This window comes from Syngnathus acus, chromosome 13 (assembly GCF_901709675.1).
Source record: "Syngnathus acus chromosome 13, fSynAcu1.2, whole genome shotgun sequence".
NCBI classification, from domain to species: domain Eukaryota; kingdom Metazoa; phylum Chordata; class Actinopteri; order Syngnathiformes; family Syngnathidae; genus Syngnathus; species Syngnathus acus.
Window position 1 is genome coordinate 6,994,814 of NC_051098.1, and position 121,896 is coordinate 7,116,709.

At 40.7% G+C, this 121,896-nt stretch overlaps 10 protein-coding genes across 33 annotated transcripts; 4 read left to right on the forward strand and 6 right to left on the reverse strand.

Moving 5' to 3' along the window:
- Positions 1–5,660: 5,660 nt before the first annotated feature.
- Positions 5,661–18,193, reverse strand: igsf5b (immunoglobulin superfamily, member 5b). 2 transcript variants are annotated; one of them, XM_037268321.1, is made up of 10 exons: positions 18,076–18,193; positions 16,199–16,285; positions 14,559–14,867; positions 11,272–11,399; positions 10,251–10,416; positions 9,466–9,597; positions 7,910–7,934; positions 7,246–7,334; positions 6,582–6,646; positions 5,661–6,352 (listed from the first exon to the last, which is right to left on the reverse strand). In XM_037268321.1, the coding sequence occupies exons 2-10, from the start codon at positions 16,245–16,247 to the stop codon at positions 6,242–6,244; spliced, it is 1,074 nt and encodes a 357-aa protein (XP_037124216.1). In that variant the 5' UTR covers positions 16,248–16,285; positions 18,076–18,193; the 3' UTR covers positions 5,661–6,241. The 2 variants fall into 2 exon arrangements, with proteins under 2 accessions (XP_037124216.1, XP_037124217.1); XM_037268322.1 differs by lacking the exon at positions 6,582–6,646 and having other exon boundaries at positions 6,260–6,352.
- An 850-nt stretch (positions 18,194–19,043) lies between these two features.
- sh3bgr (SH3 domain binding glutamate-rich protein) lies at positions 19,044–26,228 on the reverse strand. 16 transcript variants are annotated; one of them, XM_037267845.1, is made up of 11 exons: positions 26,062–26,228; positions 25,281–25,466; positions 25,106–25,186; positions 24,432–24,524; positions 23,336–23,362; positions 23,014–23,037; positions 22,673–22,699; positions 21,710–21,736; positions 21,044–21,064; positions 20,907–20,965; positions 19,044–19,666 (listed from the first exon to the last, which is right to left on the reverse strand). In XM_037267845.1, the coding sequence occupies exons 1-10, from the start codon at positions 26,104–26,106 to the stop codon at positions 20,948–20,950; spliced, it is 549 nt and encodes a 182-aa protein (XP_037123740.1). In that variant the 5' UTR covers positions 26,107–26,228; the 3' UTR covers positions 19,044–19,666; positions 20,907–20,947. The 16 variants fall into 16 exon arrangements, with proteins under 16 accessions (XP_037123740.1, XP_037123735.1, XP_037123736.1 ...); XM_037267840.1 differs by lacking the exon at positions 23,014–23,037 and adding an exon at positions 23,737–23,883; XM_037267841.1 differs by lacking the exon at positions 21,710–21,736 and adding an exon at positions 23,737–23,883.
- Positions 26,229–33,353: 7,125 nt separating this feature from the next.
- Positions 33,354–38,109, reverse strand: LOC119132502 (trichohyalin-like). The gene is made up of 8 exons (XM_037267838.1): positions 37,787–38,109; positions 37,507–37,715; positions 36,737–36,982; positions 36,244–36,381; positions 36,075–36,144; positions 35,864–35,991; positions 35,656–35,731; positions 33,354–35,247 (listed from the first exon to the last, which is right to left on the reverse strand). Exons 1-8 carry the CDS (start codon positions 37,971–37,973, stop codon positions 33,929–33,931), a joined length of 2,373 nt encoding a protein of 790 aa, XP_037123733.1. The 5' UTR covers positions 37,974–38,109; the 3' UTR covers positions 33,354–33,928.
- A 1,796-nt stretch (positions 38,110–39,905) lies between these two features.
- LOC119132503 lies at positions 39,906–43,126 on the reverse strand. Its single transcript, XM_037267839.1, has 8 exons — positions 42,724–43,126; positions 42,431–42,642; positions 41,840–42,085; positions 41,045–41,182; positions 40,841–40,910; positions 40,651–40,778; positions 40,456–40,537; positions 39,906–40,350 (listed from the first exon to the last, which is right to left on the reverse strand). The coding sequence occupies exons 1-8, from the start codon at positions 42,890–42,892 to the stop codon at positions 39,968–39,970; spliced, it is 1,428 nt and encodes a 475-aa protein (XP_037123734.1). The 5' UTR covers positions 42,893–43,126; the 3' UTR covers positions 39,906–39,967.
- A 578-nt stretch (positions 43,127–43,704) lies between these two features.
- get1 (guided entry of tail-anchored proteins factor 1) lies at positions 43,705–44,900 on the reverse strand. Its single transcript, XM_037267857.1, has 5 exons — positions 44,767–44,900; positions 44,496–44,661; positions 44,327–44,394; positions 44,087–44,201; positions 43,705–43,980 (listed from the first exon to the last, which is right to left on the reverse strand). The coding sequence occupies exons 1-5, from the start codon at positions 44,854–44,856 to the stop codon at positions 43,907–43,909; spliced, it is 513 nt and encodes a 170-aa protein (XP_037123752.1). The 5' UTR covers positions 44,857–44,900; the 3' UTR covers positions 43,705–43,906.
- Positions 44,901–45,429: 529 nt separating this feature from the next.
- LOC119132787 (non-histone chromosomal protein HMG-17-like) lies at positions 45,430–48,247 on the forward strand. The gene is made up of 6 exons (XM_037268272.1): positions 45,430–45,597; positions 46,440–46,475; positions 47,615–47,644; positions 47,730–47,783; positions 47,851–47,970; positions 48,061–48,247. Exons 1-6 carry the CDS (start codon positions 45,583–45,585, stop codon positions 48,115–48,117), a joined length of 312 nt encoding a protein of 103 aa, XP_037124167.1. The 5' UTR covers positions 45,430–45,582; the 3' UTR covers positions 48,118–48,247.
- A 3,165-nt stretch (positions 48,248–51,412) lies between these two features.
- On the forward strand, positions 51,413–68,130 carry brwd1 (bromodomain and WD repeat domain containing 1). Of its 2 annotated transcripts, none has more exons than XM_037268265.1 (44): positions 51,413–51,639; positions 51,743–51,801; positions 51,917–51,946; positions 52,146–52,205; positions 53,037–53,187; positions 53,455–53,553; positions 54,135–54,295; positions 54,476–54,697; positions 55,309–55,409; positions 55,931–56,001; positions 56,107–56,207; positions 56,304–56,344; positions 56,454–56,555; positions 56,990–57,143; positions 57,235–57,369; positions 57,551–57,679; positions 57,800–57,948; positions 58,072–58,148; positions 58,224–58,412; positions 58,511–58,694; positions 59,167–59,257; positions 59,756–59,878; positions 59,977–60,044; positions 60,196–60,454; positions 60,593–60,709; positions 60,797–60,904; positions 61,039–61,163; positions 61,274–61,356; positions 61,832–61,943; positions 62,040–62,101; positions 62,223–62,378; positions 62,452–62,572; positions 62,683–62,808; positions 62,889–62,955; positions 63,235–63,285; positions 63,436–63,561; positions 63,650–63,802; positions 63,893–64,038; positions 64,179–64,351; positions 64,534–64,653; positions 64,741–64,932; positions 65,002–65,325; positions 65,591–65,725; positions 65,795–68,130. In XM_037268265.1, the coding sequence occupies exons 1-44, from the start codon at positions 51,603–51,605 to the stop codon at positions 67,168–67,170; spliced, it is 6,666 nt and encodes a 2,221-aa protein (XP_037124160.1). In that variant the 5' UTR covers positions 51,413–51,602; the 3' UTR covers positions 67,171–68,130. The 2 variants fall into 2 exon arrangements, with proteins under 2 accessions (XP_037124160.1, XP_037124161.1); XM_037268266.1 differs by having other exon boundaries at positions 60,196–60,451.
- Positions 68,131–68,281: 151 nt separating this feature from the next.
- LOC119132785 (mitochondrial intermediate peptidase-like) lies at positions 68,282–85,389 on the forward strand. Of its 2 annotated transcripts, XR_005099938.1 has the most exons (20): positions 68,282–68,706; positions 69,053–69,226; positions 69,561–69,649; positions 69,725–69,811; positions 70,274–70,337; positions 70,425–70,607; positions 71,999–72,155; positions 72,535–72,583; positions 72,752–72,812; positions 72,884–72,936; positions 73,410–73,563; positions 73,659–73,736; positions 74,159–74,366; positions 74,563–74,672; positions 74,779–74,853; positions 75,068–75,184; positions 78,359–78,480; positions 78,545–78,618; positions 83,535–83,754; positions 83,831–85,389. XR_005099938.1 is itself a non-coding variant. In XM_037268267.1 (19 exons), the coding sequence occupies exons 1-19, from the start codon at positions 68,566–68,568 to the stop codon at positions 83,633–83,635; spliced, it is 2,097 nt and encodes a 698-aa protein (XP_037124162.1). In that variant the 5' UTR covers positions 68,282–68,565; the 3' UTR covers positions 83,636–83,766. The 2 variants fall into 2 exon arrangements, 1 of the variants encoding a protein (XP_037124162.1); XM_037268267.1 differs by lacking the exon at positions 83,831–85,389 and having other exon boundaries at positions 83,535–83,766.
- Positions 85,169–96,385, reverse strand: LOC119132786 (tumor necrosis factor receptor superfamily member 19-like). Of its 3 annotated transcripts, none has more exons than XM_037268270.1 (10): positions 96,204–96,385; positions 95,439–95,526; positions 95,012–95,125; positions 90,822–91,000; positions 90,614–90,699; positions 86,954–87,118; positions 86,689–86,847; positions 86,292–86,382; positions 85,934–86,121; positions 85,169–85,621 (listed from the first exon to the last, which is right to left on the reverse strand). In XM_037268270.1, exons 2-10 carry the CDS (start codon positions 95,496–95,498, stop codon positions 85,617–85,619), a joined length of 1,047 nt encoding a protein of 348 aa, XP_037124165.1. In that variant the 5' UTR covers positions 95,499–95,526; positions 96,204–96,385; the 3' UTR covers positions 85,169–85,616. The 3 variants fall into 3 exon arrangements, with proteins under 3 accessions (XP_037124165.1, XP_037124166.1, XP_037124163.1); XM_037268271.1 differs by having other exon boundaries at positions 86,689–86,817; positions 95,012–95,140; XM_037268268.1 differs by having other exon boundaries at positions 95,012–95,140.
- Positions 96,386–99,458: 3,073 nt separating this feature from the next.
- sacs (sacsin molecular chaperone) lies at positions 99,459–121,531 on the forward strand. 4 transcript variants are annotated; one of them, XM_037267632.1, is made up of 11 exons: positions 99,459–99,623; positions 101,010–101,120; positions 103,044–103,194; positions 105,172–105,262; positions 105,345–105,430; positions 105,501–105,612; positions 106,127–106,273; positions 106,445–107,933; positions 108,696–108,787; positions 108,942–108,968; positions 109,300–121,531. In XM_037267632.1, the coding sequence occupies exons 2-11, from the start codon at positions 101,098–101,100 to the stop codon at positions 120,852–120,854; spliced, it is 13,773 nt and encodes a 4,590-aa protein (XP_037123527.1). In that variant the 5' UTR covers positions 99,459–99,623; positions 101,010–101,097; the 3' UTR covers positions 120,855–121,531. The 4 variants fall into 4 exon arrangements, with proteins under 4 accessions (XP_037123527.1, XP_037123526.1, XP_037123530.1 ...); XM_037267631.1 differs by lacking the exon at positions 99,459–99,623 and adding an exon at positions 100,580–100,784; XM_037267635.1 differs by lacking the exons at positions 99,459–99,623; positions 108,942–108,968 and adding an exon at positions 100,580–100,784.
- Positions 121,532–121,896: the final 365 nt, after the last annotated feature.

A 121,896-nucleotide genomic window follows, 5' to 3' on the forward strand; every position in this document is an offset into this window, starting at 1 on the left:
AGATGAAGCAAAGGACGTCCTGAGATGCGGTACAGAAGACTGCAGCAGAGCACAAGGAACAACAGAGGGTAATCAATACCCAGAAGCGTGGGAAACTAATGCATGATTAGTCTTTCACTTGACTATCCTGACATGAAAAAAAGTATTGTGGAATTTGCTCAATTTCAGAGCATTAAACAAAAATATTAAATATACTTCTTAGATAGGCAACAGAATACAGTCGGAATACAGTTTGAAGTGCTTCATGTCACTCACGGAGAGAAGGCAGGAGTGCAGAATCTACTCAAAACAAAATGTATGGGGGGAAAAAAAGCCACTTCCGCACAATAAAATAGCAAATTAACAAAAGTCCAAGACTCAAAGTACCAAAACAAACACTTGGAATAGAATCATGAAAGATCATTACAGCAGATATGACTTGAAAAAAAGGGACAAGGGAAAAACATGAAACAAATCTAAATCCAGTCAAAACCCAATCAACGAAAACACGGATCATGTTTTCTTTCCATTCCCACATCTTTTCCTTGGTCAGTCGAGGAAAAATAATATTGCTCAGTATACCGTAACTGCTTTTTTTCTGGCAAGTATGAATGACTGAATGTGAAGTGACATAATACAGTGAGTCACAAACAGAGTGAAGGAAACGGAGACAACATGGGATTGGAAATGGCTCTGAGGCAGTAGAATCACTTGGCTCAGCCAAGCAGCAGAATTCGGTCAGTGATGATACCCGTTGCACTGTCGCCAAGGCCACTAAATCAGCTGCAGTGAACTGTCTCAGAAAAAATATCCTACATATAGATTTCTTTTTTAGCCCCTCAATAAACTGCCCTTCATCATCGTATATTGTAATGAATAGTTGTGAATCTGGCGGCTCGGTGGCGCACTGGGTAGCACGTCCGCCTCACAGTTAGGAGGGTGCGGGTTCGATTCCACCTCCGGCCCTCCCTGTGTGGAGTTTGCATGTTCTCCCCGGGCCCGCGTGGGTTTTCTCCGGGCACTCCGGTTTCCTCCCACATCCCAAAAACATGCTTGGTAGGCCGATTGAAGACTCCAAATTGTCCCTAGGTGTGTGTGCGAGTGCAAATGGTTGTTTGTCTCTGTGTGCCCTGCAATCGGCTGGCAACCGGTTCAGGGTGTCCCCCGCCTACTGCCCGTTGACCGCTGGGATAGGCTCCAGCACTCCCGCGACCCCCGTGGGGACTAAGCGGTTCAGAAAATGGATGGATGGATAGTTGTGAATCTAATGCATCCAACATGGCAGCATGGTTGCATCAAGGATTTTAGCCCAATCACTGCTAATTGTAGTTAATGACCCCCCGGACGCCTGACACAGAGGAGCAGAGTTACTTTCACTGAGCATGGGCTTGAAAGCAGAGTCTGATCTTTGAGAGGTTATTCATCTGTGCTGCTGTTGCGCTTCTAGCCTGGGAGCCCAAACAAAGCAGCGGTCACCTAATTGGCCCTGACCGGGGCTAACAGGCCCGTTTGAATCAAGTCATCCACAATAGAAGTGGCAGAGAATTTACACATTACTAGGCACTGTTAGCAACCAATATGCATAAAGCTGACAATGCTCTCTTCGAGTTTGTTTCAGTGTCAAATGTTAACTCGAAGTAACAGCGCAAACAAAACCAATATGTGAAATAACGTTAACGTTTGAAGTAGAAATGGACAGAGCGATGTTTTGTTGACACGGAAGTCGCTACGGCTTCTTCTTGTCAATCTAAGCATATCAGAATAATTTGTTTTGATTGAAAGTGTGATGCGTAAACACACAATTCCTAATTGAATCAATATCTTTAATGCCCATGAAAACATCCGATCAGAACTTTAATCCAAACTCTGATCATATTAAAAAATTGTCTGTGTAAATTTAGTCAGTGAAATAAATGTGGGATGCTTCTTACTGTCGTCATCCATAAATAAGCATCACAAAGGGTTGTCTGGTTTTTTTTGGTTAATCAAGTCAGGTTTTGGTCCGTAATCCCCAGAACCACTGAAGGTTCTCTGTATCATTCCAAGAGAGCGAGAGCAAGAGAGAGAGCGAGAGAGAGAGAGCGAGAGAGAGAGAGAGAGAGAGAGAGAGCGAGAGAGAGAGACCCTACATAATCCCTTTTTTGCAATAAATGTGCTTAGCTTGTTTAGTGTCAGCAACATCCCGCTGTCATTAATGCTCAACGTCATGTCCCCCTCTGCCATATTAAATTATATTACTGTCCCATTTTCATTTTGTCTTCAAATAACCAGCCTATCTGTGGGATTTGTACATTAAGATAAACACATGAAATTAATACAAAGATAAGCGACGGTGCGCTATAGTCTTTCATGTGGTTTTATTATCACTGGGCATCTTTTACAGCAGCGCTGTGGACACTAATGAACAGGAACTGGAAAGCAGACTATAACAAGCCACTTGAGATGGTATACCGAGCCCCAGAGAACCATTAGCCAAAGTTTCCATTTTAAACATGGGCCAAGTGTGGTGACGTTTTGTAATTTGCTTGCAGGAAGTTGTTTTGGTGTCTTGGGAGTTGCATTCCTTATTCATTGTCTCTGATGGTTCAGTTCTATTTTGGACATTTCTATGATTCATAAACAGTCTGAGGGAGGTACTTTGCCAGTAACATTTGACAAACAGGTTTGCATGTTGTTCTGTTGGAGGTGGTTATGGCGTGTACAGTATCCAGAGGACTTAGCAAGGATGCTATGCACCGTCAATGTGGATGCTGGTGAAATATTCTTGAGGATAAATGAGTGATAGAGTTTTACTTTACATGTAAAAGGTTCTTTATGGCATGTGCATTTGCCACCCCGTTAAATAAACAGACCAACCAATCAACAAACATCATTTATCTGGGAGAAAAAAACAACAGCTGAATTTATACAGATTTGCGAATGGAAAGTTCTGACAGAGCATGTAATAGTCTTGCTGCCAAAAAAAAATTGCTCACTGACTTTCCCTTTTTGATCAGTGTAAGCGACACATATCGAGTGCCCTGAGTAAGCCCCAGGGAGGTTTAATGTTAAGCCCAAACAGGTCATATAAGAGGCATCTCAGCTTCTGCCTATCTCTGTCAGACCCACTGGAGGAAATCTAATTTGTTTAATAGCCTGCCGCTTTGACGCCAAGCGTTTGGGTGCGAGGAAACAGAAGGTAGCGATGATGAAAGCTTTGAGGGAGACCGAGAGACCGAGAGAGAGAGAGAGAGAGAGAGAGAGAGAGAGAGAGAGAGAGAGAGTAAACACACTCTTCTCACATTCACTGATGAGTTGTGATTTCCAAAGTCAAGATCTGTGTCAGCCATCTGGTGACAAAGAACTGCACAGAATTATGCCAGCCTTCTATATTCTGTTTTCCATAATTTAAGCTTGGGTGCTGTCTGCGTTAATGAATGTTACAGCTTCATAGATTCATATTTAATTGTCTGGTTTCTCAAACCTGACCATTCCTCAGACATATTTTTTTCATAAGAAAACCAGTTTTTACAATTATGGAGTGTAGACATTGCTTTGTGTGAAGTATGAAAGATTTCAAGCTGACAGTCCATTTGGGAATAAATTGAGACGTGATCATCATTACTTTACGTTCATTACTTTTCTTTTGGAGGTGTGTCGAGAGAGTTTTCCCATATAACATATATGCCTTAGCTCCAAAAAGGTTGTCAAACTCGATAATTTGAAAGCACATTCTACAACAGCCCTCCAGTCATATGCTTGTGACATAGCCTACTATGGATGCACAATTTTTAGCGATTATAAAGATGTTGTTGTTTTCACTATAACTTCATTCATGAGTTCCCTGCCTTCCTCCATATTGAAAGACCTTAACAGTTATTGAACATCTTAAGTTATTACCATAGAGATAATAAATTCAAATGGATTTGCTGATCCCCTGACGTTTCATACTGTGCCAACCGCCATTTACATTTTTTTTTTTTCCCTGAGAGCCGCGTTAAGCATATGAGCGTGTAGCTTCGGCTGAGCTCTTGTATCAAGTTCAGCCAGGAGGTTTGACCGTTAAATATTTATGTATCTGCTTTGGGTTGCTGCCTGGTTGATCCTGACCCCACACCCACGACGCCTCTCCCTGATAGGTTGAGATGAATGCAGCTAATCAATTTAGCCAGAAGATATAAATCAAATGCGGAAGCGGCGCTCCAATCAACATATGCATTGGCCTCCAATGAAATGAAAGTGTATTTTCCATTCAACAAAACATATGCCGGTGATTGCTTTTTACTTTTAAGCACTTCCAGGAGGTGACAGATGACTGCGTTTCTCTCGAAACGAGTCTCTCAACATTCCTTCTTACCCTTTTGATGTGATGCATAATCAAATAAACGTGGCCGTCTTGGAAAATAAAAAGCAAAAATATTCAAGTCGATTTTTGGTTCTCGGTGGGAAAACTGCTTGTTTATTTCAGATGCATGCCATTTCGCCTGATGAAACTATTAATCGTCTTTCATGACCAATATTCCGCTCTTCGTCCTTTGCCATTATGAAATGCAAATGTTATGTCGCCCTCTTCTTCATGTGGAGATAAATCTGTTGTTGCGCGCGTCACTACAGAGATACTCACGACCCTGCCACCACTCAAACAATCACACTGTGTTAATTTGCACTTTGCTGACAGCTTCTCCTCAAGTCCTCCGTGACTTGAACATTGAGTTGGAGACATAAAAGAGCGAGAAGCACATACATGATCATGGTTGTCCTGAAAACACTACAAAGGTTTTTCCTCTTTGGATTAAATGATGATGATGAGACTTCCAGTTCAATTGGTGAAATGTGTCTTTGTCTGCCTCAGCATGCATATAATCAATCCAACCTAAGAGTAGCACAGAGAGACATCCTTGCCTCCATCAGGGTATCAATCAATGTGCAGTAGAGGTTCCCCCCCTGCAGTGGCTCAGTGATATTCTTAGAAGCCAATTATTGAGCAAGTGAAGACAGGAAACAAAGGAGGGGCTCCAAATGCACCCATTTGCAGCAATATTAGGCCTTCAGCCAGGAAGCAATATGTGGCTAAAAAGAGGATTTTGCTACACTAATTACAGAGAATTTACTGAGACTGCTGAAGAAGAAAATGCTAAATTTTACAAACTTCCGTAATTTCTGGACTGTAAGCCTCACCCGAATATAAGCCGCACCAGCTAATATTAGGGAGAAATCCTGTTTTGTTCATATAGGATATAAACCGCACTGGACTATAAGCCGCAGGTGTGTTAATGTTTAATTTCCACATATAAGAGAATATGCAAATACTATATCATGAAAATCAGGAAAAATCCATAGATGTGTTAATGTTTAATTTCCTCTCTGCATCCATTGCAGCCTGGTGATCCTGAAAGGGGGATCCTTCCATCTGTGGTCCCTTCTCAAGGGTTCTCATTTTCCCCTGGTAGGGTTTTTTTGAGTTTTTCCTTGCCCTTTTGGGAGCTTAAGATCAGGGGATGCTTTGAGAATAATTGTCAATTTTTGTCTATGTGAAGCCCTTTGAGACTGCTTGTGATTTAGGGCTATACAAATAAACTTGACTTGACTTGACACATATAAGAGAGTATGCAAATATTATATCATGAAAATCAGGAAAAATCCATAGATAAACCGCAGGGTTCAAAGCTTGTGCAAAAACTAGTAGCTTATAGTCCGAAAAATACGGTACATGTTTATTGTTTTTGCTCACTAATATCAGAATACATTGAGACAATTGGCACATAATTTATGTAATGTCTATTAAAATTGTTGGGATGATTTTTGTGCAATACAAGCATTTACAGTCTATCCTCTTGAACATTTGGTTGTACAATTCAAAATTTGAACAAAAATGCTACTCTAATACAAACTTTTGTCCTGGCTAAATCAGTAAAAACAACGAAACAAGAATAAAGCAATGAACACTGCAAAATCAGCTGCATTTACTAAGAATTGACTCACAAGCAGAAACACTGATGTCATTATTCTCACATGAGATTGTTTTTATATTTTACAGCAACGGTTAACTTATTTCTGCACTTTCTACTCAAATTCAAATGGTACTTAAACCATTCGCAAGAACAGAACAGTTTTTTTGTTGTTATTCCTTGTCCTGAATAATATACTAAATGGTTGTCAACCAGCATACTGAAACAAATTGTTTTCGCCTTTAGAAGTTCGTCCGTATTTTAATACCTTTCCACTGAGAAAGTGAATTTACAAAAGGTTTGGTGAGAATATATTTCGCCCACATTAAATGTATTCAAACTGTCGTAACTCTCCGGATGTTCTTAGAGTTGCCCTCCGAAAGGTCGACTTGGCTGTGATGGTCACTATGTAAAGACAGGCTGCTAGATGTTACAACATCAGGGACCTGAGGGACACAAAACACAGATTTAATAGAGAAGAACAGTACAAAACGCAAACTCCCCGTCTTGGTTGGTATTTTGTAAAAGGTTGAGAGCAGCAGTGAGTCGGAGTCTTTTGTATGTCCATCCAGAGAGATCAGCCCTACTCACTAAATTGGTGGTTTAAGTCTTTCAATGATAGCAGATTTAAAATGAATCTTTTCTGTCTCCCTGAGTTATATTTCTCTAACTTACCTTCTCAATGCTGACAAAATCCATCTTGCTATGCATTCCTTTGATTAGTTCTTTGTAAACTGCATCTGCAGGGTGGGAGAAAAAGCCATTTAGCCCCATCCAACCCTCCAGCCGCAGATCAACTACTTGTGGTTTAGGTTTAAAGAACTCCAGCATCATTCATACAACATCCTAAATTTGCCCTGATCTATAGATGTGAGTGATTTAGTGTAGGTTAATTAGGCCTAGGTTATGTCACTGCTGCTCATGCACTTGGAAGCCAGAACAAATAAAATCTGAACAACCATCATTAATAAAATGTACACATAACATGACACAGTTTCAGTCGTCCAAAAGAGCCAGGCAGTCACATAACTACACACAATGTCAGGGCGACCCCAAACAGAGTTTTAAAACTTGCCTCTTTTTGTTATTTGATTAAAATGAAGATATTTATTGTTTAATTTGCTATTTTATGTTTTATAGTCCCTTTTTTATTATTTGTACTCTGTCTAAAAGAATATTAAATCTAAATTTGCTCATCACTTGATCAGTCCTTGAGTGTCTCACTCAAGTAATCATTTGGAGTACTACCAGTACTTCTTCACTTGTCCTTGAGCCTTATCCTAAGGGAACGGTCGTCTTACTTGAGTAAAATGTTGCCAATTCTAGTTATGTTACTCACCTGTTGCATCCTCACTCATGTATCCCAAGTTGACCCTGCCACCTGTAGACTCAACAGGCAAAGTTTGTCCATTGTTCATGCCCTCACACCTGCAATTATCCAAATGCATAAGCAAAAGTCACGTTATAAATAAATAATCTGCTGTATCTCATACCACAGTTTTAGTACGTACTACCTTGTTCGGCTCATTTAGGGAACAGGAGTGATATTTACTTTTCCGACCCATATTGTGACTCTCGTAACAACAAATCTGGCAACTTTGAACTCTTGTGATGGACTAATAATGTTCATTTTAGGAATATCATGATAGGTAACTGATAAAAGATAACAGTGATAATATTTTCAAGCAGATTCATTTCTACTTGTGAACAGTTTCCTCACAACGCAGAAATTCATTGTGGGCTTTGTATTGTTTTTTTAAGTGCACCGCCAGTAAGGAACATATTTTACAAGACTCAGTCCTCTCCCTTGAAACACTATAAAATGTAGTTCAGCTACGGATGAAAATGCTGACAAATATAAAGCACGCTATATCTGCCTCTTAAAGAAGCCAAAGACGATCGTGTTTATTTCGTGCAAGCTACTAATTTAAGATCACAATTCATATGATTGAGCAACAATAAAAGTATACCTTCATTTTTAAGGAAAACATATGAGATCTTACCTTATCGCATCTTGTGTGTTTCTCTCTGAAAGGCAAAGATAATTTTTTTTTGTAGCAGATTTAGTACAAACTAATTTCCCATTGCATTGACCACAGAACCACTGTGTCATCTCAATGGAGTGACAAACTAGGACTTCTATAACATACACCGACCAGTAATTCTTAATTTTGGATTCTGCTCTAATAGCCTCCAGTTAGCAGAGTGTTAATGAGTTTTCTAACAAGGCTTCAACATCATATAACAAGGATGTCGACAATGTTAGCCCCATGTGACATATAAAACCGTTATTGTTGCAGTGAGAGAAACTGCCTTTGCTGTTATATAACAAATCCCCCCTCGCTCAAATCTCTGAGGGGAACCAGAGCAGCGCCTTGTATTTTTTTTACAGTAATTGCAAAGCACACATTACTCTCACATATGGCTCGATTAAAGAGAGCGGCAAAGCACCATCATTGAGATGCAAAACATTGCTCCTGCATTTCTGCAGCTCACGTTTTTAAGATGTAAGAATCAGAGTCATGGCGAAAGGAACACTCGGTTACAGAATCAGCTGCTGGAGATAATCCTTTAGCCCTGAACCACAGCCCTGAGTTAGTTACACTGCTTTCCAATCAGTTACAGGGATTACGACAACTTCTAAATGCTTGACTCAAGGCAATTTTTTTTTTTGTTGTGCTGTAGAAAGACAAGCTTCCTCCACCTTCAATGAGCCCCTCAGACTGGACACTCCAGAGCCATTTCTGCAACACCCCTACTTCTTAGCCACACTACTGTATATACTGCACTATTTCAACTCCCCAGCCTTAAAACGAAGCTTCCTAAATATTGACCACCATGTCTGAGCACATCACAAATCAGATTAGGAGTTGCAGTAAAACTGTCACAGTGACTTTAAACATTAGTAATGGGGCTCGTAGCATTTCAGTTGCCAATTACCTTTACAGTACTGTGTACTATTTTGGTTGCAAATTGAATGGAGTGAATTCTGCATACATATTATATCAAATAACACTACTGTATACAATGCAGAAAGGGAAATTCTGTTCCTTGAAATCCCTCATTCCTGTTCAAGAGTTCAATACTGTATATTTAATAAAAGCTGTGGAGTTTTTCTGCTACATAATATGCAATATATATTTTTGTTGCCTTTCTGTGCCTTATCCCTGCAATACCTTCCTCTGTTAAAGAATACGCCACCAATTTATAGGACCTACAATTTATATACTGTATTATATCGCTATATATTGTATCTGTCTCCAAATTGCTCCGGGTTGCATCTAGCTCAAAAGTCTCTCGAGTTGTTGGTGTTGATCCTTGGTGATCGCAATCCAACCAACCCTGCAGTCATCCTACATGTCCAAAAATGCTCTTATAAAAGTATACATTTCTGTCAGTAAAAAAATATATTTCATGTCCTTGGTGAAGGCCAACATTACAGAGTGTGACCGCCTTTCTTCTTCATTATACTTTAATCATAGTCTCTGTACAGAAATGAGAAGGGGAGAGGCGATACTTTTTTTCTTCCACCCCAAGCAATTCAAAGAAAAGTGCATACTTGCTTGTCTCCTTTCTTTGTACCAGAAGACAATGCAGATGCAGAGCAGGAGGAGAAGAAGAGCAGTGAGGGAGGAAGTTACTGCCAATGGGACCGTGCAGTCGTCATTTTCATCCTGCACCACCTCTGCAACTGAGTAGGGAAGGTCACATCGGGAAAGAAATGAAAACTTGTTATTGTGAAAGTTGGTTGCAGTATTGAGAATAAGCTATGAGGATAAATAGTGTTGTAGCAGTGCACAACTTTATAAATCAGAAGTATGCTCTTCCATAAATGTCTAATTGATATATAATATTTTTGGGTGGGGAGACAACCAAAGAATACACCGAGGATGTTATATAGAAGATTCATTTTTAATGTAGCCTCCACAAAATCTGATCTCTGCTTTTGACCCATCAGGGTATTGGACACAGCAAACGCACAGGGCTTGCAGCACACACTAGAGCAGGATGCTACCTAAGTGCCCAGAGAACAGTTCAGGGTGTCTTGCACAAAGACACCCAGCCGTGTTTGAGGGATGTTGGGCACCCTATGGAGGCAGGTGACAATCGTAACCACTTGACCCTGGCTGACCCCAAGAAAGACTACCATAGGTTTTTTGACACTGTATACAGTACAGCCTGCCTAAACCGCGATGGCATTTTTTGTTTACTCTTTCAGTGAGTTGTTGCTAGGCAGAATTCACCGAACTTGGGTCTGCCAGCCACACAGATTGTACCTATTGCAGGTGAGTCCGGAACATGATAAATAGGTTTCACTGTAATATGACACTGGTGATGTCTTACCCACTGTCAGACGGATGCCGCTCATCAGTGGCGTTGAGAGGGCGGTCACTGAGGCCAGACAGTCAACACGTGAGGTTTTTGTCGCAGTCATGTTGAGGTTGCTGCTCAGAGTGAAGAGGCTCTTTCCCGTCTCTTCACTGCTGAGGTTGTATTCACTCTGGCTCAACTTCACACCAAGCCCAGACAGACAAACCCATTATTATTTGCTGCATATTGTAAGAGTTTATTTACTCGCATTGAACAGTTCAGTTTTTGCCAGCTAGAAAAAAATATGATGTCATGGTGAATTGTCCAATACACCTTTAAATATCCCAGTCATCTTGTTTTTAGCATTCCTAGATTTATTCAAATGAGTACTTGTCGCCTTCATCCTTCTGCCCAAGTCCAGCTAGAGGAAATGCTGCTGGAATCAGTTAATCTGCCATGCTGCTGTTAATCGACTTAATTCTGTGCCCGGTGGATGTTGAGACGCTGCAGCAAGGCAGCTGGGTCCATCTGCAGCTCCCACCAAACACTGGCTATTTCCTAAGGGCTAGATAGGACCCACATCCAACCATGCTTCTTGGCATTATATAGCAAAATGGGGACCAGCTGACATTTGGAGATAAATTGATTGTCATTTCATAAAAAAATACAAAAATCCAAAACAAAGTTATACTTTAAAAAAAGAAAAAAATATTCAGGGATAAATTAAATATCTATATTATTATTATGTTGAACATTGTTTGCTTGGATTCTGAAACATTAAATGCGTCTCCTTTTTTAGGCATTAACTCTTCATCATAATGCTCCTTATCTCCTAATTTTGCCATACTTTCTTCTTGCCATGACTCAGCAGGGAATGCTCACTTGTTTAGGCAGGCTTGCCTTCACTCTGGTGGTTGGCTGATGACTAGAAAGTGCTTGGTTATTATCCGGCAGAGCCCGCATTTTAAAGGTCAACCAGACATTTGTATCTCATTTTACCTGATAGTGGTATGACAAATATGTTTACCATGTATGATTCTTGTTGTTTGTTTACCTTTTTCCCATTGACTTCCCAATGCAAAGAAGGTTCAGGGTGCCATCCCACAGCGTCACACTGAAATTGGACCAACTGGCCTTTTAAAGTGATTGTATTGCCTCCAAAGATTTCCACAGTACCTTTTTCTGAAAATAAACAACAGAATAGCTACAGTCACACACTTACATACACGCAGGCGCCTCAGTTATCACTTATGATGACAGAATTTAAGCCTTGAGCCACAATTGGTAATTTGGTAACTCACGACGTTGCACAGTGATTTCCCTCAGGCAGCGATGAAAGTAAATTATACTACTTTGATGACATTAACCCACTGTGGCCAAAACCACAAGAATAACATTAGATAATACAATTATGTCACTTTCTGGGGAGCACCACTATATAATCAGTATTAAATTTGAAAAAATGATTATTAACATTGTAAAGTTGTAGAAAGTTTGGTAATGTACTTATGGAGTATGAATCTTGCAAGTATTTCAAGGAGTGCCCAAAAAAGGGTTTGACACTGACAACATCCAGGCGTGTGTAAAGGATGAGCAGCATGAAAACCTTTGTGGGCCTGTTCACTTAAAGGAAAAAACAGACTTGTTTGATTGATTGACCACCTAAAAGTGTCAAAAGCCTGACAAATGCTTCTCATCTTCTGCCCCTCATCGAGCACCCTGCCAGCTAAATAACCCTCTATGGAGCATAGAGGTACAGTGAGTTGTCAGGCAAAATAAGTGACAAAGGCACAGACTATATCTATCTATCTATCTATCTATCTATCTATCTATCTATCTATCTATCTATCTATCTATCTATCTATGTATATACAGACAGACAGACAGAGAGCACCAAACTACCATAAAAATTGTCTTAACTCGTTTTAAAATGGGCAGTTTGCACCGTTGTGGGCGTGAACACAGCTGGCTTGATTTGCCACCTATAGAATGCCCCCGCAACCTGACTACGAATAAGCAGTAGAAGATGGATGAGTGGACAGCTCTTGACATGGCAGAAGGAGAAACTGATTTGCCCAAGTCCATGCAGGATGTTGAAGTACACAAACTGTACATTTGTAAGGATGATGTAAAGCTACAGACACACTGGCAGTGATAAACAGCTTGAAGAAAGCATGCTTTTCCTCCATTGGCGAATGATGTAACGCTGCTGGCGCACTGGCGGTGACAAACAGCTTGAAGCAAGCTCGCTTATCCTCTTTTAAAAAGAGATGTCCAACTAAGTCTTCCTTTCATTTTCTGAAAGTCATTTTACAGGATAGTCACCCATTTCTTGACAGCATGAGAATGAGACCAGATGCTACAAAATATTTTACAAAGAGTGTTTTAACAAGTTTGTGTGTTTTAGCAAGCTTAGAGAAAGTGGGAGGGCTAAAACAGAAAAAAAAATTATTTCGTCTCTCTATGTAGCAGATTATCACCTTTTACAGGTGATTTGGAATATACTGTACCCCCCATGACCAACAGCAGCTTACTGTAACACCTTGGGAAAGAGATTCACGAGGTTTGCTACTTACTGCAGGAGATCTTTGTGTTGATATGGTGGGCTGTGATTTGAGTTCAACGCTCTGTACTCAGAGCATTCAAATGTATTCATTAGTTCACATGAGTATCTTTGAGTTAAAAACCAAAACAAAGGCCCCTATATAGGCAATGAAAGCCAGAAAGGGAATGTGCAGCAGATTTGTGGCTCCCTTCCAACATTCTATGTGAGGCTGCAGTACACAAATCACAGAGTTGCTGACTATTAAGTGGACGTGCCAGGATGCACCGTTAATTCCAAGGCTGTGTCAGGTCAGAGCAATCGTCTGCTTCCAGACAGCCAGAGGGGTGTATGGTCTGTGTTGAAGAGGGCGGAGTGCTGTTTCACTAACAGTACAATTAATGAGTGAACATGTCAGTGGGGATTTGCTGTTCTGGCATGCTATGAAGATTATCTTTCTAATATAGTGGAAAAATGGTTCATTTGCTTGCTTAATCATTCATTCATTCATTTATTCATTTATTTATTTATTTATTCATTTCTGAGTTCTCCATTTAAGGACCAAGGATGCAAACAAGCAGAAGGATAAGGTCATTGAAGCAAAGGTCTGTACAAATCTTGTGCCATTTAATGACTTGTCAGCTCATTTGAGATACGCCATTTCCATAAGACTGAATAATGCTGTGTCAGCAACAATGGTCAATATATTTCAAGACATAATTTAGTTGTGATTAGAGGAAATATGGTGTCTTTTAATTAAGCAACCAATGGGAATGTATGTATGTAAAAATCTAGGTGCAGAGAGTTGTGTAAACGCATCTGTATCTAATCTTAAAAGCACATCATTATTGCGTGAAAAGCACAACTATCAATAACTGAACAATTATTAGGATTCTATATAAATAAATTTACACTGCATTGCATTGCATTGTATTGTATTGTATTGTAATGTATTGCGCCATATTCCAAAAACATGCATGGTAATTGAAGACTCTAATCCATAGGTAAGAATGTGATTGCGAATTGTTGTTTGTGTAAGTGCGCATTGCCATTGGCTGGCAACCATATCAAGATGTACCCTGCCCCTATTTAGGACAGTGAACTACAAATGTTTCATCTGACTTGCTGGTATGGTATGGTATGGTATGGTATGGTATGGTATGGTATGGTATTGTTTCATTACCTTTATTAGCATTTTTTAAAATCAAATATGAGTGATTTTTCTTTGTATTGGAACTCTATATCCTGTATGACACACTACATTGAAATGTAATTAGTTTTATTTTATTTTGTAATCCCCAACACCAGTCTTTGTGTCCACAACACTACAAAATGGTTATAATTAGAATTCTTCAGTTCCTTTCAAAGAAAACTACAAAGCAGCTTGAATCACTTTGAGCTGTGGTGAAACAGCAGCAGCGTGTGGGTGCCTACAATCAAAGCAACATTCGCTACTTATTTATTTGTCCTTATCAAGGTTATATTCAGTGTGTTTTGCCGTTGCACTTGCAGGACAGTAAATTTGAGTGCTTCTCAATGTCTTCTAGACGCAAGAAGACAAGAAGCTGAGGGAAATCTTTTTTTCTGTGAAATCGCAATCATCTTCCACCCCTTATGAAGAAATTAGGTACACATTACAATGTCAAAACATAGTGAAATCTGGCACAGTTTGAATTAGACGTAAATATGTTGACATCTAAACAAATTGGGCAATGTTGATATTAAAAATACTGTTTATCACGGTAAAAAAATAAAATAATATATGTATTAAATAAAAAGAGGACAAATATGACACTGACCTTGAACAATGAGGCTTGCTGTTTTCTTGTCATTGCCCTCGAGGTTACAGCTCACTTGTCCCTCATGGAGCCTCTCCACACTTTTAAGAACCAACACCCAACCATCTCCATTCTGACTTTCCACTGCCGTCACATTGGGAATGAGGGAGGAAAGTACGCCGTGAACTCTGGAAATGGTGACCACGACTGTGCTGTTCAGCTCCCACAGCATAAGAGCCCACCCTGCGCTCTGGATACTGCAGGTGAAGCGGGCCTCATCCCCTCTAAGGACAGTCAAGCTGACAGGCGACAGCTTTAAAAGAGTGGAAACTGAAAAATATTCAACATAGAACACGGAATTTATTGTTTTGCCACATTTGGGAAAATGAAACTACATGCAATATGCCAAATTTATATTAATTACACCCAATCCTGCATTCAACACAAATGCCTAAAAATACACCCAACAGGTCATCCAATAACTTGTTCAAACAAGAGTCGTGCATGATGTCACAGGAGACCTCAGCATATGATGCCAACACAGAAGTTTACAAACGTTACCTGGCTACAATAGTCCCAAAAGAATAACAACATTTTTCAAACAATATAAGGATTGCTCTGTTGGTATCTGGTGGCAACTTTGTGCCAAAGAACTTTGTTGAAGGGGTTTAAGAGCTTCATTGAGATAACATTTTTATGGGTTATTACAGAAAAACAAGCAAATTCAAATTCATTTCAAATCAATTAATTTGATTTATATTGCTAGTGGAACCAGAATGTATGCCTTGTAAGGAAACGAGGTTCACTCTCTGTAATACTTGGAAATGTAGAAAAGTAACTTCCCTCCCAAAGTAGTAAGCAGCTAGTGCAACGTCATCTCTCATAAGACGAAAGGTTGAATGTATGTTTTATTGTTTTTACATTTTACAATAGATTAAATGTTTCACCTGCATTATAGTTAGCATGCTAACAAAATAAGCCTGTCTTTTATACAAAGGTTTTCATAATGGCAAGTCTGGAACTATGAATTCTATTTCCATGTTTTCCTTTGGGAACATTTTCTTCGTCATCTGGAAAATAAGTGTTCAAGAATGGATCGTGTTCGACTACAGGTTCCACTATACATTATTAAGAGTCTCTGAGAAAAGGAGAAAGCAAGCTCCTACCAACACCCAAAGAGATGTGGACTAATTGGTTCACGCCACAATACTCAGAGGGATGCATAACTCCTTTGCGGTGAACTTGGCATAGAGGATCATAAATTATTCAGCCATTTAGGAAATGAGGCCTGGGAAATTAAAAAAAAAAACATCTGGGCCAAACAAACAGTTTATTGCAATCATAGAATGGCACACTAATGAGCATCATTTGAGTTTAATCCTATTGGGAATCAAGGACCAGTGATTCTGAATTCTCCTGCTATTGGTTCCATCTTACTGATATTATTCGGAAGAAAATTCATAACAAAGTGCAACGAGATCATTAGGAGCTCCTCGAACTAGATGGTCTGTGGGTGTAAACAGAAGTAGTGCCGCACTTCAACACAAGCACTCTGGCTGTTAATGCATACTTTACAGGCCTCCTTGACATCACCATCATCATCGTCATTATCATCATCACTTGTCAGAGAGGCGGCAGTTTGCTTTATGCTCAATTCTCACCTTGAGTGCTGCACAGCAGAAGAACCACCCACCGAACACAAATGTGCATTTCAAATGAGGTAATCCATCAATCACGGCAGAGGGCACCTAAAAATAAAACAGTCAAACAGATAGTCATCTTGGTGTAAACATGTTTCAGTCAAGTTAAGTCAAACTACACCATCCAGCCAAAACATTACGGCAAATAGACACAAATGAGATCCATTCCAAGAGATGTATCAACATTTGTGCCCCAACAAAATATTGCTTTGAGTTATGATTGTGGTGCAGTGGTTGTTGTTTGCTGTGTCCCTCAAAGGAGGCAAAATATGAAAAATGCTTTTGATTTATTTCTAGAAATGCAAATTGCAAGTGCACTCTCTGAAAGCATCAATCAAAACTGAGCGATATAACCAAAGTCATTAGTTCTCAATCTTTTCTCAGCGCCTACTGTAAAACACGTTTTTCAGCCAAGTACCTCCCAACCAGTGCAAAGCATTTTTGGTTGGAAATGAGGAAAGACTTAAAACAGAATTCTGTGCCATCATTGTCTGCTTTCTTACTCTTTGAAATTCCATTTATATAGTGGGCTCTCCTGAACTGTTTGTAACTCTGAATATACAACAATAAAAAAAGACATAAATATAAAATAAGACACCATGCACTTTTTGGGGGGATGATAGTGAAGAACTGTTCTCAAAAATGATTAATTTAATTTTAAATGAAGATTTCAAGTGTTTGACAGGTGATGCTAGGTTGGCATGTCACAGATTGGGTTGAACCAGGAGATTGAATATGAAACTCATTTACTGAATTTATATATTACCTGAAACATTTACACCATTTACAAATTATTTTTAAGGAATTTTTGCATATATACTTCTTTTAAATATATCTTAAAATCTCTCATACCCCCATTCGAGAACCATTGGCCTAAGCAAAGGCAACATTTCTGAGAAACACTATGTCCTGCATCATTTTAGAAACATTTTAATTTGGTTATAAAGTGTTCCGTTAGTGGGAATTAAGGCATATTCAATCAGGCAGAAAGTATTGTACAATTAAAGACTGAATATTTACTCAACAATAATAAACCTAGCTATAAAACAATGCATTAAAATAGCAAGTCTATCTGAAGGTTTAATTAAAGCATTGGGGAAAAGTGATCACTTCAAGGACTGTACAGTAATTCCTGTGGGGAAAGTGAAATGAAATGGTGATCCCCATTATATTTTCTTCAACAAAAGAGTAAATTCCTTTTTGCTATTGGGAAATCAGTAATACAAACACCGCTTAAAATGCCTCCAGTAGAAGATACCAATTCAGCATTACATTTTGATATTAGAATATAATAAAGTAACAATATTGCCAAATTTGTACGAGTGGAAAACAAGTACATTGGAATTCTTGCGCGTACCTCTGAGTTAAGTGACTAGCGGGAAAAACAAATAAGATGCATAACTGATACAAACGGCACATTATAAATAAAGCAATAAAATAAATGGATGTACATACTGAGCTTAATTTTACTCTAAGTGGTTATTTAAATATAATAAATATAGCACTTGGTACCGTGAAGTAACTTCATTTATTACATTATATATAGCTCTTTATAATTATGGTGATTAATTCACACTTTAATGTATCCTTCTGTTGTCCTTCTGTTGTCTTGTTTTTTTCTAGGTATTTTTTACATTCAGATTTTAGTGTAATGCATCAAAGATCCGTGCAATAAATACAATCTAAATGCTGTCTGTATTTGTTCCGTAATTTTGCAACGTCTCACAAAGTGAACCAAGGAGACACACATTCAAATTCTAATGTGCCTGTACAAATGGGGAAGAATCAATATTGCTCCCTTGTCTATACTATTGTATGATCAAATGTGTCTGACTTACCTTGTCATTGTGGAACAGCCGTAAGAATCCGCACACGATAAATATATTTCATTAATACTTCTATACTGTTATGTGAGGGGCTCTGCTACATCACCCAAAAACGTCCTGTTAAATATTAGCAAAATGAACTTTGCCCAGCAACCCAAACTGATGCAGATACCTGCACATGCAGATTGATTGAAACAGCAAACAGTGAGTAGCCCTTGTATAGTCACACTTCCCACAAAGCACAAAAATAAAACCGGATAAGTGAATGGAAGCCCACATTGGTTAATGCCTGTGTACTTTGTGCACCACACTAAAAGGTTTAATTGAAAATCATAATTTGTATCTTTGCGACAGCTCTCGTACGTGATCTTATGAGATTGAGTAGCGTGAGAGAACAAAGGTTTCTTTGTAGAAGTGAGAAAACAGCCTTCTGCTGTCAAGAGCACATGCATCATTCCACTCGGTGAAGGTCAGTCGGCAAAGAAATATTTACTGCTGAGATGCGTGTGTGGGGCAAGGGGTGAATTACAGCACATTGTGGTTGTTGCCGTGACTTTAGGCTTGTTCTATCTGAAGTAATTTCTTTAGAAACTTTCAATTTGAGGACATTTTGTGTTACACCGATGGTACTAAATGGGCTTTCACTTTAGTGCTTTTCCATCTGTTACTGATGATGCAGCATCAGGAGCAACTGAGGTATCATTATTTTGCACAAGGATACCGCAATACGATCACAATGGCCAGGGATCGAACCCCCATTAAAAAGGTAATGTCACTATTAATTAAAACGGAATAATTTTCTTAGAGCAATGTGTACAGATAAGAGGTTAATTTACCTTTCACACTGACATAACCTAGAGACAACATTAGAGAAGGAAAGATAATGAAAACTGTGTGGTCCCATCACACTTGCCAGGCTTTGAATAGTGTTCCATTGATCTATAAATAGGCAAAAACTTACCAAATATAGCCACCTAATCATGTTTTTTCAAACCACTTTATTGCAGTTGCATCGCATTCATGTCTTAGTCACATATTGGTTTTTAACAAAGTGCATTGTTTCCGACAACAGTGGTCATTGAAGTGGCGGAGTAGCTTGTAGTCTTTCAGCATGTGCTCATGGCTTCCTCATTAGAAATCTTAGTGTGTAGTATCCATGTAGCTGTGTGTTGTGTTGGTAAAACTGAAAAATAAAATAAGTCGCGGGAGAAAGTCTAAATCCCTAAACAGAACTTGAGATAACAAGAAAATGTATACCAGTGTGAATTTTTGTCTTTACATGTAAACATATAAAATGTTTGTCAAAGTAGCATTAAAGACATAATTTGCAGCACTATGCTACACTGCACATATTTGTTAGGCCAACAGTAAGTGTCGAAATGTGAAATATAAAAATTCAATCCATTGTTGTGGTCAAAAGAAAAGGCGATGATGACTTTTCACTTGACAACTTCAAGCACATGACCAGTGTTTTGTGTTTTCTGTTTTTTTTCCAAGGCGGGTGCAGCGCTGCCTTGGGGGAAGAGTTGAGACGCTGCCTAAAGGAGTCGAAGTGGTCAATGGTCAGGGGTCAGGGACAGATGTCACAGGATGCTCCTTCAGGCTGGACAAACAGAGCAAAATAAAAACAAGGTCACTGGTTTTTCAAGTGGATGTGATGGTGGAGGTAGCCGCCACCACTCTGCCAGTGTGCCACCCAATCCAGCCACTCCTCCGCGGGCGTATCCGAATCTCACTTGGCAGCTTTCGCTAACGCACTCTGACAGGGGCTCGCAGGGCTCGGGAGGGGTTGCAATTTCTGCAATGCTCGCTCTTCCAGAACCTGCATGTTTCCTTGACTGGGTCACAACAGCCTGACATGCCAAGACTAATTGTAAGAGAGGCTCTGCAGAGGAGGATTATGTCGGATTGTTACCATCACTGCCTCACAGGAGCCAAAATTGAGACGTTTGTGCTTTCACTGTGACGACAGATAATTCTAAAGGCATGTTTGTGCTCGATGACGCTGCTAGTACGTGAGCTTCAGTTTGTTCCCATGAACCAAACTGACCAACGATGAGGCAAATAATGACGTGCCTCAATTAAAATGTAAACCTGAAGATTCAGTAGTCATGTGATTTGGACTTCAAATATTTTCCCCCCAAAAATACCAACAGAGATGGGTACATGTAATGGGATGTGTAAAGAAAGACTTTTCAGTGGTACAGCAGCATCACCAGCCTTGAATACAAAATGTATTAGTTGTACATTCAATACATTAAGTACATACATGAAAATATTAACACTCTGTTAACATTATTTTATAGTCAAGAATTTTCGACATGATATGCATTCTTGATATGATGATCACAGTTTGACCATTCGGTCAATGTCTAATTAATTATAGGAGTAACTGATTGTGAATCAAATACAGGTTTCATTATATTGTGTGAATGTTGAGACGCTGCAGATTTTTATCAAGCTTTAATTGCATCTCCATTGATCGGTGGATTTGATCTCAGTCAAGGAGCAAACAGTGTGGCTTGTTTGTTCACTTCAGAAACTATCAGGTTTTGATCATCTTGAACTTGTTCCACTATAATAAGATTAACTAAGAGTTCATGAGCAGAAAATAAATGATGCAGCAATGATGCCATGGTAATACATCAAAGCCCTTACGATGCATCCAATCAGATTGCTCTCCATAATAGTCACATTTGCATGCTCTCTGGCCTTATCTTTGCAATGGCAGATTTTTTATACAACTCCATCATGGAATCAAATGTGTATCTCATGGTGTGGCTCATGCTTGTAGATAAAACTCTGCTGTCACCAAGTGGTAGAGTGCGGGGCATGAGATTTACCTAAAATGGGAGGGCGTCAGTATGTTGTTTCCTTCCCTCAACTATTCAGCCTCTTCTTCCTGTTGGGAAAAACACATATTAAATATATTGATAACAAAGTGGTTAGTGGATTAATGCTACTAGACGTCAGCACCGACCTGTGTTTCTTCTTCTTCTTCCTGTTGGATACAAACAAAGGGGAGGGAAGAGCAGAAAAATGAATACAAAGTAATGGCAGCGGGTTGGTAAAAAGGATGCATATTAGTAGACATTCAACATTAAAAAAGTTGAGGTAAGAAAAGACAACCTTTACTCATTTACAGATCGAACAGTGGTGTTGCATTACTAAATGTCTAAGGAATAAACAATATGTGCAGCAGTTGCCAGTATTTGTATTTTTTTTAAATTAAGTCAGGATTCCAGCAAAGAAGGCAGCCTTTGGTCTTCACTGGGGGATGTAAAATACATATTTGTTCAAAACCAAGAGGAGCTCCATCTAATATATTTATTTTGGGTTTAACAAAAAGCGGGTGAGACATATTTCCGCTTGTCTGGTCCACATGTGCTATCTTTGTGTCAACGCAACCAGCCAGTAAACATGTCCTAGCTCATGAGCACCAGCCGTTAACAACAAACGCTGCCACCTACATCAAGACGGAAAAACAAAATTGTCCTGGTGGTAAAAAGGCGTGCAATGACGTTAAACCTTAAGACACAGACGCGTATAAGATGGAGCCTTAGGGAAGAAAGAAGTCCGAGAAAAAAAATCTTCTGAATACGCATTGAACACAGTCACTGCAAACAAATATATTCAGTAGAGGTACCTCTTCTACGTCAGGCTCTTCTTCCTCCTATGCAAAATAAAATCAAGCAGAGTTAAAATAATAATAATAATAATAGGTGCATGTTGAATGGGTCAATTTTAAAAATGGCACATCACCATAAACCTAAACAAAAGATACGAAATATATTGTTGCAGTTATGATGCTTGTCGGCTCTCACAAATTTATGAATCCGGGTCATGCAGCATCCAACAGAAGGAAGACATGAAAAGTATCTTGAAAAAAATACTACAGCCGATTGAATAAACTATCGCTTTTTTCTTCTTCAACCTGCAATCAAAAAAAGGATTGACAGTGATAAAGGTGGAGAAGAAGACAGGGTAAAGGGGAAAGCAGCCAAGCGAAGCAGGAAAGTGTGTGGCAAAAGACCAGGCAGAACATTGGAATGTCTCAGGGAAGCACATAACCTTTTTCCCCCCACACAACGTTCAGGGGCGATCTTATCACTAGTTCACCCAAGATTTGTGAAATTGAACACATCATAACGTTATTGCTTTTTCAAGAAGCAGTTACAAAGTGATTTTGGCCTTGCTGTGTGAAAAGGTGTTGGACTGATCATTTCGTTCATTATTACTAATTCAAATACTGTAAATCCCTGAATCGCAAATTCTGTAAAGATGAATGTTTTAAACTAGTATTCATTTGTCATTCTATATCTCATAAATACAATATTAATAAACTACAATATAATGCAAGTACATGAAATTATAAAATTAAAAAATAAAGTCGACATCTCTGACTAGAAGTAAGCGCAAACTCATTTTGTAGACTATTATGAAAACGTTACTTGATCAACACACTTTGGTGTCCATTTCTCCAATAAATGTTTTAGTAGGATGGGACATGGTGGATAAATATGAAAGGAATATCTGGCAAACTAGAAAAGGGAGAAATAATGGGAAGTGAAAGGTAATCCACAATAAGATATGAAAGTCATGTTTCTACCTCAAGCTGTCGTAGCTCCTCCTCCTCCTATGAGGAATAATAACAGACTGCCGGTTAGCAGGCTTTAGGGAGCAAAAGAGCAGCACAGGCACGTACGATCAATAAATTGTCTACATAAAAAAATGGCAGGATAGTTGAGGTTGTCAAAAGGTACTAATGGGACTGAAATGAAGAAATGTTAGAGAAGAGGAAAAAAAAAAAAGAGTGAAAAAAAGAGTTAGGTATCATAAAAAGATGGAATGGTGAAAGACAAAAATCCTCATAGGCCGTCAAAAACTCTGTGGCGTCAAACACACGCAAGTTGAGAGGACAACTGCAGAAAATGGCCAATGTACAATTACCTCTGACCGCAAATCCTGTTCCTCCTGGGATAAGCAAATCGAGAGATGGACATGAAGTGTGCATGAAGAGGCAGAAACAGGTTAAGTCAATAAATTTAAGAAAAATAAAAGAGCTGGAAAGAAATGTGTTTATTGGCTTATAGGCATTGTATTGCCAAGAAAACAGCACATAAGCGAGGTATGATTAGTTTTGAATGGGCATGGGGACACAATTGTTGCACCACATTGATTCTACCCAGCAACAAATGCCCTACAAAATGTGACCAAGATTGGCAATTGGCAAAGAGAGGACTAGAAAACGAGTTCAGAAACAAAAACATACCTGTTCTTCGTCTTCCTCTGCATGACCCTGTAACAGAAAGACAACATGGATTTAGTGGTGAATATTGATCTAATGTTAGTGACCACTTGATGACACGGCTTGACAAGGACACAAAATGATTTTTTTTTATATTAAATTGTCATCAACAGTTATACATTAAGACATATAGAAGGGAAAACAAAAGTGATGCATCCTGTATAAGAGTAAAAATGTGTGTGGATTAATTAAAAAAAAAAAATCTAACGAAAGCGAATTGATGGGGAGATGTCGACCGGAACCAGGAAAGAAGACAAAGCCTAAGAAAAAAAATGACGTGGAATTTTGGGCTGCTGAAAGTGAAAACAGAGCACTTTAGGAATGTTTGGCTAAAAAGGAAAATAATGTTAGAGCTCATCAGTTACTGTATCTTCGGGTTCTTCAGCTTCTCCTCCTTCCGTGACTTCATTTTCCTCAGGCTCTGCTATATCTTCCTCCTCGCAACCTTCTCCTTCCTGCGTCTCCTCCTCGTCTCCATGTGCGTCCCCGTTACGATCTACCTCTGGAACTTCCTTTTTTTAGGTGAAAACAACAACTGGTGATGAGGGTAAATAAATTAGATAGATCGTAAATGCAAAGTGAGTGGCACACACGTCAACAAGAATTCTGGAAATTTAAAGAGACATTAGTGCACAGTAAAAGAGAATCGAAAAAGAAGTAGATGCAAATCACACGAGTAGGATGATCAGCTGAAATAAAATTCTGTTCCAGTTGGTTGGGTTACTTTTATCACCTTGACAAAACCTTTGTGCATTACAGTACATTCTTTTTCATCATTAAACGTCACTCACACCCAAAATGAAAACATCACATGCCGTTCCCAACATGTTGATGTGGGTGAAGGGTGTTGGAAACGCAACTCTGCATCATTGTGAGCACACTGATGTTATATTCAGTGGTTGTGAATTCAAACATCTCAGCCACTGAGTAACACAGAAAGACGAGTTAATGTGAAGACTGGACAGGTGCACCTGAAGGAACGTGAGAGTGCGATCAAGCTGACAGGACATGTATGGTTGGATAGGAAGCAAAAAAGCAGGGTGTGTCAATAAAACTTTACTATTGAGTCATTTTGGGTTCCCTCTTCATTGGTGTCGTCAGTGTGAGTACCATTCTCCAAAATGTGTTCCTCCTTGTCAGCCTGAAGTGCTTCCTGCGTTGAGGAAAGGATTCGAGTAAACAGAAAAGCAACAACCCAAATGTTTGCAAAGTTTGGGAGGAGCAGTCAGGTGCAGTTCACAAATATTGACTGCTCATTAAAAGATTACCATCTGAGTGAAATATTCGTCGGCGGAAATTACGTCAATGACTTTTTTTTTTTTTGCATGCGTCATTGAGTGGAAAGTAGTTATGTTTTGATCAAGGTTGTGACACCGATTCGGACAATGCTGAGTCTGTGAGATAGGACGATGCCGATTCTGAGACCGATCACATGAATTAGCTGCACATTTTTCAATTTAGAGCTGCTCTGTGCTTCAACTATTAATAGATTCATCTGTCATTTTTTGATTGATGAATATGATTTAAAAACATTCTATCCAACTTTCCATCTATTTATCATACAAAAAATATAACATTATGTCCAATTGTTATTGCAAAAAAAACGCACAAACAGTTCAGTTAAACATTAATCAAAACGACCATTTTAAGGACCACCAAAGAGTTGAGAGAAGAACTGAATACAGCGACCAAGAAGAGAAAATGAATTGACAAGAAAAAAAATTGAGTCTTGACCTTTGAACCTGGAGGAGGGGCCAACCCCAGGAAGGCATAAACAGAGTTGTCTTCCTTGGCATCAAAGAATGTTTCATAGTCCTGAAGAAAAACATGACATTCATTATCAACAATTATTCTCTATATGTGTGTATAAATAATAATCATCGCATTAGTGTTGTGATTCTTCACTGACCCCACAGTAGCTTTCTTCATTGAAGATCTGAGGGGGCAATGGGATGCCATTTGAGGGTTTCTTCTCCTCTGGTACATTCTGCCTCATCCATTTGCGGTTCTCCTCGTTGCAGGCAATGTCCAGCTGAGTGTAGTCCACCTTCAGTGCTTCCAGGAATCCCACCACATCTTGTTGCTTCTTCTTGATCTGGAATTTGAAGGAACAACTTGACCTTTTTCCACGTGAGTGTGATATGAGGGCGCATTGCGAGAAATTACCCACTTTCACATTTTCCTCAATTTCCTTCTCTCAATTTCTTATTCTCACGTTCATCTACCAATGCCAGCACCGCAGAACAATGAAATACTCTTCCACTAGATGGCAGACGTTACACATAATGTAGCCACATTTTATGACAGTTTCTGTTTCGATTATTTTCCCCTGATGTGAACTATTGTGTGCATGTGCTTTGGCTCGAAGATTGGGAAATGCGGGTCGGGAAGCCCCACTGCAGGTTCTCCCCACTCATGCAAACAGGCCCGTGTCGAGATCGGACAACACAACAGTGCCGTCCAAGAGAGGTGGGGGGTTTATTGCCAAAAAGTGGACACGAAAGTTGACATTAGCTCCTGCACGGTCCGTAATTAGAACACATGGGCCTTGTGTGCTTTGCTTGCAAATGTGTTACCAAACATAGATCCACGCCAAATTGTTGAAAGGCGACTGCATTTGTGTTGGGAAGAATACAGCAAAAAAAGTTTGGTTCACAAACAATAAAACAATTAGAAAGGTCTAAACTTACCGCCGTGGATCCTGATGAGGTGGCGAGGAACACTTTGATAACCATAATGTTGCTATTTTCTTATTAGCGTAAGCAACAAGTAGGCTCTCAAAGGAGAAGGTAGCCTCCCTCCTCTATTATTAGAAGTGGCAGCGCGACACGCACGGTCACACGCACGAAATTGCACGCACCCACACACATAGTGCTGAGGTTATTTTTGCCAGCGGGCTCCATCACCGAACGATTGGTGGCTTGTGCCCTGGAGGAGCAGCACTGATTGGCAACTTTAGCTGTCAGTCGGCCAGGGGAAAGTAAAGTTAGCCTCCAGCTTCTTGCTGAACATACATGGACAGAAATAGTCACGACTGGTGTGCTCAATCTTTTTCACTTTCTTTGATTTTTTTTGCACCTGTCACTCACTCAAATTAAATTTATCAGACGTTTTACTTTTGTACGTGTTCGCCATTGCAATCCTGTTTGCCAAAACGGCATCAGGAGCACTGACCCACTTTTACAACCTAAATTCTAATATTTGCTCCAATGAAATTCTCTATTTTTTTGCAATTCTCTTTGCTTTTCTGCTTCTGGTTCTACATATATGTTTATGCATGTTAGAATTTTTTTTTCAATCAAATTTCAGCCTCTGTGTTGCCATGCTCAGGGCCTTCAGAATCATTTGTTCAGTCCCATGTAAATTAAACCAGTGATTCTGCAATGCATGAAAAATCATCTGGTGTGCGTAGCAAATTGTCCAATATCACTTAGTTAGAAAATTGTGCCTCTGTTCTGAAGCTGGCGCCTTCTGCAGATCAGACCTGGGAAGCGTAGATAGTCCCTGACAGTGACCATTAAGTCAAAGTAACAAACTTTACAAAATACCAACTATATACCAGTAGATGTTCCGCTGAGCTGGTCCTGGCTCATGTGTGAATGAAATCATCAATGGGCTACAAAAACGTTGTCACCGGAATGTAAAAGTTCGTAAAGCTGCAGACATTTTGGTGCAAAAGGGTCAATAGAATACAATCCAATCCACTCACAGCAACGACTTCACATGAGCAATTTAAACTGCAATAAACCGAAGCATGTTTTGGGCGATCTGAAGAAAACCTGAGTACCCAGAGAAAATCCCACGTAAGCACAGGGGAGAATGCCAAGATTTTCATTTCATGTTTATGATCTCTAACCATTAGCATTGCGGAGAAGTTGTTGCCTTTTCCAGCATATTTACAGTAGAATCCTTACATGGTATCCATCCTAAATGTTTTTTGTGTCGTACTTGGCCAGTAAAGATGATTCTGATTTTGAATTGGGCCTGCAATAGAACTGACATATAGGGTAGGTTTACGACAACCCATTCATTTATCACTTGCCCTCATCAGCTTCATAGCCCATATCCCAGTTGACTCCAAACAGAAGTGACGCACCCTGCACTGGTCGACAGTCGGAGGGTAGAGAAAGTTTGCACAATGCAGGACTTCTTCAGAAAATAAAGCTAGTTTTTTCCTGAGAAGTGCAGAGGAAACTGGAAGCAGCAGTCAGAAAAGAGAATGTGTGCTCAAATTTGACCCATACCATTGAATGTGTAGTGCAGTTACTTCTCCCGTATTTTCAGCCTGATTTAAAACAAAAGAACATTCCTTTAATATAAATGATTTCATTGTTTTGTTGAAATATACTACATACACATATATACATATATACAAGAACATATACAGGAATGTACAGAGCGTGACTAGACAGTGAATGAGCTACATGAAGTCGTACCCTAAACAGGTGGGGGGTGGTTCCTTGCTCAAGGGCTCCTGGAAGTGCCAAGCACATAGTCTTTCCATTGTTCCATAGCAAGTCCTCGGCTGTTCTGCTTTTGTCCTCCTTTGGTTTTGTACCTGCATCTTTAAATCCTCAACCGACAAGTCAAGTCCTTGGTTCGACTATGGACTAACTTGGAACGAGTTTGTCGTTTCCAATGTGGTAATTTCAGCAATCAATTTCCCATTCGCAACCGAGTCAAACTTTCAGTGCTCTTGGACATATTTTGAATATCCAACACAAGAGAGCTGAGGTAGATAAGGTCAATTGTCAAATCAGTGCTCCAGCTGTCACTAATTTCAAGCAGCACTTTTTTATTGTATGCCAAATGAGTCCTATAAATGTCTTTATGTCAGACTCAAAATAGCTGAGGTAGCTAAGGTAAAAGGGAATAAAAATATACAATCCACATCCATAAAATTCTCAATTAGCGTTAAACGTTCAAGGGTCATTTTCCGAAATTCAAGCATGGCAAATCCCGAACAAGCTAACGTGATGTCTGAGGTAGCAGGCGTTATCATCTCTACATATCTTTTTCTGCGTCCTACCACAATTGAATGGGTTTTCTTATTTTTGATAGCAATCAGTGCTCCAATTGTAGACTACACTTAATCACCTCTCAGGTTTAGGTGCTACTTGGAATACTTAACTTTTGGTGAAGAGATCAGAGAATGCCCAATAGTGTTTGTCAAGCTAAATCTTAGCTTTTATTGACCCCTCCAGAAAGTGATTTGTGTGCAGGTGTCTTTTCATCTAATTTGGAGGTGGGAGTGTGCATTTGTTATGCTTGGGTTCAGTTTTAATTCCAAGTGAGTAAAAAAAGAATAAATCTTGATCCTTAAAAATGAACTGCTGATAAAACCAGCTGGTACAAAATTGTAGAGGGGCAATATAATGTCAAATACTCAACAGAGTTGAGTAAAAATAGAGATCATGTTTGTGAGCCATCAAGGTTTGACCCCAAATCAGAAACTATCGGTGGCACTGCAGGGACCACATCAGATCGGGGTGTCTGGATCACACGCGGGGAGTTACTGTCTATGGATTCTGATTTCCAAGCTGGTGAATGTGATGAACGTGGTCGACTCAAATTGAGGACCCCTCTCCTCTGTCCCAGTAATTGTCTGTATTCATTTAGGGTCAGCCCGGGGTAGGCTGGTTTCCCCCTATGCAAGTTCTCAACCACTGGTGAGAATATGTATTTACGTCTTAGGAGTTTAGGGCGTGTAAACATTTTCTGTTCAGGCGGCGTCGGGACCCAAACAACCTTTTTCTCTTCTTTTTTCACTGGCAGCTCTATGGCTGGTACTGGTTCAGATTTTTTCTCTTTTGCCGCTTCATCCTCAGTAATTGACTTCCCCTCGGGTGGCTGAGGGGTCTTCGGAACTTCTGGAACTATCAAACATTCAATCAAGCACAATCTCGTTTTAGTTTCAAAGGGATTTATCCAACTTGTTATGATTGTTTTGTCGTGAGGTTTGGTTACACTGAGGGACATTAGTGGCTCACCTGGAGTACTCGCCAAGTCACTCATTGAAGGTTCAACGGTGCATGGTTCCTGAGGTCCACGATCAGGACAAACATTCTCAGCGCTGACAACAGGTTGCAGATTGTCTCCAGGCTCGGAAATGTCCGACTTGGACTTCTCAGTGTCACTGCGAGGCGTGGACACGGTTATCTCGGTCTGGACCATCTTGTTTATTTTGCCTGTAAGTGAAAGAAATTAGTCTTTTGATATCACTGACAATACCAGCTAAGTCTGGCCTTAGTGTACCTCTCCTCCTTGGTTGATCCTGGAGCCTCAAGGAATAAATATTGTGTATATCCAACTCTCTTTTTATGTCCTGTTTGAATAAACAATGTATGCTTAATCATCACTTGTGTGGGATTCAAAGAAAAGTGCCAGAATTGGCAAAAAATTATTACCCGAGTTTCCTTGGATAACTCATAAACTTGTGTTTGTAGACAGAAAGATGTTTTTCTGGCCGAGGTGATTTTCCTATGCTCTGATGCTGCTTGGCGATTGATTGACCCTTGAAGCAATTTGTTACACTTTTCCAAATCCTGTAAAATATCAATAGAACGTAATCACTACAAAGAAAACTGTTGTGTTATTTTACATGCAACGTGGCCAGATATGTCAAAGAGAAAACACTGAGTAGCTAGCTAAGGAGTTTAGTGGCTTCATCGCGTAAATAAATTCAGATTTCCAATTTACTCGTTTGTAGCAGGGCTTTAGCAAATCCATTAAATCACCATTAAATCCAAGTTGTTCCATGCTGCGCTACAGCCACCCCAGAAAGAAAATATATGCAAGATCGGCGCCATTGGTCATTCAACTGCATTGCTAGTGACGCTTTCCAGGATGTACTTGGTACAATGGTGAACTGGTAGCCACTTATTGCCAAAGAAACAGGGTAGTGACCTTGACAGGCATATGGAAGTTTGTTGGATGACCTTAAGGGCACACATGGTTGCCTCCTAATAATTCTGCCTGGCAACAAGTAGGCATTCAAATGTAACCTGTACAAAATACCCTTGAACTGAAAGTGATATAATATCCCAGCTAGGTGAACTGCACCTGGAAAGCTAAAAGTTACAAAAGTACATGAGACAATAACATTCATCAACAACCTTGAGGCCATTAATTGGTCTGGTACTACCTCGTCCTGTTTCGTAACATACATTTATTCGCTTGTCTTTCTCCTGCAGCTCTATGGACACCTCAGTCAACTTGTGAGACAGCTCGTCCTTCGCCGGCAAGGCCTGCTCCTTGATGACCCTCTGCTGGAGGTGATGTATCTTGTCTTTAACATTGGTCAGTTCCTTCTCTGTGACCTGCAGCTTCCAGGCCAGGTTGTTACGACAGGTGCGCGTCCCACAGAGCAATTTTTGCAAATCTCGGACCTCACCGTCATTCTGATTTAGTACCTAGGAGGAACAGTTTATTGTGGATTTGTAGAAACAGATCAGTTTCAATAAAAATACCTCCAGCCAAAGTTTCCTTCTTTTTTTTTTTTTTTTAAGGTATGATAGATTTAACTTCTGAGATATTTCAGATGGAAAATGTCACTAACCTCAGAAACACCCTCCTCAGAGTCATGGAATTGCTGCAGTGCAACTGTGTGACGATGCTGAACTTTTTTCAACAGCTTGGTCTCTGTCTTGACTTCGACCAGTTGCAGCTTCAGGTCATAGTTCTGGTTTTTCAGCTCGTTAATGCTGTTTGAGTACGATGAATGGATCTTGGTCTTTACAGGAGTATTAATTGGAGGCAACTTCAGCTTAATTTCTGAAAAATATATTCATATTTCGTATACACACACGCACATATATACATATATATATATATGTATATATATGTCAGTTATCACTTAACTACTCATGTCACCAAACACACACACAAAGCTTTCTTTGTTATGCACGAGAATCGCTAAATTTGTTACTTGAATAGCTGACAGAGACAGCATGTAGTTGAGCTAATATCTCTTGAAATGAAATGTTAACTTGTTTAATTGTGAAGGGCTTCATTGTAATATAATTGTTTCATTTTTCAGACGCTTGAGTGGATGTGACAGGGTTGCATCAAACACAGCAAAACATACTATGTGACAAATATCTCAAAAGGAAGATTACATTTAAATGCTGTTGTTGTTTGGTAATAGTATTAAATAAATGGTCAGATATGTTAGAAATTTACCCATTGAGTTTGAAGCGACACGTTTGTCAAACTACACTGTAATAACGTGTAAAATGAACATACCTTCAGTTTTTTTACAGGAATTATAGGGATTATATTTCTTGTCCGGGGCAGCTTTGTGCGTCTGTGTTTTGGTTTGAAAGACCACGGTGCGTGCCTGTGGGTTGAGTTTCGGCAGAGAGCCCGATTGCGCGTTGCTTTTGCCTCCTGCAGTGTCAACCCGTGTCTTGACTGAAAAGGCCCTCTGACTCATCCTCATCGCCTTTTCGCAGACCTTTTCTCACCGGGAAAGGGCACATCGAACCGAAAGAGGCGGCCCGAAAACGGCATTGCATCGAGCGGAGCATACGTCAAGGCTGTGACAGGCCGAGGGCGACTTGAGTGCCGCTTTCATTGACGCCAACGATGACGCCACGATGCTCATATCAGAGCACAGAGGCAGACGACACCGACAGACATACAGCTGGACGACAGGCGTGACGTCAACGTTGGTTGACTGAGTTAATGCTGGCCAAAGTTTCTCAGTGGATGTGCAGTTCAAATGCCAGCCGGCGGATGGAAAGAAAAGCTGTTCATTTTACGAACAAATAAATAATGCATGCAGTAAGGAAGTAGTATTTGTACGTCGTCACTCTACTTTTTGCAGGTAGCTGCTGATCATCCATTTCGGTTTGCTTTAAATACTTTGTAGTCGATTAGTGGAGCATTCATATGCATTGCAGCATTAAAATATAATGAAGACACTCTTCCTGCATTGGTTCAATCAAACAACAGACGTGAATATGTTCTTATTTGAAATGTCATCTTGTGGTTATGAAGTGAAAAATTGTGGACTCCTCCATATTTGTTAATCCCTGATTTCGTCTTCAATTAACATGTTTACTTTTTTGTATAATTTATGCTTTTGTAACATGCAGCACTGCACTTTAAGAAAAAAAAGTATCTAATGATGCAATTAACATATCTTGGACATGTTAGATATATTAAAAAAAAAAAAAAAAACTAAATGCAGATGTAAGAAGCGTTATTAAAGATGCAAATTTTATTTGTTCGTGCACCACGACAGGACTGGGAGTTACATGATCTAGTCTTATTAAAAATATTTTAAAAAATTAGCATACTATGAGACTGTTGTAAAACTCCTCTGCTTTATTATTTGTTTAAAAAAACTACAACAGCAATGTGCAAAAATAATTTGTGGTACAGAAAGTGCAACGATAAATACAATCACATAAATATAATCTAAAATGTAGAAAAACATGAATAAAGAAAATACAATTTCAAGCAAATATCTATCTCACTCAACTGACAAAGGGTGGAAGTTTAAAAAATATATATAAAACAAATGTGCAAAAGCTTCAGTAATTTCTTTTAAAATAATAATCGACCTTAACGCAAACACTTGTTTTTCTGTAGTGTAGGCTGCATCAGTATTTTGCATTATGTAACCATATGTAACCAATCAAATGAATAAACTACTATCTAGCATTTTAATCTAGTGGATTTTTGTTAGAATTACAAAAGTTTGGTTGAACATTTTGGTGTATAAATATACAACATTCAATTATTTTACAGTGAACTTCAACTGGGTGTGACAAACAGCTTGAAGCATGCATGATTGGCCTCTGTGCAAGCGAGTCTTTGTTTTCTCAAAGCGACCTTATATCTCTCATTTCTTGAGAGCAAGGGAGGAACAGGAACCAAGGAATACTTTTAAAAAAAATAATAATAATTACGTTCTGAGATGGGTTTGAACATGTCCACCACAATAAACATGAGATCACTGTACTTATTGTTTTTCCAATTTGATTGGTTACATTTATGGGCTGCAAGGGTTTTTAAAATATTTACTCATGTAATTAAAACATTTCAAAATAACCAACGGCACACGATGAACCCGTTTTCACAGCAGCATTTGAATAGCCGAAAGGCTCGCTTGTTAATGCAAAAGATTGCATTTGTCACATTGAAAATCAAGTGAACAATTCCAACTGGTAGTGTTACTCCTCTGGAGTCTTCCACTCCAGTGCTGAAGATGGTAATAATGCGCATTGCATAGTGATTTCATGATTGATTCCTTGGTCCATGTCATACCTCTCCACAGTTTCATTGAAATTAATTTGGTAGTTTTTTGCATTATCATGCAACCAACCAGGAAGTTGCATGTAAACAAACCAAGAAGTTCATGAATGAAGTCATAATATACTTATATACAATTAAAGGCCCTCAAGTGCCTTTACACATCCCAGAAAAGCAATGGAGCCAACTGGGTCAATAAAGAAAGATATTTGCATATTTACCGCTGACACAACTCAACAGAGAGCCAGGACAAAAGAGACAAAAAAAATAAGGGTTCAATTGTCCGTTACTGTTGCTTTAAGTCCACACTGAGGTTTCATTATGTTTTGAATCTAAATCCGAGCTATCGCTGGCGGCATCCGGTGGGCTCGTCTGTTCGTCGCTCAGGTCTTCTTCCATTTGCACAGAACGCTTCCGATTGCGACAGTAAAGGGTTTCCTCTTTTAATGGCACGTTTGGCCCTTTATGATACCTCTGGTGCACGCCACTGTGGGCTGGCTTGCCCATATGCAGGTTCTTAGTAACTGGGGTGAAGTTGTATTTACGTCGACTTTTAGGCCGTGAGCATCGTTTTGGTTCACGTGGTGTTAGCATCTTAGGATCGTTAAGAATGCTGGACAAAGTGCATTTTCTGTATGTCCTAATGTCTTTCTGATCTCCTTTCTCCTTCCTCTTTTGCTGTTTTACCTCAGCAATCACCAGCACCTCCTCATCGTTCTCCTCCAGCAGCTTATCTCCTACCCCTTCCTCCTGCCTCTTCACCACCACTTGTCTCTTCTCCACTGTTTTCATCTCCTCTACCTTTTGCCTCTCCTCTACATTCTGCCTCTTCTCTACCTCTTGCCTCTCCTCTACCACTTCCCACTTTTCCACTTCCCTCTCTAAGAATTTACTCTCCTCTATATCTTCCTCCACTTTCTCCTCTACCTCTACATTATCCTTTGTATCTTCTACCTCATTCTCTCCTTGTTCCTCTTCCACCTGCTTCACCTCTTCCTCTCCCCTCTCCTCCTCATTTGTGTCCTCACCCACACTATCCTCCTGCTCCTCACAAACCTTCTCCTCCTCTTCCTCCTCCTCCTTCTCTTCTTCCTCATCGTCCCACCTCTCCTCCTCCCAGTTGTCCTCCTTTTGTTCTTCCTCATAATCCCACTTCACCACCTCATCCTCCTCTTCCACCTTTTTCTCCTCTTCCTCCTCCTCTTCTTCCTCCTCCTCCTCCTCCTCCTCCTCCTCTTTCTCCTCCTCCTCCGCCTCCTCCTCCTCCTCTTCCTCGTCACCTGTTGTTTCCTTAAATGTCTCCTCTAACACAGTTTCTTCTGACTTGTGCTGTTTTCCACCAGTTACCTTATTCCCCCCCCTGTTTTGGTCCATTCGATTATCTCTGTAATTTTGCCCATTCCGCCGCTCCTTTTCCTCCTTCCTTTCGCTGTTGTTTCCGTCATCCCTCCCACCGCCTCTATCTTTATTCCCCTTTCCCCCCTCATCATCATAATCATCTTCATCCCTTCTCCTCTGCTTTTCCTCATCATCTTCCTCCTCATTCTCCTCTGACTCCTTTGTATCTTCTGATGAGTCCTGTCTTTCCTCGTTGGGGTAATCCCCATTGGCTGAAACTAACAAATGTATTTTTGTAAATGCACTTAGTTTTGTGACCTTTTTAAAGTTCACCATTATTATTCAAATGATACTTTTAATAATTCCTGATAATACTGCATAATCAACTCATTCATAGATTTAAAAAAAAATCTTTCTTCTACATTTTTAATGTGATTCAATATTAATTTGACTGCTCACTTTGCTTCAGCCTAATGTGCTATTTCTTCACTGTCATTCTGCTTTTAATACGTTTAATTGTTTCCAGTAAAACTTGAGTGCTTCGTAGGCACTGGTAAATGTAGCGCAGTATTATCACTATTATTAATATCATTAATATCATTACTCATTCTAAATACATAATGTGCAATTTTTCGGTCTGCCTGGTAAGGGTATTAAGCAATTTAAAAAATTATTAGGTGGCTCACCTGTATTTTTATCAGAAGGCCTGCGGCTATTCCCTCTCCTTTGTTGAGTTGTACGTGAATTGCGTGGGATATAATCCTGGAAAACATAAAGCAATCTCGTTAATTTCTTGATACAACTTGACAATTATTGTTTTTGATACCTGCATCCACAAAACCCATTATATAAATGAGCCAAAAATCAAACACTGTAATTATTTAAATGACTTACTGAGCTGTTGGTGCTCTGCCACCTTGGAAACCTCTCATCAGTCTCCGAAAAGTCTGACTTGACCCGATTGTCAGCGTCAGTCGTTGATGAGGTATATTCCTCCGGTTGGAACACCTTGCTTTGTTTGACTGCAAATCACAAGTTTGTATCAAACAGCACAGCCAACTAATGGTGTCAAAAACAGTCAAGCTTGGTCTTTATGGAAATGTACCTTTTCTTCCATGTTTTCGTGATCGAACAGTCTTCATATTATTTGTCTCTGAGCCTCTTTTTCTGTCCATCTTGAATAAAGAATTATATGACAAAAATATAAATTATATGACACCCCATCGTTGTTTTTAATAATGAAACCGTACAGTACCACACTTCTTTCAAATTACTTGAGGTTTCTTGGAAAATTCAGAAATTGTGCTTTGTAGTCCGAGAGGCATCTCATTGTTCTTGGACATCTTTTTGTATTCTGTCGCTACTTGCCGATCGAGTGATCCTTGAAGCAATACGTTACTCTTCTCCAATAACTGCAATGCAGAATGAAATAAGAAATCAAATAAAGAAGTCATACCTAAGATTGTTACAATTTGCACTGACCATGATTATATCTACTAATACTCTCATCTATTACCATTAGTACATGGAAACATTCAGACAATTTTGAAGATGAACAAACACATATTCGGATTCTTTTATGGTCGTGAAAGAGCAAATCAGACGCCCAACTGCATCACTTGATGCCATATTAGTCACATTCAAAATGTCAAAAAAACCATGAAATGATTGAAACAGTTTAACAAAATCTGCACAATTATGTTATTCATACTTCTAAATCTATAGTTATGTTTTCAGAATTTATTTTCAAACATGTATATGAAATACCAGTATCCTCCTGTCTTTCTCCTCCAGCTGTATGGTGAACTCAGTGAGCCTGCGTAAGAGTTCCTCCTTCTCCAGTAAATTGGGATTCTCGTTGACCCTCCACTGGAGGTGACTAATTCTGTCTTTACAGTCCATCAACTCCCTCTCTGTGGTTTGCAGCTTCCTTACAAGCTTATCACGACTCGAGCGAGTCTCAGCCAGCAACTTGCGCAAAGCTTTCACTTCGTTTTTGTGCTGTTCTTGTATCTAGAAAATCCAAGGAGATGTCTGGGAATATAGACAATTTTTGCACACACATCTGCATATTTGAAACCATGCTGAAAAACAACCTAGAGTGGTCGCCAGTCAATTACAGGGCACATTTCAAGACAAGACAGTTGGCTACAAGAGGTGTGTGCCTAAAAACTACAAGCTTCTGGCATTCCAAACTTTATTTAATTCGTCTTACTACAAGCAAAGCCATGTCTCACCTACTCTTGTTTTTCTCCTCATAATAATCACTCTACAAATTATTTTTTTCCAATGTGCCAAGTTTTCAAAATGACTAATGTATCCAATTGACAGTTAAAAAATCCTATTTACTTTACCTGTCAAAATGTTTACTTTAAAGTGGGTTGAATTTACATAAGTCTACTTTACCACAGTATCTTTAACACCCGCGTATTTACTCTTATTTCTACAGCGTGTGAGTACTTTGCATGGTATTTTGATCTGATCGAGCATCCTGTTTGAGCAGTATCAGCTCGATAGATATCGAAAACGCCACCCACCTGAGCAATGCTACCTTCTAAATCTTGGTATTGCTGCAGTGCCACCGTGTGGCGATGCAGAACATTCTTCAACAGTTTGTTCTCATTCTTGGAATCTTTCAGTTGCTGTTGAAGCACATAATTCTGGTTCTTAAGTTCCTTAATGTTGTTTGTTGACAGCTCTCTCAACTTTGCGGGGTCCCTGATTGGTGGCAACTTCAGCCTCGCGGCTAAACGCGTCATATGATAATTAATGACGGAATCAAATGTATAAAGAAGTGCACCGTGTTTCATTGAATACCTTCACTTCGCCTGTAAGGATTCAGTTTGTCCTCTTGGCCTTTGTATCCATATGACTTAGTTTGCAAATTGCGTTGGCCGGTGAGAATTCTGGGCAGAGCGCATGTTTGGGGTGGGTCTCTCATGCACCTTGCAGCATCCCCCTCGCCGCCCGGTTTCGGTGCAAAGTCCCGCGCGTTCACACTCATCGCTCCCTTGCAGCTTTTCCCTCCCCTTTAAAGACGCATTGCAAAAAATACAACGCAGACGCAAGAGTTGCAGCCAGACGCCAATGAAAATGCACGGCTCACGTTACATGGCTGTGAAGCTCCAAATCCAACTTCAGTGTCGCTTTTAATGACGCAATCGGTTGTAACCTCATATCAGAGCACAGATAAGGGCGACGCCTATTTTTATTACAGGTGGACGACGCGGGCGACATCATACAAGTAGTATGATGTCAACAATTGGCAGATGGGCGCGGCGACAACGCCCTCTATCCTCAATTATACGGCATGGGCTACCTGTTAAAATATGATCAGACGTGTTTGCGTTCATTTATTTCTCAACACTACTGTCAATATGTTACGCTTTTGAGTAAAATCTCAACATTAACCAAAAAATTTCTATGACCTTTACTGGTAAATTTAATTTCAAGTTTCCTACACTTTTGAATGCACATGTCCAGCTGTTCAACGTTTTCCTGCAAATTTGCAAAACTTGTTCTCTAACACGGCAATTGCAAATGTAGGTCAATTGCAAATGGTCCCATTCATCATGCTTTTTTTTTTTTCTCGGAGAACTGCAGGTAGAATAGAAAATACTGCTACTGTTGGACATGTACATTCAAATGTTTAAGACTCAGTTGAAGTTCACCTGCATATTAGATTCAAATCAAACCAATTCACTGAAGTGAATTTTTAGTAGTGTATTTTTCATTACCTGCATGGTAACTTTGTAATTTGTTCACTTGTAAGGAAGTCCCAAATGTGAATCTTGGCTCAAGCCTTCTTGTGTAAAGTTTGAATTATTATTATTATTATTTTTGCTTGCTTTTAAGGGATTTCTTCAGGTTTTGGGTTCTTTTAAAATGGAATTGTCCATAGATGTGAATGTGAGTCTGAATAGTCAATATGTAGCTTGATTGGTAGGCTAACAGTCTAAGTCGTAGTCCGCCTTTCAACGGGAATAGGCTCCAGCTCGCCCGTGATCCCAACTAGTTAAGGCATTGCAGAAAACGGATGGATACTGGACAGATTAAGTATTTTCATTGTATGTTAGCTCATTATCAGATTGATCAAATTATTTTGGGCATGCCATGTAATGGATCTGTTGTTGATATTTAAGGTTGGGACCAGACACTTTCTTATTGCAATGTTTGTTTCATTTTGGGTTCTACGTTTATCACAATTTCTCTCTTTGCCATCTTGGTCATTGTGTGTTTGTGTCATAAAAAACATAACATTGCACATGCATACTGAATTTGTGCACAGGGAAAGTCTAGCAAACAGCATGGTGTAAATATTTGCGTGAGCGGGCTAGACTAGCCGAGTTAGATTGATTATTACACCACGTGCGTGAAAATTTAGCCCTAGTTCCAGCGAGCGTAAAGTTTAGTCTACTTTCAGCCATGCGCCAAATGGTTAGACGCACCGAGGTTGTGTAAAAGTAAAATGCCTGTCTGTCAGAATGCCCAGCATGGCACAGAGTGGTTTGCCAAATTCCCCACACGCAAAACAAGACTTGCATAAATTTGCCTGCAAATATAAAGTCCATTCACTAAATCACTTTGAATGCTAATTGAGCTGAAGTGTCAAGAAGACATTTTGCAAGTTGTAATAAATGAGGGTTTTTAAGTTTTATTTTAATTTTGAGGCATATTTATACAAAAACATTTTTTGAAAAAAATGTGTGACGTCCCACAGAACTAACACGTTGAGTTGACATGCCACGATATGAAGTTCATGATATGTCAGTCTGCTCTTTCTTACGAGTGTCAAAATTGTTTGGATTTTTAAAAAAATCCAAACGCATAAAAATAAAAACCATCACAAATTAGGTTGACAATCACTGCTAAAATAATAACCACAAGTAAAATAAAGAGAGACAATAGCGACTTACTTTTCTTACTGAGGAATAGAACGTCTACCACCAGGAGACTGTCAACATGATTTGAAGAAGAAAAAAACAAATCAGGAAGAGTCTAATAGTCATCCTCTTCTGCATTGTGGCCTGCTTTCTTTGTTGGTGCTTTTCCATGTGTCCGACTCTCGAGTGACTTCTGGTCCAATCCGCTATAGGCTGGTTTCCCCAAGTGCAGATTTGTAGTTGCTGGTGTGAACACATACTGAAGACAGAAATGGGTGCGCTTGGGTATTTCTCTGGGTGACAGTTGGTCCATAGCGTCAGCAAAGATGCTAGAGCCTAGACTATTTTGTGTGCCTATCCAATCCTCCTCCTCATCGTCCTCCTCCTCCTCCTCCTCCTCCTCCTCCTCTTCTTCTATGGCCACCCTTGAGGCATCTGTTACGTCCTTTCGTTCACTACAGTCTCCTGCCATTTGGTGATCAGGGATTTCCTTCAAGTCTGAAAGTTGTTTGTGAAGGTAGAATGCAAATAGTCAATCCAAAAGTAACAAAAAACTTCAGGTGTATTGAGCACAGTGCAATAATGGCCGCATTTGTGGCTTACCAGTAAATTTCTGACGTTCTTCTTTAAGCCTCCTCCTTGTCTTAAGGTATTTAACTGCCAAAGACATTCCTGGTGCACTATCCTGGAAAACAGTCAACAAGAATCAGCATTTTTTTTTCCTTAAGGTATTCTCTGCACAAAATGCCTGGAACACAACGTATATAATAGTTTTCAAATGTTCTTTGAATCGCATACTCCGCTGGGTGATCTCAGCCATTTTTGCAGCTCATCGTCAGGCTTAGGAACATCTCCCTTGACCAAACTCTCATCCGCAGTCAATGGAGATGCTACTTCTTCAGTCTGGACAATCTTGTTCAATGTTTCTGCAAATCAAAAATGAGCCTCACACCTAATAACATCAGCCAAGTGTGTTAACCAAACATACCTTTTTTGCTTGCCAAATGTTCAAATCGCAGACCAGGTAGATTGTAGTGTTGCAGTACATCTTTTCGTTCCTGTTTGAATAAAATGATACAAATATACTATTTCAAAAACCTTTGGATTAGTTTTTGCAGCATGATCTATATGAAGGTATACATCTGTTATTGTGGTATCAATAATGTGAAACACACAACTTGCTTTAACTTACTTGAATTTCTCTAGTTAACGCATAGACTCGTGCTTGCAGACAGTAGAACACATCGGTGGTCTTGGACAGCTTTTTTTGCTCTGCTGCTATGTGTCGATGGAGTGTGCTTTGAAGCAGCTTGTTATTCTTCTCTAGCTCCTGTAACAAATTATTAAACAGGAATAAATAACCAAAATTGTCCTTCAAACATTGCTTAACATGATGAGCGAGCCTGTTGCCAACAATGTTTTTCTGGAAGCAGCGAAAAAGAAAGGCTACAAAATGGAGCAAGACAGTGGGTATAAAATAAGGCAAGTCAGTGCTACCTTTCATGTTTTGGCCTGCAGGGCAGGCTTTACGTGTTTTAATGTGCCACCACTGATATACAGTACATTTCTGTTTCCATGACTTAGGTAAATATACTGTAAATTATCCTCCAGCAACTACAATTCTGTTATTTCACCATTAGGTGACTTTTAAGACACTTAATGGCTGCTAGTATTGAATAGTTTACAAACCCAGTGACATCATCACATAATTATTAGCCATGTGAAGTGTACTTGATGACATGGTCTCCTTAAAAACAGCAGCTGAGCTCATCACTTTTCATAGGGAACACACAGAGTTTTAAGTTACCAACTGTGTTTCCTCATTCAATCACAATCTGATTCTGGATGACTGACAATATTCATATCCTACTAGTTTATGGTGATAAGTGATTGAAAGCTATTCTACCCATCAGACACATTCTATAGTGCTGATGTACAGTCAGGTTCAGGTGCTCTACCTCCTGAGCCATGCTGCTCCTAAACATACCCATATCCGTTTGGTTTTCTCCTTCAGATCTATGGTAGCCTCATCCAACCTGCGGCTGAGCTCTTCCTTTTCCAGCATGGTAGGATTATGAAAGATCAGCGATTCCAGTTGCAGGATTTTCTTTTTTGAGTCGAACAACTCATTCTCAGAGTCCTGCAGCTTCTTTGCCAGAGTGTCACAGCTGGAGCGAGTCTTCCAGAGCAAATTCCGTATGGCATTGACCTCATTGATGTGCTGCTCTTGTATCTACGAAGGGGATGTGAGATATTCTGATGAAATTTGCATTTTTGTGAGAAATCATACAAAGTGTCATCTCCAGGTTTCATATTATTTCCAATGTGTCTTCAGTCGGAATGGAATGTGTCACTTAAGAGTTTATGCCACCCCGTTACTCATAACAGAAAAAATATATATTAACTGCTGCTCCCTCTAAATTGTAGGTTGATATTTTGTGCTAAATGGCCCACCAGGGATCAGCCATGAAATAGATGGCCAATCCAGCCTTGTTTTACAGCATTAACCTATTTCTAAAATAATTAAGCTAAAATGTGAGCGAATGGGTGGATATAATGATAAATGTACGACACCCACCTTAGATATATTGCCTTCCAATCTTTGGTATTCCTGCAGTGCCACCGAGTGACGATGTAGAACATTCCTCATCATTTTGGACTGTGTTTTGAATACTACCAACTGTAGCTGCAGGTCACCATTTTGTCGCTTGAGATTTTTAATGTTGGGGTTTGTTGACAATTCGTAAGTCTTTGGGTTCACGTTGATTGTAGGTAACTTCTGCCTGTAATCTAAAATTAACGGGTTTTTTTATGGCGAGTATTGATATCGAATGGCGAAATTCCTAACCGGCGTGACAGCATATACAATACCTCCACTCCTATATGGAACCAGCTTGTCCTCGAAGGATTTGCGTGCATGGTACTTGGTCGGCCCTGAGGCTGCAGGCAGAGAATACATTGTAGAGGCTTTTAAATTGCGCTTTGCAGCGTTACCTTCCTCTCTTGTCTTCGGGGCCAAGTTCGGCAGGTTCACACTCATCACCTCCTTGCAGTACAAATTACAAATGAAAATGATTTCTTACTTTACCCAACACCAAAGCTACCGTACTTCAAAATTGATTGCTTCCAACCACCGAACCCGACTTGAGCCTTTATGGTGTCATTAAGTCAAAACAAAGGGTGAGGTGAAATATCACTAACGGCTGTAAATGGGTGTGATATCACGTGAGTCACGTGACCACGTTGTTGACGAAAAAGACGCTAAAATTGTTTCGATTTTGAAACGAACAGACGGACCAATCATTTATCTTGAAATAATTAGTCATACAACAGAAACATCCATTCATCTAGTTTCTATGCAACTCTTAACCTTATTGGAGGTACCGAACCCCACCAGTTTCATATGCGCATTCACCGAACCCCTCTTTAGTGAAAAAAAATATTTTTTTTCAAATTCAAGACATCAATTTTTATTACTAAATGAGCCATGCATGAACATCACCTCGTTCAAACAACATAACCAACACAATGCATGAACTCAAAACAAATCAGTGTGATTTCTGATGTTGCCTTTGCAAGACCAGTTCAGATATGCGTTGTCACGAATTTACACAATAAATCAGGCGTGTTTGGACCGCCACAGTGGAGGCTCTGCCGAACCCCTGAGACCGAACCCCTAACTGCCGTGCCAATGGGGAGTTGTCATGACGACGAGGGATGGGTGCACTTTGAGCCCAAAGTGGTGAGAGCACTTCATCAATAATGAGTAATCCCAACAAAATATAGATGGTATTGGCATATATTGGAATAAATATGTTGAATTGGGGGAAAAAAAGAACTGGAAAAGAAAAGGCTGTTTCAATATGTATTTATTAAAAGGCTTTTCAGAATTTGTCAATAAAGAAAATACACAATACAATAAATTATCAACTTATACCAGTACTAACTAAAAGTGCAAAACGTGGTGAATTTTCCCCCCATGCAGACCAAATAATGGAGCACATGTGGCTTAACATAAACAAATGTCAAGATTTTACAATTGCATCTCCAGTTTCTAACTGAAGGCATGCATACCCAGCGTGACCACCTTATTGCAAACTACCAGCCAGCATGTTATTCCCACTCCACCTGGAAATGCAAAACATCTGTGTCAGGATTTGATTCCTCGATGCAGAATGGCATACAACCCTGAATAAATCAATACTGAAAACAATGCAATCAGTGAGATGAATACCTGCAACTCCAGTTGGGAAAGCAACCAGACGTTCAACAGGGGCAATCCATTTACTGGGAAGCACTGTCACCGGGTCAGAATAATACTGCCATATTAAAGAAATCATCAGAGCAGCCTAAAAAAATATAGATATATACAACATTAGATCACGCACATTCACTTTTTAAATGTATTCAAATTGGACTTTAGTAACTCTGAATTTGAAAATTAATAATAATAGATATTTTGCTGTTGACCAACCTGCAGTAGGTAAAATACAATGTTGACAACCCATTTCATTTTGGCCTGTTGTGCAGTCCTGGATTGCACTGTCAAAGGGAGGAAAACAATTTCTTAAGCAGTTCACCTGTCTTTAATACTGCATGCATACATATGTTAAGTGAAAAGGGGTCTAAAAAACAGCAATTACCGTGTGTTTTGAGCTTATCTGTCATTTTGTTTATTTTGCGCTCTAACCGGGCATGTCGGGCAAATTCGTCCATCATACTGATTGAAGACTGCTCTTTCTTCATTGCTTGGATTTCAGCCCTCATATCATTCTCCTGTTCAGCATCTTTTTGCACCATCCTGGAGAGCTGGCGACATACATTTCAAAGGACGCAAGTCACATCGATAACAGCCGTCACTCCGACAAGACATTTTTCAAAATAACAAAGAACTCAGGGAGCACTAATACTTACAAACGAAGAAATGTTCGGCAAGAGTATTTTCATGAGATTGCAAAGAAAAACCGACGCCAGGACCAGAATCCAAGCACAACTGGCCGCCATGTTAACTGCTGATTTGTCTTCTTCCCAAACAAATTTAGAGTCCTCGCTCTTTGAAATGGCTACATTACCGCCACTTAGCGGATGGCGTGCACTGCTACATTCCGTACTGTACTCACGGCCACTAATGGACAGACAGCACGATAATTTCTTTTTTTTATTCCATTGTCTTTCAACCTACATGGCTTCATTTTCACCTTTGAGTCCGATTTGGAGTGACGAATTATTGTGTGCGTGTGTGTGTGTGTGTGTGTGTGTGTGTGTGTGTGTGTGTGTGTGTGTGTGTGTGTGTGTGCGTGTGTGCGCGTGTGTGCGTGTGTGTGTGCGCGCGCGTGTGGTCGCGCGCGCGTGTGTGTTTGTATGTGTTCGTGTGTATATACATACATACATACATACATACATACAAACATACATACATACATACATATCCAAAAGTGAGTGGCATGTGCTCCTGTCCACACAGGTAAGTTGCTATGGTTCAAAAATATGTTGCCTCCTCCTCTCCACCAATTAGTGCAAGAGGGGGGCGGGATATAACGTTTTTCGCTCCGTCGATAGGCTAAGACTGAAATCACATTGAACAGGAGACCCAATCCCGTTTCGGCTAGTTGTGGTACTCCTTCGACGTTCATTTGAAGTTACAGGCAGAGTGTTTTGGAGGTAAATACCTTCAAGGTGTGGTGTGTACTGACTTATAAGTGACAAAGGCTCTCTTCAAGCTTGACAACAATGGGAAAAACGAAGGTATGTTGTATCCAGACCACTTGAACATGCATTGCCACATCTCCGTAGGAATGGCTTTTTTTTCCCACGATTACTATAACGTGTATTTCCGCGTCGTCGATCTCTTGAGCCTCGGCGAGTGGCGCCTATTTACTTAGTAGCGGCGGTCTGTTTTTAAATCCAATCTGAATGTGCTGCTTTTGAAATGCACAAACTGGCAAACAAACAGTGGAGTCCGCAAGGAGACAAAGGGGTGTAACCTTCGTCAGTCGAGGCACAGGTTGCCATTGGGGGAAACGTATCGAAAGATTTTTCAAGAACGTCTTATTTACGCGGTTTGAATTGCAGGATTAATGCTGATTGAACCAAAAAAGTACAAACGAGTGCAACGTTCACAAATGGTGGTTATTTTCACATTTCGACGTGTACACCGCGCGTCGTGGAGAAAGATCGCTTGTATGCACGTCACCGTCGTCCTTTCTCTCTGAGCGCCATGGCAGCCTTAAAAAGACACGCCTCTCCTTTTCATAAGCAAAGCCTGTACAGTCACGTCGGGGATCGTTTTATTCTCGTTGCATGGTTTTAGTGTCATAGATCGCCGTGGATGCGTGGTTGAAACGGTATGTAAAATGTAGTGTGTGCTCGCTTCCATTTAAGAACTATCGTATTCTTCTGTTCCGTAGAGAATGTTTAATTAGGCTGGAGCGTTTGCCTCTAAGAAAACATTGCACAATGTCGTTATGACTTGAGGGGAGGGGAGGGATAGGTGCCCATCCCCCCTTTTGCATCACACGCCCACTTTCGCTTCGGAGTTTTTGTTGTTCCTGCTTTTAATAATTTCTTCCTCCGTCCTTTCCACGCAGAGCACAGACGCTCCAGCAGCAGAGGCATGCTCGCAGGTTAGTAGTTAAAGCTTTCCAGTGCAACGCTGTTACAGACAGCTAATGAAAAATCTCCCAGCTTTTTTTCATTTGGAATCGTAGCCTCCCTTTTGGCACACATGCATTACCAATGATGCTATATTACTGAAATGTGATCTCCCTCTTCTCCATCACAACGAAAACTCCGCCCACACTGGGATGGCTGTTTGAATAACCTAGCTATATCGATTCATTCACTTGGGAAATTCATGGTTCTCTATGAACACAAACAAAGTAGTCATATTTACTAACATTTACAATGTTAAAAATACTGTAAGTAAAACAACTCTAAAGATAGTATCTACATGAGTCTCTTTTTAAATGCAATAAAATACATTAGAGGTCATATTTCCAGTGCGTTTGAAATTTCAGAATAAAGTGCATTGTAACATTGTATTCTTTAAATATTTGTAAAGGGATGGGAGACTCGCTGAATGTTCTTAATTCATATTCAATGCCAGCAGAATAAAGGTCCTCTGAGGTGCTGATTCAGTTCTTTGGTCCGCACTAGTTGATACTGAGTCAGCAATGCTTCTGCTGGTTGCAGCACCTGTTGCAAGCTACAGTCTATAATAAACCAATTATAAATAATCAACAATCTTGGTTATCAATATTAAAATCAACTTGAATCCATAGGACAAGTTACATTTTGGCTGCTACTATGAAATTAACCTGATAGTCAGCGATATTTACATTGCAAATGTGGGCTCTGCTTAATACTGTATCTCAAGAAATATCGCAACCTGTATTCAGCCAACCGCCACCGGGAAAATGTGTGTTTAAGGCTTCATTAAGCTGCCTAATGATAGCAAACAAGTTGTCATTGTGGGAGAAGAAAGTGCAGCAAAATTTGGAGACAAGGAGCGAGTGCCTTATGATTTGGATTGTTTCGGACTAATGGCATGTGACAAGTGAAACCAAGATGTTAGACCCTGCAACTCAAAACAGTAGTAATGTTAAAATTGACACTTGACTACAGGGACATTGGAGACTTTCTACATGTATTGCACGGCTGTTCAAAGCAGCCCATGGCGGCACAAGAAGAGGATGCTAATGAAAATGACTATGATTGTCAAGTGTATATTCTGTCATTAACAAGTGATGTCCTCCTCCTTCAGCCAAAGCGAAAGTCTCTACGATTGTTAGCTGTGAGTATCACCGTATGTTTCTCTTTAATATCCTGTACTGTTGGTGTGGATTTGACCGTTCCTCGTTTGTATGTGTGTTTCACAGAAAGAGACAGAAACCAAACCAGAGACAGAAACTAAACCAGAGCCAACAAAGACCGTACGTAAATGTGCAATAATCATATGACATTTTATAATTACTAATTACTTTATTCCTGACTTTGTAGGCGCCTAAGAACCAAAAGGTGAAGGAGGTGGCAAAGGAGAAACCAGAACAGAAGAAAGAGGAACCTCGGGATGAAAAAGAAGAGGACCCTGCAGAAAATGGGGAGGCCAAAGTTGAAGAGGTACCCTCAAGTTGAACCCGCAATGATGTTTTGTGTTTTATTGGAAAAAAACAAAGTGCCAAGATCGTGGATGTCATCTTTCTTTTGCAGGCTGCCACAGAAGATGGAAAGGGTGATAAGACCGAAGAGGGTAAAACAGATGAGTAGTGTTGCCTCAACTCATCTGCCTGTGCTCCCTGTCCCTTCTTAAATGTCAAGTGCACATCATGTTTTCAACTGGGACATGAATACAGACACACGTTTAAAAAAAAAAAAAAATCCTCAACCACCATTTAATTTCATAGCTTCTGTGAAGGGAATATTTTGGCCTTTGTGTTGGGTTTTATTTCCCTTTTGTTTCCCTCCATTGTCAGCTTCTTATTTAGCTTTTTAGGCTGTAGTCTTCAATCTTCATCAGAATTCTGATGTAAAACTACGAATTAACATGGAACTTTTCAAAGGGGTTTTGTGAACTGTACTGTTTTTAACAATATGTAAAACACGATCCTTTTGGTTGTTAAATTGAATGTTTGAATGTCTGTTTTGAAACAATAATTATTTTCTTTACTGTAAAATCATAATTAATTTTGGCCCTAGAATGCCCAGCATGGTTGTCTTCGTTGCATCTTAAGAACATGCGCACAGTTGCAGTTTAAACGTGTTCTTTTCAACAACAAAAATATTCTCTTGCCATCTGTATGCGTCCAGTGATGGTACGTTGTTGTTCTTAGCTATGCTCATTGCTCAATGCTTGCTTACTCTGTTGCCACTACCACCAACAATATGTACACATTACAAATTTGCGGCTATACTTATTGTGACTTTGAAACATCTCTATCGATGTACAGTTTTGTTGTTGTTGATCTTTTTTTTTAACGGTTAATAAAAAAAAAACATTCTTTTTACATTGTTTACATTTTTTTAAGTAAAAGGGGCTAAAATGTAAGTAAGCACATGACTTGATCACTTCTTTAACCTTACAAATTATTTTTTCTTATTGCGTGCAAAAAACATTGTCAAAAGATAAAGATTAGAGGTGTTAGCTTAAAGAAAATGTAAATTCTCAATGGAGATGTAATTGAATTTTTTTTACTACTAATCAAGGATTGCAGTTTGTGCTCTTCATCCCATTTCCATTCACTATTATAATCCCTTTTCCATGATGACTCCAATAATACATTTGCAATATGCATACTAAAATTGTACAGATATTTACATACACTAAACTGATGGTTAAATACTCATCTGTAAATATTTGGCCTTTGGAACTAGTTGGTCGCAGTTCAAATTAGGGCTTTCACTATTATATATGTTTAGAATTGATTATTCCATCGATTTTAATCAAATAATGGGATAAAATGTTATTTTTCCCAAAGGTGTATAACCATTTTCCCATCTACTGTTAATTTGGTAGTGTTTGGTGATTAAAAACAAGTAAATAGTATTCATACAATATCACACGAGATTAACGTACTCACCAAACATTTTTAAACTGATTCAGTTACCGGTGTGGTTATTTTCTGTTGTAAATGCAGATGTTTGCAAATGTCTTGTTTTGATTAAACAAAAATAGATAATCTGTTTTAATGAATGAGTACCTACAAAATTAATGAGTATTTGGTGTTGAGAGGCTGACAGAGTATTTTTGTTCATTCTAAGATAAAAATGGCTCGAAATGATTCCTCTATGATTAAAATAGTTGTCAATTATTTTAATAATCCATTATTTGTCAATTGATTTTGACAGATCTAATTTAAATCCCACTGTGAACACAATATAAAAACAACTTTTTGTTGGTGAGATGCTTGTCTGCACGTACTTGTGTGTGATCTTGAATTTTCTCATGAGGTCCAATCAAATGCTTCGACATATCAATAGTGTTTCCAATTCCATGCTGCCAGTTTGTGGGAACTATTTGGCCATGGCCCCTTCCTCTTCCAACATGACTGCACCAGCGCACAGAGCAAGACCTCTAAAGACATGGATGAGAATGTTTGGCTTGGATTAATTTGACTGGCTGCATAGAGGACTGACCTGAACTCGATAGAGCACCTTAAGGACAGAGGAGCCAGACAGTGTGACCTCACAAATGTGTTTCTGGAAGAATGGTTAAAAGTTCCTAATAACGCATTTTAAAAATTTGTGGAAAGCCATTTACCATTGAAAATTTTAAGCTGTTATTACTGCAAAGCTTGTACAAATTTCATATTAAACCCTATGGATAAAGAATGGAATGTCTCAATATGTGAGTCAACTCAGGTGAGTGAATACTTTTGGCCAATAGACTGCTGTATATTCTGTATACAATGTGTTTAAAAAATGCTCCAGGACTGGTGTCCCATGTTATATTTCAAATATCAAGTTTTTCCCCTTTCTCCCCTGGAGTCTAATGCAGTTTCCCAGCCTCCCTTGTAAAATGTTTATGCTCCCCTGGAAGGATTCTTCCAGGATCTTCTGCAGCTCCATTGTCATGGCCATCTTTATGGCATTCAAGTCTTCAAAACAACTTCACCTGCTTGACAATGGGAAGAGAGGGGGGGAAAATCACATGGAGCCAGATTGGGTGACAAGGGAGGTTGCTCCTACATGGCAATGTTCATCTTGGCAAAGAGCTGTCAGGTGCTAAGGGCATTGCGAGCAGGCGTGTTGTCATGAAGCACTCATGGGTTGTCCTTTCACAACTCTTACCTCCTCTCATGCATTGAATGAAGCAAACGCTGCAGGATCTCTTAGTTGACATGCTTATTGATTGTCTGTCCCAGTGATTCCAAATCTGGGTGCCATGGCACAGTGTTTGTTTTGTTTTTGTTTGGTGGTGTCCTATCAGTTCTCTAATGTAAAATGGGTGCCTTAGCTCAATTAAGTATGGGAAACCCATGTCTGGCCGCAATTGAAAGGTGAAACTTGTAGGTTTTTTTTTTTTTTTGCTTGGGTTTAAAATGTATCTTTTGTGACACTAGTCCTGAAACAGGTCTGACATATATCTTTGCTGAATGGAAATTGGATTTCCCCTCATGGGATTATAATCATTATAATAATAATTGATGTCATGCTGCGATGATAATTTATTACAAGACATATATGGACAGGTATATGTCACTCATTATATAAACTTTACAAGAATACATCAATTTCAATGCAAATGATCCTGAAGCCGCTTCAGTGAAGCGTATCAATCTTCAAATCAGCTCGATAAGGTCGTTCATTATTCATGACGTCATGCGCAGAACTCGCGACCTTGGTCAAAAAGAAGGGGCGACTGCGTGATCGTCGTATTGCATTTCAAAGGAAATCGGTTCATAATTCTCGTCACGTTAACTGTGCGTTCATGTATACACAGTACACGAGCAGGTAAATCCAATTTAGCCGAGCTACAGGACAACGTGTAGATTTTAGGGGGGGGGGGTCTTTTGTTGAGATCGCTCCTCCCCCCTCTCCCTTTTTCCTGTGTGTGTGTCTGTGGCGGAAGTAAGTGCGATCGCGGAGGCCTCATCCTTCCAATGGCGACTGCGAACTGGCTGAATACCAAACGGGAGCAACCGTGGAGGGGGTCAGACCTGTGTGACCGAAATTAAATAAATATATCTCATATTTTGCCGTTGTTACAAAGTTAGTCCAACATTGTGCTTCTCTCCATATTACGCCCGAGTCAAATGGCCAAAAATCGGAAAATTTCGCTCCTTGAAACGGGTAAGCCGCATAAGGAACCCCAATTGATCGTTCAGTTTACTTTGATACCGCTTCTGTTGATGAAATTACATCAATCGCACCGGGTTTTCTTTTGTAATTTCAGAGCTATATTACTTGATATCTCGTTTCCTAACAACGGGTCCGTGTCGGAGATCGGCTGAGGTGAGCTAGCATGCTTATCCGTTTGTGTTAGATTTCAAAATAGTTGCCTTAGCTCCTTGATACCAGCATTGGAAGATGTTATGACAATTAATCGCCCCTTTCCCCCGTCTTGCAGGTCCTAGTGAGCGAACTAGAGGAATATCAGGTACGTGTTAACGTTTCGTGTTGTGTGCTTGTATGCTATCCGGTGGTGGTGACTTGAGACTTTTAACTTGTTTCCACTTTTAAATGACTCTGTGTGTCCCAGCCGTTTGACATCACTCACTTTTTTATACAAGCTAAATGTATTTTGTGCTCCTGTTTTGTGTCGAGACTCCCGTTTTACCGAGCTCTGTTTTCCACAGCTCTTACCAAGGAGATTGGACTGGCTGGGAAACGAACACCCGAGAACATATGAAGATGTGGTACTAGTTATCTTTATTTTATACCATTATTAGCGTCATTGTAGTAAATGGTTCGCGACGCGACAGGATTCCACGTTTAGCGCTTGTTTACGCTCTTTGTTCTTATATCTCTGAAGTACTGTAGGCTTTAATCGAGCCCTGATTTTATACAAGGTCACAACTTGTCCTCTGACTCATAATTCGACGTGAATTCAGACAAATTAGCTAAAGACGTTCATATACGCTGAGGTTTTAATTTTTATTTTGCCACAACAGTTGTACCGCAGAAAGGGTGGGTAGTTTGGCTTCCCTTGCTGGCGAGGCCGCTTCATTGGCCAATCGCAGGCTGAAATGCGTTGTCTGCGCGTTGTTTTGCCTGTTAACAGCTCTGTGATTGGTCGATTAAAAGTAAAGACTTTGCATATGGAGCCACGCCTCGCGGAAAAGCTCCTGAGAAGCATAATCTTGACAGATTCTAGTCCGATGTAATCTCGTTAAAACACATGATTGTGAACAGTATACAGAGTAAATATATATGAATTGATGAGGAGCACTTTTCAGCACACTTGATTTCTCTGGTAATTGGGATGTTAATATTGTTACAAAGAGGGTCAGTGTCAGTTTGATGTTAGATTTAAGAACTATGAAGCTTTTAAGGATTTGTTTTTGTTATTTACATAAGTGCAACTTCAAAATACTTGTGTCCATGCTTTGATAGAAATGGGTAAAATGAAGTATCCAGTATGCGTTTCTGCAACACGGAAAAAGGTCGCACAAAAATACTTATTTAATTTAGTTAGTAATTCAGTATGTACACAGTCAAGATGCAGTTTCTCCACCACTCCCCCACAGGTTGCAGCCAACAGACATGTTGCACCAGACCATTTGCTACAAATATGTAAGCAGATTGGACCTATTCTTGACAAAGATGTGCCGTCCTGTGTCCCTGGCGTGCACTCGCTCCTGGGGTCCGGAAAGCAGTCGATGCTTAGGACCTCTAAAGGTACCCTTGTCATTTATTGTCTGAGTTGTTGAATGTTGGTTGGTTTGGCAAATTTATTTTTACTGTCTGAAATGGATTGCTGTTGCTGTTTTCTTGGCTCAGTTCTCTGACTTGTAATTTTAGAAGATGATAGTTGTCATAGTCACATGATTAATGGCAAAAATTAGATAAAGGGGCTTTGTTTAAAATTGTTACTGTGTTATCAAATGTGTTTAAAAAAAAAAAAAAGCACATGACTGTATGAGAACTTCTGAATTTTGTTTCCAGAATGTGACGGTGTGCGTTTGAAAAATTCATCATATGCAGCCCTTCACAGAGGAAGACCACCAGAGAGGCCTTTAAACAGCAAGAAACCTCCACATATAGGTAGGCGCCCTTGTACTCCACAGAAACCTGTTTTCAATCCGATTATACGCTTGTTCACAACCAAGTTATAAGAATATTCACAAATATACATTTATTGAGTGACATCCAGAATTCAAGTAACAAAAATTGTTTTAGGCCTCTGGTATTTATTTCACCATGTGATGATGATGCCCTCCCACATGCCTTCCTACATAGTGGTTATAAAAAGTCTACACACCCCTGTTCAAATGTTAGTTATTTTGGGACATGAAAAATATTGACCAAGGTAGATGATTTCAAAGCACTTTCATATACTGTATACGTATAACCTCAACTGAAAAAGAGGGAAAATCACCTGTGTTTATCTCTGTTGTTTGTTTTTAAATCCCTTTTTGTACTGGTTATGTTGGACATTATTGTTGGAAAAGGTAGTGAAATGAATGATCTATGTTGGTTTCATTTCATCTCGTGAAAACTTGCCATTTGAACAGTTGTGTTAGCTTGCATCGCTGTATCTCCTGTCCTGTCCATTACTGTGTCCTTGTTGGCATTGTCTCCATCCTTCAGCCCTCCCTTGAAAGTTTGCATCTTGTCGCCAACAGTGAACGTCTGTCGAGGAAGAGAGCTGACAGGAACACAGCGCTACAGCTCAATCAATCCTGTCAGCAACTATGGGCGCATGCATCTGCATCGGCGGATCCTGGGGCATTTGTCTGCTGTGTATTGCATTGCATTTGATCGCACCGGTCTCAGGATCTTCACAGTAAGATGGAATATAATATATATGCCTAGTGAAAACCATGACATCATATTTTCTGTGATTTTTTTTTTCTTCAATATAAAATGCATGCTGTGGTTTGTTTGATGGTAACTTTCATTTAAAAATATGAACACATCACACTGTATGCATGTTTTTTAATATTAGCCTTGCTGTCTTCATCAGGGCTCTGATGACTGCTTGGTAAAGATTTGGTCTTCCTTTGACGGGCGGCTTCATTCGACATTGCGAGGACATTCTGCTGAAATCACAGACTTGGCCGTCAGTTATGAGAATACGCTAATTGCTGCGGGAAGCTGTGACAAAACCATCCGTGTGTGGTGCCTTCGTACCTGTGCGCCTGTGGCTGTGCTGCAAGGACACAGTGGTTCTATTACCTCCCTACAGGTAAAACAATACCTCATTTTTAAAACAACGCAAAACAATATTATAGTTGGCCAGCTCTGAACTTATTAATCTTTGTTAGGGACCCACAAATATAATGGGTACGCAAAGTATCCAAACCGCTATTTTTTTTATCCTTCTTATTTAGATCCATATTTACATTTGTTCAGAAATATGTAGACGACTGTGCCTCTTCTGTTTGTATTTTAAGTTTGAAGTTTTTATAGCATTTATTGGCCATCTTTAGGAAAATTCCTGGTTGTCCCAAATATCTTTTGGTTAAAGGATTTGGAGGCCACATTGCGTTCGAAGACGTTAAGTGCAGCAGATTTTTTGTTGTTACTTTGGCCAGGTCCTTGCTCTCATTCTGAGCTCTTCTGCATTTGAGCTCATAATTCTCATTTGATCTGACATCTTGTAGTTGCAGGTTTATGCCTATCCCAATAAAGTCCTATCAATATAATTAAACACAGCGGAATGAAAAATGTTAAGTGGTCTGAATACTTGCCGTACCCTTTTTAAATACTAAAAGTTCTGCCCTTCTCCACACTGTTCATTTTTGTGATTTTTTTTGCCGTATATAAATTTGATTAATCTATCTGATTCACTTTCAGTTTTCACCATTTGCCAAGGGCTCAAAACGTTACATGTTATCCACTGGTACCGATGCTACGGTATGCTTCTGGCAGTGGGACGTCAACAACATTGACTTTAGGTGAGTGCAGCTTTAAACTGTCCCTCCCTTGTATTCTCACACATAATGGAAACGCTTAACCGATATAGGTCATGCTCATTTGTGGAGATTCAGAACTTTATTTGCTACTCTGCAGTTATGTGTGGTGGATGTCATTGTATTTCATTCATGAATATGACAACAGCATGCACTGCACCACACCTTCTGAATCATTTTAGAAATCAAGTCATTGAATGACTTATCATCTTAATTGTACTTTGCAGATGGCGTGGCCGTCTTGAGTTTTCCGTCCCCCATTTAAGAACTTATAAACAAATGAAAAAAAGAAATTCCCCATCATTCATATCTGGAAGGATTTCTATTCTATTTGGCATCTGAAATTTAGAAGACATTTATTTTAACTTTACAGTGAGCTTTGTAAGGATAAGTGGTTCAGAAAATGGATGGATAGGCAGGACTTTTAAGATAAAGTCTATATTTGAAATGTACAGTATAATGACTAACTAGAAAAATGCTGTGATCTTGACTATGTTCCCAAAAAGTGATCGTCCACACAAGTTTATAGAGCGTCCGAGACCTGGGGTTCAGACAGTGTGCTCCTCATTCAGTCCAGGTAATTAGTCCAACATGTAGACCACTATGTATTTTGTTTGGAAATGCATAATGTATCTTATTTCAGGGTTAACCCACAATAAGTGTTCCTTTAATGTTTTTGCAGGTGGAATTTTCTTAGCCACAGGAAGCACTGATGATGTCATCAGAATATATTATGTGGGGGCTGGAAGTCCAGAAAAGATAGCAGAGCTCCATGAACATACAGTGAGTTGACTTGTTTAAATTTTTAGCTGAATATCAGCTTTGTTTCAACAAATGCAGAATTAGCCTGTTAACTTTCTATTTGTCTGTTCCGTTTAGGACAAAGTTGACAGCATCCAATTTTGCCACTCAGGTGAAAGGTAATTAATAATTGACCTTATTTAAAAATCTCACTCATCAATGAATATGAATGCTAGTGTTTCATTAAATGAAAAAGTGTAATGTTTAAAGTTACTCTAACTGTATCAGGTTTGTGAGTGGAAGCCGAGATGGCACCGCAAGGATCTGGAAGCTTCATCAGCGCCAGCAGTGGCGATGCATCTTGCTCAACATGTCCACCACTCTTCCTGGGTGAGCATTGTGTCCATTGAAAATTATCTCCAGCTGACACTATTGACTAAAGAATATACCTACATCTGGATTGTAGTCCACAAAATAATTAGAAATTACACTGGTACTGTGTTCAAGTGTGACATGGATAATAGCCAACTCTTCCCAACAGGATCTTATTAGGTATCAAAACATGGCCCTGTTTGATGTCATGTGAATCGTTCGTCGGTATTACCAAACCAAATTGGTCGACTTTGGTACCTATTCTGAGACGACTTGTTTTAACTTGTTTTGATTGGAGTTACTCAACTTGAACAGATATTGCTAAATTGTGTAGTCCTCTGGAACAGGACTACTGTGGAATATGTCATAAATACTGCCATTATTAGACAGGACTTTACTTGAAAATACACATTGTAGAAAATGTATTAATAAAGTATGTGGTTGTTCTCTAGTGCTGAGCCAATGAGTGAAGAGGAAGGCTACTTCAAGCCCAAAGTCACCATGGTAGCGTGGGACCGCCATGACAATACAGTCATCACCACCGTCAGTAACTATCTGATCAAAGTCTGGAACTCCTACACGGGACAGCTGCTACATGTCCTCAAAGTAATACTGCGCAGCATGTTGCACTAATTATTAGAATTGTGACAATCAAGCGAAGCACAATAGAAGAGACTAATACAACCCTTTTTCTCAGGGCCATGAAGCTGAAGTGTTTGTCCTCGAGCCACACCCATTTGACACCCGGATAATTCTGTCGGCAGGCCATGATGGAAATGTTTTCGTATGGGATTTGATGCGAGGGACAAGCACACAACACTACTTCAACATGGTACACGCGAGAATTTTGATCGCATTACTTGATCACATTTATTAAGAAAATGTTCAATCTTGACATGACATTCTTTGTGTCTTTTTTCATATTTTCTTTTTTCCAATTGCAAAAGAAAAATAGGAAGTCCATTTTGTTGTTACAAAGAGGTTTTACTGTAATTTCTATGTCCATTGTCTAGATTGAGGGCCAAGGCTACGGAGCAGTTTTTGACTGCAAATTCACTCCTGATGGTCAACGTTTTGCCTGCACAGACTCCCATGGTCATCTGCTCATCTTTGGTTTTGGTAGCTCTAAACCTTATGAAAAGGTAAAAAACAAAAAACCTGCACTGAAGTATGTAGGAACTGTATGTAAAAATGTCTTTTATGGGTTGAAACCTACAGTCCCTAATGGAAATTATTGTCTGTTTCTCTTGGTCCTCATACAGCTTCCAGACCAGGTTTTCTTCCACACAGACTACAGACCTTTGATTCGAGATGCCAATGGCTTTGTGCTTGATGAACAGACACAGCAGGCCCCACATCTCATGCCCCCACCTTTTCTTGTGGACGTGGATGGAAACCCCCATCCACCTAGGTAGACTGACAGTTCTATTCCATCAGTATTCTACCTCTCTGAGTTTAAACTTCACAAAATGGTAATAATTGAGAAGAGATTATAGGCACTTTTTAATGAGGCATAAATTCTGTGCATTTGCAGATATCAGCGGCTTGTTCCAGGCCGGGAGAACGTCACAGCAGAACACTTGGTTCCTCAGCTGGGATACGTTGCTACAAGTATGAACATAGCTAAATATGACTGCTAATTTGAACTTGCGCTCTATCCTCATGCTTTCATGATTTCTTATTTAGGTGATGGAGAGGTCGTGGAGCAAGTGATTAGTCAGCAGACTGCAGAAGTTGAGGAGGTTGCCATCAGACGCAGCAGCCTACTCGACGAGGCTATCCGAAACCTTCAGCAGCAACAGGAGCGTCAGAACCAGGCTAGCTCACAGGGGGGTGCTGTGGTAATGCCACCAGCCCCAAGCACACCACGCAGAGGTATAATTATTTGGGGTTATTTTTTTGAAACATTTCCATCCTTATTTTGGTAGTGTAAATTAATACCCTCTGGAAATCTGTTTTTGTCATTACTGCAGTATCTGTAAATGATCGCGCCGAAGTGCAGTCTCCTCCAAATGTGGGTTTGCGGCGGAGCGGCCAGGTGGAAGGTGTCAGGCAGATGCACCAGAATGCACCTCGCAGTCAAATGGCCACGGAGAGAGACCTTCAAGCCTGGAGACGTCGAGTGGTGGTGCCAGAGCTCCCTGCGAGCAGCTACAGGTAGACAGAATCCTGAGACTACTGAGAATTGAATGTAGCTTATGAAATGGAACAGGTGCTACTTTTTTGATACACGCTCAGGAATTTTTTTTTAACATTTTGACTTGACACGCTTAATGACAATAATAAGCAAGCTGGACTCCCAAGAAAACCCACGCAAGCATGGGGAGAAATCGTAGACAGACAGAGCCCAGATTCCAACCCCCCCAGTCTCAGATCTGTGCAGCAGATGTTTATTATTATTCCTTTCTGTTTCCACTTAAAGTTCAATAGAATTTTTTTTAAATTCCAGCGTAACTCCATGTAATACCCATTGATCCTTTTCATCTGTCTGTCAGCATGTCTTCTCACTCCTATTCGAGCTTAAATGCTATTTTATTTATGTTTGTATTTAGTTTTTCTTTAGTGCCTGAAATAAAAATTCAATCAAATCTGTTAAATTTACATTGATACTCATCTCATTGTCTTCCAGGGGCCAGGTTGACATCAGGGTTGCCAAAGGAGATGAAGAAGTAGCCTTGTACAATGTGAAAAAGAGACGCATAATGTACAGCAGCTGTCGAGTAGGTTCTTTTCTTTTCTTACTTGGTCAGATTTGCTGCAGCCTTGTATTCCCAGCATAGCTTCCTCTCTCTTTCGCGCTCTCTTTTTTTTCCTCGCACTCTCCTTCCAAAGGCTGCAATTTGGGCAGGTCAAGACTTTTTAATCGATAATAGATATGTATTTTGATTTGTTTTATTTTATAGTGTCGTGGTTCCGTGCTAAGAAGTACATTCCGCAAGTTTTCATATCATTGTTTCGTGCAACATGAAGGAACGATTGCAGAGAGAAAGCCACAGATTTGGGGGATTTCTGATTTACAGGCTTATGCTTACGCCACAATTGTTTAGTAGAATATTGCGCAATTGTCTTTAAATGTAATAATAGGAATTCTTCAAAATTGTTCAGCCCTAATTTTATTTCTGTTTATTTGCTCTACATCAAAGACTGTTTCCCCGTTAGTCACAAACAATTTATTATCTAAAGCTTATGCAAACCTTCCCACATCTGTATTCTCTCAGGATGATTCTGATGAGGAGCCTCCTCCTGCAAAGCGAGCACAAATTCGCAGTGACACGGTGGAATTCATTGACCTGTCGTGTGAGGAGGGAGAGGAGACTGCAAGCTCTGATGCACACACAGAGGTATCACATTCATCACTGTCTTGAGACTTGTTTCAAAATGTTGTTTGGCTACACTCATTTCATTGAATAGTAAATGGCCTGCTGTGTTGTCTGTCCAGGACAACGACTTGGATGGCAGTGAACTGGAGTCATCTAATGACGAGGAGTGGAATAGTGACAGCGCAAGGTATTTACATTTCTCTGTATTCTTCAAATATCCTGCATGATTTCAGAAATCATCAATACCTGGCCTTTAGAATTTTAAAGTAGCACACTAACTTGCTCATCTATTTTCCTATGCAAGTGCAGTCAAAAATGTCATTCTTAAAATTGTGCAGTCACTCGTCCAGTGAGTATTCAGACTGGACAGCAGATGCTGGCTTCAATCTGCAGCCTTCAACTCCCTTATCATCGCGTAAACGAGTACGACTCCAGCTCAGCAGTTCAGAAGAGGAGGAGGAAGACAACGAAGAGGAGGACGAGAAAGAGCAGCAGCCGCAGCACCAACAGCATCATCAGCAGAGTGATGAGGAAGATAAAACGGGAACTAAAGGAAAAGAGAAGGCAAAGAAATCAAAGAACAAGTCTCCCAGAGTGAGTTGTGAAGCACTGGTATTGTAGAATATTTGACTATATCTATGTACCTGAATTAATTTGTGGGAAAAATTTGTATTTGACTGAAAACTTCAACTTCTGGTCATGTTACTCACTGTCTGATATATTCTCTTTCATCAGCGGCCAAAAGTCAGACCGTCTATCAACAGAGAGGTGTCCAACGAGTTTCGACCCTCGTTATGGATCACTGATGTCATTCCCAGGAAATCTCCTTTTGTTCCCCAGATGGGTGATGAGGTGTGTTTTGAAAAATTAAATCAGGAACTCATAATTCTCGCAGTCTTTTTATCTCTGGCAGTATTTGGTAAACCTCTTCTCTTTCAGGTGATTTACTTCCGACAAGGCCACGAGGCTTATGTTGAGGCTGTAAGACGAAATGATTTGTACCCTATCAACTTAGACAAGCAACCCTGGAAGAAAATGGAGCTGAGGGTAAGGCAAACTAAGACATTGAGGGCCGTAATGCTGTTAGAAAAATACAGTCGTGTATGTTCCATGAAATGTACCTGGCACTGTACAAATTCCAATTTAATGTCTTGAAAAAAACCCTGCTGCTTCTTTTCCAGGACCAAGAGTTTGTTAAGATTACTGGAATCAAATATGAAGTCTGCCCTCCGACACTCTGCTGTTTGAAACTGACTCTGATTGACCACGGCACAGGCAAAATTACAGACAAGTCCTTCTCTGTCAAGTAAGTCATCTGTCTAAGGCATGACTTAGATTGGCTAAGGAAAAAACAAATATAACCCACTTTTGGATTTATTTTACTCTGCAACACGTACAACTGTTTTCTCTTTCCAGATATCATGATATGCCTGATGTCATAGATTTCCTGGTGCTGAGGCAATGTTATGATGAGGCACTCCGTAGAAACTGGCAACCAGGTGAGTTAGCTTTATAGGGTATGTGAAGACAGAACTAATGTATGAAACTTGCATAGCAGCACATTCTGTACGATGGGAGTTCCCAGAAAACTGATAAAGATAGTAGGAATGGGCAATTTATAACCAGGTATCGATGCCAATACCAGTCTTATTTCACGGTATCAGTACTTGCGGTATTGGCCACTCTTTTGTGACCATTTTACCACCAGGAACCAGAAATGAGAAGAAAATTGCAGTTAATTTCATGCAATTTCAAGGCAAAGGTACTTGTGGTATTGGTGACTTAAATCGGTATCTGTCACTGCTTAAAAATTGGGAATTTGTAATGGTATCCTTCTGAAAAAAAAGTGGTATTGAACATCCCTAATGAATTGTTCTGGGTAATTCTAAGGTTTAGCGAGGGAATTTTAAGTATCAGCCTTGCTAGGCCTTGTTCACATTGACATTCTGGCTTTTTTTTTTTCTTTTCTTCAAGGTGACCGGTTCCGCTCGGTGATAGACGATGCCTGGTGGTTCGGCACCATTATTTGTCAAGAGCCATACCAGCCAGAATACGCTGACAGTCTCTTCCAGTGCTTTAAAGTCAGGTGGGTAATGAACAAAACAGTAGAATTTGCCTGGTTAAATTATGCCTTAGTCACAAACCTGATAGTTTAATCTTTTTTTTTTATTTTTTTTTTTAGATGGGACAACGGGGAAAATGAAAAGCTGAGTCCTTGGGATATGGAAGCAATTCCACATGATGGTAACATTGGGCCAAACATTCAGCAATATTCAGTTTTGTCACCAGATTTTGTAAAGACGCTCCCGGTTTATCCTTTTTTGTACAGACATTACCGATGGTATTCTCTCTCTCTGCTTTGCAGCTGTGCTTCCAGAGACTGAAGGGGGCAGCATCCCCGTTACGGCAGAGGAGATGAGCGAGTTGATGTACAAGCCTCTGAAGGGAGAGTGGGGGGAGAGGGGCCGGGACCGAGAGTGTGAGCGAATCGTCGCTGGTATAGGCCAGCTCATCACTGTTGGTGTGTATTGATGATAATAAATTGTCCCTGGATTAAAATCAACAAACTAACGCTCCGGTGTTTTGTGTTGCAGAGATTTCTGCGCCATTTTCTGGCCCCGTCGATCTTATCCAGTATCCCACCTACTGTACTGTGATTGCTTACCCTACTGATTTGGACACCATAAGATTTCGACTCTTAAACAAATTCTACAGGTCAGAGCTGTAACTAGACATCATTTAGGCAATGAACTCAAGTTATGCTTTGTTTTAAGGGCTGTACTGTATGATACGCTATGCACTGACACTGGAGTCTTGGTCCACAGACGCCTCTCGGCATTAATTTGGGATGTCAGATACATTGCGCACAACGCTCGCACTTTCAATGAGCCAAGAAGCAAGATTGCGCACTCTGCAAAAATCATCACCAATGTGCTGCAGAAATTTGTCAAGTAGGTTCTTGAATTTCCTTTTGCCGTTCAGCAATGTCATTGTCTAACAGATTTTGTGATTTATGTCCTTCTTTCTGTAGTGATCCGAGCTGCACAGACATCATGGACATTTATAGTGTTGTGGAAGAAATGGACGAGGATGATGAGGTACATCAACTATTTTTTTTCCAGGTTCATTACTATCCTACATCCTTAAATTATCTTGAAATATATATCTTTGCTTTGGTGTGTACTCATTTTTGCGCCATTGACGGAATTTCTTTTTGCAGTCATTGGCCCACAGCGGTGGGATTATTTTCTAGTCTAGTATAAAAAATAAATAAAATGGTGCTCACCGCTTTGTAGATGTTTGTAATTATTAAAATAATCTACAATTGAAGCACTTTTGTTGTACTTTCCAAAATTCATATATTTTTTCTTTTACAGGAAGCAGATACAGAGGCACCAGGAACTTCAACGGGACACAGACTGCGTCAGGTAAACATTATTACCAGATTTATCAGTTGAAACAGTGTGAAAGTTGGTGTCGGTGTGTGGAAATATGAATACGGATGGCGGTAAATATGGGAATCTTGAGATGAGAACGTCGTCATTCAGTGATGAGGAAACCTTCACTCCTAATTACAGCGCTCTGTGGAAGTGCTGCCAGACAGAGATGCTTGGAAGGAGCATTGCAAATATTTGGTCGATTACATATTGGACTGTGAGGACTCTGAGCCGTTCAGACAACCTGTGGATCCTGAGAACTATCCAGTAAGTTAAACACTGCTAAAATCAAAATGCTTCACCTCAGTTTCTTCATTTGATGTTGAATTCTTAACCGTTTGCTTTATGTCACCAGGACTACCATGATATTATTGACACACCAATGGACTTTGGGACTGTGAAAAGGGCCTTAGGGGAAGAACGCTATGAAAATCCAATAGAGCTTTGCAAAGACACGCGGTTAATATTTGCAAATGCTAAAGCCTACACACCCAATAAACGGTCCAAGGTAGGGGGGGGAGTTGTCACAATTAGAATTATTACAATTTCATTCAATTTCTTCTTTTTAAGGGTATTTATGAGACTTTTTTTTTTGTAGATTTACAGCATGACCTTGCGGCTCTCTGCCTTCTTTGAGGAGCAAATCCGAACAATCATATCAGAATACAAAACAGCAGTGAAGAGCAGTGCAAGGCTCCGTCGCAGCCAGCGGTTCAAAAAGAAAATGCAGCACGATCCAACAAGGTGTGCTTGTTTTGCTTGCCTCCATGTGTGAAGGCATGTCAAAACAATGAAATGACATTGATGTGCAACTATGCAATTCATGCTTACGTATTTTATTCATGAATCATTGTCTGCTAAGTTGTCTCTCTCTCGGTCTTCAGTCAAAAGAGGGATTTTGTGAAAACTCGGGAAAAAGTGGAGTCCGTGTCTGGGACCAAATCTACCTCAGCCAAAGCGTCAGTTCCTGAGCGGGCAAGGAGGCCACGAAGAGGCAGCACCGGTCACAGCTCCTCGGAAGATGAATCTGCTTCTAAAGGTGCTTCATCGACAGCAGGTATATAAGAAATGTAGTCATTTGTTAAGCAAATCATTTGCTTTGCTGTGTTTTGCCATGCTCATAACCCTTTTCCTGCAAATCAACCATGGGAGTCATTTTGTAGCTAAGAAGTCTGAAGCTAGCATCTTCAGAGGTTGAGTGTGTGTCATTGTGAGGAATTTCGGCCGTTTCTTCTTCAGAGTCCGACAGTGAACTATCCGACTCAGAGGAGGAGACGCTTCCAGGTTCCTCCAAACACCATCAAAGCAAACGGAAAGCAAGAGTTACAAGAGGCAGCTCTTCCAAGCATCGTAACAAAGGTCCCGTTGTGCCTCTTGTTGGCGAATAAGTGTAATGTATTTAGTATTTAAGTTAGTATTTATTCCTATGCAAATATATTTTTGTAGTTGCTGAGAGTGACAGTGATGAGAAGGAGGTTGAGGAAGAGGACGAAGAGCCACTTGACAGTGAAGGGCAAGAGAATGGAGACGCATCTTCCCATTCTTCAGGTCGCCGCTATCACAGTAGGGCAGCAAAGAGGAGGACCACACGACTGACCAGAAACGCCGCCGCTGCTGCTGCTGACAGAAAAAAGACAGGTAAAAGTTTGTCATCCAACCTTTTATGACGCAACCGAGCATTATGGTTGTGCAATACTGTGAATGCAGAGGGCAGAGTGGAGATGAACGGTCACGCCACCCGGTCCTTTGCGAGGGATAGACGTCAGCTGCAGGACTCCGACAGAGGCTTATCACAGGGTTCCGATGGAGATGAGGAGGAAGAAATTACCATTCGCAGATCGCTTCAGAGGAAAACAGCCAGGGTAGCTGTTAACAGGATGAAACTCCTTGAAGCGTCAGACGAAGAGGATGAGAAGGTGGAGGACGATGACAACGAAGAGCCAATAAGGAGCCGCCTCCGCAACACTTCCCGGGCCAGCAAACGGAGCGCTGTGCTTCAGAGCAGCTCTGAATCAGATGGAGAGCCACAGGGTGGGTAGCTGTGTTCTTCGTGCGCTGACAGAGCTCAGCCCTGGCAGGCTTTGTTTTTGGTGCGTAAAGTTACATTTCCACCAAAGTGGTCCTGTTCAGTTCAGCTCAGCTCACCGAGGCAGGTTTAAATCTAAATGTAAACCTTTCACCACAACCTTCTTGTTAAGTGCTGGTCTCTCAACCACATGCCATACTGCCTTGACAATAATATTTCTTGACAAAGCTTATTAATGCAAAATTTTTACATCTGATTCTTTTGCCCTAGCTTCTGTCAATTCAAAGGAATTGTCTGAAGAATCCCAGGATGAGGAAAATGGCAATGGCAGCAGCTCTTCAAGCTCCTCCTCTCACAGTAAGCCAAACGGAGATACAAGAACGTCAACCAACAAAAAGGCCAATGGTGTGTTACTTAATCTTTATATTTAAAAATGCAGAAGTCGGTTTAATCAAATCACTGCTTGACTTGCAGGAACTTCGACTTGTGTGAATGGACATGCCCCAAAACACAAGTCAGATAGCAGCTCTGAGCAGGAGGAGGAGGAGGAGGAAGCTGCAGAAGAGAGTTCAGGAGATGCGGAGGAAGAAGATGCAAAGGAGGAAGATTCTGCACGTCAGAAACCAAGTAGAAGCTCATCCCAGAAGAGTAGGAATACCATTGAGGAGAAGGAAGCTGAGCGGGAGGAAGGAAACACCAAACGAAGGGCCACCCGACGCCAACTTCCTGTAAGCTCAGATGAAGAGGACTCTCCTCATCAAGGGCCACAGCAAAATGGAAGAAACAAGGAGGACACTCTCCTCAAAGACTCTAAAAAGAGTAAACTATCAATGTCTAAAAGCCAAGATCAACAAAAACCTGCCTCAGCTCATAAACCTGATGCAGGTGATTCCAAGGTGCTCAGTCGTATGTCTAAGAAGTACCACAAGAAAAGATCAAAAAAAGATCGACAAAGTGAAGCTGAAAGCAGTCGCTCCAGTGGTGATTTTGAGAGCAAGAACAGGAAGCCTGCAAAGAACATCAAGTCAAAACGACCACAGGGCGACACTTCTGCTTTTGAGAGTTCTGAGCATGACTTTAAACCCAAGAAGTCAAGGAGAAAACGCTCCACCGGTTCATCGGACGAAGAGTCGGATGAGTCGGGCAACGCGTCCAACAAGCGTCTTAACCTCAGAGTGCTGCCGAAAAAGAAATATATCAGCGACAGTTCTGCTTCTGATGAAGACTCTGCAAGTCAGAGAAAATTGAGAAACGGGAACAAAGCAGGCTCAGTTCCGAGGGAAGACAGCTGTAAGACGAACGAGTCGAAGAAAACCACTCGAAACGAAAGCAGGATTCAGATGTCTTCCAAGAGAAAACGAATTTACACCTCAGGATCTGAAGATGAAGAAAACGTGCCAGTGGCCAGGAACAACAAGAATAGCAAACGTCCTAAACGGGAACCAAAACAAGACAAGGAAGAGAAGGCCGATTCCCAGTCAAATTCCAGTGAGGAGGAAGTACATGTTCGCCGCTCACGCAGAGAGAAGAACGAGAAGCTGTCCAAACACAAAACGCGTAAGGAAAGCTGCAGCAGTAATCACAGTTCAGACTCTGAAAGCGAGCAGTCGTCCACAGCCAGTGAAAACTCTTATGCCAGCTCAGGGTCCCACAGCAGTCCAAAGAGGAAGAATCCAAGACAGGCCCAGCATGGCCAAAGGACTGCCGGTCGCCAATTAAGGCAGCGCCGACCACAAGTCGTCTTGGAGGCAGAGGACAGTGACGAGTCGTACAGCAAACCACAGAAAAAATGCCGCGTTAACACCCGGAACCGCGGGAAGCGGACTGTCAATTATCACGACAGCGAGTGAAGGCTGAAGAGGGTTGACAACTGGAGAACTGTAAAGACACTTATGGTAGCAGCACTGGTTTCCTTGAAAAAAATGCTGTGAATTTGTTTCTTTCAGGGATATTTATATTTTCTATGAAAAGCGCGTTTATAGATGTAATACAAATTCTAGCATTTGAACTGCTGGTCTTCACGAGAATACAGATCAAAACGCCACCTGCCAATCCTGCTTGCTGTGATTGTGGCCAGCAGAGTAACATTGTGAGGAATCTTGGGTGCTATCTAATATACCTCTGCTAAATCTAAGCATATTGCTGGCTTGCACTAAGAAACACTGTAAGGAGGTATTTCATACACTAGTTTTGCATTAGAAACTCAGGGGTCAACTAAGTTTACTGTAGTCTCAGATGTGCTTTTTTGTCAAGCTATCAAATGGATAAGCATCAATTCCAGGTGGGAAAACGTCGAAGCACACGCAACTGAGACAAAACCAATTCACAATGTCACTTAAGACTACAGCACTCCTTTGTAAATCCATAAATACATTTAATTCTTTTGTCTGTTATATGAGCCAAATTAAATGTTTCCCCATTGTTGCTCTTTTTCTTTTCTTTAGATTTGTGTTGTACATGTAAATAGGTGTTTGTTTTTGATGGAGAAAGAATGGATTGGCCATTAGTCAGTAGCAAGATGTTTATTTAAAGCATTTTTTTTTATTTTACTAGAAATTTTGTCTTGCCATATGTCATCAATTGGTACATTTTTTTGCCAAGTACGAGTAACCAGATGTACTTTTTGCAGAATACTGTGATTTCTCATATTGGGAAGACTTTTGTCATGTGTTACTTTCAGTATTAAATTCTTTCAGAGTCGACTAAAACATGGTTCAGTTTGGTTCATGCAGGATTCCCTTAATGCAGTTGCTTTGACATTTTCGCAATGGTTTTCGTAATACACCTTCAATAAAGCAATTTTAATAAAACGATGTGTTACATTCTTCCAGGAAATGCGTGCTGCAACACATGGAGTCAAATGTATAGAGATTGTTCGTTTGTTTTTTTTTTGCCTTGTAAGCAGGGGTACCTGTTATATACTCCACGCCAATAGGTGGCGGTAATACATTTGAGTTGTCAACCACCATAACACTGTCGGAAGAAGGCGGCGCCCGTTTGTGCAGCTGAATACCCGCATGTCATCTGTTTGTTGATGTGTACCAATATTATGTGTGACAAAGGCTACCTTTTCTGTGAATAATATTAATTTAGCGTGTATTGGTTGTTATTTGGCTTATTTACGCTCCACGATTTTGTCAAACTTACTTTTTCAGCTCAAGCTAGCACCGAACCTAGGATTAGCATGTCCTCTGAGGGTCTCAGTCGGCACCAGAAGAAGCATCAGTAACGGGCAGTAATTCAAAATGAGTAAAAGTTTGCTTTCCTGTGTGAAGAATAGAAGTCTGTGGACGTCTTTTCGCAAGTGTGTCACAACATGGTCACCTGTTGGTGCAGCTTTCAATGCCAAACCTCACAAGAGACTGGAAGCGTTTGAGAAAAATGTGGTGAGTACAGGATTGGGACTTGTTCTGATATCTCACGTTTTTAGTGCGACAGCAGTTATTTATATTCGATTAATCTCTGTTCGAGCACTCTGCACAATATTGAAATGAAAAAGGCCTTTTAGGCAGGTGACACACATTCAAGTTTGTTTGCATCACTAGGTCAGGGATGATGTCAATGCATGGGTTTTGTGATACTCGTGTAAGGACCTTTAAAATGTGATGAATAATTGGAGACAACTAATTTGTGAATTTTATTTGTGTCAAGAGAGGATTGCAATACTCGACACAGTTTTAATATTATGTTGAAATGCTTGAAACATCTAATTGTGTTTACGTTTGATTGTAGGGTTTGTTTGGCTTGCCAGAGCTGAGTTCTCCGGCTGGATTTCAGGTGGCCACAAAGGTGGCTCTAAAGAACACACAGCTGCTAATAAAAAAAGTGTGTACTTCTGCTCCAGGGCTTGAGACTGTCACAGCTTTTGACCAGCTCTCTGATGGTCTTTGTAAAGTGGCGGACTTGGTAAGTTCAGCACCAAGTACCAGATGAGGCGTTCTGGCCTTAAAATGAAATATGCCCAAAAATCAGATTCCAATATTGTTTTTGCTCCATCCTCTTATGATATGTTTTTGTTCTGCTTTTCCTGTTGTGGGATTTGCTTTATTTGTCCAATACCAAACAAGTTTTTAAAATAGCTTTTGTTGCCTTCCAAAATGTATGACCACTATCATATGAAAACAAATTCAAAGAGAGGTTCCATTTTTTCCCTCATGTCATAACTTTAGAATCCAAGAATCTTACATTGACATCATCTGATTGAGTTGTTTGTAAGGCAAATCTGTCTCTCCATTTCCAGGCGGATTTTGTTAAAGTAGCACATCCTGATCCAGTGTACCGCGAGGCCGCAGAGAAGACCTGCATTGAGATCGGCACAGTCGTGGAGAAGTAAAGGGCTAACACACGATCTCGTTTCGTCAGTACTAGCACTAATCTGACAATGAAATCATGCTGACTATACAGGTTGAACACCAATGTGGAGCTATGCAACAGTTTGAAGAATTTGCTGGACAGGCCGGATCTTGTGGCCCAGCTGGACTCAGACACAAGGTGCCCCATCACAATAGAGTCCCTCTTAAGTAATTGCCTAAATTGTGAATAGGCAAAATATAAAACATGCACCAGAAGTAATGCCGAATGTTATATCAGCAAGTATCAAAGGTTTAACTCTGGTCTAGTTGACTTTGTGCAACACTTAATTGTAAAAAAAAAAAAAAAAAAAAAAGAACAACCACATTAAAGGGTAACATTCGTAAAGTTTAAATTTGATTTAACACATTCGCAACAGTTAATAAACGTATTGATTGCAAAAATGTGTCCTTGTGACACATTTCTGTTAGTTCTTTTGGGAAAGACAAGTTTTAGAGTTCAATTGCACAGGTTTAATTGTACTAAGAATGTGTTCATTATGATTCATTATGCTTTTCTTTTCCAAGGATATACCATCGGTGCATGTCCCAATGTAACCTACAGTACATACTTAAAAAATAATCTCATATTGCTTCTTTGCAGGAGAGTGGCAGAGTTATTTATGTTTGACTTTGAAATCAGCGGGATTCATCTCGATGAGAAACTGGTGAGAGGCTTGTTGCGTGTGGAGAAATCAACCCCTCAGTCAGACAGAAATGACAGACATTTGTCTTGTTGTCGCTTCACATTGCAGAGGAAAGAGGCAGTTGCTCTCCACGTGAAGCTCTTGGATTTAAACAATGAATTCCTGGTTGGCTCTCACATGCCCAACAGAGTCGCCAGGTCAGCCATTCCCGAACATCTCCACTTGCACTTTGCCAGCACAGGAAGTTTTGTGGAAATTGGAGGATTACACGCTGACTCTCCGGATGACTTGGTGTGTGACCAAATCTCGAACATTGCTCTCATTGCTCAGTAGATGGCGCGGTTGCTTCATAATTAATTCAAGAGATGCCTTCAAGTGCTTTGTATGGCTATGTTTTACCATTTCATGTTTCTTTTTCACAAAGGACATATTTTAATTGCAATCATAACATATGTTTAAGCTTAATGTGCTCAGAACCCATCCGTCCACTTTCTGAACCGCTTCTTCTCATGAGGCTCGAGCTATTCATGCTCAATCATGCAGGACCAAAGTTTTGTTCATATTTTATGCACAATAACTTCAAATCACAAGCAATTAAATCTTAATGTGTTCTGCCCCCAAGCAACCACAGATATGCTGACGTAAAAGCATTATGACAGCCTGTCGCATTTGATTGGGATTGCCCTCAACAGTTTGATCAAAGTCTGCTTTATTGTCAATTTCTTCACGTCAAGACACACAAAGAGATCGAAATTACGTTCCCACTATCCCACGGTGACAAGACATAGTACACAATATACATACAAGTAAACAACACAAAAAGTAAAAACAAGAAGGCACAAACAATGAATAAATAAGAGTGACGAATAAATAATAAACAAATAACATAATAAATAAGAGGAGCAAAAATGGAGCAAGCGTGCATACAGCAGACAGTCAGAATATAGCGCAAAAGTATAGGACGCTACGCAGAAGGGGGGAGAGAGTTCAGGATCCTAACAGCCTGGAGTATGAAGCTGTTGGTGAGTCTGGTGGTGCGGGAGCGCAGGCTCCTGTACCTCTTCCCAGAGGGCAGAAGATCAATAGATGAATAGTTTAGAGTTTTTCTTTTGATGGTCTTTATTATTTTCCATTTAATTCACATACCCACAAATAAATAAATAAATGTTGAACTGAGGCTGTGATTTACCAAAGTCAAAATCCTTGTTTGGCACGCTCAAACATGGCGAATAAAAAACTCTTGAATCTTGAAATAGATCCTCTGCACACCATGCAGTAGTTATGATCAGCAGTTTTTTTACGTTGCCCTTTGTTGAATGTTGTCATAACAAAGAAGACAATGAAAACAAAATAGACAACTTGAAAATGAGGGTAAGCATACCAATTTAACTATTCAGATAAGTACAGTAGAAAGTTGAGTCACGCTGGCATTGAACAAATTACAATGGATAATATAACCACCTGGTTGGAAGCAGGTCTAATGCATTGTTCAAGTAATTCATTTTTCATTTGGCTTTGTGTGTGCGTTCTGGGGTGAATGAAAGTAACTCAAATAACATTTTCATATTAACAGTGCTTAATTCCATTTTAGCGTATTGAATTAGTGGTGTTCATAATTGGAAAATAATTTGTATGTTCAGACTTGAGGGATAATGTCTCTTGTTATTATTTCACACTGGTAGGTCCGAGAAATCGCCTACAGGGTTTATCTGTATCCAAACGTAGACCTGATGGAATGTCTGGAAGAACTCCTAAGATGCAGATATAAGCTGGCCAAACTGGTGGGATACGACTCCTATGCCCACAGAGCCTTGAAGGGAACAATGGCAACAACCCCAGGTTCAATTATAACCACAGATAATTACTGCTTGTTTATGCCTTTTGGACGATTCTGTCTGTTTTTAATGAGGAGCGCATGGGAATAACTTTCCAGTAACAGAATTAAGCAGGGCGTCAGACTGCACCTTAATAGTGGCATTTTGCCCTTCACATTTTAGACATACATTTTGGTTTTATCTATTACAAACAACTTCCTTCATATTTTAGGTTAGGGGCCACTCTGATCCTAGTAAAAAAAAAAAAAAAAGACTGGAGCCCTGTTAGGTGTCATTCTTTGTGGCTGTCTTCACACAATCGAGCTACAAAAGTATTATGGATTTTGCTTATGAAGGTTATGTTATTTATTGTTTCATGCTGCGTTCATATTTGTATATTTCAGAAACAGTGATGAGATTTCTTCAACTCTTAACAGATAAGCTGTCAGACAGGTACATTTAGAGAAAGAAATTATAGAAACATTTCTATAATTGATCATATTTATCATGTACAGTGGACCCCCACTATTCGTGGGAAATGAATAATAAATAATGAATGTAAAAATGGAAAAAATCTTCAACTTCTGACTTTTATTTGCTCTTCTCCTCCCAATGTCACAGAACAACAAAGGACTTTGATATGATGAGTGACATGAAGAAAAAACTCAACCCTCGGCATTCGGTGGGTTCCCTTTCCAGCTATATTGCAGGTTCTTTGTCATCTATGAGAACTCACATGTTGTGTTGACACAGGAGCTCATGCCGTGGGATCACCCGTTCCTCAGTGGAGTATTGCGTGCCGAAAGGTTAGAAAACATTCTTATTTTAATTACTCCATTTACTCGAGTAGTGGAAACAAATATAGTTGAGACGTTTGGGCTAATCCAGGTGTATTCTAATCTACCATTCTATTGAAACTCTAGCATAAGTCTATTCATTTTGCCCAGATTTAGCTGGGAATGCACTGCTGCAAGAGTACTACTCTGTTATTGTAAAATTCTATTTGCATTTACAGCATATACACAAATAAGCTTGGAATGCAGCCGTTCTGTTTTAGTTCGCTACAAGTAGCACTGTATTGAAGATTCTGCCATTGACCAAATTAATAATGCTTGCTCAGTTTCAGTTGGCACTGAAAGAGGTGTGCATTCATTCATGAAATTCTTTTCTAATTTGTTTCTAATGGACATAGTCCAACCTCAACAAGACAACCTATCATACATACTTTTAGATCTTAGATGTGTCTTTTGTTTCTCTTGTGTTTTTGGTTATGGTTCAGGTACAACATCGAACCCAGTCTGTACAGCCCTTACTTTTCCCTGGGGGCCTGCATGGACGGTTTGAACATTCTCTTCTCTCGGCTCTACGGTGTCTCCCTCATGTCCGAACACCCCAACGCTGGAGAGGTGTGGAGCGACGACGTGCGCAAATTGGTATGCTGTTGTCTGTGTGCTAACCTGTTGCCTGATTTTTTTTTTTTACATAAATTCCAAGTTTGAAATTTCCATATGTTTGTGCACATTTACAGGCTGTAGTTCATGAAACAGAGGGATTACTTGGATATATCTACTGTGACTTTTTTCAGCGGAAAGACAAACCTCATCAGGTGAGCATACACGCACACGCTCAATCTTCTGCTTCTTACTCGTTTTGTCATTACCTCCATCAACACAATGGTTGTCATTGTACAACAGGTATACAACAAAATTAGGACCTCAGAATGCAGTTGGTAAAGTCTTGCCTGTAGAAACTAAACATCTGCTATTAGCTTTCAGAGACACCAACTGACAAATGGACAAGCACCTTCACTTTTGTTAAAGGACTTCATATTTGCTTTTTGTGGAATCAAGATAGCAGCCCTCCCTCCCACCACAGAATCCAAAACAGTACAATCCTATCATCTTGCGACAAAAAGATTACACAACAATGAATGTAAATGGGCTTTCACTTGTATAGCCCGTTTCTACCTTCAAGGTACTTACAAAAGAGATTATATTATGGCTGCCCTTCGTCTTCCTCCCCATGTAGGACTGTCACTTCACTATCCGGGGCGGTCGCTGGTGCCAGGAAACGGGTCAGTACCAGCTGCCTGTTGTGGTTCTGATGCTGAGCCTGCCCCACCCCACCAGAAGTGCCCCCACCCTGCTATCCCCAGGCATGATGGAGAACCTCTTCCACGAGATGGGACACGCCATGCATTCAATGCTAGGGCGCACTCGTTACCAGCATGTTACAGGTGAGGTCAGCAGGTTGAACATTAAATCTTAACTTTAAGGCTTTTACACAATGTGCAGCCGCAGCATTAGAAAATCCCTCATAATCAAATGGGATCTAAAAGAGGAACTTAAGCCAAAGTGCCAAAGTGTAGCGAATGAAGATTTGGGCCATTTATTGTTGACATTCTCCCCCCTATTCTCTTTTCAATTCTCCAGGAACTAGATGTGCAACAGATTTTGCAGAAGTGCCCTCCATCCTCATGGAGTACTTTGCCTCTGACTATCGAGTCGTCAGCCAGTTTGCACGTCATTATGAAACTGGACAGGTACTATTCTTCAAATGTATGCACGAAAAGCAAGAGCTCAAAAGTTTAAGAAATGTTTACCGTCGGCTTTCAGTAGATGATGAACTGTTTTTCAATGTCTCGTCAGCCTCTGCCTGAGAGTATGGTGACCCGCCTGTGTGAGTCCAAGAAGGTGTGCGGTGCTGCAGACACCCAGTTGCAGGTACCACCAAACAAAAAGTCACCTTACATTACACGCCGGTAGTGAACATCTTTTTAACATCTTGTGTTTGTTTCTCTGACTTCCTCTGTTGCACACTGCATTGTGGGATTATTAACAGACAAAAGTCTTCTATACTTTGTACTGCAGATTTATTTAGTTTCTTCTTTTAATGTCAAACATGTACAATCAGTGGTTATCTGTTATCCCTGGGCAGATTTTCTATGCTGCACTGGACCAGATATACCACAGTAAACCCCAAAATCTCTCCACCACTGAACTACTGAAGGAGATGCAGCAGAAGTTCTACGGCTTGCCTTACACACCAAATACAGTAAGTTTGAATCCTAATGTTTTATCTTACCTAGATGTCCTGGACAATTCTGTGGAAAGTTTTGATCAAAGAGACTTCCAATGGTCCAATGGACTCCACACTTTTGACATTTCTGCATTTAGGGTACAATGGCATACCAAATTCTGGTCGCTAGACTTTATGCATAGTTATAACATTGATAGCATCAAATTCTTGACTCTTTATGCCGCTATAACATTAAGCTTCTGTAATTTACATATACCCGTTCAAAATGTTCCAGTTACCAAAGTGTCCACAGAAATCAAAACCCTGTATTTGATTTAATGAGTCATTCGCTGTTTCACAGTACATGCTCATCCGCAATCAACGACTTGCACGTTGTTGCCCTAGTGAAATTGTCTCGCAGAATGTTTAAGCTTCCCGTCTCCTCCGGCTCAGTGGTAGAGGTGTTTGAATAAAAGCTTAGGTGAATTGCTGAACATAACGGCAGGCACACCACAGAGATGGCTGGAGGAAAAATAAATTGCTTCATCTTTTCAAAGTACAACTTTGGATTTTTCATCTTTAAAAAGCACCAGTAACGAACTATTAGATTCATATGTATAGTGATTATACAAAACTAGAGGGATTGTATCATGCTATTTTAAGCTTACTACAGTTAATTTTAAGCATGTATATTAGTATATATTACCTTTGGTACAATGGTGATCTAATTGCTTATGAAATTAGTTATTTTGGTGGCCATTTTTTCTAAGACACCTGTACTCGTACACATTAGTCAGCAGACTCCAGATGCGTTCATTGCCTTCTCACAAAGTAGGACATTTCATAACTACATATGAAAAAACTCCTTCAATGCGCCAAACAGCAATAACCACTTGAACACATTGCAGGGGGCACGTGGAAACATTTGATAATTTATCTGATGCACCAAAATCAGAACAGCTGCATGTGGACTCAAATTGCTGGGACAGCTGCTTAGAAACTGGGTGGGTGTTTAGTCTGCAAGGGCGTTCCAGTAGCTTGAAGCAAGCGTAGACCAGAAACACGTAACTCGCTTCTCCTTTTCCCCAGAAATGTTTAATGTACTGCTGTGTATATTGTTCATTGATCAGGTGTCCCAATACTTTTGTCAAAATATTTGCCGCAGCGCTGCAGTTGTAGTGCCACAAACTGCACTGGGGAATCATCGTGTGGCCTTTTAGTGTCCTCTTTTTCAGTCCCAGCACAGTTTTCAAGATTAAAGATTTTTTTTCAAGATGTAGTAAAACCACAAAGCAGATCTTTGAATGACATCTCCCTTGAGGAAATATTCGAAACTGTTCGTCCAATTCCTGTAATGAAAAAAAAGCTCGTCATTCCCCCCCACACACATTTACAGCTGTGGGTGAGAAGAAAAGGCCAGGAGGAAGAAGGGAATCCAAAACAAAGTCATAATGGAGGCAAGGAGTGGCCTTCATTGGGCCTTAGCTATAATTATGTGTGTAAGCGGTTCAGGAGATGGATGGATGGAAGCCTGGATGAAGAGAGATCGCAGTGCTGTTGTAGTATCTATGCCCAAATGTCAGTGTCTGGTCAGTATTTCTTCACCCACGCTTCAGCTCGTGCCTTACTTGTTTTTCAGATGCTACTGTCACATATAGGTTTTTTTTTTTACAGTAATATGTTTCCCTCTTTTCAACTTGCATTGAGAGCTCTCGCAGACATTTACCTCAGCCAACCGCAGCAGAATTATTTTCCCAGTTTGAGCTGTGATTGCTGTACCTCACTCTCAAGGATGCCATTAGTGTTGGTTTGTAGATGGGCAAAAATGGTGGGCTGCTATCTGCATAGTTTTGTTACATACCGGCATAAATTCCTTGAAATAGAGGGTGCCTTCGAAATGGAACCCATGTTGGGACGATATTTTTGCTTTTACTTGCAAGCAAAAATTCAAGATACAAGCATTCTTTGGACAGGGAACTCCACTCAGTTCATAAGAAGCAGCAGTGCCTGAAATACAAACTCACGACTGGATGAGAGCATAGAAAGTGAAAGCTGATATCTTTTTGGAACTTTAATCCGCCCAATTTAGTAGATCCATGCAGGAATGGTATCCTCAGCCAAGGAAACATTGGAGTGGCTAATGGGTTATTGGGAGACAGATTCTAAACATTCTGGCTAGCGTGTGTATAATTTACAGAGTGCCACTATCAATCCCTGGCTGTGTGAGAGAGGGAAGCTCAACTGTAAGTAACACGGACCACATGGTCTGCTCTTCAGCTGAGGATAATATTTGGATATAAACATCAGCATGCAAGAGTTTGAGCTAGTATGTGATCCCTTGCTTGAATGCCAAAGCAACAAGTATTTGCTGTAGATGCACAGTTAAAGCCACATGATCATTGCATGACCTCAGTCGGAATGAAACATGCTAACACACATAATTGATAGGGTGAACTAAAAAGAGCTCCATGATTTTTTTTATTTTTAAATCTAGGGATTTCACAGTCTTCTCTCAGTTCAGAATTTAGTCCAGCTTTCGGCCTTGACAGCTGTGGTCGCCACTCCAGCCACTGCCGTCATCATCGACAGGATAAAGAAAATATGAAGGCATGTTGCACACTTTGTCCTCTTGACAAACTTTGTCCTCTTGACAAACAAAAACATGCTTCACATTAGTTACCTCATTTATGTACAAGTGTAATAAATGTTTGGCATTTTGTGAATCAAGAGTCTTGGATTGAAACAACTACAGGTCTCTAAATTATGATTGGTGGGTGGTCTGTTGGCTTTTTTTGAAAACTATGGCAGCTGCCGTCTTTCCCAACTTTCTGAATTCCCCTGTAGTTTGAGTAGTTAGTTAGAAACCATAAGAGAACGTCTTCAATGTCATGGAGACAGACCCCAAGGCAACTACACAGTGAATAGATGAGAGGAATCCGTTTCCCGTTTTGGAATTTCCATGTTTTGTCCTTTGAAATGGGAGATCCCTGCTTGGGCTTTGATGTTTTGTCAGCGTTTCGTTGGAGTAAAACTGAACAATAAATGATAGCAATAATGACAGAGGAAACGACGACAAAAGATGAGAATGACATCCCCACTTTGACTCGATTAAAGATGGAGTGGTTTATGACTCTTCATTGGTGCTTCTCACACATTTGCTTCGCATCACATCAAAATGTCCATTTACTTAGGTGTTATGTTGGTTCACAGGCTTGGCAGCTGAGATTTAGCCATCTCATTGGTTATGGAGCCAAATACTATTCTTACCTCATGTCCAGAGCCGTGGCCTCCATGGTGTGGAAGCAGTGCTTCGTTCAGGATCCTTTAAACAGGTATGACAAAAACACCACTTCACTGGTGGCTAAAGCATCATCACCTCTCTCATGTGTCTTGCAGGGAAATGGGTGAGCGTTACCGTCGAGAGATGTTAGCCCATGGAGGAGCCAAGGAGCCCATGTTGATGGTAGAAGGTAACACAGACACAGTCTTAGATAAATCTAGGTGACCACCTTTCCAATGAAATTGAATGGACATGGACACTGTCTTCTGTCTTTGAAGCAGTACATGTGATGACACCTTCACAGCCTTGGCCATGAAGCTCAAAATTAAGCCCAGGGGCATCATGTTTCCACCGATCATCCTTGAGAAGGTCCTATAGCTTAATCGGAATTCACAAGTGGCAAATTTAGTTGCATAGACATGATTTGGAAATGCTCACACCTGGTCCCAGTACATGTCAGAGATTAAACCACGGATGAAGTCAAAGGATTTGTGTGTAGACCTCCGAGACAGGAATGTCTTAAGTCAAATTAATAATTTATATCCGTTTTTTTCCTAGTCTTGACAATATGACAAGCTTGATGGCGACGTACGTTACAGAACAAACCACCAATATATTGGGTTGAACAAACCCAGAAAACTGGTTATTTTTCCAATCACAAAAGCGGCATGGAAGAAGAAACACTGGCGCAAACGCATCTGAGTAGGATAAGAAAACATTTTATTGTGGGGAAAAATGACTAACAAATCTAGTCTTGGAAATAGTGTTCTTGCCAAATTCACAGTCTTTGTAAAAGCTCAGTCTGAGACTAGGCTGTGACTAAAAACTGTTAAACCTGTCTTTAAATCTGAGAAGGCATGAGATTATAATTTTCAAAGGATTTTTTTTCCCCAAATCTTATCAGTCTTCTGGTGTACAGATAGCTGAAGCCGCACAACAGTTAGACATTTGTTTGAGACATTTACAAATGTGCGGGTATGTTTTGGCATGCAGCACAATGTCTTTGGCAGTTTAACACACTGTGCAATCCTACTTTACAGGAAATTTGGCAGTTTGCAATTGATGATGACCAATGCCACTAAATTAAATGATGTTGAATCACCACTGTCTGTGACAACTACCGACTTATCACAGCTGGTCAATCCAGTTCAGTAATGTTCCCACTTTTTTCAAGTTGAAGTAACAGTAGATGTTTTTTCCCCTTTCTTTGTTTTCGACACATACCCTACACGCCTGCAGCATTTTGGCGTGTCACTGTGGCTCGTTCATGAAGTTGAGTAGCACCTAGCAACAACCGCTCCCAATTTCCAAAGTTTGTTCCGTCCTTCAACTTCATAGTAATAACCTATGTGTAAACAAAAGTCAACAAACGTTTTAGGATCTGACCTGGAAGAATTAACAGACCTTTTTATATGTGTGCGTTGTTTCTGTATAAAGAGCCATCGTCAACCACTGGCCAGGCACACATATTACAGCACTTAACGGTTGTTTTTTCATGTGTGTGTGTGTGAATGGCTCCTTCCCCACGTCCTCTGGCTGTGACATGTCAGAACAAGACACTCCAAAGGAGAAGGCGAGTAGGGAGTTAAGAACAGAAACATCAGCAGACACTTGGGAGTGGCTTTCCCCAAGGGTCTTCTCCTCCCTCCTCCAACACTGTGCCACACTTCCAGCTGCAGCCAGAACAGCTCCTTGCCTCGGAAATGACAGCCAGCTCCACATCCCAACTGTTGGGATTAGCGCTGCTGTTAAACTTGCAAGCGAGTTAGTTTGGGAGAGGGCAGGTCAGGGTCCTGCAGGGGAAGTCTTATCCAAGTCTGATCAAACCCTGTAGTTTTCTTTTTTACATAGTTCAATGTCCGGAGTGACATACAGTGCTCAGCATAAATGAGTATAGACACCCTAACAAGTTTGTAATAACACCTTTAATTTTATTACAGAATCAATATTTTTTTAATATAATTTATAATTGTCATTTGTCGTCTTTTGTATTGAAGTATTTTTTTGTTCAGTAAGGTTAGAGTGACAAAATACCCCTTCGAGACAAATATGAAGGTCACTGGAGACTGGAGCAAGGATACACAATCCAGCTGTACATAATCCTTTCAAACAAAGGCGCTTGTAAATGGCAGTGTGGAACTTTCCCTTCAGTAAGGCGGCAGAGGAGGCATAGCAGCATGGAAAATGATCGGCCCATCAACCAGGACTACGCAGTTCCCTGTCCTGCATGCTGCCGTCTGTTTTCTACAAGAGACAGTATTGAAATTCAAACCTGCAGAGAGGCATGGAGACATAGTGGGAGGGGGTGAAGAGGAAGAAAAGAGCTGATCGAGCAGCTAAACTGACCTTTTTCTTAGGCCACAGAGAGCGCCTTTATGGCCTTGGACCGTTCCCATAGCCTTGACCAATGAGTTCAGAATGTTTGATCTCATGAGTAAAAGGCAGATATAAACACACCCTTGTCTTTTTGTGATGTAAAAAAAGAGACTTGGATAAATCATTTCAAGAAAAATGTCACCATGTCTTGAATGTCTCCAATGTTCTCGTCAACCACAATTGTCAACATCTTGCTTAATCTCTTCTTACTCTCCATGTTTTCATTATCTTTTATATGTTTTCCATTGAAATTGTTCTCGTAATAAGAGGTTGCTTCACTGCCTTTCTTAGACGCTACCATCAATTGTCTGACAGACAGGGAGTGTTGAAAGTGCTTAGTCGACTAAGGAAGCCTCCTGGCAGTGCGTACCATCAACCAATGTCTTGCTCCTCTTTCCGGGCCTCTCCTAAATGTGGTTTGAAGAAATGGCATCAAACTTCAAAGTTGTAATTACAGAGTCCCATCATTTGCCTGCAGGTCAAACAGAGATGTAATGTCTTGCATCTTGACATGTTTCAAATAGTCACGAGGAGGCATCTCAAAGAGATACTTGAAGCAGCCACAAAGCCGCTTTGGATATCAATTCTGTTAATACTGAAATACATTAAACAACAGAAGCATTGCGGCTCTAGCTTAAGTTACTGAATGCTGAGGTTTGCGCTCATTTTAAATGCATATGGTTGTGAAGTTGTGAAGCCCCAAATGCCTGCAATTAAAATTATGAAAGAACAGGAACACAGCCAAGCCCAGAGGATTGGGATCCTTAGCCAGGTTTAGTGAAGCATTCAGACTGGCTAGACACAAATTTTATTTGTACAGCAGTAAACGGGTGGAATAAGAAGCCATGTATATAACATGTATAACTCTCGATTGCCTCCTTCTTCTCAGAGTGCATGCAGATTGCAAACAATGACACTTGCCACAATATATTGATTCACATATATTTTTTATTTACGTTTTCTTTTAATTATTTTACTTGGTGGACTCACTTTCAGAATGGGAACATCATTCGCATTACTACCCGCAATTATTTTGTTTACTGAAACCTAAAGCTCCTCAGAAATTTTCCACGCAGTGGCCAAATTGTTTCTTGGCGGTATCTAAGATATTTCAAACAATTTCCAAGTGGCTCTCCAATTTTTTCATCCCCAAAGCGCTCATTATGACAGGCTCAGAGCTGTTAGGAGGTCACATAGGTCGTCACTGAACTTGATACCCATCTCCCACCACCCTTTCAAGTAAATAAACAAGCCATCCACTGCGTGTCCTTGTAAAACTGAAAATGAACTTTATTGTTGAAAACATTCTCTGGTTGCAATGAGCAGGAGCCAGCTTGGTTCTTCTTTAGCATTGCTCAGCAGTGAGAGGGATTCTGATACATATTTGCATATCTGTTACACAGTTTAAAACATTTATGTGGGTGTGCGTAGGAATGAGGCAGATTATGTGTGGTCCGTTTTTACTTTAAAGGCTTCACATTGCTCAACTCTTCTCTTACATTGAGATGATTGTTCTCTTGTTTTGTCTCTTCTCTTCCACCCCCTCCATGTTTTGCCCTCAACAATCCAATCAGATCCTGCTGAGTGTTGTTATGGCTCCGGGGTTATCTTGGCATTCTCTTCCAAACTCTCTCAGGGATTTGGGCTGAGAAAGGTTTCTCTCTGAGGAGCTAGTTATTGAACGTTTTGTCCGAGATGGATTAGAAGTTCTTTAATGCACATTTTAAAATCAGTTTCGTCTATTTCGTAGAAACCGTGCATTAAAGATCTTTGTGGCATTCAAAAAAATATATACGTATATTCATGAACGTTTTGCTATTTGCAGGCTGGCTAAGTCTCTTTTCCTCGCAAATATCAGAGGATTTAGATTACATTTCAGGGCAAACCTTAAAACATTTACAGGTGAACTAAATTGATTGTCTATGAACTATTAAATGGAAATGGGAAACACCGGTTGAAATAACAATCCTTGTGTTAGATCAGTTGGAGCTTCATTTTCATAGCAAATTATTGGCAGCTATTGGTAGGGAGCAACGTCACTATTGATGGAATCGATGCTTTCATGTGGGCTGCCTTGAGGAAGGGTGGATGTTCCCCTCGGGAGCTGGGCCCATGTCAGACACCCCGACATCGTGTTTCATCTGATAGCCAGAGGGCAGGGTGAGGCGGGTGGCTTTATAAGAGGAGACGAGCATCTCTTGCTCTCGAGTGCCATACCTAGTTCTCAGCTTTGGTGATACACTCTGTTGTGTGTGTTCACCATGTGAACATTTTGGCATTGCCAGTCATGCGTGTCCGTGCAGATGTGGGTGTGTTACCAATGTAGGAAACCCAGTCAGGGAGTGAGTGTGGTTAAGGCGTCTATTTACATAGCCAGGTCCACAGGGGCAAACCAAGCGACTTCAAAGCGAGCGCCTTTTTGAAGTGCAAAGCCAGCAAAGGGGAGTCTTCCACGCATGAGCTCACGTACAAATGTACAAAACTCACGCCGTACTCGTGTTTACTCTGTAGTATAACAGTCAATGGTCTCATAATGATCACGTGTCTGAGTTCACTTGTTTGCTACAAACATTTTGGTCTGGAAAAAAATCGGAATGTGCCAAACTATCAGTATTTTGCGGCTACCCTTGTGTATATGACACATTGTCCAAACTTAATGAAATAAATGATATTTGTTCAGAAGATATTTTTTATTTTATTTCTTTGACCGTGTGTGCTTTTGTGTTGCAGGTATGCTTCAAAGGCGTCCTACCATCGAGGACTTCGTGGAGGCGCTGGTGTCGGAGCTCCAGCCAAACTTTGAGACATTCATCATGGACTCAGAGACCTGAGAGGTGCTTTTATGCCCTCAGGACATTTGCTAGAGTAGCCAAATGTATGTACAATAGACCACAATATGTGGGCATACATACATGCAAGGCCTTCCTACCTAATCTGTAATTATTAAAAGGTAAGAACTTTATGGCGACTACTTTTTTCATGTGTTTAACAAAATATCCATTCATTTATCTTTTGATTGCACATAGGTCAAGGTTGAGCTCTAGCCCATCCCAGCTGACCTGCATGACAGGTTGCCTACACCCTTGACTGATTATCAGCCAATCACAGGGTACATATAGAGAAACCATTATTCACACCAATGACAATTTGGTTAACCTAAAAAGCATGTTTGGGGGATGAAGGGGGATAGCAAGCAAGTGCTACCTGTTGTAGTAATAACCAAATGAATACTTTCCGAACTTACCATTGAAATGACGTGTTCCCAGAACAGCAATGGGTATTTTTTTTCTTGATCGTATCCATTACTTTATGCAAAGCGTATTAATAGCAGACATAGCAAATACTTACACTTTTGCCACCTCTTGTGCTCCTTGTGAAAGAAATGTGATACTAAATCAGTGTTTCTTTCTTATTATACGTACAGTCTATTAAGACAATAGTGTGTTTGAAAGGGTCGGATCAAATGCTTTCGCGTCGTACTTGGTTCCCCTCCCTGGCTGTAGATAGAAAGAGTTGGAAATCCCCATGAAACCTGCATCCCTTTGGCAACCGTGATGTAATATTAACGCCGGGTGCTGGGTCATGCTAAAGCCATACACTGACATGTGAGCCTGTGCTATGCTTAGTAGTTCACATTAAGTAGTTCATATTAACATTTTCATACAGTTGTTAGCAGCTGAGGTGATGTTGCAACTACTTCCTGCAGCTGTTGACACCCCGTCACCACTACCTTTAGCCTAGCACGATTCTGAACCAGAGGCGGGCGGTATAAAGCGGTAATAAAAGTGGCGGGCAGCAGACAGGCTACTCTGATGACCAGTGGTGGGGAAGAAATGAACTATAAATACTTTAACTGTAGATTTTCAGGTATCTATGCTTCTGATGATATTCCCCATTATTTGATGTTATGGACTCCAAGAATTATTTGTCTAAGGCTAAAAACGAGCTTCTGCTGTTCTGTTGTTTTATCTGAAATAATCATCTGATGATAGTTTTTTGCTAATTTTGCATTTTTTTGTTAGAACATATTTTTATTTCAGAAAAGCCAGAGTCAGCTCTATCTAGATAGCTATTAATATAGGTATTCTATATTATTCCAACAGAAGTACCTGGTCAAAACACATGCAAGACCGGGAAGAACGCAACCCCCCCACGGGAAGGCAAGAGCCCTGATTCGAACCGCAACCTCAGAATTGTGAGGCAGATAAGCCGAACACTCTTTCACTGTTCGTAAGTGACAGTAAAAAACAAAAGGTTTTTACTTTTGCAAAAAAAAATTCAAGACAGAACATTATTGTCTTTATAAAGGCAGATGGATTGGCTTTGTGTATGAAGGTGTAGCTACTGATCAAAAAATGAACATTTGTCTGTTCAAGTGTTTTATTTACAAAGGTGTAAAACAAGTACATGGATCATCAACACTACAAATGCCGCACACAATCAGTCATGTCTGTTACAAAAATACGCAGCTATTTACTATTTTACATTATCCACAAGTCACTTGACCGCATGTACTCAAGATTGTCTTCAGTGTGATTTTCGTTCATGTCACGACTAAATACGCACAATGCCAGACGTGACATGAGTCAATCGTCCTCTGTTTGAACTTCATTCACTTTCACCTGCGGCCGCTTTTGATTGTACTTTGTTTGGGCTCGGAGGTTGGCTGCGGCCTTCGACCTCACCAGAGAGTGCATCAAATGGGAGCAAGGGGGAGGGAGTGGTGAGTGGAGGCGAGTCGTGTGAAAGGAGATCTGTCCGCCGCCTCTGTTGTTGGTGAGTCCGAGCTGTTGGAAGCCAAAGCAATGTGTGTCACCCTGGAAGACGAAGGCCAACACGCACTGATTAGTAACAGAGCTGAGCTGTGCCAGACACAGCACCACTTTTCAAGTCAGCTCCTCTTTCTCATAACAGCTGTTTTTCATGCACACACATGCTGTCACCTTTGCCTTCTGCCAACAGTACTTTCAGTGGCAACTTTTCAAGAAATACAGTGCTCACTGTCATGTACATCTCTCTTTGGTCAGAGAAGACTCATTCACACATCAACAAAGACAACTGAAACTCCCAACACCATCATCCAGAGATCATATTCAAGAGAAGATGCTTCAAGTCAAATTTTGCCTCACCCTCCCTGGTTGACGGCGGCTGCTCGCTTGGTCTTCTCTCAGCGGAACTCTGCCTGGGGCCGCGCCCTTCCTCCGCTCCTTCGTCGCCATCTTCAGAAGCTTCTAGTATATTCCGGAAACCCTCCGAGATGGCCTCTGCAGACGCGGTCTGAGCGTGTCCTGCCAGATCGTTGTCTGGCTCAGAATTTCTGGTAAGCGTGGTACAATCAGAGGAAAAATATTAATGCAAATCACTGGCGGGCTGCACCCTGGCATGTTCTGAATTTCAAGCTTTGTTCTTTACTTCAAATCTTCCAAATAATTTCAAGTTAAATTGCAACCTAAGTGAGACCAGAGCTCTCTTTATGTTGCCTCTCACCTGTCGTTGAGGCTTGTGTGAGAGCAAAAGCGTGCGTTGTCCAGACTGCACTTCTCCTCGCAGCATAATGATGGGATCATGTGGACCGGACCTAAGGAGTACACATACATACAGACCATGGTTACTTCTACGCCTGGAAGCATGGTAAGGTCATGTAACACATAGAATGCCAATCACATCTTTAGTTGAAATAATACTGTAAGACTTCATAATCCAGGTATCTATTTTCTACAGTGCTTATCATGAGAGTTGCAAGTGAGCTCACGCATGACCCTGACGTGTATCGAAAATAGATGGATGGATACAGCATATCAAGACATGTTTTTGATGGAGCTTTTGTATTGAATCTCAAAGTGGCCGGAGATACACAAATGTGAGTGTTTACTGTCCAGCATACCACATGTGTGTCCGGGGTCAAGGTGACACTGGCAGCAGGCTCCCTGGGGAAAGTCTTGAAGCCAACACGGGTCCAAGCAGGACATCTCAGCCCCGCCGTACTGACAGTCCTCGGACCTCAGAGATGCCGCTGGTTCAACAAGGTGCACAGATGACAACACTGATGACATTCAACAGAAACAGACTGTTTTAGCAACAAAGATTACAGCGAGCATTGCACTTGTTCTGTTTCTACACTGAGCCAACCTTTTGACGTTGTGACTCACCACTGGGCTTTTTCTCCAGCAGCTGCCTCTTACAGTAGATGACGCAGAGGACAAGTAGGGCCAGCAGCACTGTAGCCAGAGCACTGCAGATGACCGCAGCCAGGGCCATGTCACGAGGACTGGTCACCACCGAGGGCAGAGGCACCAGGTTTACTCGACTACTGCCTGCACACACACACAGACACTTAAAGTTAGTATGAACCATCGAGTCTCACATCTCACACTGCATGTTTCATCAACTATACTCACAATGCTACTAAGAGATGAAACTTTATTGTCGTTTAAGGACTTCAGTTATTTCAATGACAATGTAGTTGTGATATCACAGCTTGCTCTGCCTTGAGGACCCACCGCACCTGTGGTTTTCAAACTGGGGTCCCCGGGACTTCTCATAACATTACGACTCTTTTTTTGCAAACAAAGTTTGAGAGCCTTTTGTTGAATCAGCCTACGATTTATATATATATATATCATATTTTGTAGGTGTCGCTGATATTCCGGTTCTTTTGTGTTAGCACTATATTGTTATTAAATGCATTTGAGATATGTTACATTTACACCAGCTCGAGGAGCCTCCATACACACACTTTCCAATGACGGCCTCGGGAAAGCAGCCTGCGATACGTGTTCCAACAAAAATAGAACAGACAGGCTTGTTTTGAGGCACATTAATCTTAAAACAGGTTGCGCAAGCCACTGGTTCTTTGTACCGAAACTATTGTATAAGTCGCTCAAATAGTACATGATCACGCGACGAAACACAATTGCATAATAGTACATTATGACAAAGTGTCAGCCTATAATTATTTATATAGGGATGTGCGCTTGAAAGATGGATCACTGATCTTTATTTGACAAGTACGTTTGATGTGGCTATTGTCCAATCCATCCGAGAGGAACATCATCTGCTCTCGGAACACAAAAGGAAGTCTGTTATCAGACGCTAAACAGCTGCAGCAAATAAACAGTGGTCCATTGAAGACAGCTCACCTGCTGATTGTATCTCCACACAAAACAGCCTAGTAAACCGCAGTCTTTCTCATGGACTACTCCCCCCTCCTCCAGCCTGGAGCTTTGATTTGTGCCTTTACAAACACTTGAAACAGAAGTGCGCGCGTTTGACCCTGAACTCTAAGAGACCACCGCACATCGCTCGCTTTACGAGGGGACATTCCTCACACTAACTCCTTTTGACTTGGTTAACATGGTCGTAAAGGCAACCCTGGAATGTTTGAAGACTTTTAGCAGTTTGGAATTAAGTAAATACAGACAACAAGCCATTACGCTTCCCACCACTTTTACAGTACATTTCCACAATCGACACAAGTAGAAGAGCTGTGTAAATAAACCTGTACTTGGGGCATTATTATTCTGCTCAATTTAACACCGGCAAGGAAGCATGACATCAGAATAATCACACAGATGTATCCATCCCCTCAAAAACAATACTGAAAGTGCAACTAATTTAAAGTCTTTTTTTTTCTATGCTTGATCAAAACTCTACACTAAACAGTATCTAGTTTGATCATGTTTGGAATATTGGCATGTGCATATGTTCATGAGCACTTTGTCAACTTGTTGGAAGTTATGCAACTTGAATTGACTAATAGAGGGTTTGGTAAAATAGATCAAATTATTTTTGTGGTGTTTATAGCTTTTGTGGTATCGTTAAATAATGATGGGCCCCCAACACGTTAATGACTTTGGTAAACGTGCTTTTGAATCATTTGAAGGCTCTGTTTTGAAGTGTTCTTTGGCTTGGCAAGATATGCAACTTCCTAGTGTGTACTATGTGTGCGTGCGTGCGTTCATGCGTGCGATTTAAGGGAGCTTTGAAGTAAGTCTACATGATTGAGTTTATGGGTGACATCTGGCGTTTGCTATTTCCAAGATGCATAATTGAGGACGTCAAGGTTAGTTTGCTCAAACAGAAACTGTAACCCTCGTGAATTTTTTTTATTATTATTTCATGAAAAAGCTGCCACTTCCTCCCTGTAGTATATTAGTTGTTATATGGCTTGATATAAAAGTCTTTGCCATATTTATGACTACAACAGTAGCTCCCTTTGGACTAATACATAAATCCAACAACAATCCCAGCAGATCTGACAATGTGTATCTCTGCATGCATTTACGTACGTATCTGTCTGCATGCCAGTGTGTTTGCACGGTCCAATCTGCTCTACCGTGACCGTGAAAATGTTCAGCAGATGAAACCCATTAGAGGCTTAAGGAGTCCATAAAACAATCTTATTTTGACTAGGCCCAAAAAGTCACTGGAGAAAAGGGAGGAGAAAGAAAGGGTTGCTTTAAAATTTACAGAGGGTGACGACCTCCCCTGCACAGCTGCAATGCTGCCGCAGGCCAGCGAGGCCTATTAGAATAAACTAGCCTTTCAGTTTTCACCACCCTTCTCCAGATAACACTGGATGGAGGCAGCAAGTCTTTCAAACATTTGGAAAAGCTCTACTGAGAGTCCCCACAGGAGCTAACTGCCAGCTATGTTCCCACACAATGGCTGTTTTGTTTAGAAGGCCTCCTCCAATATCACAATTGGACACTGCATAGATGGACCACCAGGCCCACAGAAGAGGGCCAAGGCCAACATCAATACTGTCCACAAAAACAAAAAAATAACAAGAACACACTAAACGGAGTTTTATGATATAACTTTTTTTCCCTTCCTGGTGACTTGAAAATAAAAAGAAGAAATTTTGAGAGAGTTGTGAGATATCCCAGAGCCGACTGCATTTATTTAACATGTAGCCGCTAAACCTGGCCAGAACTCCTCTGAAGCAGAGGTTTGCCAAAACTCTCCTCGGAAACAGCTGCCATCTCTACAAACAGGAAGTCACACTCAATTACCAAAGGGGTTGAGTTCACTCACCTGTTTGTTTTATGTGGAAACCCAAAATCATTTACTACCTCTAATTTCTGGAGGAGAGAAGATAATTGAATCTGAGGCTGAGTGGAAAGTTAGCCTCGCTTGACCTCTTGGCTCCTTTTTGTGTGGCTGACATGCGCAAATTACTCTAAGTAACAAGGGGGGGGGTCTTTTTATTGTGATGTCACCACAGAAGGTTACCAGTGAGAACAAGGAAAGGGAAAACATGTGAAGTTGGTCATTAAAGTAATTGCAGTTTAGGAAAGCAGTACTAGTGTCTCTGTCCAGACTGTTCAGTAAAATTATGAATGACTAAGACTACCGCACCTTTAATAGCACAAATTTGTAATGTACGCTACACTTCTGTTCCTGGGTGTGACAGGTTGAGAAAAACAATCGAGGCTTCTTGGGGAATAGAACCAATTGTCACACACTATGTCACACATTATAAACAGATGAGTACTTTTAATTTAGTTTCATTTGATCTTACAATACAGCAGTTTATATTTGTATAATAGTCAAAAATCTTAAATGTTACACTGCCTGTACATTTAAAGATTACATTTAAGATTTTGTAATGATTCTGGAACCATTGTATTAGATTTGTTGTTTTGCTGTGGGAATACACACTCTAAAGTTCGAACAAAATAGAGGCCAACCAGGTTCCAGTCAGAAATTATATTGGACAATGGATGTTCCACTGTATCCATGACATGACACAGTATCCCAGTGATGACAAGCAAAGTGTGGGACAAGGTAGTGGAAAAGGTGCTTACAATGAGGCTCATACTGAGGCGGAGGGTCTCCACAGGGTATACACTCCATGTCTTGGAAGCCACTTAATTTTGTCTTTCTGTAATATCTGTTGAGAACACAATTGCAGTCTTTCTCAAAATGATGTTAGAATATCAAAATAATTCTCTCAGGTTGGAATTTTTGTTTGTTTTCTGCAAAAGAATGACAATGATGTGTTTGTACTCTCACCCGGGTAGGCACTCTCCACACACAGCATTATTGGTAGTGGAACAGTTGCTCTTCTGGAAGCGATTGAGGAGTCCACAGTCCAGACAAGGCTTACATTTCTGGACACTCTGGTCTTCCTTGAAGCGACTGGTCCTGCACGGCACACACCGGGCATCTTCTCCATAACCAAAGCCACATTCCTGGAGGGATTAAAGGAAGAAACACACTGGGTAAGAGGTGGGGTTGATGCAGCCGGTGAGAAGAGGGCTTGAATGTGGACTACTGGGGGGTGTAGAAAAAGAAGGATCTTAGTTCATAGGATAAGAAGAGGACAATGGCCCGCCTCTTTCGAGAGTCCATCTTACACCGGCAATAATCTCCTTGACTCTCTAAAACTGAATGATCAGTCTTCCGCTGGAAGTTCCAGAAAGGCCAAACATTTAAATGATAAAGACCCTGAGGAACTCCCACTGTTGTATCATGGCACCTTTATTACTGCGTGTGACTCTCCTTTCAGTCACACACACACACTGGGTGTTCCGTTGATTGAGAGGCCAGCAAGTAAAAGAAACATTTAAAGAAGGACACAAGAATTTGATTAAATATTTGTAGAGAGAAATTCAAGTGGGTAAAGCAGATTGAAAAAAAAATCACAAGAGATACAGTAAATAAAAACAAGAAATAAAAAATGGAGATAAATTGGCATGTGATTTTTCAGTTCTGCTCCTTGGCGGTGGTGTTCACTGGTACCAATCTGGCATCACATTTTGTCAGCAATGTACACTGTGATGGGGGGCTTGGGTGACATCATACAATGACAGCTGCCCTCCTGTTGTCCAGTGCCCCAATGTCAAGCTTGGACAACACAGAAAAGGAGGCGCTCATATATCATTAAAGTGAAGGTCAGCTTCAAACGGCTCTTCCCTTCTCTCCTCGCCCGTGTCCCATTTCACTGCCTGGGCATGCAGTCCTGCTGGAATGTGGGCACAAGAGTTTGGTATGGGGGTTGGGGAAAGTAAACTGGCCAGAAATGAAACGGGATTTTCGAGGCAAAGATGTGACACAGTGATGGCATCGCAGTGGAGGAGGAATGCAGTTCTCTGAAAGCAAACACATGCAAGCCCGATCTTACCCTCGGGGAAAGCCTGGCCCGAGGTACACCAGCTTAGGATGGACTATTGCAGCTGTTGTTATGACCGTTCCATTTACGGCCTCGCTGTCCATCAGCGGAACGAATGAGATGGGAGAAAGGGTGTGAAACAGAGGGTGACTGATGAGTGATTATAGTCAGAAAAGGCAAAATAAGGGTGACGTGTTGGGCCACAGCTGCTGGGAAAAAGTGGAGGGGATAGGGAGGTGCGGCCATGGGTCAGGGTAGGTCGGTCTTCAACCAGTGGGTTTCACTCCCACAAGAAGCTTGTACCCACAGAGGATTCATGGCTTGGCACTGGCTCAAGCTCTGTGCCTATGGGGCACTGAATGACGGAGGCTTATGTCCCATATAGCAGATACAAATAGTGCCCAGTGCACAAGAACAAAAAGAAAATGGAGCCAACTTCTGCTTCTCTGATCCCGGCAGAGCTGAACATCACAAGGGGGTGATCAGTGTCCTCTTTCATCCCAACTAACAAAGCCCACCAGAACTGAACCCCTCTACTGCATGACACTACCCCACAACAATACATTCATGGACCTTGCTTACTTCCAACTCTGATGGACTAAGTAATTAGACGTGTCTGAATACATTTGTCCACAATACACAGTGTTCTTTTTTTTGGTCAGGGGCACCGATATTAACTTGAGTGCAGAGGAGGGAGAACGGGCTGAAGATATTTGTGAGATTAGGAATCACGTGGGAGAGATCAGTCATCTGATCAGGTAATGAAGTGAACATAATGCTGAATCATTTCTCCCTGAGAAAAATGCAGTTTATTTATAGTTCTGATGCTTCTGTTGCTAAACAATTGTGTCTTTCACCAAAGAATCTTTTGCCCTGCCGGTAATACTGAAGGAGGAAATACTCGAGGCTTGCGACATACTACAAGATGTTGACACATCAAAGTAATGTGCCTGCCTTTTTAGAAACTGGCTGGTTTTCAGCCTGCACTAGAAGGAAATTCGTTTTCCTTTCCTTCACGCTTGACACGTTAAAAAGAGAAAAAAAAGATTGAGGAACAAGGGAATGAAATATGGTTGAGACAAAAAGCTTGTAATGGATGTTGCAAATCTGTGGGTGGTTCTTTTTGCTACGGTGAGTGTGAAGGGGCTAATTGATGTTTGCCAGCCTCAAAGCAGTGTCCAGAGGCAAACTTCCATTGCTAACTGGGGCACATTCCTTTGGGATCTCTATGGCAGCTGCACAGAGGGAATCCAAACGTTTGCTTCTCTCCTAAATAGTCACATCTGAATATGGACAGATTGTCTTGGTTACAGAGCTGAAACTAGAGGTTGTTCCTTGGGAAACTTTCTCTGAGGGCAGGCCTGGGGTCTCTGTTGTGAGCCAACATTTTGCTGCTTTCAGAGAAAGAATGAGGCGGCCAATTATTAACCAGGACCCCAGGGTGCTCGCAACATTCATGCCTGTTAAAGGCACATGAAGGCTACCGAAGCCTATCACAAAGCATAGAGACTGTGGGTGGGTCTGTTCACTGGGCTTAAATGCATGTGCGCAACACATGTCAAGAGTTTATTTTCACCAGTTCTTGAATGCAGAGGTGCAGCATATGGTCTAAGCCAGTTTTGCCGAGTGTTCCTAAATTGAGGCCGTTGTTTTAATGTTGTACATTCAGATACAGTCTTGGCTTGAGATCCAGGCTCTTTTTAATGAAAGCCCCAAATAATACATGTATACTATATACTGAATACATTGCAAGCTACATTATGTACACAAATTGTACCAAATTTCTGCTTCATCAAAGATTTGTTTCGAATCTTAGATTACTTAAGCAACATGTACTACTGATTGAATTAACTCTGAATCTGCATATGAAGATTACAGTTGTGCCTGGGGGTGGTTCTCTAACACTCAGAGATGTGAGTGACAGAGGTGGCTTTGCAGTAAAAATTCATTTCTGCTCCTCCCCAACAAAAAAAAAGATGTCAGACCTCAATGTATCACTCCAAAATATTTGCTTGACATCAATAACTACTTTCCTAATAGCTAGGGCTGTGGTAGAGGTGTCAAAACGATTTTTTGAATGCACTTTAATGCAAATAAAATTCTAACAGATTATTCGATTAATCGATGGAAGAATGGACAGAATAATCCGTTCCGAAAAATATTCAATAGTGACAACGGATAAATGCCAACAAGTGACTTGTTCAATCAATAGCTGAGGATAACTTGCAAGGGGAAAACCTTTGAATAAGTGAATTTATGAGTAGGAAATTGCAAATAGGTGGGGTTCACTGTACTGTAACTTCAGAAGCATTATTGATTCACCTTGAAATAGTTTGCAGTCTAAAAGAAGACAACGACTCATCCTAACTGACAAAAATAATATTTAAAAAAAACATTGATTGTTCATTTCAGCATCATAGGAAATTATTACTTTTTACTGTGTAGTCTTCTTGCCAATCATGATTGGTGGTAATAATTTACTCAGCTTTCCACCTTTGCCTACACTTGCACAAGAAGAGAAATAGCTGCAGTCAGAGAGGTAAGCCTTGACTCACCAAGTTGACACTACAAAGGCCTGTCCGTACAAAGCACTCATATAAATACACTAACCAACTACAGTAGTGGAAAGAAAAATCCATGACCAACTCTGAAAGCGGCAAGTTTAGGCATGGTTTCAAAAAGTGGAGACAATGAGTTGGAAAGGGTGCCAGGGGGAGACAGGAAACAATGGATGCCATTCAGCTGGAGAAGGTCAAAAGTATGGGTGTGACTGAGTAAAGACAGGTCGTGTAGGAGTAAAGCTAATAACAGCTTGGCTGTTCTCTGCATGAATGAGAGGAAGTCATTAATAATGTTGTTTGCCTGGATGATGGACTTTTCTAAACATTCTTTGCCTGAACTCAACTGTTTCCCTTTTTTTTTTACGTGACTAATCCAACCAACATTTGTTTTGCACTTAACGGAAGTTGCCAAAGCAGCAGTGCAGTGGACCTTGTAGGTGGGAAACAAAATAAATAGTCTTCCAGCAAATATTTTAACGGAACTTTTTACAAGAGAAAACACACACACACAGGATATTTTTTTTCCTGACCTTTGATAGCTCCTGTCCGGCATCGCATTGCTTGCAGGGTTTACAATTCCCAAACTGGTCCTTGTACTCCTGCTCTCTGCATTCCCTGCTCTCCTCTTCAGCGCTTGCAGGAATCTGAGCAAGACAGACCTTTGGTGGAGGACAGTTATGAAATTTCTTCATTTCACCACATTTATTATTACTCTGATACTGAAGCAATGACTTGATGGGAGCTCCGTGTTTATTCTATCTACCCCCCCCCCCTAAAAAAAATCTGGAGTTAGGTAATGAAGCCAGTAATGAGTGGAATTACAATGATACTCAGAATTATTTGTCACCAAGTCAATAAAATTGATAACCACCATGTATGGGATGCATGGTTTTGCATCATGATATATTATGACTTGTGAGCGGATAGCTACTTAAAATAAGAAAAACACTCCCTTACCAGACATAGGAGCTGTACAGTAATTACAAGAGAGATGGAGTTGTGAATTATCTGGACCATTGTGCTAAGCCACTTCTGCAACTAGCATCTGAAAAACAGGCAAAATATACTTTGAGTTGTCTTTCGGTCGCATTCTCAGCGGCGGCGAACTCTTAGTTTTTACAAAGTCTTTTGCATAAGGGCCATGCATGCTATTGATAAAAAGATATAATGCGCTGATTGATGAAATTTTAAGTATTAGTGGTTCCGCTGGATGTATTTGCGGAGCAAATCTTTAAAACAAACATTGTTGAAAAGCCTATAAAAACAACCTTTACTGCGTTTCTCCTCCAATAAAACGTGCTTAGGCAGAGCTACACATCTGCGAGGAAGATGATGCTGCAGATGTCCAACTGCAAATTGCAGTTGCATTCTGCAATCCCGACATCTTCAAAATTCCATATTTTACTTTCTAATTCACATTGCAAACATGTCGACAGATTAATATAAAAATGAACGGCTGCAAACTAAACAAGGCTAAATAAGATGACGCAAACACACAATTCAGCCCCTTAAATAGTTAAAATTGCAGCGCGAGAGCGCGTAGCATCACGAACGTGTTAAAGTCAACTTTTTATTCATTGCCAAGTTTAGGTGTCACGAAAGTCGAAATTGTTTTTGTAGTTAGCGCTCGTGTGTTGACATGATTGCAGTGTTCCCCGCAGCCTACACAAACTATGATTAAGCCGAAGCCAGAAAAAAATGAAACTGATTTAAACGTTTTACCCGCTAGCTGTGAACGAGTGGGTCCAAATCAAGATCACAACCGGTCCAGAAGCTGGTTGAGCTCTGGTGTCGCTCCACACGTCCGCGGATCGCAGGAGAAGCTGCCTGACTGTGCAGCGCTCCACATGAAAGCAGCAGCGAGAACAAACTCAGCGCCCAGATCAAAGGCGGAGCAGAGAGGGAGTCCTCCGAAGCGTGAGTGTCTGATTTGAGATCAGCCAGATCACGATCAGACACCGGATTAGCAATATCAAATCTGATCTGAGAGCAGCCGGATCACATAGCTGGTTTGCGATCGGATATCAAAACGCCTGGCCCAGCGAGAGACATTTATGAAGGATTTTTTCAAGACCCACATAATATCCATCCATCCATCCATTTTCTGTACCGCTCAGTCCCCACAGGGGCCGCGGGCGTGCTGGAGCCTATCCCAGCCGTCATCGGGCAGTAGGCGGGGGACACCCTGAACCGGTTGCCAGCCAATCGCAGGGCACACAGAGACAAACAACCATACGCACTCGCACACACACCTAGGGACAATTTGGAGTGCTCAATCGGCCCACCAAGCATGTTTTTGGGATGTGGGAGAAAACCGGAGTGCCCGGAGAAAACCCACGCGGGCCCAGGGAGAACATGCAAACTCTACACAGGGAGGGCCGGAGGTGGAATCGAACCCGCACCCTCCTAACTGTGAGGCGGACGTGTTACCCAGTGCGCCACCGAGCCGCCCACCCACATAATATATTGTACAATATTAAAGAATTATATAACATATGTTAGTTAGTACTGCGTGCACAAATCTACCAAATGGAAGAATAGACCATTCTTTGATCAGTCTAAAAAAAAGGTTAATTGTATCTTTTCTGTTCAGTTGGAATCAGCAGGTTTTACAAAATGTAGCTGTTTCTTACAAAAACCTGAGGAAAAAGAATAATGACTTAGATATTATGGATATTTGCAGTAGTGATAACGCTAACATCTGAACAATGGTGCAGGCTTTTGATATAGCAAAATAATGTATAATAATGTATTTCCTGATGTATACACGCTGCCAGCAAGCCTGATTCACAAGATGACCCGCAGTCATGGTTTCGCCTGGTTTAACAGTGACTATGATCCTCTCCATACATCCAAGATCTCTGTTGTACTTTGCCATGTTCACTTCTGCCAACTACTATAACACATACTCCAGATCCACACATACACATACTCTGTTCAATGTAAAATGGCAAAACTGGATTAATCTGAAATTTAAAACAGCATCACTGCTACCGACTGGTGTTTGTGCATCAGCAAAGTTGTTTCTGAGCTTGAAATCGATGATGGAGAAGCATCAGAACCTCCCTCACCCATCCTCTGTTGAAAAATGTAAGTGAAGCGTATACTCGTCAATGGCAGTGAATGCTAAGAACTTTTTTTCTATTGCAGTGATAGGTACTCAAACATAATATTGAAGTAATACTCATGCAATCGGCTCTCTTTTAGACCAAACTCATCTGTTTATTGGATTTTCTTTCTCATCATGGTGTTGTTGAACTCCAGAGGTTGATAGAAAACTGGTTCCTGTGTTGGCTTATGTGCCCTTCTAACTCATTGAAAAAGTGCATGGAAAATTATGAAAAAAAAAAGATCCCAGTTAGTGGCGGTGAACCCTAACTATGCACCTAGTGCAGGTCAATTGATTTCCAGTCACATGTGTCTTAATTGAATATTGACCAGGGTGTCAATACCAGATGACTTAGACGCAAGAGTAGTTTTCATAATTTTTAAGGAATTAATAGGACAATAGGTTTGGTTTCTGCAGTTTTTAGACACACCCTGCAGAACAAATTATGCTCTCATAAAATGGGTGGAGGCTAACTCTAAAGTATGTGCTTCAACAACAAAGAATAGTGATTGTGTTGCGTTGCAGTGCTTCATAATTAGCATGCTCAGAATTTATGTTGCAAGAAAATTGCTCAGACTATGCACCACAGTGGAAACAAGAAAGTCACCATTAGAGGCTATTGTGAAACCCACACAGGCACAGGGAGAACATGCAAACTCCACACAGGAAGGCCGAAGCCCAAATAAAACACTGCTGCACTGTGAGGCGAACGTGCGAACCAGTGCGCCACCGTGCCGCTGAGGCAATGACACAAAGGGCAAAAGTTCACCACTGCTGCTGTAAAAGTAACCAATTCCCATTCATGTCTGGACTTGTCCACTCCAGCAAATCATGCTATTACTATTTGGGCTAAGGTCATAATGCATTCCCCAACCTCATTAATTGTAACATTCAAGTTATTTGATTGAGAGTTGCAATAAATCTGTTATATTAAAGTGGATGTTTTTCAATACCTGTACAGGCTAGGTCAAGTGAAGGATTATTTTGAACACCTCCTGTACTAATCAGAAGGGAAAAAAAAAGTGTATCTGCTCTAACTTTCATAAAAATGTGCAAATGCCATCCATGAAGGCATGAGGCATAATTCAAACACAGAACCTCAAAAATGGGAGGCAGATGTGCTCCTGTGTTGCCCAACACAAACAAAGCCATTGATAAGTTAATCTATTTTTTCACACTGCACATTATTTAGCTAAATGCATACTTCTCATTTCAATTATTCTAAGTTTACTTTACAGTTGTTGAGCTTTGCATTTTATCATCCTTAAAGCGGTTTCTATTTTGGTGCAGGAATATAAACCACCATAAACTACATATTTTTATCATACCAAATCACATTTCAGCATTATTACGTTTGTAAGAGCATTTTCATTCAGCCATCTCTTGACACAGGGTTCATTTGCAGTTAGTGCACCAAATGTGGCTGTCAAGTGCTATATAACGCGTGAAACGTTCAGAGGAGATACAGACTTGGTGTTTTGTCTCCATCTGCTGGAATATTTCCATAATTGATGAAACGTCATTTACTCAGTGTGTTTCCCTTTTCTGTTTTTGTTTATTTGGTTTGATTTCAATTACTATTTAGTGTTTGTCTGTACTCTGCCAATAATAATGCTTTTCTTTATTTTTTTCTTGCATTAAAATACAGTAAAAAAAAATCTAATGGATCGATATCATTCAGTTCCTTTCGTTTTGATTGTTTGCTTATAGCTTGATGCATTTGCTAAAATCTATTCAATATGTATTCAAATGATGATGTACACTATACCTATGATTGACTTCATCGCTTCTTCTGTGCGCTGTGTCACTGTCACTTTAAGGAACTTGCGCTTTTGACAAATGACTGCAGCGTCCATGTGATACCAAGCAAACCCCGGCTCTGGGATATTTGTCATGAAGTCTGATTTCATGAGCCAACCAGAGTTCATGTTGGGTGGGATGACATTCATGTGATCTTGACATCCATGTGATTTTACTTCCAAATGCACAGCAGCAGAGAAGGTACATTTCTGAGGTGCAGCTGACTTCATCGCGTGAGTGTCCCTTCACCTCCTCTCTTACTTTCAATGCGGCAGATGTGAGATGAACGCACCTTGTTGGGGTGACAGATTACGGGAATTTTGTTATGTATCACAAGACATGACCATGCCGCTTTATTATTTTAAGGCAACACAATGATTCTCCGGTGAGTGGTGTGATACAACTAATAATAATTATTATTATTTTTGTAATTGGATTACTAGATATGTTTGAGGTTTCTTGAGGTTCTCTTATATAGAAGTGCTGATGTCACTTTCTGTACCGGAATTGTCCTAATTCAAATGCTGTTGAATGCAGTCTTTCACTGTCCCAATCTATCTGATGAGGATTTCATTCCAAAGTTACGTTACGTGCGCATCTTGCAGAGATTTAGCATTTCAGTCATATCAGGACTTCGGGGAAGCATTTTTTTAACCAAATAAAAAAACTGCTTTTGTTATTCTAAATCCAGAAAGCACACATGCTTACTTCTATTAGTTTTTCGAGGGCTTTAAAATGTTTAAACGATTAAATGAAATTATACTTCCGGAACAGTCGGCGGCATGATTGGTACTTGAGGGTGAAACCTCTTGGAGTCATAACAGTCTGTGTACATGCAGGAAAACACATTTTGTTCAGGAAATTGAATTCACGATACTGAAGAGTGATTTGAAACAAATCTTGACTAGCAGATTCATATAGTAACACGAAATACATCCTATTTAGTTTTTGGAAATCCTTTAGTTACACAAATGCGCATGCGCTCAACATCATCCACTAGTGTCACTGACCTGAGAAATAAAATAGGACAAAGCGCTCGTGTTAAACTGACTATAAATCGTGCCTGAAGAATAGTTATTTTCTAGGTGTGTATTATTTCCGATCAAACGTCTAGGACATTTTTTACAATTTGGGGTTTGGTTTTAGCGTGTCTTCCGGACGACACGGAAGTCAGTGGGGTTGTACCATCTTGCATGATGTCTACTCTTGACCAGGCTAATTCATTTTTATTCTTAGAACATTGCCTTGGAAGGAGGCGCTATTGTAATTGCAGGAAAACACCATGCCCACTCATGATTGCTGTTGTTACAACGAGTATTTCCTGGAATACGTCCTGGTGTAAAATTGACAACTATTTCAGGGAACCTTTATCGGTGCGCATTGGCCAGACTCAAGTGAGTGCTAATGAGATAGCCGGATAACGCTCCAGTCCTTGCAACATAACACCCACCGGCACATTGAAAAAGAGAACCTCTTCGCTCAGTTCTTATTCCATATTGCTTCTCTGCATCTTGCTATGTTGTATACTACTCATGGCCATTTTATTATAAAGATTTGATGCATTTTTTAACTCAAGAGACAGGTGTTTTCATGGAAGTAACGGGGTTCTTGTGTCGCAGCCCGAATGGAGTATTCTTACGTGAAGACCAGAACATAGTCCCATGAAAGTGCTTCTGTGCTGGGACGCATAGCAGCAACAGCAGCGAGATGGCTAACTGTCCACACCCGTGGTAAGTGAAGATAAAATCATATTATACATTCGAAAATGTGCAAATATTACTGTAGCGACTCTTTGCAATCTTTTAGGGATGTCAATGTTACTCTGATTCATCTCTATGGACAACGAGTCATTGCAAACGAAGTTGAGCGTTTGGTCTCGGTCCTTTAAACGTGTTAGTATTCATGGCCAATTAGGTTCAGTTGAGTTTATTATGGCCAGTGCTGGCTGCCCCACCCACACAGGAACAGAACCAACATCTTGGATCCACTGCTACTGAATGAGAGATATTTTTCTTTTTCTTTTCTCTCTCTCTCTCTCTCTCTCTCTCTCTCTCTCTCTCTCTCTCTCTCTCTCTCTCTATCAAAGGGTCAGTGTGGCGAATGTTTTGATTTTTCAGTGTTGATTAATTTTTAAAAAAAAAAAACACAAAAAAAACCAACACTAATAATTTCAATAATATGCAAAAAAAAAGTTCCATCACATCAACCTAGATATTTTAAATATATATAATCATAGGTCTAGTAATCTGAAATTATTTTACATGGGGGGGTCACACCTCATTGTGCAGGACGCTGCCATGTCTCGCCACTATCTTTCTGCTATGGATACCTGATCACAAATTTGCTGGATCAATGACTAGTGTCACAAATGAAAATGCAATGTACTTCCTATGCCACGGAAAGTGCTTCAAAATGCATGTTTTCAACTCAGGCCGTTGCATTCTATTAGTTCACCATTCGATGGCAAACAAATTATCTGTCTCTGTCTCTTTAATATAGCTTTCTGTTTTTGCGGGCATTTCCTTCCCATTTTACTCCCGTTTATCAGTGTTCTTTGAAGAATTGAAGGGTTTGAATTTTTTTTTTTCCCCCCAATGCATTTCATTGAGCCTCAATTATATGGAAATTTTTGCTATTCGCGACTGGCCAGCCTGGTTCCTATCCCTTGCGAACAGTGTCATTCTGGTAAGACACATATGTGTGAAAGAGCAGGAGAAAACACAAGCCTCATTATAATTACAAGTACCGTATTTTCCGCACTATAAGGCGCACCTAAAATCCTCAAATTTTCTCAAAAGCCGACAGTGCGCCTTATAATCATGTGCGCCTTATATATGGACCAATATTGAGCCACTACAGCAGGTGTGTCCAAAGTCCGGCCCGCGGGCCAAATGTATATATCTTATATATAGACAAAATTTTAAAATGGGCCATTCATTGAAGGTGCGCCTTATAATCCGGTGCGCCTTATATATGGACAAAGTTTTAAAATGGGCCATTCATTGAAGGTGCGCCTTATAATCCGGTGCGCCTTATAGTGCGGAAAATACGGTACACTAATAGATTATATGTAGAGTTGCCTTTCATGTGACATCTTGTATGCCCCTTGGGAAGGTAGCATGACTCAGTGATGTTAATTCCTTTAGTAAAACCTTCAACTGAATACAAGCGGCAAATGGTAATAGATCATCAACAGATGGAGCTGGTCATCTGTTCCTTCTCACGTTACTTCCAAACTGTACCTTTTAATCAATACAGACTCAGAACAATATGCATCCTTCCAGTAAGAGACTTCATTTGATCTTTTGTTTTTGTCACTGCTCCCATTTTGAAAAAAGGATTTTATTCCAGAAAAACTCAGTATAATAAAGCCCAAGCAAAGCATTTGAAACAACTTGGTTGGAAAGAAAATTGGAAATGATTTGTTCTCTATTGATTAAGACATTAAGGAGTACTTCAACAATTTCAAATTATACATAGGATTGAATATATTAGGCAACAGAGTGCAAGAAAGCTGCTGGCTATATTGTACATATAGCACTGTAGAAACAATCCTTGTCATTTTATACTAGTATTAAGTATTTATTTGACTAACAAACATCCTAAATATTTACCTCAATTTCATCTCTTTTTTTGTTTTGTTTTTGTTTAAGGTTGCCTTGGGTAAATGTACATCACGACTACTTTGGCCTGAGGTCCTACCAGGTCTCCCCTTTGACATCGCTTGGTGATGTGAAACAGCTTCTCTATGAAGACACAAACCTGCCTGTCAGAGAGCAGCGACTCATTCACAATGGCAAAGTGGTACGTTATACCTTGTCAGATCAAAAATGTCATTTTATATCACATGGGCCTAAAAAAATGAAAGCATGCCAAAATTGCACCTCACACTCAAAGATAACATGGAACAGAAAAGCGCATTTGGGCATCAGAAGAACTCACGGGATCACCTTGACTGTAGCTTTTTTCCCACACCAAAAGACCACCAAGTCCAACCAACCAGCTGTAATCCTTTGGCGAACCTTTTAGCCCCTAAAAAGCAGCTCTTACACTTCTGTGGCTTATCCGGCATGCTGCTAAAGCATCCAGTTCAAGTGGCATTTTCTGGGTTTGATCACATGACATTTGCAATGTGAGCCAGAGGGCACTCTGATTTCAATTTCAGTCAACAGTATGGAGCAGTGCAAGATAAAATCTCAGCGATCTGAGATGGATTAAATCAAATTTTTATGAATCCCTTATATAACCTTTTAGTGAATGTTTTTGTTTGTTCAAATATTTGTCGCCATTAACCAGTGATGACCAATTTATTTTCTTTTTCAATTAAAAAGGAACTTCTCCTCCCATTCTATATGCCGAGTTCATGTTTTTACCCTCTTGGAAAACATCCTATAACCAGTTCATTTTGAGTTCTACTCTGTGGTTTTGTCACATTGTACTCGTAAGAGAGCACACCCATAAAGATAGAGAACTGATCTCTCTTTCTGTGACTGGAGATAAACACAATTAGCAGAAAACATCCCAGTTTCAAGGTCCTGTTATGTAATTCTGAGATACACATCTAAGCCATTAAGAGTTAATTAACGATGGAGAAACAACCAAGTGGAGGCTCTAACATTTGTCGGTAATATATAGCGAAATAATTGATATTTATCTCTATTTTTACACATAAACATAGAGAACAAGAACCTGTGGTGGGTTTTGGTTCTCTTGGTGTGTCAGTGAACATGACTGGGAGCTGACCTCACGTTGACTGAAAGCACCAGGTGGCGGCCGCGGCTCTGCCGCTCCCCTGATCTCATACGCAAAAATTAGCTGCAGGCCACAGCTACATACTACAAATACTGCATAGCACAAGTTCATGAACCTGCACTTTACACAAGAATTGTACAGTCACTAACCATATCATATGAGTAGAACATAAATGTTAAAAACATTACTTATAATTTATTACATTGTGTTGAATTATTAGCTTGTTGGTAGTGGCAATCAAAACTGTCCATTATTGTTTTTGTGAAGTGTGAATTTCTGATACCGCTCTTACGGGAGATGTTGAGGATTGTGAGTACAACGCTGGGTGAAATGAAAGGTCCTTATTCTGTGCTGTGTCATGAGTTGATTCAGAGTGTGAGTCTTCCTCCACCAAAGGCAAATCAGTGTTTTGGTGTTTTTTTCTTTGCTTGCAGAAATGAGTTGATTCAGAGTGTGAGTCTTCCTCTACCAAAGTCAAATCAATGTTTTGATGTTTTTTTTGTTTGCTTGCAGACATAAACTATGCTACTCTTATACAACCACCACAGTGCCAACGTGCAATCTAACTAAAAATGTATTGCACGATCATCCTTTCTAGAGAATGAGTGGGCTGATTGATGACTGTACTCTCTGTGGTGTGGCCATGATCAGGATGATGACTGAGAGGTTTTTGTGTGCACTACACGGTTGGCCACTCACTTAATACTGTACGTGTAAGAACTGCTGAGCATAGTGGGTCACACTTTCACCTTGCAAAGATCATAATAGCACCATCAGTGCCAACATTCATGTTGCATAATTTTAAGTAAGGTGTTTACTAGCGCTCATAAAGATGATCAGTTCTGGATTTCATGCATGGTTTGATGAGAGGAATTAGTAATAAAAGAATAAATGGCAGTGCACATGTGTTGTGTGTACCAACATTGTGTGTTTCTACAATGAAATGCCTTTTTATTGAATATTTTGCTGGTTGAAACCCATCCCGTTTAATTATTATATTTTTACTTGTCATTGTTTGTTTTTTCGTAGCTGGATGATAGCATGCCGATTGGTACTTTGGTGCCCACAGGAAGACCTGAGGTATCTTTCACACTGGAGGGAAGAGGCCTCCGAGGTGGAGGTAACGCTAAATTGCCTACATGATGGTGAAGTCTTCCGCTTCTGTAGTGAATGGTGACGTTTACCCAGTTTTTGTTTGACAGGGAGATTTGGCCAAACGGCACCACCACTGGTTGAATTTCTCAAAGATATTCTGAGGAGGTACCCTGAAGGTGGACAGATTCTGAAAGTAAGTGTCGCAACACATTTACTTTAACCCCATTTTTTAAAACGTAACACCTCAACGTCATACTTAAAAGGAGCTGATTCAAAATGCTGAGGATGCTGGAGCCACCGAAGTCAAGTTCATGTATGATGAGACAGAGTATGGAGTGGAGTCACTGTGGTCACCTGACATGGCTGAGTATCAAGGTTAGTTCTTAGCTGTCAGACTGGCCTGATAATCACTGAGGCGCTACTCTAACAACAAGACTAGCCTTGTGTGTTTTTCTGCTGTTAAGCATCATTGAGCATCTGGTCTCAAGCTGATCCTTTGCTCTTACCTCCATGTGACCTGAGAGATTTATTACAGAAGCAGTTCACCTTTAAATTCTTGACCCACAGTAGAGTACAGTACAATACTATATAATATCAAAGCAATATGAGTGGTTCCAGGACTTTGTCCTACCTTTCATTTGTTTGGATGGCAAAATATTGTCTGGACTTCACCAGCCTCTACATCTTCACTATGCTCACTTTGATTACATGGAAGTAAGGTGTGGTGCATATACTACCTATTCTCTTCTCACATTCCTCTTTGTGAGTTCAATTGCCAAACTTACAATTTGAGAGCAATGTTTTCCCCAGAAAGATAGGTCATTTCTTTTAAGTTATAGTTATTAGAGAGGTATTATCTTAATATTTTGGCGCCATTATGGGTTTCCAGGTACGGCGTTGTATGTCTACAATGATGCTGTGTTCACTGCGGAGGACTGGAATGGGATTCAGGAGATAGCCAGGAGCAGGAAGAGAGATGATCCGCTGAAAGTTGGGCGATTTGGGATTGGATTCAACTCTGTCTACCATATTTCAGGTTGTTCCTTGGAAAAAAAAAAAAGTCTTTATCATATTCCTGCCCAGTGATTACTCCCTAGTAGTAAATGAATACAGGCAGAAATACTGTACCCACAAACTCTTCTCATACTCAACAGTTGCTGTAATACACACCGCAATGCACTTATGTTATCCCTCTCTTTTTGTTTAGATGTCCCCAGTATATTCAGCGGAGATCAGATTGCCATGCTGGATCCTCACCAGACCCTATTTGGAGTGAACGAGTCAGGACAGTGTTGGAACTTAAAGACTGACGTGAAGGAGATCTCGGAATTGTCGGACCAGTTCGCCCCATTTATCGGGATATTTGGGAGCTGTGAGAAGACTATTAAGAATGGCTGCTTCCCTGGAACACTCTTCCGCTTCCCACTGCGCACAAAACCCTCCCAGCTCAGCAGCAACCTTTACAACAAAGAAAAAGTTCTGGAACTTTATGAGTCATTCAAAGCTGACGCAGATACAGTGTTGCTTTTCCTGAAGTGCGTTCAAAAGGTCTCTTTGCACGTGCGTGAATCTGATGGTACAGAGCGTATGTTGTTTCAAGTTACAGCTCAAGAAAATACTGATGATAAATGTGAAAGAACAAAGTCGCTCAAGACTCTGGCTGAGGCAGTTGATAGCTACAGCAACCATGTTCCCAGTTCCACCGTTACCTGTGTCACTTACCAGGTCAGTTTAGAGACTCAGGATAAAACCAAAAAAGAGTCCAGGAGGATGAAGTGGCTTGTGTGTAATGGAGTTGGTGGGAGAGGAATGTGTGCTGAGTTGGACTCTCTTGCAGATGACTTAAAGTTCATGCCTACCATCGGCATCGCTCTGCCTCTATCATTGATGGACAGAGAAGATGAAGGGGCCACCTCTGGTTTCTCAGGACGAGCATTTTGCTTCCTTCCCCTTCCCCCAGGTGAGGAGGGTGAGACAGGACTTCCCGTACATGTCAGCGGGTTCTTTGGCCTCACAGATAACCGGAGGAGTATCAAGTGGCGGGATGTGGACCAGTGGAGGGATCCAGCTGCCTTATGGAATGAGCTACTGATAATCACTGTCATCCCTCAGGCTTATTTCATTCTCATCACTGAGGTTATCAAAAGGGTACAGACCAAAATGGACCAAGACTTTCCATTATGCCCGAGAAAGACCTATGTGGCCTGGCCAGATCCAAATCGGGTCAAATCCAGGTGGAAACTCATCCTACAGCCCCTGTTTCATGAGCTTCTACAGCACCATGTCTTCTTTTCCCTCAGTGAAAGCTGGGTCAGCTTCGACCAAGCTGTGTTTTCTGAGCTCGACCTAGACAAAGACATTTCACAGACAGTCATTAACTACCTCCAAAGCTCAGGGATGCAGGTAGTGCAGGTGCCTCCTGCAGTGGATTCAATCTTGGTGGCTTATGGCACTCTCGAGTCCACAGAAGTGAAAAAGATTACGCCACTCTTGCTACGGCAACTTGTCAGGAAGTTCAAACACAAAGGACCCTTAGAGGAAAAGCTGCTGCTTCTGGAATTTGTACTTAGTGACGGCAATTACAGTGACCTAATAGGACTGGAGCTCCTGCCCCTTCAAGATGGAACAGTTACTGCATTTTCATCGTCTGTCACTGAAAAAGATTCTGTTTACATTACATCTGCCGAGTACCCCAGGTAAAGACTTTGTCAAATTACTACAACAGTACTACATCAGATGTGTAGTAATCTACACATACCTTGTTTTAGAAGGGGCACCTTTTACATTTTTTAAGTTAACAGCTTTTTTTCTGGGTTGCTAGTCAAAGTTTGACTTACCAGCAAGCCTTAGTTATATTGTCCCAAAAGTGAAGTGAAAAAAATAGAAATAAGGTATTGTAATGCCATTATAATGCCCTCACATGTGGCAGAGCCATCGTCACAGATCACTTCATCCATTTATTGAATTGGACAAGCAATCACACCAGGATTTTTTTAAATATTTGTTATTTTTTTAATATATATTTTTTTAGATCCCAATTACGAGCATCAAATTCATGTTTCTTGTGAAAATATAATAATTACAAATTGTCTTCCTTCATATAAACATTGAGATAATGGAATTATGTTTGTTCACCAAAAACACTGGTGTCTGACTAAAACCAGACTAAAAAAGGAGTTTATAGTCAAAGGAAACATGTCACAGCAACAGTGACTTTGTGAGACCTCAAACTATCAAAGAACAAAACCAAGATTGGGAAAAAACTTTTTGTTGCAAAACAATTTATTTACAGAGGGTGATCAATGTAGTACAAGTTAAAAACCCTTAAGCCAAGGTACTGCTGTATATGATTCAACTCCATTAGCTCTTAAGCTATGGTAGATTTAATTTTCGTTTTTAACCAAGTAACATGTCGTTGTGAATTAATAATACAACATTAATCTTGACTTTATCATCAGGTGTCTGTACCCAGGGCTTGAGGGTCGGTTCATTCTGGAAAGTATTAAACCTTCAGTAATGGAGAGACTAAAGGAAGCCGCCAAAAGCAGAGGTAATATGATGTTGATTTTATTCATGAAAAACTTCCATTACTGATTTTTTTTTTTTTGCAACACGGTGACAGGAAATTCTGTTTTCCTCATTTCTCATACAAATACAATACAGTAGAATAATTAATTTCATACTTCCAAAATTTGTCACTACAGTTCAGCGGTATCTGTGGGGGTGCTCAGGTACGTAGGTATTTAAGATGTGTGAAACACTGACCTTTTTACTACTAACACAAACTAATGCATGTCTGGAAAGGAGCTCCAACTAAACTTCGAAGATTCTATAGAGCATAAAACCAAGTCCTGTGCTCAAATTCTGTAGTCGATCATTTTACACAAATCCCCCCTAAGAAAACACTAACACATTTCTGCATTTTGGACGACGAATTATTGAAACTAATAAATGGCTTGTTCGGAATGTGTCAAATTATTTCCGTTTTAGTTTATATATTGTTATATATTATTACAGATTTCTTAAATTTGTTAACTATGTTTTTCTTTGTACTTTAAACAGGAAGACCCTGTACTCAGCTACAAATGTTGAACCCTGACCGCTCAGCAAGACTCATCAAGGAGATTCTATCAACAACTTGGCCAAACAGAGACTTCTTTTCCGAATGGGAACCTGGAAACCGAGAGCTGAAGCATCCAACAGTTTCTTGGTTAAAGATGGTTTGGAAGCATCTCTACATACATTTTGCCGATGACCTAAGTACCTTTGACAATATGCCTTTGATTCCGTTTGTGCCACTGGAGGAATGCATGGAAAAAGTTCAGCTTTTACGCCTCAAAACTCCATCACCCATTATTCTCGTCGATGAAAATGAAACACCGTTCTCTGAATGCCTTCTTGAAGTTATGGAAAAGCTTGGCGCTGTGGTCATGAAAAAGCAGGATTCATGTTTGCAGCATCCCCAACTCAAAAATTACATCCATCCCTGCTCTCCTGCATTGTTGCTGCGAATTATGGATAGATTGTCAATGCAGCGTTTAGTTAGCCAAGTGTCATCGTTTTCTGTCCTACAGAGGATTACTCTCAGAAACTTCCTATCTGGATTGTCTGATGTCACAGAAAAGGAAAAGCACACGCTGCTTGAGCTTTCCATCTTTGAAAGAGTTGGAGCCTGTGCAGAAGGTGCTTCAGCTTTTACATCGCTGAGAGGGGCCAGAGCCTTGCATCACAGAGCAAAGTACCCACCAGATGTAAAGTTATCTCAGTGCCTGGTGGGCTCCCGCGATGAGGAGTCCATTCGCCTCATCAAAAAACTAAAAGTTGTACAGGTGAAAACAACTGATTGTTTGAAAATGATCATCCATGATATTCAAAGTGGATTCTACACACCAGATGAGATAACCCAAATCATGCTTTGGGCACTTAAACATTTGGCCTTCCTTAAGAATGAAAACGCATCCGTCATCGGATGGCTTTCTGCTCTTAAATTTATTGAACTGCCTTGTGGAAGGTTAGTGTCAGCGTCCGAAGTGTTTGATCCGGATTTGGAGATTCTACAGAATTTGTTTTACAAGGAAGGTGAAACCAGGTTTCCCAGTAGTACATTTACCTCATCGCCTGATATTCTCCATTCACTCCGACAGTTAGGGCTAAGAAATGAAGTACAACTCAGTGAGAAAGATGTTCTACAAGCGGCAAAGAAAATAGCAGATTTACAAACTCATCCGGATCCTGAGTGGGAGTTAATATTAAAAAAGGCAAGAACACTTCTGCAAATTCTCAACAAGCAAACCAAACTGGTCAAATCAACAGATACTCAAGCATCTTTGTTAAAACTCAAGTGGGTACCTGTCTGCAAAGAAAGGCCTCCTAACTACCCCAAATCCCTTGCTTGGGTTGGAGACAATCTCAACATCAGCTCTCTGTCTGAGATGTGTAACATATCTCATGCTGTGCTTGTGGGATCTTCAGTTCCCTTGGTAGAACACACATCAGCTGGGATGAAGAAAGCACTGAAACTGACTGTAGAGCCACAGGTGGATCAGGTATTGCAGCACCTTAAAGCAGTGAATGACTGGCATAAATCGCAATCATTCACCACAGAAGATTGGTATCAGTTCCAGCAGATCCTATTTGAGATATATGGCTTTATGCAAGCTCATCTTGAGGTTGCTAGAGAAGCAATGGCATCATTGACTTTTGATTGGGTGTGGACTGGGAAGACATTCTCACTTCCTGGCCAAACAGTGTTAAAACCCCTGCCCAATTTAGACCTGCAGCCATACCTGTACTCTCTTCCCAAAACAATGAGAAAGTTTCACAAGCTTTTCAAGTTTTGTGGTTCACTTGAAGAGGTTTGTCCAAACCACGTGCTAAAAGTAATAGCCACCATCCAAAAAAGGAGTGAAGGTGAGATTACCAAAGAGGAAAGCAAACACGATGTTCTGCTTTTGATCAACATTCTGAGGTGGCTTTACAACAATCAAATACATGTTGAGACTAACATGCATGTTCCCATTCTTAATTACAAGGATCCAAGCAAATTAGCAATGAGACCCATTCATGAATGTACTTACTGTGACATCAAAGTAGACGATTTGAATGACCTACTCGAAGATGCATCAGAGCCGATAATATTGGTCCATGATGACATCCCTATGAAAACTGCGGAATGGCTAAAAGTGCCATGTTTGAGCACAAGGCTGATAAACCCAGAGAATCTTGGTTTTGAGCAATCAGGTCAACGTGAACCTCTCACAGTTCGAATAAAGAACATACTGGAGGAATATCCGTCTGTAGCGGACATTTTTAAAGAGCTTCTTCAGAATGCAGATGATGCAAGTGCAACAGAATGTAGTTTTCTTATTGACATGAGAAAAAACACGGACATTCGAGAGAATCTCCTCGATCCGGGCATGATCGTGTGCCATGGACCGTCCTTGTGGTCTTTCAACAACTCAGTTTTCACAGATACAGACTTTCTGAACATCACGAGGTTAGGTGGATCAGTGAAGAGATGTGAGGCGGACAAAGTTGGCAAATTTGGCTTGGGCTTCAACTCAGTTTATCACGTCAGTGACATCCCCATTATATTGAGCAGAGAGTTCATGATCATGTTCGATCCAAATATCAATCACATCAGCAAGCACATCAGGGACAAGTCTAATCCAGGGATCAAGATCAACTGGAGCAAACAACAGCGACGTTTAAGGAAATTTCCAAACCAGTTCAAGCCTTTCATCAATGTCTTCAATTGCCAACTTCCTCTTGCCCAAGATTTGCCGTATAAATACAATGGAACTTTATTCAGACTCCCATTCAGAACCGAGCAGGAGGCCTCAGTGAGTGAAATTAGTAGCTTGTACTACAACACCACTGATATCTACTCCCTTGTTGACGAGTTCAGTATATGTGGCCATCGGTTCATTCTGTTCACTCAACATGTTGGCTGTATGGTCCTAAAATACCTGAAATATGAAGAACCAAATCCCGCTGGAGCTCAAGATGTCGTTACCATAAACAAAAGCGTGTGGTCATCCAAAGCTTCGTATGGACCTCTGAGTATCCTGAAATCCGCAGCTAAGGTAATGAAGAAAGTAGTAAGCACCAATAGAGTACCCTCCGATATTCCCAAATCTGGCTGCATCATTCGCGTTATAGTGGAAGAGTTTCATAATGTCTTCAAACGTATTGTCGATCTCCACTCCCCATTATTCAGAGGCTCGGAGGAAGATCCAAACCAGTACTTTGAATTGGCTGCAAAAGGGATTCAGACAAGAAGATTAACAGATGAGATGCCCCAGAAGGCGGTTGAGGTCACCAACTGGCTTATTTGCTCATGCATGGATGGAACTGAGGCACTCAAATTTTCACTCAGTGATAGTGGGAAAAGGCTTGGACTTGTGCCCTGTGGAGGGGTGGCTGTTCTACTTACAGAAGAGGAGAACAGGAAATGGACTGTTAGATCAAATGCCATCCCAATTGGAGAGGTGTTCTGCTACTTACCCCTCAGAATAAAAACAGGCCTACCAGTCCATATTAATGGTTGCTTTGCTGTGACTTCCAACCGCAAAGAGATATGGAAGACAGACACAAAGGGAAGATGGAATTCTGTCTTCATGAGACATGTCATTGTTCAGGCCTATTTGGCGGCACTCACAATGCTTCGTCTGATGGCTGAAAGTGGAGAGCTTCTTGACTACAGCTATTACGCAACATGGCCTGATCCAAGTCAGGTTCATGATGACTTCACAGTAATCAGTCAAGGGGTCTACCAAGAAATAGCCAAAGGAGGTGATGGAGAGCAGGCAAAGTTCTTTTCTGATGGAACATGCTGGGTGTCAATAAAACATGTCAGATTTCTTGATGATGCCCTCCTCTGTAAGCCAGACATTGGTCCTGCCGCTTTCAAGATTTTCTTAAAATATCTCAAAAAGAGTGGCTCCCAAAACCTTTGCGCTGTTGAACTACCTGAATGGGTGAAGGAGGGATTTGATGATGCTGGATGTAAGAGAACCTTGATGGAAAACACCTTGACAGAGAAGCAGTTCTTCGCAGATGTCTTTTTGCCTCACGTTGAGGAAATTGATAAAGATCTTCGAAATCCCTTAATGCTGTATGTCTTGAATGAGAAAATGGAAGAATTTGCTTCGATTCTCAGGGTAACTCCTTGCATCCCCTGCTCCAGTCCCAACAAGGAATTAGTTTTACCCTCCCGACTCATTCACCCAGAAGGAAGAGTTGCCAAACTCTACAACACTGATGATGGAAGATTTCCCGCTGGAACAACTAAAAACTACCTGAATCCGGTATGCTTAGTCAAGCTTCTGCAGTTGGGCATGGTGAAGGATGATTTGTCATGGGAAGATTTGATTGAACGTGCGGAATCAGTTGATTCTTTGAATGAAAGTGATCACGCAGCTGCGTGCTTTCGCAGCAGTGTGATTCTCAGCCTCATCGATGAGAAACTGAAGATGAGAGACCAAGGATCACCTGAGCTGCTCGAAAAGCTACGGGACATCAAGTTCCTCCCGTTCCTAACAAGACCTGCAGGGTTCTCACTACCATGGCATGGTAATAGCTTTCCCCCCACAACCATGTTCTCTGCAAGAGAGATCTTCACAACTGAGCATCAGGAAATAGTGTGTCTGATGAAGGTAGTTTTGAATGAGAACTCACCTTCTTTCAAAGGTTGTGGTGCAATGTCACTGGCTGTGAAAGACTGCCTTGGTCTAATAAAGAAGCCCTCAGTTGAACTAGTGATCAGTCAACTCAAGAAACTATCTCAGGCATTTGATGGTGTCACACTCTATCAAGAAAACATAACAAATGCCTGTTACAAGTATCTACATGAGGAGATGCTTCAAAGTGACAAAGCAAAAGAGAAATTAACTGTGGAACTAAAAACATTTAACTCTATTTTGGTAGAGAACACTTATGTAAATCCCTCCATAGTTGCATTCCACCTAAACTTTGATGCAGCTCCACACCTTTACCAGCTTCCGAACAAATACAGAAACAGCTGTCGTGAGCTCTTTGAAAATGTTGGCGTACAGCCCAGCTTCGCAGTTGATGACTTTTCATCAGTACTTGAAACAATGACGCAAGAATGTGGGCAAAGAGCTCTCACTGAAGAAAACTTCCAGCTGTGCCGCAGAATTATTAGTGAGGGGATATGGAGCTTGATACGTGATAAAAGTCAAGAATTCTGCCAAGCAAATTATGGTGCCATTCTTTTACCAGACTCTAATCTGACACTCCAGCCATCGAAATCACTGTGCTACAATGACTGTCCGTGGATCAAAGTCCGAGACTGCTCTGTCAAGTACTGTCATGGAGATATTCCAAGAGAGGTTGCTGTGAAACTAGGAGCAGTCCCAAAACGTCACAAAGCCTTGGAGAGGTATGCATCAAATGTTTGTTTCACAGCGCCTGGAAGTGAGTTTGGTCAAAAGGAAAAGCTTACAAGTAGAATCAAAAGCATCCTGGATGCTTATCCATCTGAGAAAGAGATGCTGAAAGAGCTGCTTCAAAATGCAGATGATGCTAAAGCTACTGAAATCTACTTTGTCTTTGATCCCAGAACACATCCCACTGAGAGGATATTTGATGATAAATGGATTCCAATGCAAGGTCCTGCACTTTGTGTGTACAACAATCAGCCTTTCACTGAGGATGATATCAGAGGAATACAAAACCTTGGAAGAGGAACAAAAGAGGCAAATCCAGGAAAAACTGGCCAGTACGGCATCGGATTTAACTCTGTCTATCACATCACTGATTGTCCCTCATTCATCTCAAACAATGACATTCTGTGTATATTTGATCCACATGCACAGTATGCACCTGGGGCAACATCCGTGAGTCCTGGAAGAATGTTCAGAGACTTGGACTCTGACTTCCGATCTCAGTTTTCGGATGTGCTTAATCTGTATTTGGGAGCACATTTTAAATTAGAGCGCAGCACAATGTTCAGATTCCCCATCCGCTCTACACACATGGCAAAGAGATCAGAGATCAGCTCCATCCCAGCGTCAGACAGAATGGTGCAAAACCTCCTAGAAAAGCTAAAAAATGATGGCGCAGAGCTTCTTATGTTCCTTAACCACATGGAGAAAATATCCATCTGTGAAGTTAACAATGCAACAGGAGAATTAAACGTACTCTACTCTGTAATTGCTAAAATAACAGATAGTGATCGCTTAAAACGAAAGCAATTCCATGCCTCTGTCATTGACAGTGTGACCAAAAAGAAGCAGTTAACTGCTATTCCAGTCCAACAGATAACCTACACATTGGACATAGAGGACACAGAAGGCAATTTGACCACGTGGATGGTCTGCAATCGTTCTGGTTTCCCAAACATTGAACTTGTCTCAAAAAGTGTGATATCTGCTCACAAGAATGAAGACATAACACTATTTCCGCGTGGAGGAGTCGCTGCATGCGTTAGCCACAACTACAAAAAAAACCACAGAGCTTTTTGCTTTCTGCCACTTTCACTCGAAACTGGCCTCCCCTTTCATGTCAACGGACATTTTGCCTTGGACTCTGCCCGACGGAACCTGTGGAGAGATGACAATGGAGTTGGGGTGAGGAGTGACTGGAATAATAACTTGATGATGTCGCTGATAGCACCCGCTTGTGTGGAACTGCTGATTCAGATCAAACGACGATACTTCCCGGGTCCCGATCCAACACTGACTGTGCTCCACGGAACTCCCCTTCATGTTGCAAAAGATATCTTGAAAAAGTTTTTGTATTTCTTCCCAGTGAACAAAATTGACATCCAGCCTGATTGGTACTGCCTGGTCAAAGCCGTGTATAGCTGTATCCACATGGACCTGAAGCGCCTTCTCCCCGTAGTCAGAGCACCACAAATGGACAATTCTGATATGCACTCTGTCATTTACATCTCATGGGCGAACACATCCACCGCTAGCAAGAATCGAGCCTTCTTTGACAATCTGCTTCAAGATGAACTCCAGAACCTGAAAAACACAGAGTACAATCTCACCTCCAGAAAGTCTGTGGCTGAAAATGTTTACAGGCTGAAAACCTTGCTTCTAGATATAGGTTTCAACTTGGTTCACGGTTGTGATGAGACTGCACACCTCTACTTGTGTTTGGAAGATGCAGGGATAGCAGTGAGTTATGTCACACCGGCAGAAGTCCGCAACTTTCTTCATACTTTCTCATCCCCAGACACTTCTTGTCATGTTGGAAAACTCCCTTGCCGCCTTCAACAGTCAAACTACAAACATCTTCATAATTTGAAGCTTATTGTTGACTACTGCTTCAGAGATGTTGATGTGGAGGGAACCATAATTGAAGGCCTGCCTCTTTTGCTCACAATGGACAATATTCTTCAAGTGTTTGATTCCAAGAGACAGAAATTTCTAACATCACACCATGAGCTGATCCCATCCAGAAAGGAGATGTTCATGAACACAATGCATCTCAAATACAGCATCATCTTGTTGAAGGCGAATCTAGCAAAGATATTTGACATCAGCAGCTTTGGTGACCTCCTGGGATCCGTTATTCCAAGAGAGTATCGAACAAAGATTCCTGTTAGGTGGCGAGATACATTTGGTAGTGAATCCTGGCTTAAGGGTGTATGGAACTTCATCAGTGAGAATGTGGCTGTCAAGGAGGATGAAGAGGATGTCAAACCAAGTTTTGACACGGTACTTGACATCCTGAAAGAGTGGGCGTTGCTACCTGGAATCAAATTCATGGCCAGAGAAAAGCTAATTGTGCCCGAGTATGACATGCTTTTACCCCTGAGTTTAATGAGCATAGCCATATTTCCACATGGCCAAAATGACAAAATATTCCACACCCTAATGAAAGCTGGGTGCATCCAACTTGCTGTGAACAAAATTTGTGTCAAAGAAAATCCAATCATGCCTTTTCTGTCCCACCATACAGCAAATGTCGAAAATCCATCAAGTGTTCTGAAATCTCTCGAGTACATGATTCAGACATCTGCATTCAAGGCAGGAAGCCTGACTGATAAGGACTTTGAGACTCTTCTGTTGTATTTCACTTGCAACCTCGCGAGCCTCACACAACAAGATGCACAGAGCCTGAAACTACTCCCATGCTTTAAAGCGGTTAGTGGAAGGTACATCAGCATTTCAAATTATGGATCCACTTACGTGCTTGCGAAGAACATCCCTACTGCAGACATCGAGAAGTGGGCCCACACAGCCACATTTGCATTTCTTGCCGATAACCCACAATTGAGAGAGATGTACACTTTCCTTGGCTGCGTGCCAATTGATGACCTACAAATCTATCTTCATCATCTCCTGCCAAAGTTTGAAAGTCTTTCCTACAACGCCAAAGCTGAACACATTGTCTATTTAAAGGATAGACTATTGTCAATGGAAGAGTCTTGTGAGATGAAAGACCAGCTGTTTGACAAATTGGAAGGGCTGACATTCATCTATGACTACTCAAACAGACTCAGGTCAGTCAATTTTTTCTTTGACGCAACAGTGAAAGTGTTTGAAATGATGCTTCCTTCCAAGTCATTCATACCAAATGATTTCTTCAGGAAAGTTGAGCAATTGTCAAAACCCAAGAATGCCTCATTTTCGCTCAGTCCCTGGATAACATTCCTGAGAAAAATTGGTTTGAAGCATGAAGTATCCCAGCAGCAAATTCTTCAGTTTGCAAAAGAGGTCAGCATCAAATCACAAACAGAAAATTGGACCAAAGACAAAGTGCAAAACATCATCGATGTTCTCCTGAATCATATTTTCAAAGACAGGGTGGACCTGTTTCAAGGTACTTTTCTAAAAGAGCTCTCTATGATACCCTTCCTTTGTCCCGAGAGAGCCCCCAAAGAATTGATAAAGCTTCATTCACAATACCAAGAAATGAGTGGAACACTTCCTCTCATTCGCTTCAGTGGGTCTCAAGTCAATCCCAAATTCAAGCAAACAGATGTCATTCACTTACTCTGGACAGCTTGCCCAATTTTGCCTGAAAAAGCTACTCCTTCAAGCATAACAGAGCAAGAGGGAAGCACACTAACTGGACAAGAGCAACTTGACCAAGTGCTAGCCATGTTAGGTGTCAACTTGGACCCACCAGTGGAAAAAGTCATTAGTAACTGCAAGAATGTCTGTAACCTATCCAATCCAGATGATGACATGGTAAAAACAAGGAACAAAGTTTTGAGGTCCACATATGAGTTTTTAAATGCAGATAAAAGAGATTTCCGCTACCAGCTTCGCGGGGTGGCTTTTGTCATGGCGGAGGATGGTTTTAAGCTACTGAAACCCGAAGAAGTTGTGATTAATTTGGACAATGAATCTGACTTTAAGCCCTACTTATACAAATTACCACTGGACCTCGGAACCTTTCATCAACTGTTTAAACTTCTCGGCACGGAGGATGTTGTATCAACCAAACAATATGTTGAGGTGCTGTGTCGGATCTATAAAAGTTCTGAAGGCAAGCACCTTGACCCTAATGAAATGAGAACTGTGAAAAGAGCTGTGTCCGGATTGTTCAAGGCTCTTCATAATGAGCCCGTCGAAATGCGGAAAGATCTGGAAAGTCTCAGAGATTTGATCTTTTATCTTCCGAGTCATGATGGAAGATTAGCCAAATCTAATAGTTTGGTCTATGATGATGCCCCACATTACAAAAGCAGAATTCAGGGCAACGTTGGCGTTCAGATGCTTGTGGATCTGAGCCAGTGCTATCTGGGTAAAGATCACACCTTTCATACAAAGTTAATCATGCTCCTTCCTCAGAATCTAAGGCCAAGACTGCTAAGTAGCATTCTTGAAGAGCAACTAGATGAAGATTCCCCCAAAATGTGCCAGTTCGGAGCCCTGTGTTCACTTCAAGGTCGCCTCCAGTTGTTGCTCTCCTCTGAGCAATTCATCACAGGACTGATCCGAATAATGAAGCACGAGAATGACAATGCATACCTTGTGAATGAGGAAAAAGCCATACGGCTCTGCAAAGCATTTTGCGAAGGACTGAAAGTATCTTGCTTTGAGAAACTCCAGACAACGTTAAGAGTAAAAGGATGTAGCCCCATCCCACATAGCCGCAGTGAAACCCTTGCCTTCCTCAAGAGGTACGGCACGGCTGTCATTCACCTCTATATCCAACATTCAGACAGCAAAGACATTAATTTTCTCTTAGCTTTGGCCATGACACTGAAATCTGCCACAGACAATTTGATCTCGGACACCTCTTACCTAATTGCCATGTTGGGCTGCAATGACATCTACAGAATCACAGAGAAGCTAGACAACCTTGGTGTAAAGTATGACTCCACAGAGCCTTCTAAACTTGAGCTCCCCCTCCCTGGAACACCGATTCCTGCTGAGATACATCACACCCTCCTCATGGACCCAATGAATGTTTTCTACCCTGGAGAATATGTGGGTTACCTTGTTGATTCGGAAGGAGGAGACATATATGGGTCCTATCATCCCACATACACGTATGCGATTATCGTTCAGGAAGTAGAACGAGAAGAGGAAAATATAACTGTCCTAGGGAAGTGTTTCCAGATTGACATTGGTTACAGCGAGTACAAAGTAGTCAGTTCTCTTGACTTGTACAAATTCTCAAGACAAGATGAAAGTGCCAACATGCGGGAAAGCAGTGCTCCATCAACCCCCACAAGTCCAGATAGTCGCACCTCAGGCCAGCAAATGACCCATCCTCTTTTTGCGAGCAGAGACAACCAGAGACCTCCCACACAAAAACAGTCCCCCAAAAAGATCAAGCTTAATGCTCTGCCAGAGATTCTGAAAGAAGTCACCTCAGTAGTTGAGCAAGCTTGGAAACTTCCCGAAACCGAGAGAAAGAAAATCCTGCGCCGATTGTATCTCAAGTGGCACCCGGACAAAAATGCGGAGAATTTGGACATTGCGACAGAAGTCTTTAAGCATTTACAGAATGAGATCAATAGAATGGAAAAGCAATCTTTGGCCGACCAGCAGAACACAGACAGAGCATCCAGAAGACCGTTCTCATCATCATCCTCCGCTCGCTTCCAGTCAGAGAAGTTCTCCTTCCAAAGGTTTTATTCCTCATGGAACCAGGAAGCAACCAGTCACAAGCCCGATAGGCAACAATCCAGAGGAGGTTACACGAGCTATGCTGGTTCACACTCACATAGTCGCCGCTTTTTTGTGCCACCGACTTTTAAGACGGTCGGAAATCCTGTGGAGGCTCGCAGGTGGTTGAGACAAGCCCGAGCCAACTATTCTGCGGCTCGCAATGACCTCCACAAAAATGCCAACGAGTGGGTCTGCTTTAAATGCTACCTGGCCACAAAGCTCGCCCTCATTGCCGCAGACTACGCGGTCCGAGGAAAGTCTGACAAGGACGTGAAGCCAACGGCCCTGGCACAAAAAGTGGAGGAATACAACGCTCACTTGTCAGGACTTACCAGTGATGTTCAGATCCTGGAAGGCTATGGCGTGGACAGTCTGCGAACGCGCTACCCTGATCTTCTGCCCTTTCCACAGATTCCCAATGACAGATTCACGTCAGAAGTAGCTTTGAGAGTGATGGAATGTACCGCGAGGATTATCATAAAGCTTGAAAACTTTGTCCAGCAAAAAATCTAAAGTGTTATTACTGGTGCACTGATGATGAGTGAATGTGTGCAATACGGAGGTGTCTTGCTGGCAGCTTACGGTTACCTATGCACTTGGGACTCAGTGTGAATACATGCGCGGCTCTCATTACAGATCAGGCTGCCACAGCACACATTTGCTGTTATAAATGTGCATATACTATATATACTGTACATATGATTGCCTCAGCAATATGTTTTGTTTACCAAAATACCTGATGTTGAGTTTTTCTTAATGCTGCTTTTTACTTGATATTTTTTTACACAATAATATTTATCTATTTTATTGCCACAGAATCAGGAATGTAAAAGGTGTGCTCATACTGAAAAAAATACAGGTCATCTCTCAGTATTAAATATTATAAAGTAATGTCTTATGTCTGTTATACTTCTTTTTGTATGTGTATGTTTGTTTTGTTTCATTTATGCAGAATTTGTACATTTTATGCAATTGCAGTTTTTTTTTATGGATGAAGCACTTTTTAAAAATATATTTATGTTCTTGCATTTGTCTCATAATCTAGGAACAATTCACTGTGAAATGAATTGATCTTTTTTGTCTTTTTGTTGGTTCATTCTGCTGCAGCAATGTCAAATACAGCAAGTGTTGGATTAAGATTTTGTGACTGTCAGTCATCTTTACATGCTTAAAAAAAACCTACAGTTTGTGCAGTTGCTTGTACGATCCATAAAAAGATTTCTGTCTCTAACGAATTTACTGAAAATTGTAGTTTTATCTTGATTCATAAGTGCAATATGGGTCCAGTTATAACATCTAAGATTCCGTACTCACCTTCTTAGGAAAGAGAAAACATTTTTTAATATAAATGATTATTCACTCAAAAAACACACTGGGAATATCTTTTAAAATGTTATGCTATTGTCATCTGACTATTATTACCTGAAGCCCAAGATGACTCAGCAGTGGGAACTCAAATAAAAATAAAATTGTGTGATCATATAATTCATAAATGTGGATGTAGTGTGGCATCAGAAGGCTTAATAAATTATTTTTAAACCTTAACTGATTGAAT

Excerpts from the sequence above, each read along its gene's own strand:
- igsf5b (XM_037268321.1), bottom strand. The coding sequence starts at position 16,247 with ATGCACATTTGTGTTCGGTGGGTGGTTCTTCTGCTGTGCAGCACTCAA. Across the intron at positions 10,417-11,271 it reads GGGAAGTCAATGGGAAAAAG|TTGAGCCAGAGTGAATACAA; the intron begins GTAAACAAACAA and ends CTTGGTGTGAAG. Across the intron at positions 7,335-7,909 it reads AACACACAAGATGCGATAAG|GTGTGAGGGCATGAACAATG; the intron begins GTAAGATCTCAT and ends GGATAATTGCAG.
- sh3bgr (XM_037267840.1), bottom strand. The coding sequence starts at position 26,106 with ATGGTTATCAAAGTGTTCCTCGCCACCTCATCAGGATCCACGGCG. Across the intron at positions 24,525-25,105 it reads CCCCTCCTCCAGGTTCAAAG|GAAGCACTTCAGGCTGACAA; the intron begins GTCAAGACTCAA and ends TCCTCAACGCAG. Across the intron at positions 21,065-21,709 it reads AAGAGCCTGACGTAGAAGAG|GAAGAAGAAGAAGAAACACA; the intron begins GTACCTCTACTG and ends TGTATCCAACAG.
- LOC119132502 (XM_037267838.1), bottom strand. The coding sequence starts at position 37,973 with ATGAGTGTGAACGCGCGGGACTTTGCACCGAAACCGGGCGGCGAGGGG. Across the intron at positions 36,983-37,506 it reads TAGAAGGTAGCATTGCTCAG|ATACAAGAACAGCACAAAAA; the intron begins GTGGGTGGCGTT and ends TGGATTTTCTAG. Across the intron at positions 36,145-36,243 it reads AATTTTCCAAGAAACCTCAA|ATGGACAGAAAAAGAGGCTC; the intron begins GTAATTTGAAAG and ends TCTTTATTCAAG.
- LOC119132503 (XM_037267839.1), bottom strand. The coding sequence starts at position 42,892 with ATGAGTGTGAACCTGCCGAACTTGGCCCCGAAGACAAGAGAGGAAGGT. Across the intron at positions 42,643-42,723 it reads GGTTCCATATAGGAGTGGAG|ATTACAGGCAGAAGTTACCT; the intron begins GTATTGTATATG and ends CGTTAATTTTAG. Across the intron at positions 40,351-40,455 it reads AGAACGTCAGAAATTTACTG|ACTTGAAGGAAATCCCTGAT; the intron begins GTAAGCCACAAA and ends AACAACTTTCAG.
- get1 (XM_037267857.1), bottom strand. The coding sequence starts at position 44,856 with ATGGCGGCCAGTTGTGCTTGGATTCTGGTCCTGGCGTCGGTTTTTCTT. Across the intron at positions 44,662-44,766 it reads TGCCGAACATTTCTTCGTTT|CTCTCCAGGATGGTGCAAAA; the intron begins GTAAGTATTAGT and ends GTATGTCGCCAG. Across the intron at positions 43,981-44,086 it reads TTTCCCAACTGGAGTTGCAG|GTGGAGTGGGAATAACATGC; the intron begins GTATTCATCTCA and ends TTGCATTTCCAG.
- LOC119132787 (XM_037268272.1), top strand. Across the intron at positions 47,645-47,729 it reads AGTCTCTACGATTGTTAGCT|AAAGAGACAGAAACCAAACC; the intron begins GTGAGTATCACC and ends TGTGTTTCACAG. Across the intron at positions 47,971-48,060 it reads GGGAGGCCAAAGTTGAAGAG|GCTGCCACAGAAGATGGAAA; the intron begins GTACCCTCAAGT and ends TTTCTTTTGCAG.
- brwd1 (XM_037268265.1), top strand. The coding sequence starts at position 51,603 with ATGGCCAAAAATCGGAAAATTTCGCTCCTTGAAACGG. Across the intron at positions 51,802-51,916 it reads CGTGTCGGAGATCGGCTGAG|GTCCTAGTGAGCGAACTAGA; the intron begins GTGAGCTAGCAT and ends CCCGTCTTGCAG. Across the intron at positions 53,554-54,134 it reads CAAGAAACCTCCACATATAG|TGAACGTCTGTCGAGGAAGA; the intron begins GTAGGCGCCCTT and ends TGTCGCCAACAG.
- LOC119132785 (XM_037268267.1), top strand. The coding sequence starts at position 68,566 with ATGAGTAAAAGTTTGCTTTCCTGTGTGAAGAATAGAAGTCTGTGGACG. Across the intron at positions 72,937-73,409 it reads GGAGTATTGCGTGCCGAAAG|GTACAACATCGAACCCAGTC; the intron begins GTTAGAAAACAT and ends GTTATGGTTCAG. Across the intron at positions 75,185-78,358 it reads TGCCTTACACACCAAATACA|GCTTGGCAGCTGAGATTTAG; the intron begins GTAAGTTTGAAT and ends GTTGGTTCACAG.
- LOC119132786 (XM_037268268.1), bottom strand. The coding sequence starts at position 95,498 with ATGGTCCAGATAATTCACAACTCCATCTCTCTTGTAATTACTGTACAG. Across the intron at positions 90,700-90,821 it reads TGTGGAGAGTGCCTACCCGG|ATATTACAGAAAGACAAAAT; the intron begins GTGAGAGTACAA and ends TGTTCTCAACAG. Across the intron at positions 86,122-86,291 it reads CACACAAGCCTCAACGACAG|AAATTCTGAGCCAGACAACG; the intron begins GTGAGAGGCAAC and ends CACGCTTACCAG.
- sacs (XM_037267632.1), top strand. The coding sequence starts at position 101,098 with ATGGCTAACTGTCCACACCCGTG. Across the intron at positions 101,121-103,043 it reads GCTAACTGTCCACACCCGTG|GTTGCCTTGGGTAAATGTAC; the intron begins GTAAGTGAAGAT and ends TTTTTGTTTAAG. Across the intron at positions 107,934-108,695 it reads ACATCTGCCGAGTACCCCAG|GTGTCTGTACCCAGGGCTTG; the intron begins GTAAAGACTTTG and ends CTTTATCATCAG.